The following is a 144,179-nucleotide window of genomic DNA, read 5'->3' as shown; positions in this document are numbered from 1 at the left end:
ACTAGGACATCTGTACCTCATAATTTAGCACTGTATGCAGAACCAATAACTTTCTAGTCAGTTCAATGGTATGTGTACATAAATGTGTGTACAATTTTCAAAGCCCTGAATTTATTTATTTTAATTACCATATTTTTCGCTCCATAAGACGCACTTTTTTCCTCCTCAAAAGTGAGGGGAAATGTCTGTGCGTCTTATGGAGCGAATGTGCGCACAGAGCTGGCTGGGCGCGCTGGAATGATGCGAGCCGGCTCTGTGCGCCCCATTCCAGCGTGCCCAGCCGGCTCTGTACCCCGCTCGCCTCCCAGCTGGCCATCGGGGTGGGGAAAGCCGGCTCACGTCATTCCAGCGCGCCCAGTCGGCTCTGTGCGCCCCGCTCACCTCCCAGCTGGGAAGCGGGCGGGGCAGGAAAAGCCAGCTCGCCTCGTTCCAGCGCGAGCCGGCTTTCCCTGCCCCGACAGCCAGCTGGCAGGCAAGTGGGGTGCACAGAGCCGGCTGGGTGCGCTGGAACGACGCAAGCTGGCTCTGTGCGCCCCGCCGGGGTGCACAGAGCCGGCTCGCGTTGTTCCAGCACGACACGCACGCCCCCAGCCAGCTCTGTGCGGCCCCGCCCGCCTCCCAGCTGGCCGTCGGGGCGGGGAACGCCGGCTCGCGCCGTCCCGACGCGCACGCGCCCAGCCGGCATTCGCTCCATAAGACAAGTTTTTAGAGGAGGAAAACAAGATTTTTTCTTGTTTTCCTCCTCTAAAAACTAGGTGCGTCTTATGGAGCGATGTGTCCTATGGAGCGAAAAATACGGTATTTTTTCTTGTTCACACAACCAAAAGGTTAAATACTGGAGCAAGCAAAAAGTGAAATAAAAATCTAAGATAACAATAACCTGGCAGGCTGCTCCCCTTTAAAATAACATAGGCTGGTCCCACCTGGCCCTGCCTTGAATTCCATCCCTACAGAGAGCCTTTCCTTCAACCTTTTAGCTATGATTAATTTTTTAAGAGACGTGCTAGCTGTCATATCCCCAAATTCCAAAATTGTAAGGATGAGCTCTTAGTTAGGGTTGGAGCCAACCAACACTTTGGGTTTGATCCAACCAACTTTTCTGCAGGTAGGAAAGGAAGGAGGCATCCTGTTTAACCACCCAGGAAGGCTATGCTGAAAATCATGGGATCTGCCTCCACAAAAGCCATGTTGGATGAAGGCTGTAGTATGGATAGGAATTGGGTGCAAATGAAGAAAAACATTGGCTAGATCCAACCATTTTCACCTCACACATTCCAGGATCACACCCTGGCTTTCATTAAATTGTTTCTCCTCAATTTGCACATATTGGGAGACTATTCCAAATCATTCTCCTGAATATTGCAAAAAAATAATTTTTATTTGTCTTTCAGAACAATCTTGTATGACAGTAGCTGAATCTTTTTTGGCAACTTTTCCTCTCTCCTTATGTAAATGTGGCCTTTTAAAACAGGAAGGAAGACAATATGTGGAGCTGAGCCACTTATGAAAGTATCAAAATTCCACAATGCAAATGTAAAAATATTTGCTTGTTCAAATAAAAATGTATTTTCTACATTGTCAAGTGCAGCATAAATTTGAATAAGCAAATTTTTGTATGATTGGTTATAGTGTGAGGAGAGAATGTACTCTGATTCAAAACGAGAAATTATTTCAATAGCTGTTATGCAGCCATTATTGATGTGGGAATGAGGAATTAGAGTTTATTACAAGCAGCGCTAGGATTGCATTTGCAGTTTTACATAGTCAACTTGAATTCCTCCTTAATAATGGCAAAATTAATCCCTGATGCATTTTCAGGAGCTGATATAAACCAGGGTTTGATCATATCCTCTATGAGCAATTTAATCTCATGGGATATGCAGAGATAAGCTTTCTAGGCTATTGCTTAAATCAGCTCAAGTTAGTCAGTATCCTCTGTTTACTCAGAAGTAGTAAGGTACATTGTGTGCCAAAAGGAGATTAAACAAAACACAACTTGTTGCAGCAGTACTGGGGCTTTTGTAACATGTGACCCTCCCATGCTGAGCCAGGAACACTGGAAGACCCCACAACATAGCTTCTCTTCATGTGTGTTGCCACTGCTTGGAACTGTGTCAACAATGGTGTAAGAAGAAGGACCAGCGAGCATTTTTTTAAATGGGCTAGATGTTCTAACCTTATTGGGGTGGCAGTGGTAGGGGCCATAGCTCAAAACCAGAGCATCTTATTTGCCTTTCCAACAGGATTTTTTGTCCAGCTCACCTAGTCATGGACCAGCAGCTTCCTAAACCCTATCTAGGGGTGCACAGCCCCCAAGCCCCATTACACTGATATCATCAGAACACCTTTCCCTGTTTGGCTACAAGGAGTGTGCCTGCCTGTGAAACTGGACTAGCTGTTGCCCAGTCCTTGGGAAATGAAAAATAAACTCGGGTATAAAACGCCAGTGGGGTTTCCAACCTCCAGGTGGGACCTGGAGTTCCCCTGGAATGACATGTAATCTTGAGACTACAGATATCAGTTCTCTTGGAAGAAATTCCAGCTTCAGAAGGTGGACTCTGTGATGTATTATTGTATACATTGCAATAAAAAAGTCTGTTTCCCCCCCTCTCATATGTGTGTGTTTTGGTTTATTCTCATGGCGTATAATCCCTTCTGGTTAGTTCTGTCAGTAGCCCATTAGTTAAAATTGTAGACTGCATGACCTCTCTTGTCCTGTAACCAGTTTCTCCCACCCTTATACAAATAAAAGGAAGTTGTTTTGAGCACACTGTCTCTGCTGTGTAAACCTAACAGCAGGAACCTGAGTGAGTACCCTACTGCTGATTTGCAAGCAAAAGGGAACGTCACAGACTCTATGGAATTATGTTCCTGCTGAGCCCCTTTCCCAAATTCTGCCCTCCTCAGGTATCACCCCCAAATCTCCAGATATTTCCTAAGTCAGAGTTGGCCTTAAACCCAGGATCCTGTTTGAACTCTTGAGCAGATTAAAAATAAAAAAGTCTGAAATGAAACTCACTAGAGGCTCTGGGATTGCACATCTTGTCTTGCAAAATAGAGGAATTCTCAAAATGTGATTTCTTGTAATGATATTCTTATCCTGCAATATGATATATTTTCTCCATATCTGAAAAGAAGGCAAAATGGACAGTGGAGGTAAACACACACATGCACAGTGGAACAACTAAGAAGGTTGTCATAGATAGGAGAAATGTCATTTATTTTTGTGATAGCTTTCCTATATTTACTTATTTCAAAACATTACTTGCAGGCAGTGGTGGACCTACATTTTTGGGACCCTGAAGCTTGAACTGTTATGGGGAGCCCTTCGCAACCAGCAACAATAGGGCAACATCCAACAAGGTCCAAAGGGCCTTACTGCCCTTGGAAGGACCTTGAGGCACAAACAGCAGAGAACAGGGTGCTGGGGTAGAGTCTTTGAAAATGGGCAATACAGTGAGACCCTTCCCACCAGCAACGAGAACTGGGTAACCACTGGTATCCTCTCCAGTGGGGTTGTGCTATGGCAGATGTATTGGTTCATTCTCTACTAGAGAGGTAGAAGGGGGCTCGTTAGGATAAAGAGGTGAACATCTGATTTTTTGTGTTAAAATGCACAAGCGAGATGAGTGCAGCCTGAACTGAGAATTCAGATGTCTTTTTATGGTTCTGATTGGCTCTAGCCTAAGGGCTGAGCTATATAACTATTAAGCTATGCACCAACAAAGGTTTTGAGGATCCAGCTGCCAAAATGTAGGCTATGAATAGATTTTGGTGAGCTCAGCAAGCCCATACAGCTGAGGGTTCAGGTGCTGCAAGCCCCTGAGAAAATTCTGAAATTTGACCAATCACAGGGACATCTGAAATAGGTATTAGAACATATTCTAAGGTCAATATTAAGTACTTCAACCCATTGGCTTATGATTCTTTCACTAAAATAGCCTTATTTTAATAACAAACACTTTTAAAAACTCCATCGATTGTGTTGAAAAATACACTCATTAAAAAAAAGTTCCTTCAGGGCCCCTACAGGATTAAGGGCCCTGAAGCTTAAGCTTCATTGGTTTCATAGTAGATCCACCACTGCTTGCAGGCAGCCAAGAGAAACCATCCCCAAAATCCTAAAATAACAGCAGATACTGCCTCCAAAAAAACTGAGTCTGCCTTTCACATAGTTTCAGAATTTCAGTCTCATTTAAATATCTTGATGCAAAATACTACCTGAGGATACTCATTATCACAAGAGCTTTTAAAGGGCTAATTTCCTACTACATAAAGTCATTAGCACTCACTCTAAAACATAAGGCCTGTTTAACACAGGGCTTTGGGAGATGATTGCGGTCCCTGGGGGATGCCAAAACCCTATCATTTGTGCCCCTTTCCCAACTCTTTGGAGAAACTGAGAGATCCCTGGTGCTGGAAAACAGAAGAAGAAAGTCATAACAATGATAGGGTGCTGAGGGATCTGTTGGGGTACACAGTGAGCATAGGATGAGCACTGTGGGACATGGAGAGAAATGAAGGAGGTGCCACTTATTCATAAACTGTCTGTAGTCTTTCCCAGATAACAAGCTGAATTAGGTCAAAATTTTGAGCAAAAGATCAACAAAGAATCAATATAAGAAAGCCACTGCATACACAGTTTAACATGACTGAAAATTGATGTGGTAATTTATAATCCATAATGTTTCTGCAGCCCATATTCTGTTTTTCGGGAACCCTATAGGAAGCTCCACACAAGCGATCTCCCATTAATTTATAAATATGCACAGGAGCACCCTGCATGGTTGTTTTAGTGCACTGGCACAAATCCATGCATGGCTCTCCCTTGGATCACTGGCAACTGTCCACCTCTGTCATTTCCTTTTCTGTAATTCAACTTTAAGAACTTCCTTTAGTTCCATAAAAATCTTTGCCGACCATTCCCTTCACATACTGGTTATTTTAGCATCCCACTTACCCCTCCAATATACCTTAAATTTAAAGATTTGGGTGTTTTTTTTTAAGAGACATGTTTGGTTCTGTACTGAGCCCCATTAGCTCTAGAGCCATTGGCTGCAGACCCTTGTCAGGAGTGAGCAACGAGGATGACAATTTGTAGAAGGCTCCTAAAAAAGGACATTTTTATCCTCCCTCCAAGGAGTTCATGGTAGTGTTCACAGTTCTCCCTTCCCCACCATATCCTCACTACAGCCCTATGGGGTAGATTAGGACAAGAGTGTGACTGGGCCAAGGTAATCCAGCAAGCTTTATGTCAAAGTAGGAAGTCAGAGGAAGCTGGGCAGAAGCCAAGTTGTTCGGAAACCAAGAGGTAAATAAAAGGGAAGAGAAAGGGTGGAGACAGGAAACCAGATGTAAATAAGGTTGCCAACCTCCAGGTGGTGGCTGGAGATCTCCCTCTTACAACTGATCTCAAGGCGACAGAGATCAGTTTCCCTGGAGAAAATGGCTGCTTGGGCAATTAGAGTCTATGGCATTGAAGTCCCTCCCCTCTCCAAACCCCGCCCTCCTCAGGATCCACCCCCAAAATTTCCCGGCATTTCCCAACCCGGAGCTGGCAGCCCTAGATGTAAACCAGGGAAGGTGTCGGCAGGTACCGGGCAACCACAGACACCACTAGGGTTGCCAGCTCCAGGTTGGGAAATATCTGAAGATTTTGGGGGTGGAGAGTGGGGTTTGGGGAAGGGAGAGACTTCAGCGGGGTATAATGCCATAGTCTACCCTCCAAAGCGGCCATTTTCTCTAGGGGAACTGATCTGTGTTGCCTGCAGATCAGATGTAATAGAGGGGGAACTCTAGCCACAACCTGGAGGTTAGCAGCCCTAGGCACCACATTGGGGACCCCCTGTTCTAGAAATACAGACACTTGAGATACCTACTGGCAGACCCAGACAAAGTTTTCTATCAGTGGAACAGAAATTTCCTGCCTCCCACCTAGGGTTGCCAACCTCCAGGTAGTAGCAGGCGGTCTCCTGCTATGACAACTGATCTCCAGCTGATAGAGATCAGTTCACCTGGAGAAAATGGCCGCTTTGGCTATTGGACTCTATAGCATTGAGATCCCTCCCAAATCCCACTCTCCTCAGGCCCCGCCCCCAAACTTCCCGCCGATGGTGAAGAGGGACCTGGAAACCCTACTCCCACCCTCACACTGCAGCTCGCTGATCTTCACAAAATGCTGCTCTTGAGGGACAGGATGTGCCCAGCTGGTTTCAGGTGTAGGAGTGGGGAAACCAATCCGGTTCACCAGATTAGCCTCCTGCCACTCATGTGGAGGAGTAGGGAATCAAACCTCGTTCTCCAGATTACAGTCCACTGCTCCAAACCACCGATCTTAACTACTGCACCATGTTTCAATCAGAGATTTTAAAATGTAGGGGAATGGGGAATGGACAGAGGAATTTCCAACTGTGAACCCCAGAAACTCAGCAGTCTGTGGGGGTGGGAAGATGCTTTTGAATTTAAATTCCCAAAGTAACTCTGCTCTTGAACAGCTGCAATTTTTAATGCTAATGCTGTGTCTGTTGAGGCTGCCTGGTGAAGCAAGGCCGATATATATGTATTGGAGAGTAGACTTATGATGTGCTAGGGACTTATGATGTGCTAGGATAATATACAAAAGTCTGTCTTTTAAAAAAATAAATTCTAAGAAAATTGGATTCTATGAGAGGCAAGGGAATTCAATCCTATTTTCTGAATGACAGCAAGACTCCACTACAATCAAGTTGCTTAATGCAGAAGAACTTCACTATAAAAATTTGTGATTGTGTCCAAAAGGGGTGTAAGTGTGGATCCACCAAAATAAACCAGAAGTCCAGTGGCACCTTAAAGACTAACAATATTTATTTCAACATGAGCTTTAGTGAGTCAAAGTTCACTTCCTCAGATATGTGGAGGGAAATCTAACTGTGAATTTTAGTTAAAGGGCAGATTACAAGATTACAGTTATAAACAGATAAACAATGTTGCCAGCTCCAGGTCGGGAAATACCTGGAGAAGTGGTCTGAAGCAATTACAGATAGTGGTGTGGATCTACCAACTAGGCCTAATTCAAGGTATTTTGTTTCCCCATGCAAGATAACACCATTAATTTCCTTCCATGCTGCCCCAGCCATGTCAGAGCTGGAGTCCCAGGAGACCTCCAACCACTGCCTGGAAGTTGGCAATGCCAATCAGCAGGCTGCAGAACCAGCCCTGGGCTTGTTATATTTCTAGAAGCAGCCTCATACAAGCTGGGCAAGATCTGTGGACTGTGCAATAAATCATTGTAAAACTGGGCAGGGAAAGATCAGAGTGGTGGGCTTTTCAGGATACTAACTCTACATTAGCTGTCCACATTGAGGGGGACTCCTGTCAAGCTTCCAAGATTTGCTGGAACAGAGGTCTGGAAATCTCAGATTTACAGAAATGGTTTTCATGTTTTCATGAAATTCTTTTCCCTGAGGCTCCCTACACGTTTATTTTATTTATTTATTTAAAACATTTATTAGCTGCCTTTCTTCCCTGCAACACTAAATGCAATATAAACAAAACATATATACACAATAAAAGCACTATTATAAAACCCATAAAAGTTACAATTTAGAAACTCCAGTGATGACTGCCAATAATAAAAGCTAAATCAACTAACATGCAGTCCTAAATAATCTTCAGTCCTAATGTCAACTAACATGCAGTCCTAATGTCTTCAGCAGCCTCCTGAAGATCAGCAGTGAGGGGACCTCCCTGAGGAGGTTGTTCCATAATTGTGGGGCTATCCTGGAAAAGGCCCTCTCATAAGAACATAAGAAAAGCCCTGCTGGATCAGACCAAGGCCCATCAAGTCCAGCAGTCTGTTCACACAGTGGTCAACCAGGTGCCTCTAGGAAGTCTACAAACAAGACGACTATAGTAATGTATTTATGTACCATTTTATTGGTTTTGGTTATATCAGTATTTTGTACAAGCATGTTTATAGATTAATACAGTGATTATTATCATGAGAAATAGATTTTGTAGAGTCATTGAACTTGTATTTACGTGGAGCTGTGTGCTGATCATTTCCCCTAACTTACCCTCCAGCTTCAGCAGATGACCCCACGTTCTAGTATCATGAGAGAGAGAGAAAAGCATCTCCTTGTCCACTCTCTCCATACCATGCATAATTTCATAGACCTCTATCATGTCTCCCCTTAACCCCCTTCTTTCCAAGCTAAACAGCCCTAAGCTTTTTAACCGCTCCTCATAGGGCAGTTGCTCTAGTCCCCCTTGTCCACTCTCTCCATACCATGCATAATTTCATAGACCTCTATCATGTCTCCCCTTAACCACCTTCTTTCCAAGCTAAACAGCCCTAAGCTTTTTAACCGCTCCTCATAGGGCAGTTGCTCTAGTCCCCCTTGTCCACTCTCTCCATACCTTGCATAATTTCATAGACCTCTATCATGTCTCCCCTTAACCACCTTCTTTCCAAGCTAAACAGCCCTAAGCTTTTTAACCGCTCCTCATAGGGCAGTTGCTCTAGTCCCCCTTGTCCACTCTCTCCATACAATGCATAATTTCATAGACCTCTATCATGTCTCCCCTTAACCACCTTCTTTCCAAGCTAAACAACCCTAAGCTTTTTAACCGCTCCTCATAGGGCAGTTGCTCTAGTCCCCTGATCATTTTGGTTGCTCTTTTCTGCACCTTCTCAAGCTCTGCGATATTCTTTTTTAGGTGTGGTGACCAGAACTGTACACAGTATTCCAAGTATGGTCTCTCCATAGATTTATACAAGGGCAATATGATAGCAGCAGTTTTATTCTCTCTAGTATACTCATCAAACAAACATCTTTAATTGGTGGGACAGTCAGGAGGGCAATCTTAATTCTTGGGCAGGAACATATGGGAGAAGATGGTCCTTCAGACAGCCCAGTCCCAAGCCATTTAGGGCTTTAAAGGAAAAACCATCACCTTGAATTGGGCTCAGAAGCAGATTGGTAGCCAGTGAAATTGCTGTAATATTGGGCAAATATGCTCCCAATAGCTGGTCCTGACCAGCAGTCTAGCTGCAACATTCTGCACTAGCTTCAGCTTCTGAACACTCTTCAAGGGTAGCCCCAAGTAGAGTGCATTGCAGTAGTCCAGTCTAGATGCAACAAAGGCATGGATCACTGTGGCTAGATCTGACTGACACAGGAACAGATGCAATTGGCGTAACAGCTGGAACTGGGCAAACACACTCCAAACCACAGCAGCCACCTGGTTTTCTTAGGTGACCACTATGTCAAGCAGCACTCCCAACCTGTGAACCTGGCTTTTCAAGGGTAGTATAACCCCATCCAAGACAGGGGAGGTCTGCCTTTCTCTAACCAGAGAACCTCTGTTGTGTCAGGATTAAGTTTCAGCTTGTTCACCCTCATCTAGCCCATTACTGACTCAAAGTACTGGTTCAGAACATTAACAGGGTCCTTGGAATTAGGTAGAAAGGCAGAGCTGGATATGATCCGCGTATTAGTGACATGTAATGTCACGGAGGACTATGAATGAACCTTGGAGCGACTTAAGATGGCCCTAGAGCTGTGAGGAAGTTTGGTAGCAGTGGGCAAACTCTCTTTGTGGAAGCTCGACCAGCATTATTGATGGGGCTCATTGAAGAAGCTCTAATAAGCTTCCAAGGTGCACCAGAACAGTCTGAAAACCACTGTTTTACATCAAGTAGAAAACTACCCCAGTCAGCATTGTTGGGACACCAGGGCAAAAAGCGTAATAAAGAAAGGTCTTGTTCTGATAGTCTCTATGAATCAGAGATTGCCTCTTCCATTCTAGTAGAACGAGCTGCTGAGGAAGACACTTTTAGTTATTTATAATTGTTGGTTTTACTTCAGCCCAGTCACCCTCTCCAGTAAAAGGGCTATACCAGTTGTGTGGCACAGAAAGATGCCATGCTTCATTTACTAATGCCTGTGTAATGTTTAAACATTCATGCTCTCCTCCTAGTGGAACAAACCCTCATCAATATATGATGTGCTTGCTCTTTCTCTCCCCGCCCCTTTTCTTGGCGAAATCCTTTAAAGGTGACCTGAAGAAAGAAGGCAATAGACCAGCAACTAGCAGATTTATACTAATGTAATGAATTTATTTCATATCCAAGAAAAGTCAGACTTGGAGCCAGAAAATATTTGCTGCAATCTTCATCAGACATTGGACTGAAAGCCCAGAGAAGACATCATAGAAAGGGGAAAGGGAGCAAGGAGTTGAAAGGAAGCAAGATCATATTAGTTTTCAAGCTCCTTCCTTTGTCCTTGGTGATTTAAGGCCAACTCCCTGACCTAGATGGCCCTGGCTAGCCTGATCTCATCAGATCTCAGAAGCTAAGCAGGGTCAGCCCTGGTTAGTATTTGGAGGGAGACCACCAAGGAATACCAGGGTTGCTGTGCAGAGGAAGGCACTGGCAAACCACCTCTGTTAGTTTCTTGCCATGAAAACCCCAAAAGGGGTCGCCATAAGTCGGCTGCGACCTGAAGGCACTTTACACACACACACGCACACCCCTATAAGTGACCCACAGTTAGGGTTGCCAGCTCCAGGTTGTGAAATACCTGGAGATTTTGGGGGTGGAGCCTGGGGAGGGTGGGATTTGGGAAGGGGAGGGACCTCAGCAGGGTATAATGCCATAGAGTCCACCCTCCAAAGCAGCCATTTTATCCAGGGGAACTGGTCTTGATTGCCTGGAGATTAGTTGAAACAATGGGAGATCTCCAGGTGCCACCTGAAAGTTGGCAACCCTACCCACAATGCCATGAATCAAGATGGCACTCAGAGCAATAGCATAACACACAGTGTTGTTTGGACACTGAAAATACACATGTAAAATCAGGAGTCCACACCTGCAGGTCAAGGGTATAAATCTGCTTTATTTGAGCTGCAGCAAACAAAGCCTCTGCCTGGCATTCATCTTGGAGTCAGGCCCACCTAGGGTTGCCAGGTCCCAGTTTGCCACTGGCGGGAGGTTTTTGGGGTGGAGCCTGAGGAGGGCAGGGTTTGGGGAAGGGAGGGACTTCTTAGTTTATTGTTGTTACGGTCGTAGACCAGAAAAAAGGGGAGGGACTTCAATGCCATAGAGTCCAATTGCCAAAGCGGCCATTTTCTCCAGGTAAACTGATCTCTATCAGCTGGAGATCAGTTGAAATAGCAGGAGATCTCCAGCCACCACCTGGAGGATGGCAACCCTAGGCCCACCCCACCTTTGCAGGAGCTAATAGGAACATATATTACACTCCTCCTCTTTAGTTTGCAATTTATAATATGTACTGTAATACAAAAATGAAAAAGAAAGAGAAGAAACGGGAGATCAGAAAGAACATTAAAACTCCCCTCAGTGTATAACATACAATGCAGTACTATGCAGAGTTACCTATCTTAGACTGTTAGTGCATCAGGGATATAGTTTTGTGCTGGGCTGTTGCCACAATTAGTTTTGTGTGTGAAACAAATGCGAGTTTGTTCTTATTCATTACATCAAGTCTACATTCTATTTCTCCAAAGCAATGCTTTAATTCCAGGCATATCACATTTCCCAAGTACTCAAGCACAATGGTTATCCTTGGCAAATGCAATATATGCCCCCAGATGCGTATTCATTCCTGTTGTGATGGCTATTTGGAATGGAGCTGAACAAGTGATTTGGCCACCATGTAGATATTGCCTGTGACATAATTAGTTAAAGCAATTTAACTCCCACTCCATTCCTGTGACTTTTTGGTAATAATTTTTATTACTCTCATTAAAATCTTGCGCAAATTATAATCTGCTACGGTACATTTTTGCCTTTGTGAGCGCTAATTTCATTTACAAACTCATCCAAGCACCCTCATTATGTGCACAAACCGTTGAACTAGCCTTTGCACCGTCTCTACTTTATTTTCTGGGGTCTGTTTTCCAATGGTATTGGGAAAGAGAGATACTAGCTATGTTGGAATGCAAGTGGGAAAATAGAGGAGAAGGTTCTGGGCTGAGGGAGGATCTACAAAAGAGCAATGGGGCCCATAACTGGATCCCAGCCAGCTAAGTCAACCCAAACTCAGCAAATTCACACAGGTTCACTCAGGAAATTACTGACTGTATTAACTCACCTAAGTCCTGGGAGCCACAACTCGAGGGTACTACTAGGCTGCAGAGACGTTATGGAGATAAGCTATGAATTAAACCACTGTCACTGTAAAAAAAATAATTCCTCATGTCCAGCCGGTACCTTCCCGCCCATACTTTTTACCCATTATTAATGAATTAAACCAGGACCCAGCATGTTCAGCCACCAAACCTGTTCTGAATGTTGAATTTCTTACTTCCAACAGTCAATACCAAAGAGAACACCGGCAACATACAGGTTACATTTGTCTCTTCACTTAATATTAGGAATAGGTGGATCCCCATATTCTCATTCAGAACGAATCCACGAAAACCAGATGAAATACAGTTTGGGCTCCTGGTTTGGAGGCTGTAATATTCAGAAATCTACTCTGTATTTTATGATAGTTCCAGAGTAGTAGAATCTGTAGCAGTTCCAAGTCAGCTTTACTTATGGTCCTGGTAGGATCGCCAAATCCAGGTTGCAAAATTCCTGGAAATTTGGGAGTGGAGCCTGGTGAGAGCAGAGTTTGGGTAGGAGAGGAAGCTCAGCATGGATGTAATTCCATAGAGTCTACTCTCTGAAGCTGTCATTTCCTACAGGGAAATTGATCTCTTTAGTCTGGAGATCAGTTGTAATTCTGAGAGATCTCTAGGCCTCACCTGGAGGTTGGCAACCCTACTTAGTGTACAGGGCTCTGGAGAAGGAGACAGTTAAAGAAGCAGAAGAATGGTGGAGGAAAAGGAAATCAGAGAAGAACAGGAGGAAAAATAACATTTAATCAGCCATGTGTGGTTATACTGGATAGATTTCATAAACTAGATAAATTTCATATGTGCAGTTCCTTTTTAAAAAGAAGATGAATATGCTGGGCTTATAAGTGTGAGCTCAGTGACATTTTGTTTTTATAACATAGCACTCTTCAGGGACTTAGTGCATAGGATGTTTCACAGTTTATGTAATTCTCGCCATTGGGAGGATAGCTTTATTATACGTTCTTCTCAGTAGGATAGCTTAATAAATCGGGCTCTTGGGAGGCAGTCAATCATTGTCAGATAATGAGCATGAGTAGCAATAATTTAGGACCCAAATTAATCGCACTGTAAATGTTAATGCTAAAAGAAGGTAGAGTAATGAATTCACACTGTGCCTTATCAAGCGGCTTTTCCGGCTGACATTACTGTGAGCAAATGATTTCCGAAAATCTCCAGAGATTGATCTAGAACAGCTTCCTGCCAAAGCTCCAGCATCTTCAAAATTGGTCATATAGACAAGTTGATCTAAGATGAGGGAGGGAGAGGGGGATAATCTTTCTAGAAAGAGAGTTGGATGGCACAAAAAGTTATTAGGAAATTCTGTCTCCCAGATCCCAGGTCCAAGCAGTGGGGAAAAAAACTTTAAAAGCCCATTGTTGTCCTCTGTGCTGCTCCATTACTTTGGGGGGAAACCCCAAAAGTGACATAGGGTAGCTCTAGGAATTGCCAGAAACTTCATAGTGAAACCATAGAGTTTCCTGTGATTCCTAGAGCTACCCCACATCACTTTGGGGTTTTCCCCAGAAGTGACATAGCACTGCAGAGGACATCACCCCCTGCCCATTTCCTCACCCACAACCCTTCTGCATGTTATGCCTAGTCTAAGATTGTCCAGTGAGCCAATCAAAGTCCAGCAGTCTAGCCTTCTCACCAGCTCTTGAATATGCCTCTTCCTCTTCAAGGAAATTACTTGGTAAAGCAGTAGAGGAAAACAGCTCTTACAGAGGAATATCCTTTTAGACCCCTCCAAGAAACAGGGACCAGTTTCACACCTGTTCAGGCACCCACATGCAGCTGCTCTTACCAGTTCAGGCATAGCCCAACATGCAGAGAGCCGAGGGTTGCATATGTCTAGATTTTAAATCACTACACAGCCAGACTCCCATGACTCCATAGACTATTTTACATTTAACCCATGTATCAGGAGAATAGTATTTTTAGTGCTTCATTTTCAGGCATTCTCTTCATTCATCCACCCAAATTAGGGACGATGACTTGCAATTATGCCGCAGCCTCTGTCGAAGAAATCTCCATGTGTTTGACAGAACCGAGGGGGTCTATTTACAGCCTCTCTGTTAGGGCTGTCAATTCGGTTCGGCCCGAACTGAAAATCAGCCGAATTTCCCTTGATTCGCCGGTTTTTAGTTCGGGAGGAACCGAACTCAAACCTTGCGGGCAACCGGGGGGGGGCCCGAATTCAGCGAGTTCGGGAGTTCGCGAATAAATTCGGCCAATTCGGGGCCGTCAGTAAGCAGCATAACCTTCAGTAAGCAGCATTCTCCTCCCCCGGTCAATCGGTGGCCAAGCTGGGTCTTCTTCTGGCCAATCAGTCAGGATTGAGTACTGGAGGAATCAGCTGATGTGCGGCCGCCCGGGGAAAGAGATAGAGAGAGGGAAATCCTCATGTGTGTGTGAGGGGGTGCTTGTGCACATTCGCTCCTTTCCATGGCTGCAGGGGGCACATTTTTTGGGGTACAGACCCCAAACTTTCAGGGGATATTCAGACAAGTTTTCTTAAGAGACCACCCAAGTTTTGTAAACATTGGGTCAGGGGGTCCCGAGATATGGGCTCCCCCCTTTTTCTTTCCATGGCTGCAGAGGGCGCATTTTTGGGTGTGCCAACCCCAAACTTTCAGAGGAGCATCAGACAATGCTTCTTAAGAGACCCCCCAAGCTTTGTAAACATTGGGTCAGGGGGTTACGAGATATGGGCTCCACCCCTTTTTCCTCTCCCCCCTTTTCCATTTTGTGGCTGCAGGGGGCGCTTTTTTGGGGGTGCAGCCCCCAAACTTTTATCATAGCTTCAGACAATCCCTCTTAAGAGACCACCCAAGTTTTGTAAAGATGGGTTCAGTGGGGACTGAAATATCGGCTCCCCCCCTTTTCTCTTTCCGTGGCTGCAGGGGGCGCATTTTTGGGTGTGCCGACCCCAAACTTTCAGCGGAGCTTCAGACAAGGCTTTTTAAGAGACCACCCAAGTTTTGTAAACATTGGGTCAGGGCCCCCCGAGATATGGGCTTTCCCCTTTTCCCTATTGGGATGAATGGATCACCCTCGAGAGATGCATACATATGGATCTCATATTGGATACAAATGGAATCATATTGGATTACCCAGCCTCCCAGCCCCTCCTGCTGGAACAGAAGACACCCACAGTAAGACCCCTTTGGGGGCTTTAATCTATAATTTTTCTTTTCTGTGTGTGTGTGGGGGGGAAAGCAGAGTCTGTGTGTGTATGTGGGGAGGGAGCAGTTTCTGTGGGTGGGTGGGGAAGCCAAAGGGGGCTTTTGCCGGGTCTGCCTGGGGTGTGTGTTCCCCCTCCAGTCTCTCTCTCCCTGGTTTGAGGGGGGGCTTCATTTTTATTCTTCAGGTTTTTCCTCATTCATAAGATCAGTTAGGTTATTTTGATGCTTGCTCAAAACTGGTTTTCAAATGGTGACTTAAAGAATGCATCTGCCTGGTCCCAAGTCCAATGCAAAAGGAGAAATTCCACCCCCTCCTGCTCATTATGCATAGCTAGCTGCCTCTGTCCCTTTCCATGGTATACAAACTCCCAGGTGTCAGGTGTTGCTTTGCACTGTTGCAAAGGTGTTGCATTGCGTGCTTGTGTTGCTTTGCAGTTGTATTGTTTTGCAAAATTCTTCACACCTGCCCCGCCCTTTGCATGTTTGCAAAGGTGTTGCTTTTCAATTGTGTTGCTTTGCAAAGTTCTTAGCACCTGCCCCGCTCTTGCTCTCATCAGCTGTTTGTCGGGGCTGGGAGCTTTGTGCGTCCTTGGCAAGCTCTGCTGAGAGATGCACATTAAGGGTGGGGGGGACCCCTTTCAGGGCCCATATCTCAGCCCCTCCTGACCCAATCTTTACAAAACTTGGGGAGTCTTTCAATATACGTCCTTTGAAGCTCTGCTGAAAGTTTGGGACCTCTAAGCCCAAAAATGCCCCCCCCCAGAGCCACGGAAAGGCACGATTGTGTTTTTAATGGCTTTATTCGGCCGAGTTTTTTTTCCGAACTTTGAATTCCCGCCGAATTGAACGGATCCGAAGTGGGGGAGTTCGGACTTCGGCACGTACCGAACCCACAAGGGCCAAATTTGGCCAAATCCGAACTGTACCGAATTTTTTTTTGACAGCCCTACTCTCTGTGTTATTTAATCTTCCTCCACCACAGCAACAGAGAAACCTCTATCTCTTTTCCTCTCCTACTCACAAAGTCTGCTGCTCTGCGACCAACAACTTCTTTACTTCTTCATTTAAAGAGTAAATATTAAGCAAGGTCTTCTGCAGCATGTAAATAGATATAAAGAACTATAATTAAAATTATACACCCCACAAAAGACTTTTGACTACAACTGAGAGGACCAGTTTTATGTACAGTTTTATATACCAACATAAAAGTGATCTCCTGTGGCAAAATGGTTTCCGGGGCATATTTTTACATTTATTAGATTGATTTCTTGAATTTGTCAGCACCTGGGTGGGAACACTATATTATGCTGCCTTGAACTCCTAGGTGGGATATTATTAAAACAATAAATAAAATAATAACAAAATGGTTGGTTATCTTTGTTGCTGCTGAATTTACTACAGCTGAAATTTTCTCACCTATCAGACTGCGTTCATATGGAGGAAGTTCTGGAGCTGGAAGGGGCCTTTTATGCCATCCAGTCCAACCCCTTGCTTTAATGCAGGTAATCCAAAGCTAGTGCATCCCCTATCAATGATTCTCCAGCTTCTGCCTGAAGACCTCCAGTGAGGGACAACTGCTCTCCAAGGGAAGTGGTTCCATTGTTGTAATGCTCTTACCCTAATCAACTCTGCTGTAACTTTAGCCCATTAATTAGGGTTGCCAACCTCCAGGTACTAGCTGGAGATCTCCTGCTATTACAACTCATCTCAGCCGAAAGAGATCAGTTCACCTGGAGAAAATGGCCGCTTTGGCAATTGGACTCTATGGCATTGAAGTCCCTCCCCAAACCCTGCCCTCCTCAGGCTCCACCCCAAAAACCTCCCGCTGATGGCAAAGAGGGACCTGGCAACTCTACCATTAATGCAGCCTTGACCTCTGGAGTAGGAGAGAACAAGGCCTTGCTCTCTTTGATGTGACTGGTTCTTGTAGCACTGGGCATTTGAAGAGGAAAATTCTGACTCCTCCTGGTCTTTTCTTCTCCAGGCTAAACATGCCCAGGTCCATGAACTTTTCCTCACAGGATTTCCAGACTCTCACTATCTTCATAGCCCTAGCACATGAACTGAAAACACACAGGTATGCAAGGACACTTGTTGATAAGATTCCTGTGATCACCACAGCTCTTTTCGGGTTTTGTTTCGGAGATGCTGCAATTGCAAGAATCACAGTAGTAAGTAAAGTGCGCCATCAGGTCACAACTAACTAATGGCGACCCCACAAAGGTCCACCTCATGGGGTTTACAAGGCAAGAGGTGAGCAGAGCCGATTTACTATTGCCTTCCTCAGCATAGCAGCCCCTGTCTTCCTTAGAGGTCTCCCACCCAAGTACTGACTCTATAGCTTCTGAGCTGTGACAAGATCAGGCTAGTCTGGGATATTGTGCATGTGTAAAGTGCCATCAAGTCATAGCCGACTTATGGCAACCAGTGGTGGACCTACATTTTGGGGGCCCTGCAGCTTGGGGGCTCCTTCACAACCAGCAACAATACAGCAACATCCAACAAGGTCCAAAGGGCCTTGCTGCCCTTGCAAGGACCTTGAGGCCGAAATGGTGGAGAACGGGGTGGTGGGGTGGAGTGCTTGAAAATGGGCCATACAGTGATGAAATAAAAAGACAGAACTATTAAGCCGTGCACCAACAAAGGATTTGATGACCCTGCTGCCAAAATGTAGGCTATGAATAGATTCTGGCGAGCTCAGTGAGCCCTTACAACTGGGGGTTCAAGCGCTGCAAACCCCAGAGAAAATTTTGAAATTTGACCAATTACAGGGACATTTTCAGGCCATATGAAATGGGTATTAGAGCTTATTGTAAAGTCAATATTAAGTACTTCCACCCATTGGGTTATGATTCTATCACTAAAAAACTCCATCGATTTTGTTGAGAAATTAACTCATTAAAAAAAGTTGCTTCAGGGGGCCCCTCCAGGATTAGGGGCCCTGAAGCTCAAGCTTCATTATTTTCACAGTAGATCTACCTCTGATGGCAACCCAGTAGGGTTCACAAGGCAACAGACTAACAGAGGTGGTTTGCCATTGCCTTCCTTTGCATAGCGACCCTGGTATTCCTTGGTGGTCTCCCATCCAAGTACTAACTAGGGCTGATCCTGCTTAGCTTCTGAGATCTGACGACACCAGGCTAGCCTGGGCCATCCAGGTCAGAGCAATCTGGGATATTAGGGTTGCTAAAAGAATCACAGTATTCAGATGATTACTCATCTAAGTACAGCTCCTCTTCTACTTCTCCAACCCAAATGAGGACAAAATTCAAATCTTCTGAAAATGGATTGATGTCACTGCAGGTATTGAACAGCCCTTAACTTTGCTTGCATTTGAATGTGTATATCAACCTTTCCAGCTGCTAGGGGAAATCACAAGCAACATGTGATTGAAAACAATTGTTTTAAAAAACTCAGTTCCCCCAAACGACCACCAAATAACTTTTTTTAAAGATACCAATTTTTTAAAGATACCATGGTAAAATGGCTAAATTGAGGCTATCATACTTTGGTCACAATATGAGAAGACAAGATTCACTAGAAAAGTTGAAAGCAGCAGGAAAAGGGGAAGACCAAACATGAGATGGATTGACTCTATAAAGGAAGCCACAGCCTTCAGTTTGCAAGACCTGAGCAAGGCTGTAAAGATAGGATATTTTGGAGGACATCGATTCATAGTGTCACCACGAGTCGGAAGCAACTTGACGGCACTGAACACACACACACACACACACACACACACAATTCTTATTAAACCTCAGAAAGCCAATCTATTAAATGGCACTGTTGATGGCAGAAATAAGAAACAGTGAACCAAAAGACAAAACATAAAGCTTGTTAGCTCAAAAATAACAAGATATAGATATACTGCTTGTTTCCTGTTTTTACAAAGGCAAGCTACTCAACTACCTGGTTTTAGATCCAGCCAACTAAAAAAACACAACAGAAAATATGGAAAGGCCCATGCAGACTATGGATTCTCAGGGTCCAGAGTTTCACATAAGTACATCCTGGTACAATCTTTTACTTCAGTCTATTAAACATCATCTAAAATGTTATATTCCCCCTCTCCTCTAACTGTAACGTGATCTCTGAAGGTAAAAAAAATACATGAAGAGCAATTAGTTCTATAATTACCCCCATAACTCTTGTTAACTTATGTTCCGGCACTGAGAATTAGAAAAAGCTTCCCAAGATGACTTATCTGCGTAAATAGGGTAAAAAAAGATCAGATTTCAAATGTGCAGATTATGCATGCTCACACCCACACCAAGCAGGCTTCCAGATGTCAGCAATTTTGCTGATGATGCCATACAAAGGCAAGACTGCTGATTGGGCAATATGGATCTTTACTCTAAGGGAGCAGTACTGTCTCTGAACACATGCAGAATTAATTCTCCTCAACACAGTCAGTCACTAAATCTCCCACTGTAGCTTTCCTAAGGCAGATTTAAGATCTTGAATCTCTTCTTCTGTGCCCCAACCCAATGAGAGCCTTCCATGCTTGCTTGAATCACAAACAAAATCACTTGCCCGCATACATGCATACACACACCAGCAGACATTTTCAGTGAATAATCCCAATTTTTAATAATTGTTTGCAGGCTTTGTTGTTTGGCAGGAGTGTGGTGTCAACAGAAGCACCCATGGAGGTCAAAGATTTCCTGCTCATGGCTGTCTACCTCAGAAATACAGTGTGTTCACAAGTGGCAATTAAAAACCCATGCTGATATCTCAGCAGGGCAAGATGTTCATCTGAAATAGATGGGGCCAGAGTAAACATCAAAGCAGTGTCGGAGATCAAAGGGGCAGCCAAGCTAAGTCTGTAGCTTGCACAAAAAAAGGGGATTCGCTTGAAAAGTAATGAGGAACATTATCTGAGAAGATAATGAAAATCTGATAAATAATGAGAAAAATTATTCATCAAAATCTGAACCAAGATCTCCACAGTCATATCCTGGTACTAGTTTTTCAACAAACCATCCCCCACCCAGAAATAACAGCAAAGAGATTATTTGTAAGATAAGCAGTATAGCGATTAGTGTGTCCTATAAAGGTTCGAATCCCCACTCAGCCATGGAAGCTCATTTGGTGATCCTGAGCCAGTTAATTGCTCAATCTTCTCTGGATGCAGCAGAAATCCTTAGCTCTGCATTATTTATAAGAGCAAATTAATGTGTGGGAGTGGATGGAATTCACCTCCCTGATTACATTAGTATTTGGCACCTGGTCACCTTAAATGCTGGTGGATTGATTGCCTCAATTAATTGGAAGGAAATAGAAGAGACAGCCAATAAAATGCTTACTTGTAAAAAGTGTAAGGTTCCTTGACAGGATTATGTTAAGAAAAAAATATGGCACTTGGTAAACATGCAAATAGAGATGAGTTAAGAATCAGATATAGATTCAAACATTAATGCCTGCAATAATTGAATCCCTGCTGTTGTGATTATTTCTATACACCAGATTTCTTCCCAGGGTGTATTTAACCCTACTTGACATATGTGGGGGGGAGCAGAAAGACCCTTTCTAGCATTCAAGCTACCACTTCCAGTCGCCCAACTTAGGGTTGCCCAGTTTCCCCAGGCAACCAACAGGGGGGTGGGGGAGTTATCAAGAGCAAAGATGCCTAGGTTGGTGATGCCGGTGATGCAATGACATCATTTCAGGCACACACACTCCGCCCCAAAAACCTCCCACTGGTGGCGAAGAGGGACCTGGCAACCCTACTTTTACTGCAGGTAAGTCCCCCACTGACCAGCTGACTGGTACTGGGGGAGGGGTCCCAGAGTGGGGGATCCCCCAGTTGGGCCCTGGCAAGCCTGTTCCAACGTGAGACACAGCACCAGATGAGTGTATGTGTTTGTGGGCAAAAGGAGGTGATCTTCTGCCATGCAGCAAACTCATTCTAGACATTGGTTCTTGTAGGTTATCCGGGCTGTGTAACCGTGGTCTTGGAATTTTCTTTCCTGACGTTTCGCCAGCAACTGTGGCAGGCATCTTCAGAGTAGTAACACTGAAGGACAGTGTCTCTCAGTGTCAAGGGTGTAGGAAGAGTAATATATAGTCAGAAAGGGGTTGGGTTTGAGCTGAGTATTGTCCTGCAAAAGTAATGTGCTAATCATTGTCCTGTAAGTATCAAGATAATGTGCTAATGAGGGTATGGTATGTTAATATGGAACCATTGTATCCGAAGTGATCTGTTAATGTGTGAAAACCAAAGCTAATCTGCATGGCTATTGTTGACTGTAGTCTTTGTTAGTCTGGAGGTTTTCAGGACAGGAAGCCAAGCCTTATTCATTCTTAAACTCTCTTCTTTTCTGTTAAAGTTGTGCTGATGTTTATGAATTTCAATGGCTTCTCTGTGCAATCTGACAAAATAGTTGGTAGAATTGTCCAGTCTTTCAGTGTCTTGGAATAAGACCCTGTGTCCTGTTTGTGTCAGTCCATGTTCAGCCACTGCTGATTTCTCAGGTTGGCCAAGTCTGCAGTATCTTTCATGTTCTTTTATCCTTGTTTGTATGCTGCGTTTTGTGGTCCCGATGTAAACTTCTCCACAGCTGCAAGGTATACGATATACTCCTGCAGAGGTGAGGGGGTCTCTTTTGTCTTTTGCTGATCGTAGCATTTGTTGTATTTTCTTGGTGGGTTTAAACACTGTTTGTAGGTTATGTTTTTTCAAAAGTTTCTCCATCCTATCAGTGACTCCTTTAATAAATGGCAAGAATCAGCACAACTTTAACAGAAAAGAGGAGAGTTTAAGAATGAATAAGGCTTGGCTTCCTGTTCTGAAAAACCTCCAGACTAACAAAGACAACATTCAACAATAGCCATGCAGATTAGCTTTGGATTACACACATTAACAGATCACTTCAGGATACAATGGTTCCATATTAACATACCATACCCTCATTAGCACATTATCTTGATACTTACAGGACAATGATTAGCACATTACTTTTGCAGGACAATACTCAGCTCAAACCCAACCCCTTTCTGACTATATATTACTCTTCCTACACCCTTGACACTGAGAGACAATGTCCTTCAGTGTTACTACTCTGAAGATGCCTGCCACAGTTGCTGGCGAAACGTCAGGAAAGAAAATTCCAAGACCACGGTTACACAGCCCGGATAACCTACAAGAACCAATGAACTCTGACCGTGAAAGCCTTCGACAATATTTCATTCTAGACAGTTTTTCTTCTTCCCTTCCTTGTACTGGACCTGGGGCACAGGAAGGAGAAGGGGGGTAACCACTAGAGATGGTCACCAGCCAAGTCATCCAAACAAATGCCTGAGGGGCAGCAGAATGAGGCTGTTGATTTACCACAAGTTTGGCTGGCTCCCAGACATTGGTATCATGGGAGATGACTAGCTAACCCTCTTAGGCCAGCACTGGCCAGGTCCAAGAGAAATCTTTACGGCCTCAATGCAGAAGCTTTTGTTGCATTTGGCTAGAGGTGACACAGGCTTCGGAGGTGATGGTTGGTCTTTGCTTGGAATAACAAAATATCCTGCACTGGCCCTGGTGAGCAGAGAAAGCAAGGAGAACTCAAAAGCAATTAGCTTATCCCTGCTATTCCTCGCTTGTTGGGCTTAAAAGGCTTTGAATCTCCCAGAAGCAGGTGAAGGAGAGCTGGGGACATCCCCTTTCCCACTTGTTTCACTTCCATCATATAACTCCTCAATCAGGACAGGTGATCCTTTTGTGTAGGATCTTTCTCACTAGGGCTGGGTCCAGATTTTGTGGAGCCCTTGGCTAAAATACTGGTGCTTTGCCCATAGTGCTGAGCTGTGCCCTTGTGCTACTACGTTTATGCTATGCATTACCATCACAGCTAACCCCACTCCACACACCATATTATGCCAACTTTTTTTGGGTTGCCATAAACTAAGGGGTGTATACCTTTATTTATTTATTATTTCTTTATCATAAGATTTCTTTATCATAGCCCTTATTAATTCAACCCACCAAACAAGTTCCCAAGATGATTTACAATATAAAATAAAATTGCAGACATTGTGGGATATACATTTTGCATGTAGAAGGTCCCTGGTACAGTCCCTGGCATTGCTAATTGAAATGGATCTTACCTGGTGGATACTAGGAAAGACCTTTCTCTGCCTGACCCTGGAAAACCAAAGAATAGAAAACTCTGCGAAAGATTAATCAATGGTCTGACCTGGTATAAGGCAGTTACATGTGTTCACATATATTAAGTCTTTGACACTTAGGAGTTAAAGCGTGGTCACTTTAACCTCCTTTATTCCCCGTTTCAGCCAGGATCAAATTTTTCAGTATGCACGATATCTCATTCCTTGGAAGCTCAACACTGTTTCTATGCAAAACGAACCCGGCTTTTCCCATTCCTCTTCTGGCCCAAATTAAACTGTTCATCCTGGCTCATTCCAGAGTCACAGAGCGTGCATACTCCATTCTCAGGTTGAGCTTCCCTGCACCATCACACCCCACCTTTTTCTAACCCCCTCCTCAAAGCAGCATGCAGATAGTTAAACAGGGGGAAACAGAAGATTGGCTTCTCTCACAACCAATCACAAAGCAGTGTGTAAAGAGGTGAGGATTCAAGTGCTTCCTGCTACCTCGGAGCTCTTTCTGAGCAAAAGAAAGGCTTTTTAAAAACGAGGCTTGGATTTCCCCCCCCCCCACTTCTTTCAGATTGTTCTGTTTTTTGTTTTTTTATTCTTAATATTTTTTTGGGGGGGAAGGAAATTTTCTCTCACGGGGAGCATTGCAAAGTAAGCCAATTACAGAGAAGCATTTAAAGGGGTGGGACTTGATTTGATCTTGGGAGACTGTTTTTCTGTATTCATGGTTCAATTAGCACACAGTTTCGTCCCTGATCATTCAAGCCAATGCAGACAGTTCTCCCCAACCCAGGTTACTTTAATGTGCAATGAACGCAGGTCCAAGCAGGGAGATCCAACCCATGCATAAAAGACCTTAATCAGTATTCTAGCACAGGCTGACACTAGTTGTCGTTCTTTTCAAGCATGGTTGTTGTAACTCTAAGAGCTAAACAAGATGAATATCCCCAAGTACTCCATGGGGACTCAGCACCATTTTGGAGCAGTGAGTTCCCACCAGGGAACTCCTTTTAACATCACTGCGGAGGCTTGATTATCATCAGGACATATGTGGCATGGGGGGACAGTCCCTCCATTTTCCTAATCTGAAATAGCACAGAGGACCATTATTTGTCCCACTTAATGGCTCTTGGGGTAACTAAACCCCCTGGAGCTTTTTTGGGTCAGGAAAATGGCACTGGGGGGAAGACAGGACATCCTCCTCCATGCCATAGTTGCCCCAACCCAATTCAATCTCCTACAACAGTTCCCTGGTGGGAACTCACAGCTTCAAAATGGCAGTGAATGCTCATGGTGGACTTGGGGATGCTGTCTCACATGAAGCTGCCTTCTACTGAACCAGACCCTTGGTCCATCAAAGTCAGTACTGTCTACTCAGACCAGCAGTGGCTCTCCAGGGTCTCAGGCAGAGGTCTTTCACATCACCTATTTGCCTATTCCCTTTGACTGGAGATGCCGGGGATTGAACCTGGGACCTTCTGCATGCTCTACCACTGAGCCTCATCTCATTTAGCCCTCAGCCAACAGCCTCTTGGCATCTTGAGGAATGTCAAGTAGGAATCCAGCCTGTGCTAAGTCTGTTAAATGAGGAACAGGCATGAAAGCTTCTTCAAAAATTATTGGTCAAAATAGGTAATGAAACAATTCTGACATCCCTGTTAAGGCTATCTGGTTGGGCCTGCTACTTTGAGACACAAAAGACTCAAGGTCATGGCTTCTGTCTGCCATGGCCTTTTTTGTTTGACCCTACATAGCCTTTGCTGGCACCTCACCCTATCCAATCCTTGCCTCGTTTCTCTTCAACCAACCTTCACAACTGACTAGGGTTGCCAGGTCTCCTTTGGCCACTGGTGGGGGATGGGGGGTAGGGTTGTCAGATCCAGGTTGGGAAGCCCCTCCCAACCCATTAGGCTATTTCTCCATGCAGGTCCTATCACCCTGAGAATGATCTTTCCAGTGATCATAAGGGGCTGCAGGAATGCAGAGGGATGAAGGAAAACTCCTCATCCCATGCACAGAGTGGTAGCATGCTGTCCATTAGTGTTAAGGTGGCCAAAGTGTTGCTTACAAACCTATTAGTTGTCCTGACAACCGGGGGCAAAAAGTGAAATAGGGACACCATTCAACAACCCAATTTCTCAGTGGGTCCTGCCAGAAGGACTTTTTAAATATCCCTGGTTAGGAATACCCATCTCTATCCAAAAAACCACAGAAGATAGAGATCCCAGGGGAACAAGGCTTATGCCAAGGAGATTTAGAAAATGAGAGTAGTATCCTAGCTAGAGGGTCAGACTAGGATCTGGGAGATGCAGGTTCAGATCCCCACTCTGCCATAGACGTTTGCTGGTTGACCTTGGGCCAGACACATGCTCTCAGCCTCACCTACTTTGTAGAGTTGTTGAGATAATAAAATGAATGTTGTATACCTCTTTGGGTCCCCATTTGGGAAGAAAGGCAAGGTAGAAATGAAGCAATAAAATAAAATATTAATGACTCTCTTCAGGTGCTGATTCTGCGTTTTTTGCAGTCTCTGCTAAGGATAAATTCAGGGCAAAAAAGAGCAATTATTTGTTAAGGCCAGCCTATTGGCTTGGAACCTCTGGAATTCCATTATGAGTAGCAGCAAGTGAAGAACACCCTATCCGCAGATATTGGAAGATGGCTCCTGAATCCTTTTATCGGTTCCAGTGGTTTGTTTCCTTCGCAAAGTACAACAGCAAACTCTATCAAACTCTGAGCCTCTAATCTCACTAATCCTCAAGGGAATTAGTGAAGTAGAAGTTAGTGGAATCCTTTGCTCTCATTTTAGCTGTTGGCACAAAACATATAGGATCAGTGAAATAATGTGGACCTCTGCATCCTGACTCCAGCTGGCCTTTCTTTGCAACACCCGTGGATCTTCATTCTCATTTGTATCTGAGAAAGTGAACTTTGGTTTATGAAAGTTTATACTCTGGAATATTTTGGTCTTTGCAGTGCTACTGGGCTCAGATTTGGTTCTGCCTGTTGGGCCCTTTCCCCAAAATTCAGGTAGTATGTTTGGCACACTGGCCATATCTCCAGCTAATTCCACCCCAGCACCCTAGCAATGTCTGTTCTCTGTGATTGGATTACAGGTAGACCCTCTCCCAAACTTTTGTGATGACCTCTTGGCTACTGTCTAGAATGCTGCAGGGGAGACATGGTTGGCTGTGAGGATGTGGGGCTTGTAGACTTCGTGACAGTCCCTCCCCACCCCTTAATTCTCTGTATGACCTCAGATAAACCAGTGTATCTCTGCCTTGCAGGGTGATAGATGACTATCCTTCCTTCCAGAGTAGGGTTGCCAGGTCCCTCTTCACCATCGGCGGGAGATTTTGGGGTGGAGCCTGAGGAGGGCAGGGTTTGGGGAAGGGCTTCAATGCCATAGAGTCCAATTGCCAAAGCAGCCATTTTCTACAGGTGAACTGATCTCTATCGGCTAGAAATCAGTTGTAATAGCAGGAGATCTTCTGCTATTACTTGGAAGTTGGCAACCCTATTCCAGAGCTTTCTATGTAAACACATGCTGTGATAGTATAAGGATAATTATCCAGAATAGTAAATCTATGGATTGGTTCATTAATCTGAAAGTTTGTGGTTTCTAAAAGTGTGAAATCTGAAATTAAAACTGAAGAAATGTAGTGAAGGTAAAAAGAGTCACAATGTGACCCTTATGTGAAACCAATTATAAACTCCCCAAATACCAAATGATAGAAGAAGATTTAATATATTTTTAGACAGTCAGCAAATACTGATAAAGCAGATCAGTCTATCCAGTGCTGCAAATATTCAGCCTTATGTGTTTGGTTGGCTCCCTCTCTCCCTATTTCGTATATTTTTTAAAATGCTTGCAGAAAAGTTGTTGACTTTGTTAAACCCAGACAAATCTATTTAGTTCATCTTCTTCAATAGCTTGCAAAGGAGGAAATAGTGTTTTTGTACCTTGCATGCTTTTTACCAGAGAAGAAAACTAATAAAACTTACCTTCACTATCCTTTTGTTTGTTTCCTTTATCTCGGTCTCACCAATTTTCAGTACATCTACGACATATTTGAATACACATGTCACAAACATAAATAGTTTGTGGTATCATTCCCCATTGCAGTTACTGTTTTGGTTGCTAAGTATTTTTTTAATTTTCTAATATCCTTTATTATTGTTTATCCTTTGGCACCTTACTGCAGTGACTCTACAAATATACATCCTGGTGTCCTCAGTAAGTGAGCCTTTCATGTGAACATTTTCAGGCCAAACCTTTCTACAGTCCTTGTCACTACGAGAGAGAGGAATTAGTGGGGGGGGGGGGCTGTATTGCTGGGTCAAGCCAGCAACAAAATACAGGGGGAACAGTAGGTGGGGAGAAACAGGATTCTGAGGTCTTATCCAGAACCAGGAGCTCATCTCTCCCAACTGAAGTCCCCTTATACCTGTCCCCCAACTGCTTCAGAGGTCACAGTCACCAAGACCCATGTTCCAGAAGACCCATAGGTAAACACAGGAATGTAAGACTTCAGATGCAAACCATGACAGAGGGAGGGAAGGAGCAGCTTGGTGTGAGCCACCCACTGGAGCTGCAGCCATTGCCCAGGGTTGCCATTTGCCATGGCGGACCCCAACGCTGCAGGTAGGCAGGGCAGCAACAGGGTTGGTTCGGGTGCCCGGCCACCACTAGTAACTGAATAGGTAACTGCATAGGTGCAACTAATGGATGTGCCAGCCCTGAGTTCTAGGCAAGCCTTTAGAGGGAGGGCATTCCACAGGTGAGGTGCCACTACAGAAAAAAGCTGTGTCTCTGGCTGCCACTTGTATCACCCCTGAAGGCAGGAAGAGGGAGAGCAGGGTTTGTGACAAAGATTTTAACTGGTGGGTTGGGCGGTATGGGAAATTTCAATAGTGACCACAGGCTCAACATGTATTTGACCATATACAGGATGCCAAGCCAAGAGTTGTATTCAGCTGTGTGGCAAACTCTCAACAAGGAGGGTACTGTTGTTGCTGCTCTTGTTAGCAATTGGATGCACCATTTTTTTTAATGTAGAAGATATAACCCTGGGCTTTTCTATGTTAGGTTTTGGCTCCAGCTTAGCTTCTTAACTGTATCAGTTATTTTCCTCCCTTACACACTGTATAATTTGCTAGTCATTACCTTCCCGTTTTTTCACTGAGTTTCTCCTCTTTTGTGGTGTTCTGAAAAAACCTGTACGAACTGAAACATACTATGGATTCTTCAGTTATTAAACACACAAACACACATCTTATGTAGAATATTGTTCTTGCATGTACAATCATATGTATGATGATATAATATTTTCTGTATGAGCCATATTTGAATTGCTCTGTAATTCTGCTGTCCCAGAATATTCACTGGCATCATTCTCAGAGGTAGCAAATAATACAAGTTGTTTGAGATATAAGCTAATAGTGACATCTGTTAGACATTTATTAAGCTTATCAACTCTTAACTTGCTGAGGCTAAAGTCTGATCAGTCCTTGTTCTCAAAGTCTCTATTAGCATTCTGATTTTATCTAATGCTTTCAAACCTCAGTGTCCACTTGGCACCTTTTTCAACCCTTATCTTCACCGATTATTTGTCTTTTTAGAAGCCTCTCTCGCCTTTCCATCCCCAAATCTTGCAAAGCCGATATGCACAGTGTCTTACTCCTGAAAGAGCCTTCCCTATCTCCAAATCCCTACCAATCATTATTTGGTGGAGTGGCAGGGCACAACAGTTACATGAATTTCTTGTTGCCAAATAATGGCTCCCTTTGATTCAACAAGGTCTTATATTTCAATACGGTTTTTAGATAGTTACACAGACAAGCAAACTATAGTGCTAACAGAAATTCATTAATCGCCTACCCTTTCCCCAGAAAGGTCAGTGTGTTATACATGGATAGTGTTATCCCACTGGTTTCTTTCACAGCAACCCTCTGAAATATATTAGGCCGAGCTTTGTGCCCAAGTGGAGATTTACTTTGTGAAATCTTAGGGCCAAACTATACAATGCAAGTTGATTTGCGATTATTTGAGCTGCTATGGGTACACACAGCTCCACAACAGAGCAAAAAATGGCATTCCAGCTTGAGGAAAACAGCATGGGGGAAGCAAAAGCCCTACTTTCCCCATCACCACAGCCCCAACCCACCAAATCAGGCCCTAAAGCCCGTGGGAGAGTTCCCTCCAGCTGCAGTGTGACTGTGGGGAAAGCGAGTCTGTTCTGAGGAACCCTGGCCAGATTTATTAAAACATGTATCGTTTAGTTTGGCCCTTAACTACTACTTCAGAGTGGAAATTGCATCGAACCATTCAACTGAGCTATGGGGACCCAATTTATAATAATAATTGTGTGCTGTCAAATTACAATGGACTCATGCTGACCCCATCCACAGGGTTTTCAAGGCAAGAGGTGAGCAGAGGTGGTTTGTCATTGCCATCCTCGGCATAGCAACTCCAGTCTTCCTTGGTGGTGTCCCATCCAAGGGTCAGAAACTCTCCCTGCATCTCTGCGTCATGTTTACCTGCATCCCCAAACCCCCTACTGCTCCTTTGCAGAGGAGTCTGGGTCCCCACATGTCACAGCATCTGGGCAATTTGGACCAAGAACAAAGGAAGATTCCACCTTTTAAACCTTCTGCCTGCTTTGGTGAAAACCTCCCCCTCCCAATCCAGTGTTAGGAATCCTGCCCCTCATGGGAGATATCCCAAGCTCTCCCAATCAGGTCATCTGTCATGCAGCCCTGGTCTTCCTACCCCTGATTAGGGTTTTATGAATGGCATTCATCTCCTCCATTTGGCATTTAATCTAAAAGAGCTATCTCCAGACTTTCCCTGGTGCATTTTTATTGCATTCTCTCATGTGAACATAAACAGTTGCCATGGTTTCAGGGTCCACAATCACAACACCAAGTACTAACCATGGCTGACCCTGACTTAACTTCCAAGCTCTGATAAGATCAGGCTAGTCAGAGCTATTCAGGGCTTAGCCAATTCATAACAACCTGAAAAATGTGAGATGGAAGGAACTGTGCAGCCTGATTTGGTGCACCACTTTTGCAGATTTCTCCAGCAAAGATGGACCTTTTATCAAGCTCTCTTTTCAGTAGCATAATTAATGTAATCATGTAATAAAAAGGCAGGACTTGATCAAGCACAAAATAGATCATTTGAAAGCTCATTCCCATCACTTTCCTTTCAAGGCTGACTCTGGGTATTTTCATTTATCGCATAGATCCTAAGCTTTCCCCCTTGCTTACTTAAATAAAATGACCTCAGATGGTCCTCAAAAACATTTTATCCACTGGAGCTATTTTAAAATAGCTGATTACAGTGGGGCAGTTCAACTCATGATGATTTGCAGCACAAAAGTCTTGGATTTTCAGTACCAATCTTCACATTCAGGAAAACACACACACACACACACACACACACACACACACACACAAATGCCTTCCTAAAACTGTACCATTTCAAAAGGGTGTGATACCAGAGCATATATACATAGAATCATAGAGTTGGAAGGGACCACCAGGGCCATCAAGTCCAACCCCCTGCACAATGCAGGAAATTCACAACTACCTCCCCCCTCAATACCCCTAGTGACCAGAAGATGGCCAAGATGCCCTCCCTCTCATCATCTGCCTAAGGTCACAGAATCAGCATTGCTGACAGATGGCCATCTAACATCTGTAAGAGAACCCCCATATTTCAGTAAAATTAATAGAGGGGATCCAGCAAAATTCTCAGCCTAAAGGCACTTCCTAGCATAATGAAAGGAAAACAGCCTGAATAGTGCTACATGGGAGGTAAGTGGATTAGTCCCACTCCAAAATGCAGGAAATATTTCAATGACACACCCTTAATGCATGGAAGGACTGAGTCAGCAGTCATCCCTATCTTAAGCCTATTGCCTCTCCAGGATATGATTATTCATTTACACCCGGTTCTTTTTTCACCCTCCAGTTTAATTCAAGTGAAGGGTGAACTTGTTACTCACCTCCTTTTGGTGTGTCATTTTTGCACCTATAATTTTCCTGCCTGTCTGTTAGAATCAAATAGTCCAGTAAGATTCCAACTTTTTGGTTCCAAACCAAAGTAGGATTTGGAGCCCACTTACTTCTCACCTTCCAATTTTTTTACAGTATAGATATAGCCCCCCAAAACCCAGAACTTTTTAGTAGCAGAATTATCCTATGACAGCTCAAAACTCTGACCTTTCCACCAATGGAGTACTAGATCCTAAAGTTCCACCAATCATAATACAACCCCAATTTCACCAATAAGCAGCTAGATCCTGAAATCTGGCCTAATGCCATTGAGGATTCTAACTCTGCACCAAGTTCAGTCTGCGGCTCTGTTCCAAGTCCAGGCAAATCCAGCCACATAAATTCTGCTTGTGGGCTTTTCCCTCGTCTTGACTGACAAAAATCACTGCCCCCAGACAGACAAGAGTATCAGATTGTAACTTCCAGTGGACTCCTCACCTTTTATGTCTCTTATATGTAATAAACACATTAGGCAAGCTACATATAATAAACAATGTGCAATAAACACATCAGGCAAGCTACATATAATTCAAACCTGTTGTGATGGGTACTGGTGAGGGATGCATCTATGTGAAGTATTGGGGAGGGGAAGTGGTTCCAGATGCAAATAACTGAGTTAACTGGTTGGCAGGTATGACTTGTATCTACAGACAATGGTCAGGATATATAAATCAATCAAGCACCCTCCTGATGGGGTAAATTATTGACCTGCAAGCTCAAGGCCAGGTTTGAGGATGTATTCTTGAAGGACCACACAAATGAGCCTTAATTACTACATCCCTGGAGTTGTTGTGGCAGCCACACTACTTCCTCTGGAAAGTCTGGGAAATTCACATGCATTCATTGAGAGTCTGACAATATCAGAAAGATGGATTTATGTAAGTTTCTGACTTCACTAGGCCAAGAGGTACAAAAACACATAGTTTTCAGTGGGGGCAACACTCACCAATTTTCTGTTTTGGGGTGTGACTCATATCTGCAAAAACAGCATAGCAATTGCTCAGTTTTGCATTTTATGGCTGTGCCAAGATACGTGACCTTCATCTTCTCTGTCTGAGTCCTAAGCGAAAATTTAAATTTAAGTCCCCACTCTACCACGCTAGCTTTCTTTTGTAAATTATCAGTCTACCTGTGATATGTAGAATAAAAAATAAAAAGGCATTTACTTCAATAACTACTCACAGCAGATGGAAGTATGTCCTTGTTGCGGCTAGAAGTTTGACCTGAAATGCTTGAAAGAGAACATAAAGGCAAAATACCAGAAAGTATCTTTTTAAATAAAAGGCCTTCCTTGAAGAGAATGGTGGGGAACATATACACAAGAGAGACTCTTTCAGCAATGCTGTTACTAAGAGCAATTCACACACACACATTTTTCTGGGCTGCTTCCCTTCCCCCCCTCCCACCAACTCCTCAAGTAGCTAATGATGTAGCCATTAGGGTCTCACACCAGTGGAATCACTCAATTGTATGCTGCTGTTCAGGATTTACATGAAAATGCCACCCATGGGCAAGGATACAGCTAAAAGTCATTTTGGTAGTTTGATTAAAAATAATCGTGGCAACTTTCAAAAAGCGTATGTCACCATCTTCTGGGGATTATAACTCTTCAGAATGCAATTTGGATGGATGGTAGGGGAAATCAAAAGATTAAATTCTTCCTCTTGCCAAAAATGTTTGGTTTCTTGCATGTGGAAAGCTACTATGTCAGAAAAGGGTGCCTAGCTTGGATGTTAATTTTTTACATGCAGAGAAATTTGATAATGCGTACGAAGTATTTAGCATATGATTTAATCCCCCTCACCTGTTACAAGATGGACAACAAGTGTATGACCCCCCCCCCCGGACATTTGGAGCGTGCCCCTTGCATGTTACGATCACACACACACATGTATCAGGGTAAAATTAAATGAAGGACTATTGCCTGTGTATACCAAGATCCAGCATTTGATAGCAGCTCCTCACTATGGGAATAGAGAGGTTCCAAGAAATAAAGTGGGCAGAAAATAGAATCAAAGTCAAAATCTTTATTTAAAAAAAAATAGATAAAGAAAAGCCAGAGGCACTCAGAGCTACAGGCTCTCCCTCCCCACCCCTCTCTCTCTCACACACACAGCAAACCTTAACCCTAATGTGTATAAAACAGACTCAAAAAATGCTCAAGTATCCATGTCTAGTTCTATAAATATACAGGAGTTTCACATGTGCTCACCCCGACATGGGTACCAATTTGGCTACCAGTAGAATACAAAGAAAAGGGCACTAAGGATTTAAAATATCAAGAATCCCACATCATAAAACGATAGAATACATAGTGACATCTGGTTTGGCTTCAAGAATTGTCAAGGCATTCCAAAGTACTATATTCAATCCTAATTTAATTGAAGCACATGTCAGCAGCTAGGCATGTCTTCACCACCACCCACTTTGGTCCTTCCATGATTCTTTCCAACATACACTTTAGTTCTGTCATGTCTTCTTGGCACTTTCACCCTACTAGCAACTCTTTCCTTCCCACTGACATCTCAGCACCACACTGTACTACCCCAATAGATCCTTTTCTCTTCTATACCTGTTCAGATTGATGTTGAGACCTGTACATGACATTGGCAGACAAGGAGAATTTACCTATGTGATGTTACATGTGCCCAGCACCTTGTTTAAATGGGGTTGCTACATGTGCAATGTTAGTGGATTAGATGTGTTGCTTGGGTGGGTAAATGTTGTACTGGTGCACAAATGTTATACAGGTAGCAGGATTGCATGCATAGCAGCCCAGTTTCAGCCAGGATTTGAGTGCATGCAACATCATACCAATAACTTCTTGCATCATGTGGAAATTGGGCCTAAGAGAGAACAGTGTCTCCATATTCCACTGCCATAAATGTCACTGCTAGTAGAGTGCTGCCTCGTTATGCTTCGAGGTAGTGCAATTTTTACACTTGGTATTATAAAAATACATAGAAGAGGGGTATAGAAGAAAGAGAAGAAGTTGTGGGTGACACATACAGCTGAAGGAGAACAAGAAGAGAAGACATTAAAATTTAGTAAGAGGGTGAAAAGCTGACACATTGCTTATGATATGGAATCAGTCTTCCATCAGTGATGTTCAAGGCATCTCATACCTCTTGAACTCTCCTTGTTCCTTGGTAAACAATGAAGTTGGGGGGGGGCTCTCCTAGAGTGAGAAGAAGACAGCAGAGAGTAATCCTGTCTATTAGTACTGATACCCCACCAGTCCAAGCCACCTCTAGGGCTTCAGCAGAGCCACTGTCAAGAGTGATATACAATGAGAGAAAAGTAAAACATGTGCTCCTATGTATGTCTAAGTCCTACTAAGTTCAGTGGGACTTTCACCCAAGTGAAAGATTGAAACGTAAGATTGAAACCAGGCAGATTCATTCAATGGTCCTGCTGTTCTGGAACTCTGCTAAAACTGGTGTAACATTTGAATAGGTTAGTTCAGTCGTTCCAGTTGTGGTACCCATGGGCAGCAATGTGCCACAGTTAGGGTTGCCAACTGCCAGGCAGTAGCAGGAGATTTCCTGCTAATTCAACTGATCTCCAGCCGGTAGAGATCAGTTCACCTGGAGAAAAATGGCCGCTTTGGCAATTGAACTCTATGGCACTGAAGTCCCTCCCCTCCCCAAACCCCGCTGTCTTCAGGCTCCGCCCCCAAAATCTCCCGCCGGTTGCGAGGAGGGACCTGGTAACCCTAGCCAGAGTGTTTCCTAGTGTCCGCTTCCTCCTTCTCCAAAACATCACTTCCCCAAAGCAAATAGCCAATCTGGCCTTTCCTCTACTTTATTTGAATAGGAGGTTCTTCAGAAGATCTCAAGCAGAATCACCTTTGTGTCTTTAAGGAGCTCCCTTCGGAAACAGTGTTTTGCATTCACAGGAATGCTTGGCTTGAAATTCCCCACATGGTGTGACTGGCCCCAGTTCCCACAGCAGCCATTTTGTGGTTGCATGCACTAACTGTTCTCAAAAGCCCATAGGCTCAACAAGGTTGGAGACCATTGGGTTCATTGGTATCCATTTTTTCCAGCTGGTGTTGACTATAAGATTGCACAGTGAGTTTAATAAAGACTGTTCAGTTCAATATTTTGTTTAGCTTGTATTCTTTTAGTATTACCCTTTTTTGAAATGGAAACCATGAATAGAGGGGAACGTGTTATGAATGCAGCGGGAAGCTGCAAGCGGGGCGAGCTTGCAGTTCTCCAGGCTCCTGCACCTGCACATTCTATTGGTTCATTTGTATTGCAGCCACCCAATCACGGACTGAGGGGGCGTGGCCCCGAGTGGCTGGGTTGGCATATAAACCGGGGTTGTGGGCACAGTTCTCCAGTTCTTGTTCCTGTTCACTAATAAAGCAGTTGCTGTTGGAACTCTGTCTCCGGTCTCATGTCTAGCCCACGCATACATAATAGAAAGTGTGGGCAAAATGGGACTATTCCCTTGATAGTTTGTTTTCCCGAAAAGTTGAAGGTAAACATGTCCTATCTTTATCAGCCTTGCTAGATGTTGCAGAGAAAGCCCAATGGCTACCTGTAAAATAAAAACAGTATTTCCCACCTTTGTTGCTGACTGAGGGAGAGAGGAACAAATCAGAGACAACCGAGGAATGTTGGAAGGACTGCAGCATATCAAATATCAAAGAGCCAGAACAGTTTAGTGGTTAAGATCGGTGGTTTAAAGTGGTGGACTCTGATCTGGAGAACCAAGTTTGATTTCCCACTCCTCCACATGAGTGGTGAAGGCTAATCTGGTGAACTGGATTTGTTTCCCCATTCCTACACATGAAGCCAGCTGGGTGACCTTAGGCTAGTCACACTCTCTCAGCCCCATCTACCTCACAGGTTGTCTGTTGTGGAGAGGGGAAGGGAAGGTGATTGTAAGCCAGTTTGATTCTTCCTTAAGTGGTAGAGAAAGTCGGCATATAAAAACCAACTCTTCTTCTTTGGAATTGAATGCTCTAAACCAATATTTCCCAACCTGTAGGTTGGAACCAAAAAGTGTGTCGCAAAGCCTCTGAAAGTGGGTCACAGACTTTGTGTGATGTTTGTTGGTTTCTCAGAAACATTTGTTGGGCACTATAGAAAATGGAACTCTCTGTAGGGTATATAGGGTATATAGGGTATAGGGTTTTGGCCTAACTGGTTGTTGGCACACCACCCATCAGTGACGTTGGCAAACCAACGTCACCAGGCCTTGGGGGAGGGCAGGCTAGCAGATCACGCCATCTAACAAGCTGCCTTTGTTCTTAGGTTAGCAACTGCTCCTTGCAGAAACCTATATTGCAACAATATACCTTAGCAATGTACAAGCTGTTCTAGTCACTGAATCTAGCTGCTTTCTGCCTTGCTCAGCTTGGCTGCTGATTACAATTGCTATAAAATAAACTCAGCTCTCTGCAAGGGAGTTCTGTTGTACACTGACACTGAAGCCTCGCCTCAATCCTTCCCAATTCCCACATCTGGTGCCGCCGACGTGATTCGACGTGATCCACCGGACCCCACCCGCTTACCACGACTGGAAAAGGTTTATGTGCGCACTCGGCTCATCGGCCCCCTCGGCTTTTCAGCCCCCCTCAGCTCGGCTCTTCGGCCCCCTCAGCTACGGCTCCCTTTGGTAAGTATGGGTGAAACATTGTCTACAGAACAGGTAAAGCATGCTGAAGAACTTCATCAGTTGGTTAGGCAGTGTGGCAGAGATTCAGTGTCAATGGCAGATCTCAAGGATCTCCTACGGAAGATTGATTGTCAGTGTCCCTGGTATCCCCAGGAAGGCACTTTCTATCCAGGAGACTGGGAACGAATAGGAAGGGACTTGAAGGGTGAGCCTCGTGCACCAGTGCAAGTTATTCTTGCCTGGCAAAAGGTTGATAGAGCTGTCTGCGCTGGGACGCCAGTGGCCAACATGCTCTTGCAACCTGCTATGGAAGTGCTACCGCCCCCCTATCTGGTTCTCCTCCCTGCAGCCTCGTCTTTAACTCCCATACCTTCTTCACCCATCCCTCCTTCTCCTGCTTGTCCACCGCCTCGATCAAAAGTGGCGCTGGCAGTCCAGGCAGCCCGTTGCAATGGGGACCTGGATCTTTCCGAAGAGTGGGAGGGGGAACCGCCTGCATTTTTTCCATTGACGTGTGAGCAAGACGCTCAGGGGATTGTCACGCTGCAATGGGCTCCTTTGCCTTATTCACTTCTTCGGGAGTTGAATAAAGCAATAAAGGAGAACGGCCTTCAGTCAACCTACTTTCAAGGTATGATTGAGGGGCTTTGTACTGGTTATGGTATGTTGCCTAGAGGTTGGAAAGTTTTGATGCGACTGATTCTTAGTCAGAAGACTCAGTATGTGGTCTGGTATCGTGCTGCAGCCCAGCTCAGTGTCACTGCTGATATCACTGCTAATCAGGCTTATCGGTCAGAGCAGTGTTGTGGTCCAGGATAATTTACCTATTGTCTTGCAGTGTTTGAGCGCTCTTCCTTTAAAATTAAAGGAGGGTGCTTCCTGTGCGCACCTTGTCCCACTCCCGCACTGGGAGGGGGACAAGGGGAAGTTTGTCTTTTGATTCCTTACAGATTACCTTGGTCCTGAAAACATCTGACTTCAGAAACCAATTCGTGAGTATGAGGTTCAAGGTAAAAAGTTAAAAAATCTCCTTGATAACTAGTGCTGATGTTTCTGTAACCACCTTTCATGATTGGGACCCCTCCTGGCCTCTAGAACGTTCATCTGCTGTCTGGGTGGTGGGGGGTTCCACTGCATTAGATGGGGGTATGTAACTCCAATTGTCGTCCCACTTAAAGTCAACCTTTGGGGACGAGACCTTTTGTCTCAATTGGGGGCTACTTTAGTCACTAATGACTAAGCCTCGCGCCCTTGCTTTGTCATGGCATGCAAAGCAGTGAGCCACAGTCCTTCCCAAATCCCTGAATGTAAAAAATATTTTGAGAGCTACCTTCACGTGTGCAACCAGATCTAAAGGAGAAATCCAAAGGGTTTGAGGTTTCTCACTCATAAACCCTTTTAGACTCTGCATAGGGGTGTTCCATCATATCCTACACAAGGGACTCTTTCCTCTTACTAGGTCTAGAAGGTGTTGCTTCCTGTTAACTATAGTTCTCCTGGCATCTGTACAGCTCTTACTACCTCTGTGTCCCCAGTTCCTCTGGCTAGCAGGTTTGGCACTCCAGCTCCCCTCTATTTCCTTAGCATGGTAGTGAAGGACAAAGCTAAGGTTGCCAGCCTGGCTGCCATGAATTGCAGGAATTTTCTGGGGGGGGATCTCTGAAAAACACTGTCCCATGCATCACAAGATCACTTCCTGTGAAAACCTAGAAGTGACATCATAGCCACGATGTGACAGTCTATGAATTCCTTAAATCTTTATGGTAAAGACTGTAGAGATTTGCAACATTCCTAGAATGTCACAGTGTGGCTGTGACATCACTTCTGGGTTTGATTCCACAATGCAAGCAATGCTTCTCCCCTCCCCCATTTCCTTCCTCACATGTACACATGAAGCTGCCTTATACTGAATCAGACACTTGGTCCATCAAAGTCAGTCTTGTCTACTCAGACCAGCAGCGGCTCTCCAGGGTCTCAGGCAGAGGTCTTTCACATCACCTACTTGCCTAGTCCCTTTAATTAGAGATGCCAGGGATTGAACCTGGGACCTTCTGCATTCCAAGCAGATGCTCTACCACTGAGCCAGGGCCCCTCCTCTTCTTGGCAACCCTAGACAAAGCCTGTCATGGAGGCTGGTAATAGCCCTTGCCCTGCACATTCCCTCCACGTGCATTTCCAGCGCACGTGCCACAATGATAGAGTATAGGGTTTGGTTTTTTTTTAAGAACCACAGTTTATTTGGAAAAGAGTAACATGTGAGTTTTGAACTGCAGTTTGGTCCCAGCTGTGCAGGGGGTGGTTGGCATCTCTTAAAAGGCAAGTGTGCCAATCAAAAACATGTAGAAGTGGAGGTGCCATGGCCACTACTGTGGGTTGGGGGAACTGGAATGTTAATGTACTTCTCAAAGTTCCCCCTGCCTGCTGTTTTTGTTCACCCCATCTGAAATGATCACTCGTGTCTCTTTTCCATCTGCTGCAATTTCCTCGAACCATTTCACAGTTGGTACTTCTTTTATTTTTCTCATTTCCAAATGAGATGAAAGAACAGAAAGTGATGGTCCATGAAGACTGCAGACAGACAATGCACAGATGCTACAGCTACTTTGAAACTCCACAAAGGAATCCAGTGCAATTTCAGTTGCCTCTATTCCCGGGCGAAAAAATAAATGGGGCCAAAAGCTGCTACATTTCCATTCTAGGCAGCTGTGTAATGCATTAGTATGTCATCCATCCTGAATGTTCCTGGCTCATTTCTGGTTTTGTCCATTTTGAAGCAAGGGCCATTTCAGTATAGAAAAAATAAAGAAAAGAGAGGATTCAAAGTAAGAGGCCACTGGACCTGGAGGAATGAGATGTACATGCGGGAATGCACAGAAACAGTCTTGCAAACAGTGTGAGAATGTCAGGTTGATTCACACCTTACAGAGTACACTGGTTGGATCCAGAGCCCCCACCCTATGAGCCAACAGTCACACATGAGTTGCAGGTTCTCCTCAATTCTTGCATGTGCAATGCAGATTGCAACTGGGATCCATGACAGGAATGGGCTTCAGACTTTTTCCAAACACCACTTTCTTGAAACGGGGGGAAGCACTATTTGCCCTGTTGGGAAAACCAACAAATATACATGTGGGTTTCCTCAAGAGGCCAAATAACACACCCTGGGATATGGTTGCCAACCTCCAGGTGGGGCATGGAGATCTCCAAGAATTACAGCTGATCACCAAACTATAGGCATCAGTTCCCCTGGAGAAAATGGCCGATATGTAAGGTGGGCTCTGTAACATTATGCTGAGGTCCTACCTCTCCCCAGAACCCACTTTTCCTATTCTCCATCCCTAGATCTATAGGAATTTCCCAACCTGGAGTTGGCAACCCTACCTTGGGGTGACTGACATCAGGAGATCACACCCGGGGAGAGGCAAAAGCCCTGTCTCCACGCCTGCAGCCATAGTTGCAACCTGAATCAGGAACCAGGGGCCTAGGAACTGAAAGGCAGCTACTGTTATGATAGCCCTGACCTGGATGGCCCAGTGTCAGGCCTGTATCTCAGTTGCTTTCGTTTCCTGGTGTTTTCCCACTGAACAGACCCAAGAACCCAAGGACTGTTTATGCATACCTAACTGCCTTTGAAGCTGTGTGAACCACAGTGCTGTTTGTGTTCTGTAATCTCTTGCGTTTTTCCATGCTTTTATATTACCAAGTTCAAGCCAGCAAAAGCCATTGCTGTCACCTTTTCCTTATGCACTGTTAACCTATTTAGACCAAGTAAAAACCAGCTTCTTTGGACCTGACTGTCTCTGATGTGGTTTATGGTTCTACTAGGCCAAGAGCTCACACCCAGGCTAGCCTGATCTCGTCAGATCTCAGAAGCTAAGCAGGGTCAGCCCTGGTTAGTATTTGGATGGGAGACCACCAAGGAATACCAGGGTTGCTGTGGAGAGGAAGGCACTGGCAAACCACCTCTGTTAGTCTCTTGCCATGAAACCCCCAAAAAGGGGTCGCCATAAGTCGGCTGCGACTTGACGGCACTTTACACACACACACACACACACACACACACACACACACATACTGTTATGATGAAGGTCCTGCAAAGTTATAATGCCTTGGGTATTCAGGCAGGGGGGACATTGGTTTCCTGTTTATTGTAACAATCAGTCAGGTCAACAGTACTGTTTGCCCACCCACTTGACAGATCACTGTTCTGGATATCCTGAGTTAGGGCAATAAAAGTTTGGGGAAGTGCATCCTGGTATGATTGGAGAAAAATGCAGGGCAGCACATGGGAACGCAAACCCAATTTCAGGATAGGTCAGGGAAAAACCCTCATAGCTGTCAGGGGAAGAATCAAAAAGTGTAACATTCTCTGTGGAAACATGCAAGCAAAGGGCTGGGGAACAGGGCAGAAACAGAAGTCTTACTCTTCCCTGAAAATAAAGCTATCTTACCGTGAGTCAAGACCAAGTCAGTACTGGCTACTCTTATTGGCAGTGGCTATCCAGGATCTCAGGTAGAGGTCTTTCACATCACCTGCTAACAGAGCCTTTTCACTAACAGAGCAATGCCAGGTATTGAACCTGAGACATTTGGATTACAAAGCGGATGCTCTACCATGATCCCCCCCAGCCCCACCAATTGCACCTCTTAAAAGGCTGGGACAACCCAAGCACAGATCTTGCAGGGCCTGCTTTGGCCTCCAGTTACCCAGAAAGGAGGAGTAACTGTGTGGTCTAAACACTTGAGCATAGGAAATCTTCCCAAGACTTGGCTCCCCCGCCTCTCCACATTTTACTTTGTTCGATATTCGACATTTGCTTTCATTAAGTGTGATGGGCAGGAATCATTTTTGGCTCTCAGTCATGCCTGACTAAGAAAAATGAGCCAAAAGTCAGTGATAGGTTCCAATTTATACTTGAGTACATGCAAAGCATGATGTCATTTCCAACCCATAGCTGTACATCTTAGAGATTAAAAATAGAAAAGATGCAAAATTTCCTACATATACATTTATCAGGGGGAAGACAAACCCTGTGTTTGGATCAAATTGCTGTGTAAGCATCTGGGTGTGCCCAGTGGGATCAGCAGGACCCCTTTCCCCAATAGTCACATCACAATCTGTTTTCAATCCATTCTGTTTCATAAGCAGATATTTATGAGATATGTAGGAGGCTGAGGAAGGTTGCTGTTTAGAGTAGTGGTTCCCAACATTTTTGGTACGGCGATCCACAAGTCCAAATTTACTTTGTACAGTGACCCATCCAAGGCTGGCCCAAGGTTTTTTTTGGTGGCCTAAGCAAACTATGACCTTGGCACCCGTCTAGTTGAGAGTTTTCCATTTTCTATAGAGCCCAACAGATGTTTCTGAGAAACCAACAAACATCACACAAAGTCTGCGACCCACTTTCAGAGGCTTTGCGACACACTTTTTGGTTCCAGCCTACAGGTTGGGAAACATTGGTTTAGAGCATTCAATTCCAAAGAAGAATTGGTTTTTATATGCCGACTTTCTCTACCACTTAAGGAAGAATCAAACCGGCTTACAATCACCTTCCCTTCCCCTCCCCACAACAGGCACCCTATGAGGTAGGTGGGGCAGAGCAAGCTCTAAGAGCTGTGACTAGCCCAAGGCCACCCAGCTAGCTTTGTGTGTAGGAGTGGGGAAACAAATACAGTTCACCAGATTAGCCTCCGCTGCTCATGTGGAGAAGTGGGGAATCAAACCCGGTTCTCCAGATTAAACTCCACCACTCCAAATCACCATTCTTAATCATTACACCATGCTGGCAAAGCTGTTGGGAACCCCAACAACCACATGTTTTTTTGGATCCTTGTCTGTCACTTGTGATGCAGGGAGTTCCATAAATACTGCTGCCACCATTGTTTTCCTTGATCAGTCAGATGCATGGGGGGGGGGGGATCAATCTGATCAGGGCTATAGCATGAGTGGGGGGGCTTACCCTTTTTTCCTGCACCATTTACTTAACCTAAAGCAACCCTGGGGAGCCACTATTTGCCCAATCCAGGATAAATACGAATTCTTACAGATAATTGTACGTTTGCCCCAATGGCAACAAGAGGCTCCCCAGGGCTGTTTAAGGCTGGGAAGATGGTGTATGAAGTGGCTCAATTCTCCCCTCCTAGTGCAATGGTCTGAATTGGGCCCTCTGTGCATCTGATTTCTGAAGAAGAAGAAAATGCTGGGATCAGCATTGCCAGAACCCAGACATCATATGAATGTGAACAAGAAATAAGATACCAGAATAATAGTCCTTGAAAGGAGACCATAGTAGCTAATGTTTCAACAGAAATGTATTAGTGTAAATTTAGGGAGAGGGGAATCCATTGTTTTTTGGTAACTTCCTTTCTCATGAATTCTTCTTATCTCTTTAGTTTTCCTCATGAAAGGGAGGAATACAAATTGAATGCCAGCACCTTGGGATCTCTGCAACAATGGCACAGAGAAAAGGAAGGCACCTGTCTCCATTTGTCTGAACCTTCAAGACATGTATGTTACTGTTGTCTTTTCTGGGTGGCTCCCAAAGGAATGCAACACAGACTTCTCAACCTGCCAATTCTTCCCCAACACAAATTTAATTTTCAGTGCAGATACATCAGGCCCTAATATTTCTCAGCTAAGTCCTATTGACCCAATTCACCTGCTTAGTTATTGGGGAAAGTGAGACGACGGAGGAGAGACACAGTCTGTGGGATATGAGACAACACAATATTATTCATAGAACAAAATGTCAACAGTGCATCTTGCACGGAAGGGGAAATGAAAACAGCACAGGCTGCGGGTGGATTGCTACCGCTAGACAAAGAACTGTGATTCCCTCTGCAGGTGTTATAACAATCACAGTATTCATTCCAAAAGCATCCTCCGATTTCCCTGGAATAAATACTCAATGCACAACAATACATTTTCAAAGCATTGTAGACCATCTCAACCCATTCCTCTGCCCTGCAGTTGTTCTGCCCAACCCCACTGAGTAGTCACACTATGGTAGAGAGAATATTGAATTGGTATATATTGTAAACAGGTACATACTCAGAACATGTTTGACTGTGCTAGTTAAGCAAATTCTTGCAAGAGATTACAAAGAGGAAGGAGCAGTCTGAGGAGGAAGAGAGAACTAACCACTCCTCTTTCCATTCATGTTGGTCCCAAATAACCCCATGCAGACTAAGAGAAGATTTACACAGGACCACAATATGGAGGCAGTCTTTTTTTTCTTTTTTTGCAAAGAGTGTGTTGAAACGAGATAATCTAGAAACAATCAGGCACGTCCAAACTTCACTGCAATCAATGATATTGAGGCACACAAGTAGAATCTCAATACAATTCAGTCCAAGCCTTTGCATATATGAAAGCTTCAGGCACAAAGAGCTCCTCGGTATACCAAGTCTGTTACATTCACACACTTCTCCATTGCCTGTTCAAAGAAGACTCCCAAACTGGAGACAGTGAGGAAGTTTGTTGCTGCCCTTGATCGTTCACAATGACATCCTCAATGGGCTTAGAAGGGCGTAACTCTGCTTACGATGAGTGTGTGGATCAGAGCCCGTTCCCATACCTGTCCTGTTCTCAGCTGTTCCTCCCCTACTGTGGTGAGCAGGACTTTGGGTATGAGGGAAAGGCAGTCTTCAGAACCAGGACTGGAACAGATGAGAGGAGAGGAGCCACACCTGACTTGTGTCCTGCAGAACTGTGGGGTTTAAAAGTATGGCACTTTGGTCTGTGAGTTGTAATGTGGCTATCTCCAGTTATGAGAATGGGTAGAATAAATGGGTTACAATTTAAAGGGCACTACTTTAAACTGTTTACAGCAGAGCAGAAGGACTGGTTTCAGCAAATAGCCACACTGAGTGGCTGCACAGCCCCAAGACAAATTGCGGCTGCGCGTGCCTGAACTTCATTTTATGGATGAACAAAGATATGTGATCTTAGGTTTCTTTGAACCCTCAAGTAGCCTCATAAGCATGAGCTTATGGGCCACAAAGATCTCCTACCATCTACTTCATCCTACTTCTATAAAGCATGCTTTTATTATTTTCCTCCCTCAGTTCTATTTTTTTCTGTGAATCTGGCTTGCTGTCTGCACAAGGCCTTTAGAAAGATTAACATTTAATAACTGACTTTGTTTTATTTACAAAATTTGAAAATAAATTTTGCATGTTGTCCCTGCCTTTTGAAGCCCATGAGTGATAATGGCACCAAGGCATTTTTAAACTTTCTTAATATAAAGGCAATCAAGTGTGAAATATTAGTTGGTGGGGGGAGTGTTGTTCCAAATTAAAAGAGCTTCGTAAATGTCATTGCACATTACAGTGCTATTTTATTCAAACACAAACAAATGCCTTTGGGAGACCTGATTGAACGAAAACCCACTCAAATGTTCAAAGAAACAGGCAGAGAAATGCTGGTCTGGAGCTTGCTCAGCATCAGAACTGGCCAATTTGCATGGATCTGGGGTTGCCAGAGTGAAATGCATACACAGCAACACAAATACTGAATGCATAGCCCCCATTCTGCTCCTTTCACTCTTTCTGTTAGCAGGGACTGGATCAGTGTTATGTCGTTGCCCTCTCTCTGTCTTTGTGCAATTTTCAGTGGCAATGTTATTTCTCCAAGGAACTGTGGTTGTATTAGATTCCTTTCCCGGTCAGTTGGAAGCTATTGACCCTCTTGTATTGCCTCCACATTCACCTGCAAAGTGGCCTGACATTTGCTGTTTTATTCTCAGATATGAATGGCAGTCCTCTCGTTGAAACTCCCCTTTCAAACCAGACTTTTTGGAAGCAAAGTAGCACCACTTGAAAAACCCGTGTTACACCACTTGAAATGGAAATAAAACACTTGCATCTGCTTCTTTAGATGGGGTATGTGGACTAGTGCAGCACTTGAAGCCTCCATGGCCAAGGTAGGCTAGAAGAGAATGCATGTTGCCTCTTATCACACTGCTAGAAAATAGCAGAATACAGCCTCCAAGAGCGGAACAATACAACCTGGGTCATTCTTCCTAACAGTCCATAACTGGAAGATCTGGCCACAGGCGTAGATATCACCTTAATAGTACATGACCCCTGGACCACCAAGTTTACAGTCTGCATCACCAGTCATCACCCTACATATTTTGCAGGCAGAGATCAATGGATTTCCAAATCAAACAGGAAACCAAAGAACATAAGAACACAAGAGGTGCCCTGTTGGATCAGCCCAGTTGTCCAACCAGTCCAGTATCCTGTCTCATACAGTGTCCAACCAGTTACTATAGAGGGACAGCAACTCAGACTAGAAACCAAGGCTTTCTCCTGATGTTACCTCCTAGCATTGGTATTCATAAGTTTGCTGCCTCTGAATGTGGAGGTTCCCTTTAGTCACCATGTCTAGTAGCCATTGATGGGCATGTCCTCCAAGGGGCACATGTTACTGGGGTATTCTGTTTCAGTGCTTGTTTCCGATATTCTGCATCCAAACCCTATCCTGAACCTCAAAGAACTTTCTTACTGGTGATAGCCAAGTCAATAAACATGGACAGTGGCATCTCTTCCCAAGGAACTTCAAGCCCCAAGGAGTGTGTGTGTTGAGCTACAGGTTCCATTCATGTATTTCTAGATATTTGCACTATAGCGATCATTTGCACTATAGCGACAACTCTATTAGATAGTTCACATGGGAAAATCCATGTATAGCACAACTGAGCAGAGCTTTCCAGTGCACTACCAACTTAAGTAGCCATGGCGTGTAATTAGTTGTAAGCATTACCAGCATTACCAGCTTCCAGTGACAGTGGAATGGAGTGTAATCGGCTTGGCAGGCATTTTTAAAATGCTCCATTTTAGCAAGCTGAAGTTTGTCAAATATGGTGTGGTTTTAAAATATTGTCGAAGGCTTTCACAGTCAGAGTTCATTGGTTCTTGTAGGTTATCCGGGCTGTGTGGTTTGTTCTTAGCCTTAGAAAAGTTGTGCAGCAGAGTAAAATAGTGGTGGGGGGGGGACAGCTCTTCCACAGCCCAGTTTCACAGCTGGATACTTAGAGTTTTACGGCTGAGTACCACAGCATTCACACACACACACACACACACACACACACCCTTTCTGGAAAAGAAATGTCTTGCCATGCTGCTTCCTGCCTTCGTAGCCTCTGGGAATAAGGTACTTGCATAAAGTTATCCTCCCTAAAGATCTCTCAGAAGTCTCAGTGGGTGCAGAATGTCACTTTACCTGTTCGATATGGGGAAGTGGGTACACATTCATCCTGTTTGCAGAGCACTGAACTTTCCACCACATAGCTCTGGGCTGGTTCTGCTCTTCATAGACTGGAGCCCATGACTCTCAGAGACTGTTTCTCCTCATGAAAGCCCAGCTACTAATTTATGTTCAGCAAGGCTGAACCTACTCCATGAGTTTACACTATGTGAAGTAAGTACATCAGTGACAAGAAGCAGACCATTTAACATGATTGCTCCAGAGTTATTGCCAGTCTCTCCACTGTGGCTCTGAACTGTAGCATCCGTCTGTTTTTCAGAGTGGATGTACTTCTTCCATAAGGCCTACAGCTTTTGAATGGACATTTTGAGCCTATGTTCTATTCTGTATGTCTGAGGGTGTTGTCCTTCAGTTAAGGTTGTTTGGACATCTTCAGCTTCTGTAGTTGGGGAGTAGCTGAAAGGTGGGTTCAGTGTTGTGTTGGCTATGTTCTAAGGCAATGAACTTTGCTATGGATTAAGACCTGTAAAGCCGTCTTTTCTTAGTCCTGGCAGATCTAGCAGGTCATGTTTCTTTCACTTCCTACTACTTCAGCAGACAAGACCTATAACAGGCTTAAGCAGTGGTAGTTCACAGCTTGAGGAGAGCCACATTTGCAGTGACCATTGACAAAAACAGCCACATGACCCACCAAACACACCCATACAATAGTATAAGAAATAACTATTAATATTAAATATACACCTATAATTTTCTAAATTACCAAAGTCCCTCTAAGCATGTAGGGTTGCCTCTTCCCACCAGTGCTGAAACCTTAGCCAGCCCTCATGTATCTGGAGTGAGAAGAGATCTTGCTCTCTTCTCAGCATGAGGCATGGCAAGTTGGATGAGAGGGTGAAATTGACTGGGTGCCCAGAGGAGAGCAAGCTGGCTGTAGAGAAAGGGAAGTAAAACCACCCCACTGCAGCCAGCTTGCTCATTTTCCCAGGCAACTACCATGGTAGTAGTTTCACTCTCTCTTATCTGCAGCTTGCTCTCCTCCCGGGAGTGACCTGAGTGCTGGGATGAGAGTGCAAAGGCTGTGCGGGGGTAAGAGGGGAGTGTTGGATAGAATGGGCCTGTTTCTGGTATGAGGCTCACAGCTTAGAAATACTCCAGTCCCTCTGGCAGCAGCAGTTTCAAGGTGAACCACAAGCCATCAGGCCCTGCCCACTTTCCTGGAACATGGGGTGATAAATGATGCTCAGAAGAGCCCCCGGTGGCATGTCAAAGAGTCACATGCCACTGACTATTACTGGGTTCAAATTACAGGAGGAAAGATTTTGGCTGAACATCACGAGAAGCTTCCTAACAGTAGCAGCAGTTTGGCAGCGGAACCAATAACCAAGGGCTGTCTCACGCTGGAGGTCTTCAAGCAGAGGCTGGTTGGCCATCAACCAGGGACGCTCTTGCTTTGGAATTCCAGCATTGGGCAGGAGACTGTCCCAGGTGCTCTGTAAATGGAGGGCCCAGGAGGACCTCCTGGCCTGGGACGTCATTCTCCCCCCGACTTAACAAAGTGGGTGGGTAGGAAGTGCTGTCATTGCAGCTGACTTCTAGTGACCCCTTGGGGTTTTCAAGGCAAGAGATGTTCAGAGGTGGTTTGTCATTGCCTGCCTCTGCATAGCAACCCTGGATTTTCTTCGTAGTCTCCCATCCAAGTACTAACCAGGGCCAACCCTGCTTAGCTTCCTGATTTGACAAGATCAGGCTAGCCTGGGCCATCCAGGTCACTAGACAGAGAGGTGGTGGGAAAATAGGGAGCAATTCAGTGCCATTCCAATGCATGATGTCATTTCTGATGCAAAACCGGGAGTGACATCCTTGTGTCAGAGCAGCTCTCCAGGATTCACTCATAGAGTTTTGTGTAAATTCTGGAGCATCTCCCTGACACAATGACATCACTTCCAGTTTTGCATCAGAAGTGATGTCATGCATAGGTGCATTGCTAATAGCTTGTCCCTGCCCCCCAAATTCTCCCACCAGGGTGGCAGGTAGGGATGGCAACCCTACCTGTAAGGCCCCTTGGCAAATCAAGGGTGATGGTATAGAATGCCTGTTCTTTAACAATTACTATTCATGAGATTAATATTTTAATTGTGTTTTATTGTTTTACTTTTATTTTATTTTTTATAGAAGCTGCCTCACATCTTGAAGACCTGTGACATGGATGATTTTGGCAAATAAGAAATTAGACAGATGCATTTAGGAGCATCTGTAGGGTATGGGTGAAAGCCATTCTCTTCCCAGCATGGTGCAGTGGTTAGCATGTTGGAACAGGATCTGGGAGACCTGGGTTTTTTGAATCCCCACTCTGCCACTGTGTGACCTCAAGCTAGTCATACACTTTCAGCCTAACCTACTACAGGGTTGTTGTGAGAATAGAATGGAGGAGGGGAGAATGATGTCGTAAGCCACTTGGGGGGTCTCCATTGTGGAGGAAAGTGGGATATAAATATCTACAATAAATAAATACATAAATACTGGTGATCCCAAGCATTGGGGATCAAGCCTATGCATAGCTGCATTGAAGATTATGTTTCTTGATCACTTTGGGTGTGAGAAAATATTGAGGACAAGCAGCATAAGTTCTAGTTGCAAACATATATTTTTAAAAATATTGCTTGTTAATTTTTTTCTATATTATTATTATGTGCTAGCCATATTCTATTTCAAAACACTAGTTTATATATAATTCAATAATTGCAGTCCACTGCACCAAGCTATGTAATAATACAGTCCTGGCTTAAATTAAAATCTACGATGTAATAATGCTGCTGCCATTAACTTAAAACTGCTTTGAGAATGTCACAGTGAAGTAATGATAATAATTGCTGTGTCTTTCTGGTTGTCATAGCTGTCTAGACGTCATGGAAACCAACAAGCAAAGAAGCAAAAGGACTCACCTCTAGAGCTGATGTTGAGGTTGCTATTAAAGAAATACTCAACTGCTAGCATTTCACTGAGTTGGCAAACAGAGATACCATCTGCTGGGAGGATATTCCGCTATCTGCAGAAGGAAGTGAATTGGTGACTTTTCATGTTTGATGTGCTTCAGTGGCGATCTTGGCATCCTGTCAATCCAGACTATTACATATTGCAGGAAGAAAGAGCCCTTCTGCTGTTAAACCAACACTTCAAAGCCTATTTGTAAACGGAAAGGTCTGTTATCTAGGAGAAGGAACCAGAGTCTGGAGACAAGTTTTGAGTGGGGTGTGTGTTGTGTAGGAGTGCTCTGTCCTGCCACTTCCTAGCAGCGGCTGGCTGGCCTGGGACTTAGGGCTGCCAACTTCCGGGTACTCGCTGGAGATCTCCTGTTATTATAACTGATCTCCAGCTGACAGAGATCAGTTCACCTGGAGAAAATGGCTGCTTTGGCCATTGGACTCTATGGCATTGAAGCCCCTCCCCTCCTGAAACCCTGCCCTCCTCAGGCTCCGCCCCCAAAATCTACCGCTGGTGGTGAAGAGGGACCTGGCAACCCTACTGGGACTGATTCCTTGGCCCCCCTCAGCAGCATCACTATAGTGAATACTGATGTCCCTGCCACCCCAAAGGGGAGAGGAAGGAGCTCTCGTAAATACACAAGAATCCTCCTGTTATTGCAGATTATCCCTGCCCACTCTTTGCTTTCGACAAAGCGTGGGGAGTGCTGGCCCTCTTAGTGGGAAATACTCTAGTTGACCAGCTGGTGACAGTGTAGATACCCAGAGAGAAGCAACTAACCCTTCCAGGAGTCAGGTAGGCTTGGGAGAGAGGTGCCGCCAGAAGGAGACCTGGGACAACAGCTGAGTGTCCCAAACTCTCAGAGGTGTCAAAACAGAATGACACCCATGGGTCAGTGGGGCATTCTGTGACACTCCCCTATGTTTTAGGCCACATATGATTAACCCTAAACAGCTCATATTCCTACTTATTATGAATGATTAAAAGGTAAAGCACAGCAAATGCTCTCAAAAAGTATCATCTTTTATAATTTAATCTTGAATATATCTTTGAATATATTTGAACACTACCCTTGGCAAGATTTTTCTTATTTTTATTTATTTAGTATAGTATTTATCTCATGCTTCCTCCAAGGAGCTCAGGCAGCGTACATCACCTTTTCTCCTCTTCCATTTCGTCCTCACAACAACCCTGTGAAGTAGGGTAGATTGAGATGGAGTGACTGGCCCAAGTTCACCCAGCATGGTTCCATGGCAGACCTGGGATTTGAACCTGAATCTCGTAAGCCCTAATGAAACAGCTTAGCTACTACACACCACACTGGAGCTCTCTTGGCCACAGCAGCATTATATTCTTTGAAAACAGTAGCTGCTGGTGGCTTTTATCATCACTGGAGTCAAGTGTATGAGACCCTTCATAATGTGGTTGTCAACTGGCCGAGGCAGGAACATCCATTGGCCCTCCCTCCCTTTGGGACACATTGTTTCATTCATAACTGCATATGTGTTGTAACTACATACAGATGTGCCACCAAGTGGCTTTATGGCAACCACAGCAAGGAGTTTTTTTAAGGCAAGTGAGAACCAGTGGTAGTTTGCTGTTGCTTTGTTCTGCAGAGTCTTCCTTGGTGGTTTCCCTTCCAAGTACTGACCCGGCTTAGCTTCTGAGATTTGATGAGACTGGGCTATACCATGCTGCCTCCCCTCCCATGTGGTGTAAGAACTAGCCAAATATTGGGCTGTTTAGTCCAAATCACAGTCAGTTACAGATTGATCTTATTCTCACTCCCACCCCCAATCCACTACTGCCCTTGTCCTGGTCTGGTCTGAAGGTAGGTTATTTCCGTTAATCCTTTACAGTCCATTGTAGATCAATCTCCTTGTCTAGTTCAAATCAGCATATGATCAGGGATGCTGAGAATTTAGACACAAATGTGAGTGCTAGTCAGATTTGCCATGATTAAACTCATTGTTTCCACGATAATTCAACCCCTTTGTTGGATTGTCTCAATGTTATCGTTCAGAGTTCAGCTCAAACACCACCCTAAGCAAAGCTGGACCCGAAAAGATGGTAAACTAAATCTTCTTGATCACAAGAGAAGCAGGCGCTTCCTGATAATGCAGGGTGTTCCACACCTTCTAATCACAGCCCACCTTTCATATGGAGTCTCTTAATGGATCCAAGCCTTTGGCCCCAAAATGGAAGCCATAGATGCATCATTTTTTCATGTCCCATTTGGAACTCTCCATCTAGAGGCAAGTGTGAAACAGTTAGCAACTTTGATCTACTTTGCCACCATAAAATTTAGACTATTCTTAGTTTTGTCAAAATCTGTTTCTCTATTACCTCTATTATCAGGATTACTCTGCTCTGATTCTTTTGTTAGCTGGAGGGTTGGCTCAGAAATATCAGGTCTTCCTCAGAAAAATAAATGTATAAATGTATCAGGATCTGAACAGTTCTGCAGCCATTAACACTGTCAGAGGGGCACTGTCAGAAAGGACACATAGATGCTACTTAATTGATATGCAAGTTTCACTTCAAAATGTGACTGTTATGCTTTTAACAATGTGTCTTCTAACTGCTGGAGGCAATGGGAGATGCAGCGGCTGTGAAGGAAAGAGGAGACAGCTCTGGACAAAGCAGCATTTAGTCACACACTCACAATTGTCTTTTCCCCATAACTGAACACATCTAAGCTGTTTTAACACAGAGAAACAGTATGCCAGACAAGTAACTTGGGTGATAACAACTTGCAAGTAGGTCATGAGCAAAACTGGCAGATTGTGGAGAGATCCTACACAGATCTACTCAGAATCCTACTTATGGTTGTCAACCTCCAGGTGGTGGCTGGATATTTCCTGCTATTACAACTGATCTCCAGCTGATAGAGATCAGTTCACCTGGAGAATATGGCTGCTTTGGCAATTGGACTTTATGGCATTGAAGTCCCTCCCCTCCCCAAAACCCTGTCCTCCTCAGACTCCACCCCAAAAACCTCCCGCCGGTGGCAAAGAGGGACCTTGTCTACCCTAATCATACTCAAGTCTGTTCAGTGGGGTTTATTCCCAGGAAAATGTTCTTAGGATGGCACTGTTAGTTACTTCTCAAACACACACAATATTATGGGCTATCTCCCTGCTTGGCTTTGCAATTCAGAGCCCTTCAACTTCCTAACACTTCCCTTGTTGTTTATCTCCTTAGCTTCCTGAGTTAGAACAGGGCTGGAGGTGGGTCCTGGGGCAGAGCCTAGCGCAAAAGCTGATTGTTCACCTAAGATATACAGTTAACTTTAGGGATGGGGGAAACAGATTTCCTCTTTGCTTTTCTGGCAACTAGCCCAAAGCAGAAAACAACAACAACAACCCTCTGGTAAGCTGCTGGAAACCCTATCTTGTTTATCCGGCCTGACCACATGGAGAGCCAGTGTCCCCACTCCTCCACATGAGCAGTGGACACTAATCTAGTGAACTGAATTTGTTTCTCTCACTCCTACACATGAAGCCAGCTAGGTGATCTTGGGCTAGTCACAGCTCTCTCAGTCTCACCTACCTCACAGGGTGTCTGTTGTGGTGACGGGAGGGGAAGGGGATTATAAACCCGTTTGATTCTTCCTTAAGTGGGAGAGAAAGTCGGCATATAAAAACCAACTCCTCCTCCTCCTCCTCTTGCTCTTCTAAACCAGATTGACAAAATTACCATATCATGACTTTGTTGTGGAGAGCCCCCCCCTTCCCTCAAATTTTTATTTCTGTGTAAAGAAAATTCCGAATGAAACTTTGAGGTGGTGCAGTGAATGCAAAACAGTCCTGTCACGTCTCTATCTGAATGACTACCAGCTTTTCTCTTTTACTGCTGAGCAAACAAATGAATGGATTGCCTTCAAAGACTGCATCAAAAGCAGCCAATCTGCCACTGTCTACAGCAGGCACAACAGAGGCCTTCCGTCCCAGACGTGGACTTTGGTACCAACCCAGCTACTTAGGGACTGGTTTCCTCACACAATCTTCAAGGGAGGATCAGCACTGATGATGCCACCAGGTTCCCAAAACAGTCTTTGGAGCCAGAGGCAGCTAAAAGAGCATCCTTTTGCCAGCACTATTATGTACCAAAAGTTTTGAAAAATACCCCCCCCCCCCCGCCTGATGAAATCAGGTGGCCTTTCAGGCAGAATCTTCCTGCCTGCTTTCCCCCACCATTGTGCAGGACTGTGGCCTTCCTTTAGCACCCCACCTCCTTTGTTTGTTACCATTAACTATTGCTTGAACTTTTCAGCAAAGATAATTGGGGTCATTTTTTTCATATGTCTGAAACGACAGACTCACTCCCTCATCTCGCAAACCCTCTGTTGACAGAAAGCCTTCATTTGTGTCTGGTTGCTACTTGTTAGCTAGGTGGCTGTCTCAACAAAGAGTCTTCTGTAGAGACATGGGAAACCACATAAAAATAAATAAAGGGTGGGAACACTGAAATGATTTTGAGTTGCAGTTGTCTAGCAGGTGTGTCAGTTCTCATAAGCTTTTCCAGGCCCCTGTGGATTAATATTACAAACCAAGTCTCCTCGAAGACCAAAGCCATCTCTGTATTTTTCCTTGCTGAACAACATGTGGATAAGCTGGATTCAACAGCCCTTTCAGAGATAGTTATTGTTGCTAGGGAAAAAACATTTACCGCACATTCCTGAGCTGCGCCGGCGGCCAGCAGGATGAAAGTCCTCTGGAGGCCGGCGAAGGCTGGGCAAGGGCCGGCGGCAGCACTGGGGCAAGAGCCTTCTGCCGGCATCCGGACGCCGGCATCCGGAGCCTTCCGCCGGCATCTGGACGCCAGCAAAGGTCACAGCGGCATCCCGGGAGGCGTTCCTGGGGCGTCCTGGCGTCCTGGGAGGTGTTCCCGGGGCGTCACGGTGCTGGCCTGGGGGCGGGGCCACCATTAGGTGGCCTCCTAAGCCGTTACGGCTTGGGAAAGCCCCCCTTTTTTTGGGCCAAGATACGCCAGATTCGGCGGGGCCTCCTAAGCCAGGCTCAGGCATTCCCCTCAGGAATGTACGGTTAATTGCACATCATGACCTATGTAACTAGCTTATTTATTTTGCATCTGTAGCATGATTTATAGGGGGGGATGCGCTCAATCAGTTTCATGTCATGTCAAAACATGTCTCACTCAATTCCAGAATTTTCTGGAATTTGCTCATTGCTTTTTGACAAACCAGGGACCAGGTTAAAGGCTCAGAACCTGCTCTTTCACATTAAACCAACTTCAATTTGCATGTGTACTTCAGTTGGGAAATTTGTAGCACTAAAAAGTACAGGGTGAATGCTTTGGGGAATTGTTGTGTGTGACTGGAAGGGTATCTAGTCTGTGTACATAAACGTTTGGACGGGACCAGACATCGGGAAAGGTGAGGCAGTAGATTCTGCAGCATCACTAAAGGGCAGCAACTGGGCAATTATCTACTCTATTTGAAAAGTTTTGCTTCTATGGGGTTTTGATGAAGCCCCCTTCAACTTTTCTGCATTTTCTGAGGTAGAGAAGGAATTCTGAGGTATAGACAGTTTATGGGGCAATGCTATTACAAGGTATAATCAAGGAGAGCAACAAATTCTTTGACAGTCCTTAATCTATGTTGTATCTTCTGTCAAATATTTCCGGTAGAAGATCTGGAAAAGGCCTTTCCCCAAAGTTTCGGAGACCTGCTAATCATAACTATACTTTATTATTATTATTTAGAAAATTTATATTGTCACCTCTACAGAGACCTGCTCAAGGTGACTCACAAAAGCAATACAGGGCTTTTCCTTGGGTTGCCAGGTCCCTCTTCACCACTAGAGGGAGGTTTGGGGACAGGGTCTGAGGAGGGCGGGGTTTGGGGAGGGGAGGGACTTCAATGCCATAGAGTCCAATTGCCAAAGCAGCCATTTTCTCCAGGTGATCTGATCTCTATCAGCTGAAGATCAGTTGTAGTAGCAGGAGATCTCCAGCTAGTACCTGGAGGCTGTCAACCCTAGATAAAAGAGATGGGAAGTGACACAGGTGCTTACCAGTTTCAAGGCCAAAGAATCTGAGAGGGAGTTTGGCCTATGCATTTCATCTTTTTTGTGCAAGGACCCATGGGTGGGAGAAAGTGTTTGCTTGATTGGGCCCTATACAGAGCAGAGGATATGGTCTCATTAAGACCATACACACCTGATTGGTTGGATCACCTGAGTAGCAACATACCTGATTAGTGAAGTTACATCATTTGGCCAGACACTTGATTGGTCAACTAGAATTATGCCAATGCGGGTCATTCGGCATAAAGGAAAGATCTTTCATTCTAGTTTTGCCCTTTGTCTGGATTATATCACATTCGAGACACTTCTTAGTGGGCCATATTGGCCGGAGCATTCGTTTTGGATTTTGGGTTCTCACACAGTCCTTCTCTTCTACAGCACTGGGAAATAATGGCAGGGACACAAAATAGTGTTTTCTGCTGTGGGTCTCAACAGCAGCTTCATTATCCTGCTGAGGCTGAGTTTAAGTACTGTCGAGGTTTTTACTTTTCACCATTCTGCTTGGAACAGATCGTCCATAGGATGAATAGGCAGTTTACATAATGATTCAACCACTGTTGGGGTGGGGGTGGGGTTAGAAAAATTAAAATGTTAAGAAAGAAAGAAAAGAAAGAAATATACAGCCGCAAATAGGAACACCATTGTTTGGATTTTGCAGCCCACACATACCATCCAGGACATGCCGTACATGACTTTCTTTCAGAGGAATGACTAATGCTTCAGATGCTGACCCAGCCTCCCAAGCAGCAGGGGGTGCTCTGATCACAGTGGTGGACAAGGCAAGGGTGTCACTGTAATAAGAGTGCTGCATCCCATGAGTTCTGGAAATAAAGATATCTTTAGTTTCTCTGCCTCAGCTGTAGAAAAAAATATTCCATAGGTTGTGACTCACCCACTTGGTAAGTACTACTGTATTGTGTCTCCATGTTCCTGGTTTTTTTTATAAAGCAGTCTGTGGGAGCGGGAGAAATCAAGTATTTGAACAAAAACTGGCATACAAAAAAACATACCTATTTACAGAAGACATGTACAGATTGAAGATAAAGTATGAGTTACTGATAAACGGAGGGCCTGTCAAGAATAGTTCCCAGATTTCCATCGGAAGGTTATTCCCTTCCATTAAAAGGTTACTGAGACCTACATCCTATTGCAAGGACATGTAATTGTTGCTGTTCTTTTACTTGTCATATTTTACTGTGCCTGTGTGGTGTAGCAGCAAGACTGCTGGACTTAAAAATTGAGGAGCCCTCTCAAAACTGGAAGAAAACATATAATCCATGAAGGAGGAGTGGCTGGAGAAGCTGAGTAAACCAACCTGACTTTTACATGGCCAAAAGTCTGAAAAGTTTTTAAAATAGAATGTTGTTTTTGTCAAGAATGTTCAGTTAGTTTGTGCTATTCCATAGAAGGGGAAAAGGTGTAGTCTTCCTAGAAGAAGAAGAGTTGGTTTTTATATGCCGACTTTCTCTACCAATTAAGGGAGACTCAAACCAGCTTACAATCACCTTCCCTTCCCCTCCCCACGACAGGCACCCTGTGAGGTAGGTGGGGCTGAGAGAGCTCTTAATAGAGCTGTGACTAGCCCAAGGTCACCCAGCTGGTTTCGTGTGTAGGAGTGGGGAAACAAATCCAGTTCACCAGATTAGCCTCCGCCGCTCACGTGGAGGAGTGGGGAATCAAACCCGGTTCTCCTGATCAGACTCCACTGCTCCAAACTACTGCTCTTAACCACTACACCACACTGGCTCTAGAATGATTGGAAGGACTGAAGTTACAGTCAGGTTGCCTCAGGAGCAGTCCAGATTGTCTATAAAATTATACATTAATCTTTTAGGGACTACAAGAAAGTCTTGGAAAGAAAGAGGACAGACAGCACACCAAGGCAGAGCTGCAAGTCCATTCAACTCCAAAGGATTGGCTTGATTAAAGTCACAAGAGACTATGAGACCCTCTGCTTGGCACATCAGGCCCAAACTGTTTCATGTTAGTCATTGTTCTGTATACCTTAATGATTGTTCTATGTACCATGTCTAATGTATTACAAATGAAAGAAGAGATCTGAAGTACGCTTACTGTTATTTTCATTAATATACATATCACAAGATGGGATCACACAGTCAAAGATTTGAACTCCCTCAATTCTTTAATTGAAAAAAGGATTTCTTTTGAGACCCCTCTTTGAGTCTGAATTAAATAGAAGTTACACAAGGAACTTCATTCTGATCTAAGAAGCTCTTTTAGAGGAATAGCCTCAGGGGAAAACTGTTTGTGACAAGGAAAGGAAACGCCACCAAAGACCAGATCCATGAGGGTCAACTGTTTGTCTGGATCAGTGCAGCATCTTCTTAGCACAAGTGAATCCTAGGCTGGAAAGGCCCTTAAGGCCTTTCTTCTCCTGAGGTAACTTACTACCTCCTCTGAATCCCTTTTGCTTTGACTTTACGGTGATGTCCTTCCCTGCCTCCTTAGCACTGGAATATTTGACAGTTATTAATAAAACTGCTGCAGGAAGACAGCTGGATTACTAGTGGTAAACAAATGGATCCAGAACCTTTCTGCTAAGCATATATTTTATTTTCTTCAGCAACACGATCCTGTTTACTGTGAGGCTCACAGCACCTGTTGTTTGTATTTTAGGATGGTCACTCAAGAAAAGCTCTGTTAATGGGTTGACATCTGATCAATGAGACCAATCTGGGCTTGACTAGTAGTGACTAAGAATGCCATGTTTATTTCTCTGGAGGAAGGGCAGGGTAAAAATGGATATATCCATTTACCAACTGGTAATTTAGCAGACTGCAGGTAAGCCAGTGACCCATAGTATTCCACCAGATGGAGAGGAGAATTTACCACATATCTGCATATAATCACAGGAAAGAAGGGACCAGCAAAGTTCTCATCATCATGTACAAGAGTATTACAGGTGAATAATCTACTACATCTTTGCTGATTTCTTCCTGAAAACTTTCTTCCTGAAAACTTTCACTTTGCACATTCTACAGAATGATACTGGTGTATGAGCCTTCTTGATCTCTGGGTAGATTATTCCATCAGGTAGGGACCACCAGGGTCAGGTATAGGCAGCCACAGATCTTACCAGTTTGCAGGGTGAAACACTCCTAACACTTTTCTCAAATAAATAAAGCTGTCACAACAGAGCATATCGGGAGAGATGATCATGTGACCCCATTTTCTAGAAGCAGGCATTTGGCATTCTTCTTGCATTTCTCTTATATTCTAGGTAAAGGAAGGAAAGGGCTTTATTTAAGCAATTACATCAGGATTAACTGTCAGGGTAGCCTGACCCTAAATGTTAGCTTGATCTGCCATGGCATTAATAACTTTCTGTACCACTGCAACTAAAGCAATCTTTGGAAAGAAGAAAAAGAAGGTGGTTTTTATACCCTGCTTTTCTCTACCTTAAGGAGTCTCTAAGTGGTTTACAATCACCTTCCCTTCCTCTCCTCACAACAGACACCTTGTGAGGTAGGTAGAGTTCAGAGAGTTCTGAAAGAACTGTGACTAGCCCAAGGCCACCCAGCAGGCTTCATGTGGAGGATTGGGGAATCAAACCCAATTCTCCAGATTAGAGTCGGCCTCTCTTAACCACTACACCACGCTGGCTGTCAAGAGGTAGATACTATCAATTTGGTCTTTTTTGCCACAAAAATCTCATTAAAGAACAACATTTCTTTGGTTCTTGTAGGTTATCCGGGCTGTGTAACCGTGGTCTTGGAATTTTCTTTCCTGACGTTTCGCCAGCAGCTGTGGCAGGCATCTTCAGAGTAGTAACACTGAAGGACAGTGTCTCAGTGTTACTACTCTGAAGATGCCTGCCACAGCTGCTGGCGAAACGTCAGGAAAGAAAATTCCAAGACCACGGTTACACAGCCCGGATAACCTACAAGAACCAATGAACTCTGACCGTGAAAGCCTTCGACAACAACATTTCTGTTTCTTATTAACTATCTGATATGTTTGGGTGCCAAGGAAAAACACAAGATCAGCCCTTAAAAAGTCGTAAGCCTATCTGTAGGCAGCATATGTGCTGATGACTGGCAGTGCCATCCTAAGCCACATTACCCTCCCCCTTTTAAAGTCCACTGAAGTTCATGAGTTTAACAGGGGATAAGTCTGTTTAGGATTACACTTTGGCCTTCTTTCAGGGTTTATGCTTCCAAACTGAACCTCCTGGGCGTAACCTTTATGGAAACTGACAAGCAGAGATTCCAGGCAGCAGCATCTCTCATAAGAGCAGAGGGTTTACTGAGGAGAGCTGACTTTTCAGAAGGAGGAATACAAACGATTTTTTCAGAATGGTTCACAGCTATCCTCTGGCAGGGAGCTGTTGCTGAGCTGACATCACTCCATGAGTCTCAGCAGCCAGTTTCAAAGCTCAAATCAGCAAGAGATGTGACATGACAAGAGCATTTTCTGCTTAGACAGATATGTGAAACTCCTTCTAGAAAAAACAAGCAAACACTGTAACCCTTCCGTATCACACACAGTTGTATGTGCTCATAACTAGCTGAAGACCTTTCAATACTGGGATGATCATACCAGAGTCTCAGCAAACCTGGATCCAGCCTTCAGACTATGAACCTGATTAAGGGGATGTGCAACCCAATTCAGATCTGCATGACTGCCTCCCATAGAATCACCATCTTCTCTGGACTACACTTTCATAATATCAGCTTCCATTCAATCTGATTCTGATTCCAGGCACCTTCATCTGGATTAGATGAATAGAAGAAAAATGGTGGGATTATTACACTGATGACATCTCATTACAAATTTCTGGATGATCTCTCAACAGAGGTTTCATGCAGATGTTAAATAGCACGGGGAGTGATAAAAGAGAGCCCTATAGAACACTGTGGGCACTTTCACACATGCCAAATAATGCACTTTCAATCCACTTTCAGTATACTTTAACTATTGTTTGCAAGTGGATTTTGCCAGCTCACCCAGTAAAATCCAGCTTCAAAGTGCATTGAAAGTAGATTGGAAGTGCATTATTCAGCTTGTGCGAAAGTGCCCATAAATGCCAAGGAAAAGAACAATAGCCCCCCAGCACCACTTCCCAGTGCTCTCCAGCAAGATCAGATGGGGGACTATTGTAGCAAAGTTCCTCTCAACCCAGGAAAATCAATAGGGTCACACTTCTCCCGTTTTGTTCTCATAATAATTGTCATCCAGGGCTGGTGCTGGCCTAAGCACTTATGGCGTCCTAGGTATATTCACCTGCCCGTCCCCTTCCACTGAAGCACAGCAAGAAACTGCTGCCCCACCTACAACAGCAGGAAGCTTCTGCACCCTGTCTGCTCTATGGTGAGACACCACTGCGGGAAGGTGGCAAATGAAGACGACGTGGTAGTGCTGCCTTCCTTTCCTCCTCCAAGTTCCCAGAGGAATGGCACAGCAGCACTCAGCCTCTTGCCCCCTCTGCTTCCCGGAGGGATGATGCTACAGCTCCTACCTGTTTGCCTCCCCCACCAGGGCAGGAAGCTGTTGCACACCCTCTTCCTCTTCCATCACAGTAGCAAGGGAAAGAGAAAAAGGGCCAGACAGACCTGTGCCCCCTCCAACTGAGGGTGTTAGAGAGGAAAACAGAAGGCTCCCCCATAGCCACCCACTGGGGGGCAAGCCCCAGGCTGTGGCTTGCTACAGCAGACCCAGATGCTGGGGGGCAGGCACAGGGGCTGGTGGGGGCCCCCTCCATTATTCTGGCACCTTATGCAATTCCCTATGGCTGCCTAGTGGATGGGGCCACACCAGGGCAACCACAACTATTTCTGCCCCCAAACTGGCTGGAAGTTAGCTCCAGAAAATCAGTGTAATCCAGAAAGGTATGGATATGTTATTGAGCCAATGCCTCTTGCTCAGGCACTGACATAACCTTTCCCAAATGAGGAAATTTGCCACAGACCAATAGGGTCCAATGAGGTCATCTTTCTTGCCTTCTGTATCCTCTTGGTCACTCCTTCTTGGCTGGCTGACTTCTGACAGGATGGAAGAGGATCAAGCACCGTGTTTTTTTAAGCTTTTGGTCACACAGAAACTGAAAGCAGTTTCTAATGGGCCATTTTAAAAAAAAGCAATCTACCCACACATATTTGGTTGTGAGAAAACAGAAAGCTATTTTTATTGTTCTGCATGCAGTTACTGGAGTGATAACAACACTCTGAGCTTCTCAGGATTGTAAACAGAAGATTTCTGACATAACTGAAGCTGACAATGCTGTGATTAGGAGAAAATAATCAGCCAGGGTGCTTCAACCATGACTTTAAATACAGCACGCTGAGTACACTGGCAGAATACCAGCTTTGGTGAAACCCTGGGGTGGCCTTGGCTTGGCGGGCATACCACATTCTTTGTCCAAGTTCCAAATTCCTTTCCTCAAGCAAAGAGGGCAGTGCGTTTGCAAAGCTCAGTTACATTTCCTGCTCAAAGGGATGCTTCTTAAATCTCTCATGAATGGCACGCTGGAGACAAAGTTAAGCACTTTCAAGTCCCGTTGGTTTCAACAGGATAATTAAGCACATACATCAAATCATTGGGACGTGCAAAGGCTTAACTGGGGCTGGGGTTATGGCCTGAAGCTCTAGTTGGTCATACATGCCATTAATCAAGCCACACTCTCAGTCTGAATGTGAAGTAGGACTCCCTGTCTTTGGTGGGGCACTCCATTGCAACTGGTACATGGGAGAGAGATGCAATACAAACCAGGGACTCCCATCACTTTGCTTGGGCTCAAGGTGGTTGCCAAGGTGTGTATAGTGAGGGGCATGGATGGGCCATGCTGGTCCTGGGGAAAGGGTGGTTCTTCAGTCTCACTGGGGCCTTTAAGTGATCCACCTTCCCCCTCACAAGTGGCGAGAGCTTTCCCTACTTGCCTGGTTAAAACCTGTGCTATGAATCTCATATGATAACCAGTTTAAGAGAGCCAGGAAAGAATTTCACCCGACTGCAACCAGGATTCAGACTGGCTGGGTATTTTTCCCCTCACAGCAAATGTACCTATTACAGATAATAAAAAAAAGGGAGATACAATTTATCCTGTGTACTATACAATTTTCTCTGTTGTGGTTATGCTAGGTTTCATTGCAACTTGATTAGTGCCTACATTCAACCAGGGCGGGCAGGCGGAAGTGGGCTTCTCAACAGCTCCAGTAAATGGGGGTATCACGATCCATGCTTACCGAACAAGAGTCTGCTTTCCAAAATGTTTGACTGGAGTTTTAATTTTTCTCCTTAGCCCCTTTACTCGTTTTACCTCAGTAGAGGCTTTTTCAAGTTAACATCCAAGTAACAGAAATTAAACACTGTACAAGGAATGGACTTGGAGGGAAAACGGTAGGTAAGGAAGGCATAGCACTAGAGCTAGTTTATAAGTTTTACTACAAAGAAAGCTTAGATCTTAGATGGCTTAGTTAGAACAGAATTACAATTCTTAAATTAAGTTCCCAGATTCAGTTCACAGAACTTCCTATAGATGTTCCTATTCAGACTGCTGCCTAGCTAACAGGGAAGTATGTACATTATACAGTCTCTCTCCCCCAGAGAACAAAGAAGTATGGAGATTGTTCCTCAAATCTCTCTTCCAGTTCTCTCTATAGATCTTCCCCCACCCTTTTGTGGCAGTAATCCCTTAACAAAACCCTGTATCCGGAATATCTCCTTCCCAGAGCCTATTCCTTTTCAGTGACCTCAGAAAGGGTCTCTTTCCTCTCACTCTCTGCCTGTCACTCCACAGGAGTTGTTTCACAACCGCTTAGGCAAATCTGAACCCTCAGTTTCCCAAAGTCAAAAACAGCTACTGAACATACAGGTTACGAAAAACAGACTCCCTCCCTTTTTCGTGCTCCTTAGGTCCGCCTACTCCCTGCCAGGTTTTCCCCAGCTTCACTCAAAGATTAAGTCTTTGTTCATCACAGGGGGGCATTAAGAGGCCTAGAGGTGAGGGTTGGTGTTCCCACCCCCTCTGAATAGGATGCATTAGTTGCACCCTCATGCTGCTGGTGGTGGCAGGTAGAATGCTCACCTGCAGCATCCCATTATAGCCAGGTTTCCTTCCAGCAGATGGGCCAAGGACAGGGCTCATTTTGTATCATTTGCTGTCCCTGAACCTGTTGCTGCCCAAAATACTAATGGAAGCTTCTGATGAATAAGGTTGTGGCCTTCTTTCACTCGAGTGTGTTGCCTCGTCCTTGCCCCCCCCCCCATGCCTGGATCCCTGTTGCAGGTATAATTCTAATGCGTTTGCAACTCAATATGTGTATGTGTGAAAATTGCCATCAAGTTGCAGCTGACTTATAGCAACCCCACAGGGGTTTCAAGGCAAGAGACCTTCGGAGGTTGTTTGCCATTGCCTGCCTCCATGTGGGCTGAGAGAATTCTGAGAGAACTGTGACTGGCCCAAGATCACCCAGCAGGCTTCATGTGGAGGAGTGGGCAATTGAACCCACGTCTCCCGCTGCTCTTAACCACTACACCATGTGCTCTACACTGCTGCTCTTAACCACTACTCTTTATAGTCCAAAACACTATGGGAGATAACATAGCCTTTTGCTCCTTATTTGCTGTCCCCAGTTCCCCTGCTAGAATAAGCAAGCATGTGTGTGTGTGTGTGTGGGGGGGGGGTATTAGAAGTGACCATATGCAACATTCATGGTTTTGTTTGCAAAGAAATGTGATTGCAGTGGATGAAAATAATACTCATGTAATGTCTGGTTCTAAAAGATGACATGAGCAGGATCCTAGTGGGGCACGAGCACACCAGCAGGAGAAGGTTGTGGCTCAATGGAAGATAGCAAAGATAGACATCCAGGCCTTCTGCTATCAGATGTCACAGGTCTTCAAGGGAAGGCCCTTGGCAGGGGAGGATAGGAACCAGGATTTCATCAGTAAACACCAGGACTCCCAAAGAAACTGGACCTGTTATTAGAGTGGGATTGATAGGAACGAGGCTACTGCTGGTGTTTTCCTTCTCCTGCTGCTGTTTTATTCCTAACAGAAGCAGATAATGAGATGCCTGGTGCCTACAATCATTTGGCTTTCATGATAATCATCATTTAAGGACTCTGTAAAGTGCAATGGTGGAGAGTAGGGAATGGCAGCTGGGATAAGCTTGCAAACTCATCAGAGCTGAGAACAAGCTGTGTGGAGGTGCTCAGCCCTGCCAGGTCTTTTTGGCAAGCCTGAAATACAGAAATAGCCAAGCATGGCCTGCAGCAAACTCTACCCAGCCCTGTGTCTATACGTGAGGCTAAAAAGAGACTCTCTTGTGCTCTTTGTAGCATGTGTGAATACCATGAAAGAAGGACAGGACAGATTCTAGGAGATCCTCATTCAATTCTCCACTCTAACATAAAGCTTGCAGCATAAACCTTTGGCTAGTCACTCTACCTCACATGCCAAGCTTCTTAAAGGAAGGGTGGGATTGAAATGCACTAGATAAAGTGGAATAAGGGTGGGAACAGGAATTATTTTCAAAAAAAATGGATGATGCAAACCAGGAGCCAAATATGCACAAAAGTATTCTCTCATTCGTTCATCCCTATCTGGATGAGGAATTGGGCACACAAACAGGTCCTGTACTTGCAACCTCTCAACTCAATCCAGCACCCAGGACTGTGTGTACGTAGCCAGGAGAAAAAAGCTATAATTATGCTTAAGTATGGGTTGGGAGAGGGAAGAAAGGGTTGGCTTTAGGAAGGAGGCAGTGGCTATTTCACATGCTAAAAAATTCTGGATAACCAAAGAGAGAACCTCTTGTTGCCTGAAAATGTGGCTCATATTACAAGCTGTAGTCTTTCTCTCCAGTCCTTAGCATCCAGGATGCTGTTCAGGAGCAAGAAATTTCCTGTACCCAGCTGGTGGCTGCAGAGAGTGGGGATCGAAGTTGACATCCATAGGCAGCTGCTATGGGGAATGGGGCCTTTAAGGCACTGTTACCACAACTGCAGATTGGCAATGGTGTTCCTGCGCTGCTCAATGATGTACAGAGTCTGAATTATGCATCCAGCATAATTCTGAGTCTCTTGGAAGGGGGAAGTGGAATGTTGTGGGAGGGTGGGAGCCTCCAGGAGATATGAACAGCTTGTCATGCTCTCACAAAAGGGCCTGGGAAGTGGCCAAGGTGAATACTCGCATTTATCCACTTCAGGTGGAGAGCTGGCAGTGGGACGACAGTGAAGGTGCCCATACATTCCCTCCTTTCCTGATCAAAGACCATTGGGACTGGGACATAGCCAAAGGGTGTGGAGACAAGGTGAGTGGGTATGGCTTGGACACTCAGATACTGCAATGGATAGGTCAAAATTCTGCCTGTTTCCTGAAAGCTGCTGGTCTCCTCTAAATCTGGTTGGAATGATCACTGAGCCAGTAACAGCCAAGCAGGCCTTGACAGAGTTGATGGAAGGGGGAGTTGGAACCAAAAGCAGTCAAACACCCCTTTTTCTTCAGATGAGGTTTAGCTACCAGGAAGGTAGGTTAGTAGGGTTGCCAGGTCCCTTTTCACCACCGGCGGGAGGTTTTTGGGGCAGAGCCTGAGGATGGCAGGGCTTGGGGAGCGACTTCAATGCCATAGAGTCCAATTTACTTTACATTTATTGTTACGGCTATTGGCCAACATAATAGAGTCTAATTGCCAAAGCGGTCATTTTATCCAGGTGACCTGATCCCAATTCGCTGGAGATCAGTTGTAATAGCAGGAGATATCCAGCTAGTACCTGGAGATTGCAGGAGTCAATACAGGTTAGGGAATCCTTGGTTGCAGGAGTAACTGTTTGACTTTGAGGCTTTGAGGGAAGCAGGCTGGTAGAGCGTGGTATCCAGGACAGGTTTGCACTTAATGTCTAATTGACCTTCCTAAAGGAAGCTAAAGGGATTGCTTGTGGTTTCATTTAAACGTACTCTGGTAGTTCTAATCTGTGATTCCGTGGAACAGGGTCAAGTCATTCAGAACTTTTCTTTCACAACATAGATTGGCAGCTATTTGCTCACTATCCTCAGTACAGATTGTTTTATTGGCAACTGCTTATGTTTTGTGCCCAGCGAAAACTGAGAGCTACATTTGTAAATATTTTCAAGGATCGTTGTTCTTTCTAAGACTATAACCCTTTCCAGGGAAAGAAATAAAAGCTGTTTTATTTACTTCTCTCTTGTGTGGTTTTAGGGCAGACAAGGTATTTTCCTGAATAATATCCAAGACAGGAGAGGAGAACAAAAGATGTAGAACACCAGTACCCCAATATTCATATGACCACTTGGTTTGTTTTAAATTTAACAGCAAAGGTACTGGAGATGGTGACTGCCAACAAAATGCATAGCACGCTAGCCACAACAGTATACCCATATTACACCCACCCCCATCACAAATACATAGAAGTAAGTCCTGCTGAATTCAACTGAATATGTCTAAGTAAGTGACATTAAGATTGTAATATACTAACTGTTTTAGAACAAGGTGACAGAGTTATGGTCAGTAACCACTTTGAGCTTTTAGGAAAAGTGGTAGATAAAAACATATCAAATTCTTCCATTTCCAAACTTTACCATTCATGACTAATCATGACCAGTGTTCGTACAGTTATACAATTAAATCTACTGAAGCAGTTTGACGAGATTCTAGAAAGGACTTGTTTAACCTTGCCTGTCCATGCTGTCCAAAGAGTAGGGAAACAAAACAGAGATTTTTAAGGAGCAATGAAAAAATAAAACCACTTGGAAGGGGAAATAAAGAAAGATAGGAGACCCATGACTTGCCTTCAATGAGAAGCAGAGTCATTGCTGTCTTCACTTGGGCAGATTTCTGCTGTGAGGATGGAAGAAGAGGGTCTGATAGAGGGTTTGTGTGAGCAAAGGAAATCTGAAAGGGCAGCATCTGAGTGCTCTATGTTTTCATCCCAATGTGTTCTTGTTAGTTTCTATACAGAGAAGCATAACTGTTGTTTTCTTGTGTGAAAGAGAAAACTGTTCACTCAGAGAAGCAAAACTCCAGGCTGGCAGATTGGATGCCTTTGGTTTGGAGCAAATTGAAGAGTAAAGTAAGAGTTCTCTTCCAATAAATGATTAAAGCAGAGGCCACAGCTGAGAAAAATATTGCCTCAGGCCCATCATAAAGGCAGACGTTTGAGATGCTCAAGGGAGAGCAGATGCTTCTGCAGTTGCACTAGATTGCCAGTGTAAATTCCAGAATGTAAATTCCAGTTATAAGATACAGCAGTTTTAAGAATTCCCATAACATTCTTTGCCACTTACTTGCAGGCTACTTAGTCATGACCTAGCTTCTTTGAAGGCTCTTCTCTCCATCAGAAAGCAAACAGATCAGGAGATATAACTGTTACTAAGGAATATAGACAGGAACAATGAACAGCAGGATTTTTTAAAAATGCACATACAACATTGATTTGCCAATAGTTTCTGTGTTTGATGACCAATTTAACTGTTGAGTTTTGGCCTGACTGGGCCAGTAGTACGGCAAAGTCATTTTGTCCTGTAGGGGGCAGCCATTTTGCCAGTTGAAAAGGCATGCAGGAGGAATAAAAGTGTCTCATCCCTCCATGCTGCCCTTGCAGCATTTTTAAATAGGCTCCATTGATGGGCTCAATAAGCCCTCATCCACTCTTGGAATACCAGAAATTCTTACTGTCTGGTCTGTATTGCAGCTGCGTCACAGGTTATTGAATCATCTGTGCACCTCAACTCTTTTCTGGGCCAAAAGTGAGCTCCCACAGAAGTAGATGAAGTCTCAAATATTTATGTTCTACCACTGAGTCATATCAAGTTACTGTTTCAGGAGCACACATACTCATGCATTGACTGCCCATTCCTGAAACCTGCAGCGGCTAGGGACAGTGTGGCCGCAGCGCTGTCACCACACCTCCACAGCGGTTTTGCGGCCGCTGCAGGGGGGGAAAGGGCATTTCCCCCCAAAAAAATTTTTAAGAGGGGGAAAGCCCCATAGAGAACAGCAATGCTGCACCAACAAAAAGCTGGAGCAGCACCGCTGTTACAAAAGGGGGTATTCCCGGGCTGAAAGGGATTAGGAAAGTGCCTATTGGCAGCTCTGCCCCCCGAAACACCCCGGGAATGCCTCCCAGGACGCTGGTGGGAAGCCGAGCCGGTGTCCGAGAGCAATGCTGCCGCAGCCATCCAAAGGAGGCAGCGCAAGTGGCAACCAGTGTCCATGCCAGTTTGCATGGCACAAGTGGCACGGACACTGGCATTGGGATCACGTCGGCTCCTAAGGCGATTCAGCCCCCTACCTCAGGAATGCGCTCTTTCAATCCCACCCCTTTATGCAAGCTATCTTGGTTACCTCAAATTGGCTGTCTGAGAAAAGGAGTAAATCAGAAAGGCAAGTTGACAGAATCACATGAGCTATCCAAGGGATCTTCAGTGGTCATTACTCACCTCTTCTGCTCAGAATGCCATGTTCTCCTCTGCTCAGTACAACAGACAAATGAGAACACATCACTGCACTGTTATCCCACACTTTGCCAATTCCCTGCTTGGATTTCAGGCCAAATGTGTTGTTTAAAGGTCTTCCCTTCAGAAAACTATACAAGCCTAAACTTGAACAACCAAAGTACTGTTCCTGTTCGGAATGTTTATGGAGAAAAAACCCTGTAATTACAGAGCATCACAGACATACTCTATCTGAAACATATAAACTATAGAAAAATGTTCGATCCTTTATGTAACACTTGGATCCCACTTTGGCATGCAGAATGTCCCAGGTTCAGTCCCCGGCATCTCCAGTTCAAATGATCAGGTAAAATTATATGAAAGGTCACTTTCACCTTGGCCCCTTTTCTTTTAATATCTTTGCAATTAATAGAGTTATTCTAAAAAGCCATTGTAACCAGAGACATTTGAATAAATTGAACAATTTTTTATTTATTTGGATTTAGTTTTTTCAGTATGCATTGCTAACTTGAAGAGTAGTTAGCTGTTTTGAATAAAATGGATTTGCATTCACTCAAATGGTTATGATAATATTCAGTAAATCAGTTCTAGCCTGAGGTTATTTTAAGATCCTTTAATATATTTAAAAATGGAAGATTCTGTATTACATAGGTGTATATACCATTGATACGATTATCTATGCTTTACCATGGGAAAAATCCTTTCATGCTTAAAAAAATGCACCTTAGTTTAAATCTGTACAGTATAACATACATAGTAGTAAAGAAAGTAGTAAACAGGTTATGTGCCAAAGAAGAGAGCTACACATTACAAGGCAATTACAATTTTGACACAAAGTAAAACATGTCTTCCAGTATCTGAAGGCAATTCACAATCATTTTCCAAGATATTTGTGTGATTTAAGGCCATTTGTTCTAATTAAAAGTATTGACACAAATACTCACAAAACTGTGAATTTCTTGTAAAAACTGTACATGCAAAAACATTTGATAATTAGGATAAGAACAGGCATATCATAAAATACTTGAGTAGTTCCATACACAAAGTTGTGCACGAAGCAACATATCTGTGCAATTTTAATCCATAATATTAATAGAATATTTACCTGTGTGCCTTACATAACACTGTGGCAACAGCCAACTCAAAATGAGTCAGCATCCCTTTGAATGGACAATCTAGACAACCTCGTGGCAAGTGGCAATTTAAGATCTTTGTATCACTCATAATAAAATATTCATCTTCAGAAAGTAATAGAATGCCAAAGCCCAAATGTTGTTATGCAAGATACTCTATAGATATCATACACTAAGCGAACTGAAGTGTAAGACTCAAATGTTATTGAATGCAGCCATATCACATTATGTATGTAGTTCAAATTTATTATGCCAGCATAATCATTCTTAAAAAATGTAAACACAAGTTATTTCAGAAACTGGAATATCTTGCAAAAATACATATTCTTACAGTATTCATATCTTGGAAGCTTATTTTCAATTATGCCATTTTGAAAAGTGTATCAGATTTATTTATTACTGAGCACTTGAGTGAGGTGTTTCCATTATTGTAACCTATGTATGTCTTTGTCCCTCCAGCTTTCCTCTTAATCTTGCATTTATATTTGTCTGGACAATCATTCAAAGAGATATTGCTTCTCTTGTGGATTTAACTATTGCAAGCTAGAAGACAATTCAATATTCCAAATTCTTAAGATTAAGAATAATTATAAAAAAGTAGTTAATTTTAAAAAGTAGTAACATGTAAACATAGATACAGAGGAGTTGCATTCTTGCACATCTGTATGTACATATTAAGTAAGGAAGGACATTGACGTCTGAGTTGAACCTGTGAAGAAGAGAAGGGGCCTACTTTTCTTCTCATCTGAATACATATATTGTCAGCAATTTCTTCTTAATGTTTACCCGAAAACTCATCTGATTTAATTTCAACCCACTGCTTCTGCTCTGACCTTCAAGGGACAACAGAAAACAAACCTGCACCGTTTTCTATATGACATCCCTGCAAGTATTTGAAGAGGGTTATCACATCACCTTTCAGACATCTCTATGCTAAACATATTCAGTTTGGGACATCACAATTTAGAAAGGATGTATACAAGCTGGAACTTGTCCAAAGGAGGACAACATAAATGGTTGTGTGGGGAAAGGTTGAATGAGTGATGTATGTTTAGCATAGAGATGTCTGAAAGGTGACATGATAACCATCTTCAAGTACTTGAAGAGATATTCTGATGTTCTGATGGGTAAACTAGAGGACTGTGGACTGGATCCTAGGATAGTTAGGTAGATAGGAAACTGGTTGCCAAACCACACTCAAAGAGTAGTTGTCAATGTTGTCAATTTCATCTGAAAGAAGAGAGGTGTCCAGTGCGGGTGCCAGAGGGTTCAGTTCTGGGTCTGGTACTTTTCAATATTTTTATAAATGAACTGGATGAGAGTGTAGAGGGACTACTCATTAAATTTGCAGATGACACCAAATTGGGAGGAGCAGTGTACACACCAGAAGACAGAATAGAATTCAACAAGATCCGAACACACTGGAAAAGTGGGTGGATGTGAACAAGATGCAATTCAACAAGGATGAGGGACATGCATACTGGATGGGGAATACACTTCTGGGTAGCAGTGTATGTGAACAAGATCTTGGGGTACAGGTGAACTGTAAGTTAAATATTTAACTGTAAGTCATATTTAACTGTAAGTTAACTGTAAGTTAAATATGAGCAGCCAGTGTGATGCAGTGACAAAAAAAGCTAATGAGATCTTGGGGTGCATCAACAGAGGCGTAACAACCAAATTGCAAGATGTCATAGTTCCGCTGTACACTAAACTGGTCAGGCCGCACCTGGAGTATTGTGTGCAGTTCTGGAGGCCTCACTTCAAAAAGGATGTGGACAGAATTAAGTGGGTGTAGAGGAGAGCGACGAGGACATCAGGGGCCTGGAGACCAAGCCCTATGAGGAAAGGCTGAGGGAGTTGGGAATGTTCAGTCTGGAGAAGAAGAGATTGAGGGGGGACATGATTGCTCTCTTTAATTATTTGAAAGGCAGTCAGTTAGAGGAGGGCAAGGAGCTATTCCTGTGGGCAGCAGAGGATACAACTCGCAATAATGGGTTTAAATTGCGGACAGAAAGGTACCGGCTGGATATTAGGAAACTTTTTTTACAGTAAGAGTTGTTTGACAGTGGAATCAGCTACCTAGGGAGGTGGTAAGCTCTCCCTCACTGACAGTCTTTAAACAGAGGCTGGACAAACACTTGTTAGGGATACTCTAGGCTGATCCTGCATTGTGCAAGGGGTTGGATTAGATGGCCTGTATGTCCTCTTCCAACTCTATGATTTTATGTAATATAGAAGATGGTGGAGGTTTGTTTTCTGTTGCCCCTTGAAGGCTGAAGCGGAAGCAGTGGGCTGAAATTAAATCAGATGAGTTTTCAGCTAAACATTAAGAACTTGCTGACAAGTTACAGCTGTTCCTCTGTAGAACAGTCTTCCTCATGAGGTGGTGAACTCGCCTTCTTTAGAGGTTTTTAAGCAGATGGCCATCTGACAGCTATGCTAGTTCTATGAACTTAGACAAGTCATGAGCTGGAAAGCTAGAAGAGATAATCACTTCCAGATACCTAGATTCAAGAAGGTGTGCTATACGAAGTATCCCCTGCTACAAGTTATTTCAATCTTTATTTTGGAAGTTCATTTTAGATATAAAAAGTAAAAATTCTTATACCAGTCTTTAAAAGAAAGCCATGCACACAGTTCAAAATGTTTACAACTAAAATTGTAGTTTTCCTTCAAAAAATGTTACTTCTCAAAAACATGTTGAGCATTTATTTCCAACATATTGACAATAATCTGGTTAATTTTTAGTAACCCTTCAGGATGATAGTTTCACTTTTAATAAGCCTCTATAATTTACATAAATACTCTTGCAGTATTTTTAATGGCATGTTCACAATTTTAACTGTTCACAGAAACATGCTTCCACTACACCGAGTCAATACTTGCCTAGTAATGACCTGACAACCCAAAATTTATTAAGTCTAAAACATGGATTAGCATGTGGCATATGATCCAAATAATTTGTTTATCCCTATGCATGTGAAGCCAGGCACAGATCTGAAGGCCACTTAGAAGTCCATGTTCTTAGTGTGACAAAAAACCTAACAATATACTCTTGAATCCCTCCCCATCTTATTTGACAAATCTAATCCTCTTGTTGGAACTATACAATTATGGTTTGATTTTGGCAGAAAATGTCACAGCTGTCATCTTTGACAAGCATGTTGCATACTCTAATCTTCTAAATGATTGGATTTGGCAAGGTCTATTAACGAAGTGTAACCAAGATAGCTAAAAACCTTAGTGGATCTTTGTAATTCCAGTGTATCATGTTGCAAGACAAATTTTGCAAGTCAGTTTCAGTAAGGTCTTCATATAAAAATATTTGAAATAAACTTAATTTATCTTCACCCTAAGCTCAGAAATGCTCTTTAAATGCTCTTTAAAAATCTGCAGCTCTTTAGGATTTTTATTTTTGAATAGCAGCCTGGTACCACCTGAGCTAGGTGATTTTATGTGGCGGCTGAGTGAACACTTGCAAACTACTCAGACTAGCCTTTTCTCGTGGTATTTTGTACACTGTACAGAATACTCACATAGGCTCTGTTCTGATCTGTGTAACCCCTTCTGCAATTGTCTTGCCATTGCTTTCAAAAGACACCCTTTAACAACTCATGCACAGCCCCTGGATTTCTCCCATTTTAGCCAACCAGAAACCTATGATCTCCTTGCACACCTTGAGGTTCCCCTATCACCAGAAAAAACTCATATCTGTCTCCCTGTCTTTGATGGTAACTTATAAATTTGCGTGCATGACACCACATCTATGAATACGGGAAAATAATGGCAATGTGTTCAGAACTGTTTGTGGAAGTCTGAGAAGTATAATCAATGGCCAGTTTCATAAAACCACATCCTGTGGGAGAGGGGGTGGGAAAAACAGGTTTGCTGAGGGGGGAGGGGAAGCTGAGTGAGAGGGGAGGAAATGAAAAGGGGGCAGGGGCATGACCTGTCACTTTTTGATTTCAAGGTGATGAGAAGAAAGGTAGGCCCCTTCCCTTCTCTGTGACTTGTGCTGTTTCTGAAAACATGTGACACTAGTTTTTCTTTCCTGTCAGAAACAAAAAAGAACTCAGAAATAAACATCACCATTTTGCTCCCTGTACATAAAAGCATTTTCAGTTGCACATGCAACCAGTTTGGCATTTTGGTATTAAGAAGTTAACTTGTTTTGCTCAAAGGCCCACCAGAAACCTCTACTGCATACAAAGAGGGACACTTGGCCTCAGCTCATTGGCTCTTTAATGTGCACCATAGTACTGGACTGAGCACTTTTTTTTTTTAGCAGCACTCCATTGTCTGTGAAAAGCAGTAAGCATCTGGAGTACTCATATTTGAGTCTGCAATACATGAATAGGAGGTGTATACGGTGGAGGTGCAGGAGATGGCTTGAATCCTCGGACTCTCATGTAGGAGAGAAACTGGTCCGGTATCTCAGCTAAGACATCTTTAGCAAGTCTGGCCATACTTAATATGTGGTTTCCAGTTCTGTCAATGTAATCCCGAAATGGCACAAACTGAAACAAAATTAATATATAGATATATTTTTCTGTCATGGCTACCATTTAACATCCTTGAGAACAATATTATTGATTTGATATGGTGCCTTATCTTCTGTACCATACCAGCATAAAACACAATGTCCACTGTCACATATTAAGCCACTTACAAATTAAGCTCCATGCATTCACTCTGCCTTGGCCTTTCCTCTTGATATTGGGCTTGAGGGATGTGACTAGACAGAATTTCAACAGGTGCACCTTCCTCAAATATTTGATGCACCCATACAAGGCAAGTGGTCCTGCACCAATCCAACAACTCTAATGAATGCCTGGGCATAAATGTTACAGATGTATCTTCTATAGTAACTTGATACATATGCCCAAATGGAATGTGATTGCCTCTTTTCTGGCATGGAAATTAAAACATGACAACCTTTGACAAGATAAGAGTTAAAGCTCTTATAGGTTCACCTATGCTCTAAAAAGCACGGAAACTAGAATTATGTCCTTAGCAGGTTTACCCCATTCTTCCACCAAGGTTAAATTTGGCTTTTACTAAGATTTGCCCTGTTGCCTCTTTCTTCTTTGCTTACTGGTTAAGACTTTCCCTACTTCTTCAAAAATGAAACTGAAGATATCAGCTCTGATCTCTCTACCTTTCTTTCTCAACATACTGCTCACCTTCAACATACTGCAGGTGCATTACAGCAATAAAACAGCTCAAAAATACTTTAAAACATAACTGCAGTATACCAAAGAATAAAATCATAGAAATAGAGGAGCAGGGAGAACATTCAAATATCAACAAGAACTGAGAAGACTCTTAAGAATTTATAGTTTTTGAGGGAGGAATGAAATGAGATTTCCAAATGAACCCTGCAATGATTCCTTATGGGCTCAGCTTCTGCTTTACTATGGGCAAAAATGATAAACAGAGTTGCACCTACCTGTAATTGTTGGTCATTGAGTGGTCACCTATGCAGTCACACATGGGTACTGTGCACACACAGGCCTGCTGCAGAAAGGATGTTTTGAAGCCCAAAATGCCTAGAGGTGCTCTGTCCTCCTCTCCCACATTGTTTCCTGCCTTTTCCAGCGTGATATAGAGGGGGCATCACTGTGGGACTGGAATGACAGCCCCCAGAGTGCAATGACAGCCCCTGGGACTAGCAATAGTGTTCTGGGACTGGAATGACAAGGGCTGTCATTGCACTCTGGGGCTGTCATTCCAGTCCCAGAGTAATGTAGCTAGGCCCAGAGACCTCAATGGAATCTCCATGCCACATTTTCTTTGCAACTCTTTTTGTGCTGTAACCTATTTCAATGGAGCCCATGCAAGTGAATTGGCAATCCTGGCTCCCATTATCTTCAATGGGCTGCACAGTCTTTCCTATTATTTCTAATGGGCAATCCTCTCATTCGGTTTAGTACATCGCATTAAAAAACCCAGGGCTGCATTGATTTCTTGAAGATGCTTTTGGCCATGCACAGGGGGTGTATTGGGGTGAGGAGCCATGCCTGATGCTGCATACACACACACATACATACACACACACACACACACACAATTCAAAAAATCGTGCAGGAAGGAAGCGGCAATCCAAGCGCCGGTGCACCCATCATGAATGGGTAGACCTTGAGCAAGACGGCGGCATTGAAGAGTATTTAAATTCGCAAAATTAAAAAAAAAAAAGGAATAGCTGCAGTCAATGGTGGGCGCGGGACAGATCCATTCAGAAGGGCTCTCTAATTTAAAAAATAACTTTAAAAAAGGGCTGGGATGTCCTGTGTGCCAGTTTTTACTTGGCTGAGAGGCTAAATGCCGCCAATGAAAGCCTTCGGTTTTCCGTGAGGGAGGGATTCTGATCATTCGCATTTTGGCTGAGACTTCATGGCGGCAAACTACTCCGAAATACAACCAGCATAGGGATTAGAAACCTTGCATGAGAAAACTGTGCAGCAAGAGAGGAGGCAAACCAAGCGCTGTTGCTATTTTCTAATGTATCATGTAGTGTAAATAACTATATTTCCTCAAGTCATATAGAAATGAGGATGTAACCCAATTTACAACACTTGACAATTTCAACAAAATAACAGCCAAGTGTGCTTTTTCTTAATTTCAAATTAAAATCATGCCATTATGCATTATAGCAAAGGAGAGATATGAAATGGACATTATCTTTTGTAGAACTTCATGAAACTCTATCAGAAGTTCTACTGGACCATATGTATTTTGTCCTCTGTATAATATTCAGTTCCTTTTTGAAACTACGGAAAAGCTATATGCACTGGTAATGGCTACACCATTGAAACTGCTGGCCATTTTTATGAAAGCACTGCATTATGGAGTATGCCAGCACCATAAGATGACATGTTACATCAAAGTATAGAAAAACTTTACTCTAAGGCATTGCTGGTATCCTTCCTATCTAGATAAAAGATGGTTTTGAACAGTTGAATAGTTCTATAGTTTTGTCATCTGCTTTCATCAGGATCCCAGCATCCAAGTCTAATGCAGCCATTAAAGCTTCCTTCTCTCAGAATTGCCCGTAATTTGCAGCCTTTTCCCCACACTTCATGTGCCATTTAGAGAGGTGTGCTGGATTTCCTCATCCAAGCAGGTAGGAACCAATTGTGCCATCTCTTTGCACTGACAACACCTTTAAAGTCATAAACTCGTGCCAGCTTCTGAAACTCTCCAAGAAGAAGGGAGAACAGAAATCACTGAAATAACCCATGAAAAAAGAACTTCAATTAAACCCTTATGTAACAAAATTAACTACCACACAGCCTAAACGACAATTTCTCTGTAACTCTAAAAATGTAGACACAACTCTGAACAACATTAATGGCAGACTTGGTCTTGAGAAAGTGATCAAAACTCTCAGTTCCTCCATAGCTCTCCAGAATTTTCCAGTGTGCTTTCCTGCACACGTGCCTATCCAAATGTGTGACTGCATGAAAACTATAAAAGGAATAAACACACAGGCATTGAACGTTTAAAACATTTGCTGGCATAAGGGGCTTGTCATCTTACCTGTACGATATCTCGTTCTGCATATTTTCCTCTTGAGGAAAGTCTGACTACATCACCATCCAGTTCTTCCATAGCTTAAAAATGGGAAAAAGATTATTACACTCCATTTGAATTTCAGCTGCTCAGCAAACCTCATACAGAAAGCAATATTTTTGTTGTTATCTGTTTATACAGTAGTTTTAGCAACTGATCCTGGGATCAGCAAGCAATTACAACTGCTTGTTCTTGCAACATCAGACAATCCATTCTTTGTCACTCTTGCTAGAGTACAGCCAAATATGTGGTTTTTATTCCCATTTTACATGCTGGCTAGTGAAGCTTGCCCAGCCAAGGACGAGGCATTTGGCGGTCATCTTAGTCCATCACATTTCCATATGGTTATCATTTAAACATAACACCACTTTAACCATCAAAAAATGATCTTCAGCTTGAGCACTGGAACTGACAAGTACAGCAACTTGATTGGTCATAAACTTATCACCCCAGAGATCAAACATTCAGGTTTCTTTGTCAGAGGCCAATGAATAATTTTAGCAAATCATATCCTAGCATAAAGGTTATGCTGATGCATTTTAAACACATGCGAGCCCCAAGAACAGTCTTGCTTGAGGGGGCAGCAGTCTCTTTTCCTCTCTGGTACTGCCGTGAACATTGTCTTGAGCCTAGCATCGGTAAAGGCTGCTTTCAGCTCAGCAGATTGCAGCATTAATGTTATCTGCATTTTACTCAGACTTAGATGCAATACTTAGCTGAACAGTATAGCACTGTAGGAAACAGATCGCAAATTACTGGGGACACAGAAATGCATTTGTGAATAAGCCAGGCAAGTCATTATTTTAATTAAGCTATCAAACGTCTTTTCTTGGAAGCTTCTCTCAAAAGATTCCTGACAGCAAAAATTAGGAATTACTGCATTTGTTACAAAGCATTACTGCTTTCAACATTAAAATAATCCAACATTAAAATAATCCAAGTGATAACTCATTCTAAATGCTTAAAATAACTACTGTACAAAAAAACGGAAGTGGCAGAACAACTCTGAGGCTTTAAATACTCGAGTATGGCTACGTTTCTCAACATTTTACCACAGTTTCCATGTGCATGCTTTCCAATCATTTTTTGTAAAAAAAAACAAGGTGTGTCATTTGTGAAAGCCTGCTTGGTTTCTGAACAGATCTCAGCCTTCAGAGTACACTACAAACCTTGCATTGTGTTGCAATTTTAAATGTCACAAAGGCACCATGATGATTCTACTAAGATCACAGATTTGTCTTGTAAAAAAGTGAACACAGTACAATGTGCAAATCTGTGCTAGATCCCTAGTAAGTGGGATTTTCCCTACAAGCAAGAAAGGACCATACTGAAACTGGGAAGCTTACCATCAAATTCTGCTGGACCAACACCTACTATTATTATTGACATTGGAAGCCTTGCAGCCTTCAAAAGAGCAAGAAAAATACATATTATAATTCACAATTTGCAAATATTACATTAAAACATTTTTAAAGAACACTTTCATATGCTTGGAAAGGTGTACAGTACGTTATTGAAACAAGCTATTCATCCCTCATTAACATCTTCATAAATTGAATTAATTGGCAAAAACATGCAAATTATTACTTCAGGTATTCACAATTAAATGAAATATTAAGCATCCCATCTTTCAGTTGCCTCTGGGCCAAACTAGAAGATTGCTTTTTTTAAAGAGTTGGGTCTGAGTCCCCTGGACCCAACTCAGGCTCCCTGCAGCCACACTGAAGCTGTGGGGAATGTCTATTTTAAAATAAAGCTGAGCCTGTGTGGGCTCAGAACCCCACTATGGGGGGGAGAAAGGGCTCTTACCTCCCCCCAGCTGTTTTCTGCACCAAAACAACGCTGGGAGGGAAGTTGTTTCCGTTTTGGCTGTTTCATATGCACAGAGTACTCCATGTGGAGCAGCAAAAATGGGGAGATAATTCCCTCCCCCCCAGCACTTTTTCAGCACAGGAAAATGGCAGTGGTGGTGAGCTCTTCTTCCCCCATGGTGGTGTTACAAGCCCAAAAGGCTTTGCTTTATTTTTAAATAGCCATTCCCTATACCTCCTGTATGGCTGTGGGGCACCTAGACCCAACTCTTAACCCCTCCCCCCCCCCAATGTCTAGTTTGGCCCTTGGAGGAAGATGTAAAAGCTGTTTGGTGAGCACAACTGCTGTAGTAAAACAACACTTATGGCCCAGGATGTGGTCTCAGGGCCTATGGTGCAGCCACCTTGTGTTTGCAAGCATGCTTGTATCTGTTCAGTGCCTGCATGGGAAACCCTTCGTATATTGCATTAAATTCTATGGTAAAAGAAAGACAGAAAACTCAGCTGCACATTTGCTTTCTTGCACATTCTATCTTGTTTGAAGAAACATTCTGGAACTCTTATATTTGATGGAACTCTCATACAACCACCAGTCATAATCCAGCCACAGTTATTTTAGATCCCAGTGATTTCAGTGAAAGAGGCCTAAGTGTGTGCTTAGCTTTTAGTTTAACTGAGTTTGCAGGGATTAACAGACACTCTCCTTCTCACACTTATCTGGTAGCACTAGTAATAATAATAAATAAATTTTATTTTATTTGCGGCTAATATGCCAGATAAAACAGAAACTGACCATACAGAGTAGATGTGCTAGCACTAGTAATAAGCTGCACTGCTACAATCCAAGGACTGTAAAAGTGCATAAAAGGGTAAATTCTTCAAACATGTGGCTCCTTTCTGGCCTATTTGCTTTAAACCAGAGTTATTGGAGAAGTAGTGAATGTGAAGCTCCAATTAGTTTTCATATTTCTCATAAAGCTGTATGCGCTGCAGGCTAAGTCTGCTCTGGATGCCTTTACAGCAAAAAGAATAACATTTAGGAAGCAGCAGTGGCCTGAGGTCAGGGGTTTCCTGATTAGTTTCAAAGCTGTTCTTCTGCTTTGGCCTTTTGGAGGAAATGTACATCTATCTTGCTCAAAAAAGGCTTTTCTATCTGAATCCTGGTGAGGATTTTGTTGCTGCTATTCACTTTTGCTTTTTTGTGGTGGGTGGATGTGCATTTACAGCACACAGGTGCGCACGAGGGAGTTTACTGAATGATGGCTTTATTGTTTTTAATTTTTTGGTAAACTGCACAGAGGTTTGGCAAGGAGGCATGCAAATATTTCATTTGCAAAAATATAAATGTATCTTACCACCTACAGAATCCAGAATACAGGCAAAATTTGGGCCATGAAGGCAGTATGGGTTGAAGAGCAGAAATTGACAGCATATTCATATATGAAGTGTGGAAAAGGAAGACAGATAGATGGATGGATAGCTGAAAGTTACAGTTCATAATCTGCATGACCCAAACATTTAATCTCCAATGTTTTACAAAGCCAACCTATGGTACATTACTTAATTCTTTTTAAAAATACATTGTTTTCATGGAAGGCCAAGTTTAAATACCACTTACATTCACTATGGACTCCTTTGTTTGAGCCATATCAGAAATTACTCCATCTGTAATAATGAGAAGAACAAAATACTGGGAGCCATCTTTTACTGAGGCAGCATATCTAAAAAAACACATACAAACCACAGTTTTAATGTCAGTGAATAAAACATTAATAATGCCTTTAAATCTACATTTATGCACTCCTGAAATGAACTATTAAACCATGCACAACGTTTCAAAAAGTTAAGCATATAAAACACATCATGAACTGTAACATGTACATTGATTATGACATTGAACACCCTTATGGGTATACACTCATTTTCAGCTAGCGCCCAATATAAATAAATAATACAGCAATATGACATGACAGTTTACAACACTGCTTCAGAGATGTCTCTAAATAATCTATGAATCAAGCTTTTAAAGAAGTTGGCATGAAAAATGTTAAACACTACACTGTTATGTTGTACTATCAGCAGTTAAAATGATTTGGAAAGACTCTCCCATTCTTGTTAACCTAGCTGGCTTTGTCAGCCATGTAAACCTCTTTCCTGTGCGATGCATTTACCCATAACAGTAAAATCACCTGTCACCCAAGTGGTGACAGCTCCAAAGATAGAAAAACCTAGTAATAATAATGCAAACCAATCCATTTATAATTATGTTAGACATTAATTCCTTGCAAGTTTCTAGTATTCTCAGCAGAGACTGGTTCATGACAACATACAATTTCATTTGATGTTACAGTTCCTTCCATGTGGTGGAAAGTGTCCTCAAATCACAGATGACTATTATGACCCCATAGGGTTTTCAAAGCAAGAGGTGAATAGAGGTGGTTTGTCACTGCCTGCCTCTATGCAACAACCCTGAACTTCCTTGGTGGTCTCTCATCCAAGTACTAACCAGAGCCGACCCTGCTTAGCTGCTAGCCTGGGCATCCAGGTCAGGGTATTCCTATCAAAGGAATACCTTATGGCTGCACACCAGTGAGAAAAACTAGCTCTTAGACATCTTAACTTTAAGCTCTCCTAGAAAAGAATGACGGTGAACTTAGAAAGGTGTAACTCTGCTTAGGATTTCACTGTGAGTTACATTTCTGATGCTTTACTGTTGTAAAGTCCAATGTTAAAACTAGTCTGTGGAAAAATCAAATACAGCTTTAACTCCCAAACTGATAAACCCCTACCTCCTTTTTCAATATCTGCCGATCCCCACTGTACCCTTGTGGTCTGGAGAGAAAGCCAGCAAGAGCCAATCAGGGCCTTTGGAAACTTTGGAGGGAGAAGGAAGGGGAGTAACAAAGACAAAAAGAGTAGTTTAATGACTCTGGCTCAGAGAGGGTTCAGAGTAGGGCTACCAGGCTTCCAGTGAGGGCAGGGAATCCTTTGCCCCCAGCTTCTGTTGCCTGTCGCAGCTTGGACCAATTGAGGGAGATTTTTTTTTAAGGCAGCATTACATATGACTCTACATCACTTCCAGCAAAAAACCAGAAGTGACATAGGTTGTTTATGCATGGGAGTTTTACTTTCCTGTTGCGAATCTATGCACCAGCAGTCTCCAAGCTCTAATCAGGAAGCATTTGAGTCCCCGCCCATTGAAATGCTGCTTTGTAATTGGCTGTAGTGCTCATTGTGAGAGAAACATCCTCTCCACAGAAACCCAATTGCTGAGTTAAAAAGCAATAAAAAAAAGAAACATGGAACTCTCTAAAAGGAATGGGGGGGGGGGGAAACGGAAGCCTCGTTTTTAAAATCTTTTCTTCTGCTCAGAAAGAACTCAGAGGAAGCATTTGAATCCCCACCCCTTGACATGCAGGAAGTCCTGGGATTTGTGAGGGCTGGCCACAAAGTCATCTCTAATGGACAGAAAAACTCATGCGTAACTCCAAGGAACAACCAAGACAAACCGGAGGCAAAAGTGAGTGAAAGCACCTATTCATGAACAACCATAGAGTGGCTTAAGAAATCAGTGGAAATGCTTTGGTTTTACCACAGAGTTTCTGATGATTCCTAGAGATACTCTATGTCACTTACAGGTTTTTACCAAAAGTGATGTAGCATCACAGCCAGCATCGCGGCCCACCCATGTCCCTGCCCACACCCTTCCTGATGGTTGCCTGGCAACTCTCCTGAAGGCTCCTTAGGCAGATTAGGAATCTCTCTTGTCACTTCCGGTGCAAATGAGCTATTTAGTGTTGTGGCCTAGCATGTGGCACACATTGGTTAATGGTTTCTGGGTTACTAGGAAGTTACAAGGTAGATGGAGGCCTGTGTTTTAAAAAGGCTCCTATGTCATTTAAATGATTAGGAAACCTGTGGGAAAAGTCACAGCTTTTAAAGTCCTCAGCAGTATGGCAGTATCAGGTGTTCTCTCTACTTGACACACTATATATATTCTACTTTCATATCTCTCTGTCTCAATAAGTCATGCTTGTATAAAGTTGGTCCTGAACATCCAAAATTAATTTTCCCCTCACTGTAAAATAAACCTTTATCTTGTTGTGGACAGATACACTGACAACTGCCCTTATATACCATGACAAGAGCTTTGAAAGAATTGTCATTGCAATCACCAAAATGTTTCCTAAACATTTCCTAAACATCTAAAAATCAGGGCAGGGCATTCCTATCAGGAGAATACCTTATGGATGCATACCAGTGAAAAAAACAAGCTCAGTGTACAATTGAAATGATTTCTATTGCGAATTTCAAATAAATACTGACTAGAATGCTCATTAGTAGTACAAATGCTTTTCTTCTACTTTCTATCTTTCACTAACTGTCACACATCCACATGAACAGCCCAAGAGAGGCACTTACTCAAAGGCAATATATGCCTCGTGCCTGATAATGCCTAAGCTGGAACACAAACACTTGAGTGAGAGAATGATAAAGCTTTGCGTTCTTGATCACCATTGAATAATATTCATTTTTCAGACTTCAATATAATTACATGGGCAATGAAGGCTCAGTACCCTAAACTTTCTCTGAAGAGATGTCACAATAATTACCTTGCTACATGGTTAACAACAGGAGCAAAGTTTGTTGGTCCATAAAGCTGTACAGATTTTAGACTCCTGTAGTATGCCTCCATTACACCATCTATTCCATGGCAGTAAGGATTTTGAGGGTTTCCATTCTGTAAGTGGAAGAAGAGTGATTACTGCTTATAGAAATGGTGTGTATAACATTGACATGACAGTGCAAGACTGACATCAAGCTCTAAACACAGAATCTGGAATTCTCAATGGAGCAGATAACCCCATAGTACAGCACATTGTTTTTACCTGTTAGGACATAAGAAACATCCAGTCTGTCACTTTTTTTATTTTGTAAAAAATGTGTAATCAAAAACATGCTACAATGTACTGGTGATAAACCTTTGGCAAAATGAAATCTACTATTAGATTTGGACTTTAATTAATTTGGACTTTGCATGCTTCTACCACAGAAAGGCTGTGTGACTTCCTTTTCTCCAGTAACGTTTTCTCCCAAACAAAAAAATTGCAATGTTTATATAGTCTCCACTGATGGTGAGAGAGACAAATATTATGCTGTATCACAAATAACAGGAACTATGTGAAATAAGTCGGTGAGGATGGTGATCAGAAAAGGAGGAGATATCTAGGGGTGTGCAAAAAAAAATCCAGAAAAATCCAGATTTGGGTATGTTGGACCCGAAAATTTTCAGGATTCCTAAATATTCCTGAATCCCAATACCAGTATGTTTTTCCCCACAGGTTATTTGTGGGAATCTGAAAAAAAATATTGGTTCCATAATAGCCTATGGGGAATCTTTCTGGGGGCTCTGGGGGGCTGTTTTTTTAAGATAGATGAACCAAATTTTCAGCATAGCTGCTGGTGACTCTCCTTACAAGAACCCTCAAGTTAGGTAAAGTTTTGGTCAGGGGGCCCAATTTTATGGGGCCCCACTTTTCCTCCCCTTGGGCACCCATAACATTCTTCTATGCAGAAAATTTGGTGCCTCTACCTTAAAAAACAGTCCCCTGCCCAGAGCCCTGGAAATATTCCAATAGACTATAATGGAACAGAAGGGAGGGGGAGATTTAAACTTTAAAGAGCTGCAGAGTTCAGCACAAATGTGCCAAAGCAGTTTTTTGTCTTTTAAAAGGGGTTTTTTTCCCTTTCTATTGCTGTAGCCAGTGATTCCAAAATGATCCCAGGAAAAGGCTGAATTTTTTTTGGCTTTTCAGGATCGGGATTACCGGCTACAGTTTAACAAGCCATTTTTTTCCTGGTTTGGCTTTACCGAATACACATTCTTGGAAAGAGCCAATTCATACAACCGCTTTTGAAGCTTGTTTCCATCCTTGGTGATTGCAATCATACTCAAAATAAAAATTCAGCTCCCACCATAAGAACAAAAGAACTCCCCTGAGGGATCATACCAGGAATCATCAAGTTCGGCATCTTAAAGGCGGTAAGCCAGATTCCTCTGGGAAGTCTACTAGTAGGATATGGAACCTCTTTCCCATAGTTTGCTACCCAGCAGGTGAAGTAAAAAGGCAAAATACCTCTGAATCTGCAGGTTCTATTTAGCTAGTAGGTCCCAAGTCCTCATTTAGCATGCCTTTCCCAAACACAATGAGTAGAAGATGAGGTTTGAGGACAGAAGCAAAGGAGATTATAAATGATGCATAATATTCAGCCTCTTCTGCTATTGAACCTGCCAGTTCCCAGGCTTAGATGAGGCATCCTCGGAGGAAGAAGACACTCACTGAAGAACTTAGTACATACAGTGACCTGCATGATCCAACATTCCTCAGGGCAGCAGGTTTGAAGGACTCTCCATCCTGGGAACCTTTGGAATCCTCAAACTCATTGTCAGAGCTACACTGCCCGTTCAGGACCAATACTATCAGCCCTGAACTCCAGGAACAGTGGCAAGCTTTTGCTGAAGCCTTCATCAGAAGATAAAGCACTAATTTGGCAGCACGGCTGCTGCTTTTTACCCTGCTGGACTGCCTCAGTGTTAACACAACTACGTTTCATCTGGTGAGCAGACTGTGATCCATCTTTTCATACTGAAACCTTGTGACAATCATTTATTGTAACCCTGAAGCTAGATTGCTACACTTTGTGGCATGTCGGGCTCAATAACTGATTAAAAGCTTCATCTGGTGTATAATGTTAAATATTACAAAGGGATTAGTGCTTGGCAGAATATTACCATAGCGCTCTTGGGAGGGCATTGCTTTTCTATATTTTCATGGAACTATTAAAGACACTCCATAAAAGTGAGTGTGGTGTAGTAGACAAGGATCTGGGAGACCCAGGTTCAAATCCCTACTTTGCCAATGGGAGCTCACTGGGAAACCTTGGGCCTTCTACACATTCTTAGCCTAACCTACCTCATGGGTTATTGTATGGATAAAATTGAAGAGAGGAGAATGATAAAAGCTGCTTTGTGGGGAAAGGTGTAATATAAATGAAGTAAATAAATACTAAATATAGCTGAAGATGGGGGGCAGATAAAAGGTAGGTTGGTGGGTGGGTGGGAAGGAAGGAAGGAAGGAGAGAAGGAAGCAGGGGAAAGTGAGGATATGGGGGTTGCCAGGAGGAGAGAAAGAAGAAATATTGTATAGTGTGTGGAGGGAAATACAGGGGAAAGTGAGGTGCTGTTGCAAGCCCTTGCAGGTTCCCCACCATGCTACTGGGCCCTGCTCAGCAGCTGGCACAGCACAAACTAGGGCACAGTTTTCCCAAATAGAGACTGCCAGGAAGAGGGAAGAAGGGAAAGATGATGATAGAGGGGCAGAAAAAGGAAGGTTGGTTGTTGGGAGGAGAGAGGCTGAGGGGCTTCAGGAAACGGAAAAAGCAAACAGTGGAGGAGGAGAAAATGAAATGCCTCCCCACATCCAAGTGGTTCCCTCACATAATAAAAATAGTTGTCAGGTAGAAGCATAATTGTATAAACTAACCTTAAGCTCAGCACAATAATGGCATGGCAGGTTGAATTGCAGGTTCTTATCACAACACTAAATCTTCACTTTAGGCAAGCTGAAGAATCACTTGATGATGTTTATTTCACCTAACCCAGTGCTTCAAGGTCAACCTCACCCCATACAACTGCCATGACAAAATTCCTTTAAGGCTTCATTTATAGTGATCAGTTAAGACCCCTATGGATGAAACTGATCCTATGCAAGGTACAACTTTTTTAAAGCTGATACATATAGGAACATAATCAAAGAATCAAGTGACACAGTGGGTGAACACTTTGTTGTAGACCTGGTTAGAGGGTTAAACAGACCAACACTCAAACAACTGTCCTCTCTTATAGTGGCTGATATATACTATGAAAGTGTTAGGAGAGTTTCATTTCCTTGCTTGTCATGATTTAATAAGTAAACATTCCACAAGAAAGGGGCAGAATTTCATACAGTACTCAAAAAGCATTACTGTATCACTCAAATGAATTTGAGCACATGTGGATCCATGAATGCAAAAACCATGAAGTATAAAGATACGTATAAAAATAAAATGATATATCTAATTCTTACCAAAGCAAACTCATGAGATACTCTTCCATCTGGAGGCAGTTTTGCACCAAAACCTAGAGCTGGAAACATTTTGTCACTATCGTAGTCCTGAATAATTTCTCCTACTGCCCTTAAGGCCATTCCATATGCATTTAGCTGATATGGGTTCATATAGTGGAGGGAGGTTGGCTGAGCAGGATTGCCTATTGAAACAAAAAGGCATATTTGCAATGTCTTTATCTGGACCCAGGTTTTGCACACAAGTATAAAAGACCATTACACTGTTTTAATACTATTTGAACTGGTTGTTTGGGTATAAAATAGCAAGCTTAACAGATAAACTTGTATTTTTTAATCTAAATAATATTTCAAAACAGCTTGACAAATATCTGCCCGGATTTATTAAATATATCCATGAAATCCCTCACAGCAAAGTGTGGCATCTCATACGGATTCAGGCTTTGACATTAAGGTAACTTGTCTGGCCAAGCTGGAATTAATAGATAAAGACATTAATATAGTACAGACAATAAAATAAATGGAAATGTGTAGATTCTATCCTAAAATACTCACCATTTGAAGCTGTGAAATCAATAGCCACAGTGAAATTGATTTGAGTCCTATGAAACAAATAAATATGAACTACTTAAAAATTATTGTTTCTTAAGGAGGAAAGAAACAATGAAAACAATTAACATACCAGACAAATAAAATACTCAAGTTACAATGCACAGAATCCTGGTAAAAGTTCATCCACACCAAACTGAAACTATACTCATGCTGACATTACTTTGCCTCTTTAAAAGCAGAAGCATTTATGTATTCAATCTATTCCAGGGGACCCTCACCCCTAGGAGCAGCATTTTGGGCTGCTGTGACGGGAATGGCTAAAATAATTTATCCTCCTTGCTCCAGTGGAAATTCTAGGCAGGATCCAAGCCAATATGTTCAACTGCCTGAGAATCACACCAATTAGTGTAATCAACTTAAAGAAATACTCTCTAGATATTAACCAAAAGAAATATGACTTCAAATTTAATAAAAAGCTTTGTAAGTACTTATGAGTTTTTCAAGTAAACAGTTCTCACTAGGCTTTGAAATCTTAGCTATGATCCTGCTCTCCCATTCAGTAGTAAAGTAGGAAGCAAAGTCGACCTGTTGTGCCTAGATCACATGCCAGCTGCAGCCCATGTGTGCATGTACAGGCAAGCATAAGCAGGACCTCATTGCTGAGCAGCAACCAAAGGAAGGCATGTTCATAGGATCCAAACTATCCCTGACAACAGGTGCTCCCCAGTCTAACCACCCCTTTGAAATATAGATGAGTATTAGAGGCACATTCCAGTAAAAGCCATGTGGCATAGAGAAACATTTATTGAGTGCAGATGCAACCAATTAATACTGCTGTGATTTCAATTCAGTTGCACATGGGAACCCTTTGAGTCTTTGTGGGTATATTAACCAACCTATGCTAGTTGGTCACTCTAACATTACAGAACTCACTGCCACAAGATGTTTCTGTACCATCGCTTCCAGGAGCAGGTAAGGGCAGGTGCTCTAATATTTGATAACCAAGCATCTAATATCTAATAAGATCTAAAACATGTAATTACTGTTTATCTTTTAAGCTGCTTTTTCTTAATTTGATGATGATTCTATGATTGTTTCATTACATTTTATTAATAATAATCTAAATTGCTGTGAGTTGTCTATATAGGGGTGTACAGATTGTGCAATATAAACAAACAAGCAACTGGCATGCACATTTGACTGAAAGTAATTCATTAATATACAGAATCCAAACTTGGATGTGTACTGATTCAAACCAAGAAAACTTTCAACGGATCTGTAGTTCTTATAATATAGCTTGATTAATGCTCCCACAAGTATGTAACAGTACTTGCACGGCAGAGGAGTGTGTTTTGTCATTACATCAAAGGGGCTCTCATTCATCAAACATGTGGCAAAAAGACAAGATATGAGGTCTGATTTATAGCATCAAATTAACATGGTGGGAGCTAAAGCTAAAATCTAGTTAGTGGAGCTCAAATACAAATGAGAACACAGCTCCACTTAATGGAATACCATTTAACTTTTGGGTTGAGTGATTTATTCAAAGTCTGTATTTAAGCCCCCAAATGTACAGACTTCTTAATGAATTTTAATTGTGCCTAAGCTGTCCTTTGTAAGCATCACATATTAAGTACTGAAACTAAAAACAGAGTCAGAAGGGCAGGAAGGCAGGTGTGATGCTACCAGCTCCTAACTGTCATATACTTTCCTTTACCAACTATCAAATCTTTGTTGGATGAGGTAGCTTTACAGAGCTCAAAGACACCTCAATATCATGGAAGATTTCAAACTCAAAGTATGATTTTTATATCAAAATCACAAGCACAGCAAAAAACAAATGCCAATGCTGTCATTTTAATGAGATGGGTTTTTTTTGGGGGGGGGGAATGCATATTATTTCCAACCAACAACAGAATGCTATGATAAAAGTACAGCGAGAAGGAATAGAAAGAGGTCTATATTGTGATTCTACCACACTCTTGGTCCAATGGCAGCCTGTTTGAAGCACCACATATTAACGGTGTGTGTGGTGGACTGGCAGAGGGAGCAACACAAGGGTTACCATGGTGGTGGATTGGGTGTGGCCTGAAGGTCACAACATCAGGCACAACTGGGTGATGGGTGCAGCTGCAGCCCTGACTAGGGAAGGTGTACAGTTAGGTTGATAGGGTTGGCACTGGAGAAGGGCCACTTCCATGGTTTCCCAGATGATGGCAATTACTAGGGTGGGATTTAAAGGTGGTGTGCTGAGGAGCTGTGAGGTGGAGAAAAAGGTTGCCATGTGCCAATCAGTGAAGGGGGTGATGCGGTCAGAGCAGGGAGTGACATAGCTCCCCTGCGTTGGAGAAGACCACCTGAACTACTTCTGGCAATAAAGTAAGTGGAAAGTGTGTCTGGAGTCCTGTGCCTTGCTTGGGGGGCATTAAGACCCGACCTCTTCCCAGCCTTCTGTGCACACCCATGCTTCCCCCTCTCTGCTCTAGGCCGGAGGTGGACCCCAGACTTCAGGGTATCTAACACATATATACAGCTGTATAAAAATGCCCAATCTGATTGCAAGCCAATGCATGTTTTGACCCTACAGTTTTGACCTTACAGCTTACATTTTATCCCTCCAATGTGTCTTTGTACTTGAATGTTTATTTTTCAAGATACAACCAATTATTATTGGCTGTGCATATAATATCAACAATAATTTCTTTAGAAAGGTTTTTTTATGTCAGAATTATCACTTACCCGCCTTTAATATAGTCAAGGAATGAAACTTCTGTTTCCACTAGGAAGGAAAGTAATGTTACCTGAGAGCAAGTGACACAGAACATTTCATGAATGTTAACCTTTGAAATAGGCACAAATATAAAAATACAGTATTTTATCAATTCAGAGGCATTATTATTATTTTCCACTATGTTGGAAGATAAGCATTTCATCATTTGGAAATGACACATTTATATATTTTTTTAATTCATGCCCCCCTTTCATAAGATCTATCTGGCAAAAATTCTGTCCTCTAACGCACATTCCCTGCCATGTATGATGTTCTGCAAATGTGATTCCTTTTCTCCAGCCACATCCAGTACCAGCTCCCTTGTACATACAGAGCTATAACTATATGTTCAAAGCACTGCACAGACATTTTTGCATAAGTTAACAACAATGAAACAAGGCTGGCAAAATTTATATCCATTGGTAAATCAAACACACTTTAGCAGTAGCTTGATCTACAGTGCACCACGACACAATCAAATTCATTGTAAAGGGTGGAAAGTTATTATGGGTAGGCACAGAACAATTTTGATATAAAAGCTAACATTTCCTGATGTTACTGCATGACTCTGATGAGTGAACAAAACTACGAATGCTATGGAGCAGTCTGCTTTTGCCAGACTTCTGTTTCTGGTGTTAAAAACAGGAGCAGTAACAGTTATCAGAGGGCTTTTCAGTTATCCCCTTTTCTTCTTTCAGCAAAGAAAGTAAACCATCTCAAATTTAGCTTCTAAAGTGCTTTGCAAGACTTTGCAAGCATTCAACTGTGAACCAGACTACTGGCAATTTAATTCACAGGGAATCTGAAAGGCCATTTTGGACAGAAAATTAACCAGCCCAAGCCATCTGACCTCTGATGATCTGGGCCAGTGGGGGAAGATGCTGGAAACCTTCTACCCCCATTGCTCAACTGATCTGCATCTGTGCTGGAGCACAGATTCCAATCAAATGAACAAGGGGTGCTGGTAAGCTACAGGGGAGAGAGGAAGAGGATACAGAAGAGAGAGGAAGACACATACAGCAGCAGAATGATGCAGGGGGGGGGAAGGGAGGACCCTCTTCCCAGACTGGTGATGGCCTGGGAGACATGGACCCAGAAGCATGCAAGAGACACCCTAGTCACAGCCAGCCAGCTGATCAGGGATGTGGACTTGGAGAGGAGGAAAGCATGGACAAGGAAGTGTACAGGAACATTTTGTCATGAGCCCCCACTTTTTATGTCAGAATATCATACCCCAAGTTCTTTAGAGAAGCTTTAGCATAGACCATATGTCCCCCCCATTGTTTAGTTGATGGTTTGTGGACCGATTACAGCAGAGTGAGAGAACAAAGGGTTTTTAGTGCACCTTCTATTTGTTGACCGTTATTGACTGGTTTTAAATCATATACTGGGATGTTGTATGATATATTGTTTTTAACTGATTGTTGTTAGCTGCCCTGAGCCATGCTTGGGCAGGGGGGTTGGTGGGATATAAGTAAAAAATATAAATAAATAAATGCTAAATTAAAGACTAAATATATCTCACTCTAAGATGAATAAGAACAACATCCCCCTGCCTGCTTTTCCATTGAGCAGCAACTACAGGCTCATGGTGCGTTAAATAATAGTCAATTGGTGCTACAGTCCCACCAGATTTGTCTGAATTTTTTACTGGATGGTAGGACCCCCTCCTTGAACTCCAAATTTGGTATAGTACAGTTCTTAAAGGCCCATCTATTGTCCTGAGATCAGTTGGAACCTTAAACATCTCCTTAAACTGGGTAATTAGATTATTGTTATCATTTGATGGCCCAGCTATTCCAACTTTGATTATGCAACGGAAAAACGTTCTGATCTCAAGGTGTACTTTCCCTTCCCGGGTTTTTAACAACATTCTACACACCCCTCTCTTAAGATCAGAGCCTCTAGGGGTCAAAACAGGCCATGTTTAAGAGTGGGCCCAGTGGCACAGTCAACCCTTCAGAGTGTGATCTCATTCGTTGGGATGAACCTCCCATTCATTTGGAGTCTGGGGGGGGACTCTCCAACTACATATGCTATTGAGAGTTTGAGACAAATTTAATCAATTACTTTAAAGATCTCCCATCAGTGAATAAGAACAAATGGAAAATCGTGTACTTAACTGTTCCTGAATTAATGTATTTTTTCTTTTTTCCCCTTTTCTTTGGATTTATTACCTAGAAAAACAAATAGAAATATGTTAATTTGTATGCATGCAATGTTGTGAAATCCTTAGATATTTTGAAGTAATTGTTCTTCAAATTTTGAACCCAGCTTCCCCGTTATAAACTTGTTCCAGACTATGGGTTTATGAAGTCCAGAGTTCTACTTCCTAGATGCAGTTAGTCAGATGTTTCCAAAAAGCCCACAAGCAGGTTGTCTAAACTGATGACCACAAACAAAGAAATTTAAACTGTATTCTCAAGATAGTGATTCACACAAAAAGACCTATTTCAACAACAATTAATTTCATGGGTTCCCAAACAGACTATTATTTACATCTAAAAAATGAGACAACATTTTAAGACTATGTGCATAACTGATGAAGAATTTGGTTGAAGGAGCACAAAATAAAAAGGAAAAGCCCACAGTACATATTTCATTACTTTCATGAAATTTTATGGTTTACTAACTATTCAGCGGTACATAACAGCTGACTTGAAGCATGAGTTCATAGACAAGTTACCAATCAAATATGAAATTTATTGTGGGATGATTTTTTGTAGGCCTATTTGTATCTGATAGAATGTTAGAACTGTAGCAGACTCCCAAAGAATCACATAGCTCCAATTCCGCTACAGTCAAGATTAAGTTCCATAGAAACAATGGAATGAGTTAGTCAGGACTAAACTAAATACTGTTTCTTTCAGTGACACTCCCGTAGCCATTTAACTTTTGTGACTGCAGTCCACAGAAACAAGTTTAGAAATCTGGACATATTAGAATAGTCACAGAATCACAATGGTAGTGAGTGCAGGAAGAAGAAAACTATCAAGCTGATACATTTTAATGTATCTGAGGAACTCACTGGAGGAAGCTTTGTGGTTTTATCCAGAACATGTTTAAATGACACATACAGTATTCAGAGCCTTAATGCAAGAACTAATTGGCCCATCAATATATTTAATTCTGAACATATCCCCAGAATGCAGAGTTAAAAATCTAAATGTACAAAGGGACATGTTTTGAAAACGGAGATTTTTCGACAAACCTGGGGCAACACTCAGGTTTGCAGAAAAATGTGAAAAGAAAAAAAAGGTGAGGGGTGTTCAAATCCAAATGGAGAATATCAGATGAGATCTCATAAGACCTCATGAGATTATGGATAGCATTGAGGAGATGTCTACCAACCTCACCAGAACAGGAGGCTTTCAGTCTAGAAAGGCAATGAATAAAGTGACCAGATTGCACAGATTATAAAGGCTCATAGACAATGAACAGTGTCATTATTTGAATTCTAAAACACACAACATGAATCAATGCACTTGTTTACCTCATACACATTAAACTGTGACTGTCCTCTGGACAGCTCTCGATAGCTTGTTGTGAATTCGCCAATAAAATCATGACTACAAATGGGGGAAAAAGAGATTTAGATTAGTAGATGCACATTGTCTATAAATTAAAGGTGGAAACAGATTATCTAATAGTTGCCGATACAAAAAGTCCAAGAAGCCATGCAGAGATATTTACTTTATATGGAGTTGAAGGTTTTGCTATTTAACCATCATCCCCAACTATTGGTCTTGCAGACATCACTCAGACATTTAGGGGGTGACAAGCCCTGTACACCCCATCTACAGCCCCAAATCTATGTGATAATGTAGTTTATAAAACCTATGTGGCTGAAAAATGTACTTAATTCAAAACTGCCTGATTGACCATGTTTTTATCCTTCTTCCTGAACTATCTAAACAGGGATAACAGAAACTACCAACTATGACAAAAAGCCCACAGCTGAAACACATACCATCTTGAAGAGATCACTTTTCTGTACCATAAAATAATTAATATGACTACTTCTTATGGACTTAATACAAAATCATACTCTCTAAGACAGCTAGTGCCACAAAAACTTTCACGATACATGATTATGACATTAGTATAATTGCAACAGTAAGTTTTGATAGTTCTATTTTTGGGGTTTATTAAAAAGTTGTAAGGAACTAGTACACCTTGCTTCTGGAGTCTGTGGAAGTTTAGCTTGGGATAGTATAAGAGGTTAATATGGATCATTTGAGTGGAGCATGGAGATAGAAAGAATATAAAGATGTCAGAGGCTAAAATAAATATCCTTTGTAGCAGTCACTTTCATGGCTACAGGGAGAAAAAGTCATAGGAGAAAATCCCCAAGGGATTAAAAAAGAGAAGACATATGAATTCTCCGAAGACACTCTAAACTTATAAAGCTTTTGTTGCAAAGACAGCCAATGAAGTCAAAATATTTTGAATATTTAGGAGGCAAACACTTTGCTATAGACTCTTGGACTTTAAAGAATTTAATCATAAATTCCTTTAGAATATTAATAAATAGTGATGTACAATAAGATACTTACCTTCCATCTCTATCCCAGTCATACACCTCTACCTTAATTGTTCTGTAAAGAAAAAACCAGAAAAGCTAATCACAAATAAATAAGGAAAACCTTGACCACAGAAATAAGTCGTATTCAGATAGTCAAAATTAATGTATTTTATTAGGGATCTAGTGTGAAATGTACAATTCCATATCTAATGACTAAATAGGAAGCTAATAGCCATTTATCTCTTTGCTTAAAAACAAGCGATAAAGTTGATGGGTTGGATCCCATGAAAAATCTCTGCTGATGGAAGGGATCTTTGTCAGAACAGTGGGACTTCCCTGCCTCTGCCTACAGCATAAAATGCCCCCTGAAACAGACAGGGTCCCCAGGAACAGGATGAAGAGAAGGTGGTGGTCTGTGCTGGAGGGGGCAATCAGAGAAAAGCATCTCCCTCCCTTCACCAACAGAAATTTCAGCTGGATCTAACCCAATGAGAATGCATGGTTAAGGAAGAAGTATACTAGAAAACAGGACTGCACTTACCTGTAACTGTTGTTCATTGCATGGTCTTCTGTGCAGGCACATATTACGACTGCTTGTGTGCAGGCCAACCATGGAAAAGATTTCCAAAGCTGTCTAGTAGACTAGGAGCACCCCTCCTCCTTCTGGCGCTTTATCACCTAAACCATCACATGACCAAGAGGAAGGGTGCTACTCCCTCAGTTCTTTTTATGCAGCTGCCGAAGACTCCAAGAAACTAAGGTTCCAGAGAGCGCACAGCAAGACAGGAGGGAGGGATGTGTGCCTGCACAGAAGACCACTCAATGTACAACAGTTACAGGTAAGTGCCAGTGTTGTACTAGCTGCATTGTCTGTAGGTCAGATTCAAAGTGCTGGTGTTAACCTTCAAAGATCTTAACGGTCTGGGGCCTCCTCTGATATGCCCTTCCAAGATCTTTATGCTCCAGGACACAAAATCTCCTGGTGATCCCTGGTCTGAAGTCAGTCCAGCTATCCTCAACCAGGGCCAAAGCCTTTTTAGCCATGGCCCCTACTGGGTGGAATGCTCTGTCTGAAGAAACTAGAGCTCTGCGGGACCTTAGTCAGTTGCACAGAGCATGTAAGATGGAGCTGTTCCACCAGGCCTATGGCTGAGGACAGCACTATTTTTATCATCATTATGGACCAGCCTCCTATACGGCTTCCCATGCCACCGGCTTACTGGTTCCCATTTGGTGCCTTCCCCCAACCCAGTATTTCTAATGGAAGATTCCTACCACAAAACGCTCTCCTTTTTAACCATCCAACATTGGGAGAGCTGATTTTTAAATGATTGTTAAATGTTTTTTAATTGTGTTAATACCGACAACATTGGTAGATCTGAAAGGTTTTATTGGATTTTTAGATTTATATGATCTAAGGATGGAATGTTTCATATTGTTGTATTTTATATCCGTTGTTAGCAGCCCTAAGCCCCACTATGAAGGGGGAGGGGGATATAAATCAAAAGAACAAATAACTAAATAAATAAATAGTCTGAATCCAAGGCTCTGTCATGCAATACCTCCAGATTTCTGCCCTCAGAGGTGACACAGCCAAGGAATATGCCTTTATTCAGGCTGGAGTGCAGCCAAAGCCTTTGAAAAAGAGCCCTTTTGAATCCAGCTCTATCAAATCATGCCTTCAGGGTAATCTGGTGACAGAAAGAGCAGGCCCCTCTGTTGTGTGATCCCCCAGGCATATAAGACATAGAGGATGAGTGTTTATCAACACCATTTTAAAGCCACAGTTGCCACAATCCTGAAAAGGGGCCTTCCCTTTTGAGACATAATGACAAAGTGGAAACCTAGAAATTTTGAAGAAATTTTGATGAAACAAGAACACTGTTGAAAAAACATTTTTAATAGAAATAAGTCTTGTCAGCCTTAAGAATGAGGTGAGGGAACAAATGTAGAACAGCACTGGAAATCCCCTCTTCGCAGCAGAAAAAAGAGAACTGAAGGAGTAGCATCCCTCCTCCAGGTCTTGTGATGCTTTTGGCAGGAAAGCACCAGAGGGAGGAGGGGCACTCCCAGTCTATGGGAAAGCTTTGGAAATCTTTTCCATGACTCGCTGTGCACACACAGTCCCAGTGTGTGCCTACACAGAAGCCACAATGATAAACATAAAAGTACTGGGAGAAAACCCCATTAATCAAGTTGCCATCACTAGCAACTGCAACAGGTGCAGAATATTTCTTCCCCTACCTGTAAAATACATTTCTGTAGCTAGATCCATTTATCCAAATTAATTACTTCTCATGCCACAGACAATTGGCAGGCAGATGTAACAATAAGACAAAGAATACTGCTGCTAGCATACTCAACATCTACAAAAATGACTTCAGTAAAACGCTAAACAGAAGGATTTAAACAAAAACAAAATGTGGCTTGCAGCCCATTCCTGATCTTTCAGCAGCCAGGGATGGAGGAGGCACCTTCTAAGCCATTCCATGGCCGCTGAAAGCTCGAAAAAAGCCTTTTAAAGGCTTTTTCTTATAAAATGGGGCATTTCACCCCATTGAGAATAGCAAGGCTGCACCTGCTATAAAGCAGGCGCAGCCTTGCTCTTCTCCCCACCAGCGTACCTAGGGTGAAAGGGGACAGGAGGCTGCCTACAGGCAGCCTTGCCCCTGGAACGCCCCGGGAACACCCCCCAGGATGCCAGGACGCCCCCCCCCGGAATGCGGGCGCCGGCCTTTATGCCAGTGGGACACCAGCAGAAGGCACTGTTGGTGTCCCGGGGTGGCTCTGCCACAGCAGCACCAGGAGACCAACGTCCAGGCCTCCCCGCCAGTGTTGGGGCCACGTATGGCGGTGTAAGTAGCCCAGATGCCGGCATGGGGGCCCCCAATGCCAGCGCAGCCCCTTCCTAGCCTCCTGAGAACTTTTGTCCTCAGAAATCAGGAATGTGCTGTTGGAGTATCTACTCTCAGAAACTCTTTTTTTTCTCTTTTATACAGAAGTAAATTCTTTGACATTGGAAACTCTCCAGTCATTCCTCTGAGTAGACAGTAGCTAACATGGATGGAAAAAATGCCATTCACTGCTACACAAACCTTCTTGATTACAGGTGAAAATTAACAATTTAAAAAAATGCAAATAAAGTTCTATATTGTAGTGGCAGATTTGCAGATCTCTTCTGAAAAGGTTGCTGCCTGTTCTAGTTCTGAGTTGAATTCACTGTGATGTGATGAAAGGGAGCTTCCCTGAAGGAATGCTCCACTGAATTAGTCATCACCACTAGAAAAAATCAGTACTTTTGACACTGCTTCGATTCTCTGCCCAGCTCTAAATCAGTTGAGAGTATCAACTTGTCTGGCTAGATTTCATAATACATCATTTTGAATTGCATTCATTGGGCATAAGTTACTGAGTAATGAAGCTCAGGTATCTCAGGTATCTCAGGTACATTTTCTATAAAAGAAAAATACTGAAATCAGAACTATCATGTTTGTCTCTCAGAAGGCATGCTTTGGTCACAGGCTTAAAACTTCAGGATATTTATTAAGGTATTGTGACAAAGAGGTGTCTTTTGTAATATCTTTTGTAATATCTAAGAAGATAAATATAGTCACTTTTTAATTTTCCAAAGCAAATGTGAACTGATCATCTACTGAGGCCAAGTACTTATTTACATCCAGAAGTGTCCAGCAACACTACTTCAGTCATTGTCTGGATCATAATATTGCTCCACAAACCATAGAAGATATAAAGCCAGATTCCAGCAGCATACTTAAAATAATTTTCCTTTGAGAAGGTAGAGTTTGGGGATATTAATGAAAGGTGGAGCCAAATCATGCTAGCTTCAATGGGACATACACTTTAAATAGCTCTTCAGAGTTTATTAGAATTTAAGCAGCCCAACGTCTTATTTGCAAGACCAAATAATGAAAACTTGCAATTATCTTGACAATTCTGTAATAACTGGATTTTTAAAATTTATTTAGTGTATTTATAAACATCTTGACATATAAAAGTGTGTCATAATTAAACTCTTACTCTATTTTGCACACAAAAATCCACTCACAATGAAGAAAAAGAGGAGAGAGCAGCCATTAGACTAGCTAGAACACAATAATTCAACTTATTGTGCCAATTATTCTGTTTAGTTCTGCTTTGGTTTGGTTGGGTAAGATGCAGCCTGGTCAACATGTTCTGAATGTTTTGTCTTCCATTAACTGGCTTATGATGTGGCCTGAAGCTTCCCATCCAAGCTGGAAACAAGGGAAGAGGGAGAAGATCAGCTGAAGAACAGATGGTGGTAGTAGTAATGTCAGTAAGCACCCTGGTATGTGTAATTATATGTAGGAAAGCCAAACTGAAAGTGAAGTAGACAAGACATGGAATACTGTTTCACTAGATGTTTTATGCCAATAAAGGTTTTGATATTGATATTGATACTGTTTCACTAGATGTCCGTCCAATGAATTGTTCCTTATGGGGAGAGGAGAAGCACCAATATATGCTGCTAGATCCCTTTTAGGCTAATATTACCCCATGAATTCTATAATATGTTAAAGAATACAGAAAGTGCTTTCTTGATGAAACAATGTTTGCTTTTCAGTGACATTGAGCAGTATCTACTTTCTTCGTACACTAGGAGCAGTGATTCCCTGGGTCCAGAAACTCTGCTTTTTATCTGCTTGTCAGTCACCTACAGAAAGGGTAGGACCTCTTAGTATATTGAAAATACTTCTGTACTATAATTTGTATGCCTCCTAATATAAACATTCAATGAAATGAATTATAAAGATGTTAACATTTACTTTAAATTTTGAACTAAGCCTGCCAAAATGATATCACTAAATCAAAGGATCTCAAATCTTACAAAACATTCACTTACATACTTTCAGGTAAAAGAATCATACTTACAAAAAGTTTGGCCTTTACCTTACCTGTCATAATCTCCATTGCAAAGTGCTCTGACAGATATTTTGAAAGCCTGCCAAACTGGATTCAATGTATTCTTTACAACTTCTGTCTTGTGGCAGATTGTAAAGCTAAAACAAAAACAAGAAAGTATCAACAACTTTTGTAAAGCTAAAACAAAAACAAGAAAGTATCAACAACCTTTGTAAAGTTAAAACAAATACAAGAAAGTATCAACAACCTTTGTAAAAATTATTTAAGTGGAGAAAATGGGATAGGGTTCACCTTAGACACAACAACATTTTTGAGGCTGATCTGCACACATAGTTTATTTATTTAAAATATTTAACCCCACTCTCCACATAAATACTTGAAAGACTGATTACTACAATAATTATAAACAACAATAGAATAGCAATAACAAAATAAGATCATCAGCAAAATCAAAATGGCTCTTACAGGGACCGGACTCACAGCAAGGAGTTAACTCTTTCCCTCCATGCCAGTGACTGGACATCAGCCACACACACTCCTAGCTGCTATTTGCCCCACTGGAGAAACCACACAGGAAATACATAGGCACATTGTATGTTTTCTCCAGCAGGGGCCCTAGAGGTATAGAGTTAAAACCCCTTACCATACATATCATCACCCTGGTCCAAAGTGGGGGCCCATATGATTTTTATTAACAAAGCAAAAAACCCACTACGCTGGAGATCCATTCATGGATTTTCTAGCATCGCATCTAGGTTAAACTCTATAAACACAGATTTTTTAAAAGGGAGGCATAGATAGCCAGAAAGTTGCAGACCCATTCACCTAATTTCTGTCGTGCATAAACTGGTGAAAATCATTATTGAAGCTGAGGAAAAAATAGAACCGGGGATGACTTCTTGCCTTAGGAATTTTATACAGTTTTTTGAGATCATCAGCAAACATGAAGATAGCAAATATTTTCCTTAGAAGTTAAGTCCAGCGTAAACCTAGCAGTCCTGAGATAAGTAAATGGCCCTCTTATGGATCAGTAATTGGTTACAGAAAACAGGTACAAAATAGTTTTCATAACAGAGGAAAACAATTAGGGAGGTCAATGCCACAAGGTCTGCATTCAGACTGGCAGTATTCCACATATTTGTATAGGATTTGAAGTCATCCATGAGCAGAATTATATAAAAGCTTTCAGATGACACAAAATTATTCACAATGAACATCCATACACAGTGAACAGCTACAAAGAAGGCCTAAGACTCAATGACTGGACAACAAACTTGCAAAAGAGGTTCAGTATAAGTAAAAATAATGTTCCATACATTAGGGGGAAAATACAAGACCTCTATTAACTGATAAGATCTGAATTAGCTTTAGCTCTGCAGGAAATAAAACTTAGAAGTCACAGTGGATAGACAGCTTAATTAAAAAAAATTAACTCAGTAGGAGGCAGCAGCTGAAAAGATAACATTTATGTTAGGAATTGGAAATAAAATGGCCAAAATTGTAATGTTCTTATATAAATATACAGTGCAGTTGCATTGGGAGTCCTAAAAATATTCTGGCTTCTCTGTCTCTAAAGTGATGTCATGGAACTTGTGGATTATGAAGGGTTTATTGAAGTCCAGGGCCTGTGATAGGGCTGATTGGACATCAACTTATCACCAAAAACTGACATATCTAAAATAAAGATGAACCTACCTGCCATCTTCATTGCTGCGAAAAAATACGAGGAAGGGATCTGATTTTCCAAAGAAGTCTTTCTTGTCTAATTTATTTGCACAAAATTGCATCAGTACAGCATCCTAATAACAGAAGCATGCAGTGCACAGATTACTATACATAATACAAAGAGCATGTCATAGATATGATACCAAATTCACAAGTTTAAGTTTGTTTTATTTTAGTAACTTCAAAAGAAAAAGATACTACTAACAATTTCTTCTGTCTAGCTAGTGAGGGCAATATTATCACAACTAGAGTAATCTGTCATTTTTACTCTTAATATCAATATTTTAATGTATTAATAATTGTAGACTTCTCAACCCATATAATAAATACAATTTGAAATACAGATTAAGACAAAGATTTCTTCTTCAGCTACAATTACAGTGACTTCACATTAGAATTCATATTCATATCAAAAAACTAAATATTACATTAAATTTGAGTATTAAAATTGTGATACATAAGAAGTAGGACATAACATCAAGAAAACAAAAAATACAGTTTGAGCTCTCTGCGTTTAAAACCAATATTCCCTCTAACAATGGCTAGTCTCACCATCAGTCAGTAAACTAGCAAAACACAGCCACCCAGAGAGAAAAGGGGCAAAAATGCATGGTCGCTTTATCCTCCTTTAATCCCTGTTTCAGCCAGGATTCAGCCAGGATCGAACGCATGCGTTTCACCTTATGTGTGTTTGATCCGGGCTAAAACAGGGATTAGAGGAGGATAAAGCAACCATGCGTTTTCGCCCAGGGTATCCTTTTCTGTATACCTGGAGGATTCTCTCCTCATATCTTTCTTTCATAAATAGGAACCCCTTCTGCAAATGGGGACTGAGCATGCCCCACAATGGGACAAAAAGCACACCGGGACCCTTTCAACACAGAAAAACAATGGTGAAGGGGGTGGAGGCCATCCTCCCATGGCAACACAGTCCTGTAGCACTTGGGTAAGTAAGTTCTTTGCAGTTGCCATGGCATTGTGGCCAAGCATATCATGTAGTTTGGCCCCAGTGTGGGAGAATGACAGCAGACATCCCCCAACCCTACTCTTTTAAATTTAAAGAACTGTGGGCAGTATGGGTGAGTTAACTGGAAACTGAAGGGAAAACACTTCCAATAACCAAACTAATCCCTCCCCAAAGGCAGCAGACCCAGACAGTTTAAATGGTCATGGAAGAATAGGTTTGGAGACTGCAGACCCCCCCCCCCCGCCCCAATATTCCCTTCAACGCTCCTCCCATACAGCACAGGAAGGTAGTTAGTTCTCCCTCCCCATGCTGTATTGAATGGCACAAGGCCTGCTGCCCCAGCTGCAAAATTGTGCACCATAATTTTAGAGAATGAGGTGTGATTTCCCCATTTTTTTCCCAAGTGGGCCCCAAATTGTATTCCTCACCTTTTTACTCAGACTGCCATTATGAAAGTTATTGCTTATGCTACCCACCATGTCTACTGAACAATATAAGCATGATCCATTTGAACAAAATAGAGGGGAAATTGCCCAACCCAAAAACAAAGTTGGGTACCCAAAAGGTTGGGTGAAATAAAATACAATTAAACAAAGAAATATATTTATTAAAGAGCACTCATGCCTATATTAAAAATATATGCATGGTTGCCAGATGATCCATTTGCTCTACAGATGCATCTCTCGCGATGGTGGTTTTTCATAGGCTCATGGAGCTTTCACCTTCTGGCTGCAAGTTGACTATATCACATATAATGAGCTTGTAGCACTGTATCTAGTGGAACAGATTCAGCTTTTGACTAAACTGATCAGACACTGTTCAGAGTACATACTGTGGAGCCAGTTACACTGGCCTAAAGCTTATATATATATATATATATAATTCTAGTGGAGGCAAATGGTCGTTATTCCAATTTTATGGACGGGAAGCAGAGGATGTGTGTGCCAGATGGCTGTGACTATCTAGCAAGTTCAAAAATGAACAAAAATTTCAGTCAGGCCCTAAACCCACTTCACAAAAAATCATTGCCATTTAATGACCCAATTTCCTCCATTACTATCTAAAACTATGGTGAAAAACTATGACTTAGTATTGCCTTTATATAGTTGCAATTCTTTAAAAAGAAAACACAGAACAGTTCCTTTCACCACAAATGCCCTGCCATCAGCTTTTCAAATAGTGTTATTAAGCATGCTCTTGCAACTCTTAAGTTCTTTTGCTGTGCAAATGATCTTATGGAGATTCCAACACATCCCCCCAGACCAGGGGTCTGCAAACTGCGGCTCCCGAGCCGCATGCGGCTCTTTGGCCCGTTGAGTGTGGCTCTCCAAACTTGGTTCGGAGCCCCTGCTCTCGTGCCTGCTCGCGCCGGCAGCCGGGCTGCGGAGCCAGCGCGCCTGAGAGCGCGATAGAGCAGGCGAGCGGGCGCGCTGTCTCTCCCCCACCCCCTGTTGTGGAGAATGGCCAGATCCCCCTTTCCCTTGCCCTCAATGGTTGGGAGGCTAAAGCCTCCCCTCCCCTCTAGCCGCGCATTGCTGGGCGGGCTGCTCGGCGGTTCCTGCACCCCCGCCTATCAGCTGTTGGGTGGGGCAGGCTTCCTTTGGTAGACGTGGCCTCCGTCTGAGTCCCACTGGGAGGCCATGTCTACCCACTGGCTTTCTTGGCGGTAGACCTGGACTCCGAGGAGGGGAAAAAGTCCCCCTTCAGAGGCTAGGTCTACCAATTGGCTTCTATGGGCCTCCGGAGGCCAGGTCTACTGCCAAGAAAGCCAATGGGTAGACCTGGCCTCCCAATGGGACTCAGCCAGAGGCCAGGTCTACCAATAGGCTTTTATGGCGGTAGACCAGGCCTCCAGACGAGGACTCCAGACCGGAAGGGGGAAATGGCAGGGACTTACAATTTAATTTTTATCAGTAAATAAGATCACTATTAAGTATGATATCAAGTTTTATTCAGTGTACCTATAGTTTAATTAAGACTTAAAACTTTAATTAAAGTTTATTAAGTTAATAAACAGTGTACCTACCTATATAGTTTAAGTTTAAGAAATTTGGCTCTCAAAAGAAATCTCAATCGTTGTACTGTTGATATTTGGCTCTTTTGACTAATGAGTTTGCCGACCCCTGCCCCAGACAAAGGAAATAAAATCTCATTATATTCTGTCCCAAACTCAGGAAGATGAGGAAACAGATAAACCCTTTATTAGTATAGTCTGAACATGGCACATGAGAGATGGATAAGAATTCTTAACACAAAATAGTTTTATTTTTGTCTTTTGGGAAAATGGTCAAGGCAGGTTGTCAGGAAGGTTTCAGGTTTAAGCTTGGAATGAAAAGGCAACAGGAATGAGGGAAGCTTCTTATAACTATATACAATTGATAGTTTGTTGTAAGAATGTAGCTGATGGGTTTTACTGACAGGCGATTGTAACTGTTGAGAGAGATATCACTTGGCAGTCACTACTTAGATCCGTGTTGGCGAACCTATGGCACGCGTGCTGGACTTGGCACGCCGAGCCCTCTCTGTGGGCACCGTCGCGTCTGCCTTCCCTGGACTCCCCGCCGCCCAGCTTGGGGCTTTGAACAAACATTCAAAAGCTTGCCAAATGCAAACTTTTACCTTTCAATAAAAAGTTTTTGTATCATTGAAAGCTCTGTTATTGTGTTTTTCTTTTAAGGCAAAAGATGTTAATAATGTATGTGTTGTTTTTTCTAAACTAAAACCTCAGTGTTCAGGTTAAATTGCCATGTTGGCACTTTGCGATAAATAAGTGGGTTTTGGGTTGCAGTTTGGGCACTTGGTCTCTAAAAGGTTCGCCATCAAGTCATAAACTGATTTGAAACAAAATTTCTAAAATTTGTGAAGGCAGGAACAATACACACAGGATCCAATTTTCCTCTTTTAAAACTTGATGTGTATCACCCTTTTCCTTGGAACTATTTCCCTCGGGAAGGACTACTGGTTTCACTTCCCTCACTCGGGATCCTCCTTGATCCTATACAACACTTATCATTCCACTCTAGCTGCCAGCCTCTAACTGCCACTCTCAACTGCCAACAGTACACTTCTTTTTTAACCTGCTCTCAATCAAGGTTCCCAAACTGGGACAACACATCAGCAATTAGCTGTCTGTCACAGATCTCTATATTAACTACGAACCAAAAAGTATACTTTCAACAAAATGAACCAGAAGTGTTTACCCTGCAACAGTTCAGTTCCTCTGCTGTCAATATTATGGTGCCACATTTCCTCCCAGGAATTCCTCTGGAACAAAACAGTATTAAGATGGGATTATACTACTGAGTGAAATACAAATAAAGCTTTTAAAAAATAACACATTAATCTATCAACACAAGTCAAACATCCCAATAGGTCAATAATTGCCATTTTGGAACTTGGATGATTAAGAAACAACATTATTTTTCTTGGGCTGTATTTGTAGATTTTACCATGTACTTCATGGCATGTGTATATGATATAAATAATTACACATCTTATACAAATCTATCACAACTAAATTCAGAATAGATATCAATGGATAAAAATATTGTCATCCAGTGGGTGTCAAGTATTCTCATTTGTCAAGCACCAAAGCATGCAAGGAGCTGAGAATCTCAAAGGAAAGGCTGGCAGCCATTTTTTAAGGTTAAAAAACCCAAGTTCAGCATTAACTTGCTTTAAAATATATACTTACACAATTGGTTTTTCTAATCTGCTTCCCTGTGATCCAACAATCTCTCCAAGGGTACAGAACACTTGTCCTAAGAAATCCTGAAAGCCAGTAACATGTAAAATCATAAAGCTTCAATAAGTTTTCCCTGGACATAAGATTTCTCCAATGTACTCTTTCTATTAGTGATTTATGGCTATGGCAATTGGACAAGAGGATTTGGGAAGAAAAATATAATTTGTTCAATAAAGCCCAGTGCAGCCATAAAGTTGCACATCTCATAACAATGGGATCCCTTCTTGTCTCTTTCTGCTCTGGCATGTTTGTCCTCCTTACAATTCTGTTTGATGCTAACCATAGTTTGCAAACCTACTGCAACCTGCAGTTCCAAAATCTAATTACAGTATAACTCTTGTTAGCATTAACCATGATTAACAATGCTAAACTGCAGTTACAACAGACAAAAGAAGGGAAGACAGAATTCTTAGTGGAGAATAGAGACAGAAGAAAATGTATATGTGAGCAAGCATTTGATGAAACATTTTAACCAAACAAGACAGATATTCTATTGCATTCTGCCAATGTTTCAAGTAAACTACTACATTTTGTGATCTCCAGAAATTACACTTCCTTATAAAATAAAAACAGTTTTAAAAAGCTCTCAAAATGCCCACAGAAATGTTATGGTCTTCCTTAGTGGGTTGTGAAAACCGCTATTCTGAATAATGCTTTTTTATAGGGTAGGATAGGGGGCTCTGGGGATGAGTTATAGAACCAAGGGGGTGGGGCATAAAAAAAGTTTGGGAACTCCTGGTTTAATGGAAGCATTTGGTCCAAGCACAGTAGGTTTTCTTGCTCAACCAAACCAGAAATAACCTGTACGAAATGAAACTAAGTCCAAAGGAATGAATTCACTATGAGAGGTGTCAGAAATGACCAGTCCTTTCCTGTGGTGCTGCAAAGAGTTGCTGCTACTGCACATTATGTGAAGTGTGCAATAGCAAGTTTGTCGCCTAGTTTTAACATCGGCAGCGAAGGCCATCATCATGCCCTCTAATATTTTTTTTCTTCTGTTCCCTTTGCAGTTCATGAGCTTGCCAATATCAGTGGAATGAGTTTATTGCAATGCTTGATCCCATCACTGTGTTACATTGGTTGGGGTGTGTCACAACGTTATCACTTGTTTGTCCTCTATGAGGGTGATTTGAGCTATGGGATTTGACATTTGGTAGTTATGTAGCACCATCTGAATTGATTTAATGTCCTGGGTACATTGCAGCCACAGCTCGCAAGAGATGCATGACACAGCAGCCCTTGGTACTGAATCTCTTGAAAGGATAACAATATGATCAGGTTATACAAATCTGCTTGACGCTAAAATCAACTAGCAATAACATGCGCCCATGTACTACCAAGGACCTTACCAACATATACTACACATATTTTAAAATTTCATACATTTTTAAAGTTTCACACATTTTCAAGGTAATAAATTGGTACTTACATGCTTTGACAGGTTGGGACTCTTTGAATCAACATCATACCTATAATGAAAAGGAACACACATTTGCATGTACAAAATAAACATCTGCATGAACAAAATAAGTGTGCAAAAGCCCAAGGGTGTCTGTCTGTCTGTCTCTCTCAGCTATCTCTCCCTCCCCCCCGCCCATACTCTGCATAAAAAAAGAACACCTTGGCAGAGAGGACAACAACTAATAAAGATAACTGGCCACCCCAAACGTGAGGCAGATATTACGGGCTAGAGAATTTCCTGAAGCTGGAGTTAACCTATGATCCTTATCAGGCTGAACAGCACATGTGAATTCTTACAATTAAATTGTTAAATCTGTTGGGGTTTTTTGCTTAATGTTTTTAACATTCTGAAGACAATACAGTTAAGTCTATGTATGTGTATATATATACATTTACAACAAAAATGCATTCACAGTATCAAAAGGTTTCTCAAGTTTTCCAGATTATCTATATACATATATTTAGACATAGCATAAGAGGGAATACTCCAAGAATCTAAAGCTTTGCTTTAAGATGCTGTGTTAAAACATGGCAATATGACACATACATAACTAAAGACCAGAGTGAAAGAACAGGAAAACACTGAATAGAATACAGAAACTTCTAACCAAAATAGTTCAATACACAGAGGTTGTTTGAATTACTATCTAAAAAGTGAGGATGAAGTGCCCATCAGTATGACAACTTGTTTAATTCTACAACATTAAACAGCTCCCATTAATATTTACAGAAGAAAATTAACAGGGCTCCAGCAGGCAAAACCATTAACGATGAAATGGAAAATCCTGTCTTCATTCCTGACAACACTAGCTCTTGGGTGAGGGGGCAGGTCCCTCCACATACAAAAAAAACCCCCTAACTCTGCATTTCTCTTACCAATTTCTGTGAAGTCAGGGAACACAGAAGAGATTGGGTTCAGCTCCTGACAACGGCAACTGGGGAAAAGGGGAGGAAAGCTTGTCCCACTTAAAAGCTTTCCTATTAAATTTCTCCATTATAATCAGTGGGTTATACTTTGTTCAATGCAAGAGGAAAGAATGGTCAGGAGCTGTGACAAGAACCTGAAAAGTGGAAAGGATAGCTCTGTTTCCCACTGCCTATTGTCCTCCTGCCTACCTAATCATCATCAGTGGATTTCTGGGGAGTACTTTCTCCCTACAAGAAAGAAGAGCAGACTGCACGAGAAACTACATCACAAAAAAATACAAAAAGAGACATTTATGAACATTGGTTGGGATTTCATTACCTTAACATTTCAATCACTACTGATCAGGTTGCTATCAAAGAAACTCATGCTTTTGTATATATTTGTCTGGTTCAATTGGGGTTCTGCCACATTCTCTCTTAGACTGTTCATTATATTTGAAAATCAAAAAATGGTTAACCTCAAGACTGGAAAAAAGTGTTCTACATGTACATTATGACAAAATGTGCTGTTTTTGCAAGGAGTCAAATATCTAGATATTGCCAGAAGTGGAGTACATTGTCTATGAGCTGTAACCAAAATTAGATTATAGGTGATGACAGAGTTATGCATATTTGTCTGTGTATAGTTTTACTCTGCAAGTAATATTATTTTTGCTATTTTGTAAATGATCTGATACATGGGATTTTACATTTGTTTAATATCATATTTTGATCACTGTATGAATATTGCCATGGTTTGTGGCTATGTATAATAAAATGTATCTCTACATACAGACTGTATTACCTGAGAACATGCAATGAATATAGATTGCCAGAATTTGAAGACAATTCTCATATGTTATCTCTCCTACAATACCAAATTTCTTTTTTTTAAAAGTAGCCAATTTCACTTAAAATTGTGAACACATTAGATATAACCTTACAATATGGCATCTTATCATGGTGATGAAAACCAAGGCCTCTTGAGCTGAATTTGTGATTGTAACATTCCATTATATTAATTGGCTGCAAGCACATTTTACTGCTACAGTATAATATAATATTTACAATGTTAATAAGAGGTCGGGTTGTCATTTGTTAACTAGTTAACTATGTTGCCATAATGCTGTTAATCAAAATAAAAATTAATGAATAAACTTACAAGTCAAATCTCAGGTTCTCTCTCTCTTCGAAAAAGTAATCCATTATAAATTTTCTTACAAAATCTGGGTTCAAAGTATTGTCAATTACTTCTGTTCTACCAAACTGAAAGAGAAATGTTTTTTTTATTATAAAAGGCATATCATTGCACATTTACTAATAGAAAGCAACGTATCAGGCACCTGCTTGCACTAACAGCAACTATGAATTACAGCATATAAACTTGCAGTTTTCAAGAAAAGAAAACCACAGTGACCAGCAGCTCTTGGTAGAAAAACAAGAGCCAGCAAAAGGGACAGTTACTGGAAATTATTCATATATCTGAAAACATGAGCCCCATTTTGGGAGGAGTGAAGGCAGGCCCAATGACCATGTATGATGATTCAGAAATAACTACAGAAATGTACGTTTTTATCAACATGTTGCTAAAATATATGGCCTTTTGTGGGTGTTTGCCCCTTACTGTAAATTTGGCCACACCCTGATAAATCTCTGAGAGATTATCTCTCAGTGCCCTTTCCAAAACCTGAAGTGATACCCTTGCCTAACAAGCAAACCACCCTGCTAAAAGCAATTCTACACCAGCCCAGGCTTCTTTGGCCAGCCAAGAGCCATGTTTTGCAGTGTCTCAGCCCATACACTGTCCCAATTCCACATTTGCCATTACGATGAGGAAAAAGGAGGCATGGGTACTTTTGAGGAGAAGTAGATGAAAAGTATCCCACATCAGCCAATTCTCCAATGCAAGTCACCCCTCTCCCAGATGCTTCTCCTCCAGTAGGGCTCACTTCCAGTTTCACAGGCAGGGGAGCAGAACAGACCAGGGGAGGGCAGGGAATAATCAGTGAGCAAGAGAAGGATTAAGCTTCCTCACAAGCCCAACACTTATCTTCTGTAAATCCCCCTCCTCAAGCCCTGAATCAACAATGAGATAAAATGAGATTGGTAATCTGGATTTCCTCCATAATGTCTAGTCTGATTTTAACCACTCAATTGTATTCAGAATTAGGCAAACTTTCTTGCAGTGAAGTCACATTAGGCATGTTTAATTCTCACAGGTCAAGCTGTTAGCCTGCACTCTAACTACTGCCATGTGCTTCCCATGTTAATCTTTACTCTGCCACTTACAGTTCTCCCCGTACTATAGTAAAGGCAAGGAATTTTTACTAATGTATTTATTACTTTTTATTAAAATGTTTATATCCCATCCTTCCTCACGGTTCAAAGTAGCTCATAATATTTTATTTCAGCTTGACTTTGACATATGCCACACTTCATTGTGTGGAAAAATCCAACAAGTTTAGTTCCCCACCCTCAGCAGATGAAGTGGGAAACAATCTTCTGTTGTCGAAGGCTTTCATGGTCAGAATTCATCGGTTCTTGTAGGTTATCCAGGCTGTGTGACCGTGGTCTTGGTATTTTCTTCCCTGACGTTTCGCCAGCAGCTGTGGCAGGATTCTTCAGAGGAGTAACACTGAAGGACAGTGTCTCTCAGTATTACTCCTCTGAAGATGCCTGCCACAGCTGCTGGCAAAACATCAGGAAAGAAAATACCAAGACCACGGTCACACAGCCCAGATAACCTACAAGAACCAATCTTCTGTTGTGCCTGGTGGAAGGGCTGATACCAGATTAATTGGGTGCCAGCAACATAGTCAATAATACACCTTGTTGACGGCAGTTTGTCAGCACTGCTGCTTGTGGGTCCCATCCCCTGGCAAGTCAGCTAAATGCTGGGTGTTCCAGGGGTGAGACCAACAAGAGTACACCAGAGTGCCATTTCCCCCTTTACCTCTTTTCAGTATGACAGTCAGTTTGAACAGTGTTACATTGGAAAGTCAAGCTAGCTACTGTATAAAGCTTTATTTTGGGGAAAATTAAGAAAGCCCACTATGCTCAAGTTAAGTCTTTGTGGACTTAACTTTAAAATACTTTGTGGACTCATCTTTAAAATACTGATCTGGACTCAAAGCCCACCACTTTCAATAGAATGAGATGATTCCCCTAGTTTCCAACTGAGACTCTTTTTTTCTGTTAGACATTTCTCTCCCACCACCATTTACACACCAGTAGAGTGAGGAGAGGGCCTTCCTATCTTCTCCCTTTGGAATACACATGTGGTACCGTGGTTCCTTCTACTCTTCCCTTTACTCTCACAATGAGAGCTGGACAGGCAATCCCAGGTAGGAATCACAGGCACTCCTGTCTCTCAGCCTTACCATGTTCCACCCAAAAATGATTATGTGGTGACAGCAACTACAACTAGATGCTGTGGCTTTCACTCCATCATTGGGCTTTCACTCCATCATTGAGCAGTTTTGGGTGAGCAACAGAGCAGGAATGGTAGCCAAGTGTAGTTGCACCGCTACTCACCCATGCTATTAGCCTAGTCATGGCATCCACCTGATGGCATCTCACCAAGGGTCCCTTAAAACACGGAACTGACCCTTCATTATTAGACACAAGCAACGTCTTATAATGGCAGTAGCGGTGCAGAACTAAATCAACAAGATTGGTAACAAGTACATATTTTCAAAAACATGATCCTGAGTCTTGTACAAAACCTATGGCTTTCATTTTTTAATTGGAACTAAGCCACATGTTTTAGCTTCTACTAATACAAACAAGCATTTGCTATACATATATATTAGTAACAACATATTTACCTCTCTCCATTCTTTATTTCCCATACTTTGGGTATACAAAACACAGACTGTGAAAAAGAGAAATATGAAGCCAATTTAAGTTTCTTCTACAAAGCTATTCTAAATATCCTAATAGTATAATTAAATTATTATTTGTATGCAAAGGGTTTTAGACAGAACATTCAAATATTATACAGAAAAGCAATCCAGCTTGTAATGTTTTTTGAGTAAAACTAAACAACAGGTCTTAAAACTCTAAGTGGGTATTAACAGATGAACTGATCATCACCATCAGGGGTCCCCTATGTGATGCCTGCCAACATCTTTTCTAGCACCCGCCAATGTTTTTAAGAGGTGGGTGGGGCCAGGTCAGGCTTTTGCCCAGCAAGGCTTCTGATTGATTACTGGAAATTTCATTGGCTGTGCAGATTTTTAAAAATGTTGCTTTGGTGGAAGCTGCTACCACAGCACAGGGATATACACTGTGTTACTGAAGTTAAAGCTGTGACAATCATTTTGTGACTGGCTCTGCCTCCTGCACAGCTATTTTGGGGCAGCCATTTTTTCACTGTGCCCACCATGCCTTCTCAGAATTCCAAATGTGCCCACAGGCTCAGAAAGGTTGGGGACCCCTGATCTGCATGACCATATGTATGAAGCCAAACAAAAGGTCCACAGGGCAATCTCAAAGACATTTTCCTGAGACTAACCCCAATGAGTAGGATAAAGCAGACCTGCTTAGGATGGCACTGCAAGTCTGATGAGATGTCTAACTTATTCTCAAGAACAATGCTGATATAAAGTAGTAGAACATACTATGCCTAGATACTAGTCATATATCAATGGGCAGAACAATCCAAGGGGGGGGTAGTTGCGGTGCAGGTTCATCAGGCTGAAGCCTAGGCTGCAATCCTGTGCACACTTACTTGGGAGTAAGCCCTGCCAAACTCAGTGCAGCTTACTTCTGAATAAACATATAGAGGATTGCACTGCAAATATTCTATACATTGCTTAGCAGATTAAAAACACTTATTAGCAATGTTGAGAACAAAACTATTTTATAAATATTCTATATAGAACTTCTCAAAACAAAATCAAGAATAGATGTTTTGCAGCAGTGGATAATCTTGGGGAAATGTCTTCTTTGTTCCCATTGGCATGTATAGTGGTATAGCCAGTAGGTGACCCTAACTAGGTCTAGACAGAACCCAACTGACCCGAACAGCCATACTGAGTTATTGTCCAATTAATTTCTTTCATTCCCAGACAGTTCACAATGATCATAGTGCTCCATATCCAGCACCACCATAAAAAGCACCAAATCAGAGGTGTTCTTATCAAATGAAAATTGTTATAAAAACTAGGGAGGGGGGCTAGAACCTTTCTTCATTCATATGCCATCTATGAGCACAATGTATGGGGGGGAGTATTCAAATAAGCAATGTCTCACTTGTTTGCTCAAGTGGCATAGTCCCATAAGGGGCTGTATCATGTGTGCCTCCAGAACAGCATTAGTGGGCCATGGTTTGTAACCCACAGTATATCTCCACTGATGTAAGAGACGGGATTTCTGTCAGTGGAGCAAGACTATCTTGCCTTTCCCTTCCCATGGCAGCCCAATATGCTTTCCAGAATGCTGCTCTTGGGGACAGGTGATCCCCAGAACAAGATAAAGGTGGAATCAGATATGTGGTGGGATGGAGGAACTGGAAAAAAGGAAGCTTTCAGCAGGATCCAACCCTATAATTAGAAGGTGAATTATTTCATCGTATAATAGTTCTGGGATTTTTAGCTCTATTAGATAGAGTACTAATCCTTTAATTTTTAGACTCTTCCTCCAACTGACTTCCTTTTTTTCAATGTGGAGCAGCTTTAAGGCTAATGAAATTTCAGAGGAAATAACTCATTGCCTTTCAACAATTTAATTCTATGGAATAAACATGTCACCTCTCCCAGTCTCCTCATCTTACCTAAGCAGGCTCAAAACAGTTTTTAGCAATAAGGAGAACTAAAAATATTGATATTTTTTCAGAGCTTTTTCAGTAAAATATTTAGAAAAGCTTATGAAATAAGTATTCAGAACTAATGTGCATATCACCATAACCTGTAACAATGTTGGCAGTATGGAAAATTACCACCAAGAAAACTAAGTTTCATTACAGCCATGGCTTTCAAGTACTAGAGTACAGGTTTATTTACACAAGTATTACATGCCATGATCACAATTATTATTGAATAATATAGTGTATACAAAAAGAGACCTTTCATCCAGTTCTTTGTAAAGTTTAGACAGAAATATGGGGAAAAAAACATTTAACTATAAGAAATAAATAGGAAAGCTGAGAGCTTTTTCCCATCATTACCAAATTCTAATAATCAAGGATGAAAAGGATACTTACTTGGATCAGATTTTGAAAACGTGTCTCTGTCCAAAAGGTTTCTGTGAATGAAAAAAAAAACCACTAAATTATCTTTCTGTTAAAGACCCCAAAAGGGGTCGCCTTAAGTCGGCTGCGACTTGACGGCACTACACACACACACAATAATAATTAACATGAAATCATTACATAATTAAAAGATTTAAATTGTAAGGTAATTTTAAGCAAATACATTCTCTTTCTCTCTTGAGACCATCAGTAGATTTGTATACTTCAACATTTAACAAGCAATATTTTTAGACGGTATCATGATACATCTTTCACATATCATAGACTATTTGAGTTTTCCAGCAAAAAAAGTCCATGAACTCAGCAGAATCAGTATCTGAGCAGAGTTGTAGAAAATGAGAACTGTGTTTGTAACATATTGCTCATTCTTTTATGTCATTGCATTAGTGTAAACAAAAAGTACAATCAACACAAAAATCAATAAAATCAGCAAAAGTTTTGCCAAATGCATCAGACCAAAACCTCATGTATCATGCATCACAATCAGCATAAAACAGCAATAATCATTAAAAGGAGAGGGGTTACAAATCAGAGTCAAAAACCACAGGAATCAAATTGGCAGGAGTTTTATGGAGGTGGGTTTGGGGGCGGCAATTTGCTCTCCCTACATGATGATGTCACTTCCAGGTTGATGTGGGAAAGCCGACATTGCGCAGGGGATGCTCTAGCACACTGGTTCCCAACCGGTGGTCCGCGAGAACTAAACCGGGGGTCCGCGAAACAAAGTTATAAACCCATAATAAATTAATATTTACGCAGGTGGCGTGGTGGCGGCTTGCAGGCGCAGCGGCGTGCGGTGGTGGCTCGCGGGAGCGGCGCGCGACGAGTAAGGAACATGCGGGGAGGCCGCGGGAGGGTGCAAGCGAGCCTCACACAACCACACACAATAGGAGAAACACTCGTCAAGCCTTGTTTGATGATAGCTGTCGAAGAAGTTTTAGGGATGGAAGCCAAAAAGAAAATACAAGAAATACCTCTATTGAACAACACGGGAAAAGCTCAAATTGAAATTATGTCAAATGACATCGAGGAGCAGCTTGTTTCGAAAATAAAAAATTCGCCATGTTTCGCTTTGCAGTGTGATGAATCGACAGACGTTTCTAATTGCAGTTACTTGCTCATATTTGTTCGCTTTTTAGACGACAACAACACTATTAAAGAGGAATTATTGATTTCGCAGAAACTGGAAACGACGTCATTAATATAATAGCAGAGTATTTTGAGAAACATAGCATTATGTGGGAAAAGCTCGCCGGCTTCTGTACAGATGGTGCTCCAGCCATGTTAGGATCACGCTCCGGTCTAGCAACATTAATAAAACAGAAGACTCCTTCCGCAATAACAACTCATTGCATATACATTGTCAGCCATTAGCTTCCAAGACTCTTCCTAAAAGCCTTGTTAATACCATGGAAATGGCCATAAAAGTGGTCAATGTTATTAAAAGCAGTGCCTTAAATACACGCCTTTTTAAAAAACTGTGCACTGAAATGGACTCCGATCAAGAGACTCTTCTTTTCCACACCGAAGTTCATTGGCTATCGAAAGGCAATATGCTGGGAAGGTTATTTGAACTAAGAAAAGAGGTTGAGCTGTTTCTAGCCGAGAAGAAAATTAAAGATTTACTAGAGCAGTTTTTTGATTTGAAAAGTCAGATGCATTTGGCTTATCTTGTGGATATTTTCTCACATTTGAATAAACTAAACTTACAGTTGCAAGGTTCTGGAAACATAAATTTAGCAGGTGTGGGAAGACAAACTGCGTGCCTTTATTTGCAAACTTCAATTGTGGGGAGGTAAAGTTGGCGAAAACAATTATTCTGCGTTTGTGACAATAAAAGCACTGGTCGATGATAGTAAAGATGACATGATCACCGCGAATATACAAGACAACATCAGAAGTCATCTGCAAATGCTGGTCAAGGAATTCCACCATTACTTCCCGGAATATAACCAGACCGAATCAAAAGATACCCAAAAGCTGATTTGCAATCCTTTTGGTATTGCTGTTGAAGAGGTTGCAGAAGAAATCCAGGAAGAGCTCACTGAATTCCAAAATGATAGGCACTGTAAGGATGCGTTTGAATCAGTTTCTCTTGAAGAGTTCTGGTGTAAAAAAGCAATTTCATATCCTACAGTTAGGGGATTCGCCTTGCGATATCTTATGCTCTTTTCCACAACTTATTTATGCGAACAAGGGTTTTCTGCTTTGCTTATAATTAAGAACAAGACCAGAAATCGATTGGAAGCAAGTGATGATATTCGTGTAGCTCTGAGCAACAGTATTAGCCCCAGAACTGCCCAGCTTGTAAAAAGGATGCAAGCTCAAAAATCACATTGATTTTCAATTAAAAGTTCTCTATTATAAAAAATATATTCAAATATTATTCTAAGTTTAATGTTTAACTAACAGTTATGATTAAAGTTTATTTTCAAATTCTCGGAATTTTTATTTTGAACCTTGGGGTCCCTGCACTGAATAAAAAAGTCCTAGTGGTCCCTGGTCAAAAAAAGGTTGGGAACCACTGCTCTAGCACTTGCAAAAAAACTATGGTTTTCATAGAGTTGGGGAGAGTGCTAGAGCATCACCCTGGAATGATGCCAGTGCTCCCGTGTAAACTTGAAAGTGACGTCATCACTCAGGGGACAGAGATCGCTCCCCCCATTCCACTGGCCTGCTTCAGCCCACTGACCAGCTGAGTTTCAGCGGGCAGCAGCATGAATTGGTGGGTGATTGCCCGCCATTACTGGGCAGCTGGGAGCCCTACTTAAAGCAGATGCCACAACAGAAGAGGCCCTAAACTTCATAACCACCAATCTCACATTCACAGACAGGGGGAACATGAAGCAGGGTCTATGATGAGAATTTTGGAATTCAAGCATGCTCATATATGAGAAAGTAAATCTTCTGGTATTCTAGTACCAGGCCATTTAAAGCTTCACTATAAGATCAGCCATTGATATTGAACCTGGAAATAACAGGCAGGTAGAGAAATTATTGAGTATCATTCAAAGATATGTTGCCAGTAGTCAGCACTTGACAGAACCCTAGCTTGCCACAAGGCAGCCCCATGTATAGTGTCTTACAGTAATATAACCTAGATGTAAGCAGATCATAGATCTCCATAGCAGATCTCACAAAACAAGGAAGGGCTACGGCTAGAGAACCAAAGTTGGCTAGAAGTACTCCTATATTTTAAACCTTTTTGTAAGGCTTTTTTAACTACATTCGTAACATATTGGAGGACTTGTCTGTGCATATCAATTTGATTCTTTTAAGACAGAATGATCTTGAGTAATGAATTACAAGTGAATAAAGACCATGCCATTTCATGCATTACTGGAGCTGTAAAATGGCACTATAATATTTCCTGTATGATCATGTCCTTCTATCAGTCTGATTTTTTTGGCCACTGCTACACAGTATGCATAGGTTTTCAATGAAGTTTCCATAATATAACTCTCTTTAATTGTTAGGCAAATTGCATGAGATCCAGAAATGTGCAAGTAGTGACTAAGATTAATTTCAAAACATTTAAAATTATTTTTTGACAAATTAGCCATTTTTCTAACACCACATGAGGTCCTTCTGACTTTATTCCTTCGTTTACATATCAAAGACTTAACATACAATAAATTTCCTAAACCAATACCTTTAATTTTTCTATACTTTGAGGGGGGAAAGAGATTCCTTCTTGAAACCATTTCCGGAGTGAAAGTGTTCAAGATTAAGTTCTAACTTATGTGATGCATTTATAGACACTGTGAATTCATTTGTAGAAATATACTTGTTTATGAAAAAGCACTACCTACAAATGTCACTAATTCTGCTCAGTTGGTAAAGGTATGCAACGTCACACAGAGCTCAATGTATTCACTCATGTTATAGAACACTTTTGTGAAGTTTCTATAAACTTTCATCTGGAACTTTGGAGTTGTGAGTCATCAATATACTGATGACACTAAATTCTATCATTCTTTAAACAAGCATCAAGAAGCTACTGTTTCTATGCTAAACCATTGCTTTCAGGATATGACTGAGCGGATTAGGTAGAACAGGTTCAAAGTGGATAAATGAAAAATGGAAGCTGGTATGGTGGTTATAGTTTCAGACTAGGATTTAGGAGACCAAGATTTGAATCCCCACTCTGTCATAGAGGCTTGGGCCAATCACACACACAGCCTAACTTACCTGACAGGGTTGTCTGATAAATTGAAGGAGAGTGTCTCCATTGGGATTAAAGGTGGGGTTTAAATGAAATAAATAAGGCATGTTGATTTGGAATCTGTGAGCCTTTGAGCAGTTTAGAATGCCTCCAAATGATGGGTTGTAGGCATTCCCATCTGAAAAGCTTCCAAGCCAAAGCATACTCATGTGGATTTGCTCTTGGATTACCTAGTGTCTTAGGTGCTCCAGTTCTACACAGAACCATGCTTTGTGACCTCCAGAAAGGATTACTAGCATGGTTTTTGTAAGGCTGCTTTTGAAGTTATTTCAACTGCTTCATCAAATGCAGTGTCTTGTTCTTGATTAATACTGTGGTGCATGAGCATATTCAAGCAGTGTAAGGTCAACCACAATGGTTCCTCATATATCCTAAACTCAATTAAGTCTCCAGCAATTACTGGAGCTGCCTCTCTATATAGAAGCTCCTGTGCTACTCTCTGTTTGGTAGACCAGGCCCCATTTTGCAGACTTCATGATTTCAACACTCTGACTGCAAAGAGAAGAACTTTTATTGTAGTTGCCCTGGGTCCATGGAATAATATATCTGATGAAGTCAGAGGATGTTATAAGACGTTTTTCTCATCAGTGTTTAATGAGACTAGATATTAGTTTGTTTTGGAATTTTTTTCTTTTTGGTTCATGTTTGCTGTTAGCAAAATTGTTGGAACTGCTTAGTGTCAATGTACCTGGCCAGTGTCCTGTGTGAGTATGCACTCTAGAACATACCCTGGAATCATGTACAAGTTGTATGACATTCATACAGGACTTCCATGACAAAGACGTTGATCTGAAAAGGGGTTCCTTAAGATTGAAAAACACTGATCTTAATATATTTTGTGTCATGAGCTTAGTAGTATGGTACATTGGATCAAAATACTGATCACAACAGATTTATGAAAATATATTTTGATATGCAACTGATCTTTATTCACAATGCAAGAAGGAATCGCCTAACAAGAGCTAGCCTGACTTAGGTCTTCCTTGTTAGCAAGAAAGCTCTGATGTTCACACCAACAAGAGTTTCTTCATAAATTTTTATAGAGTAGTTCTATACATGCATCCACATCAGGCATGCAGAGTAATCACCATACATGTCACAGAAGAAGCCTCCTCATACAGCAGCATCATATGTCCTCTGAAGTACTGAAACAAATCAACTAGAGCCAACCTTTTTTTTTTTTTACTTTTTCAAGCATTATTTTATTTTAACAAGTGCATGTGGGATGTGGGAATGCGTGGACAACAGAAGAAAAGCAGAGTCAGCAGCATCAGGGTAGTGGCATAGATAAAATACAAAGGGCTAATTCCAGGGATTTAATTTTTCAAACGTGTTATCTCCTCCCCTCAAAATAAAAATGTGTTCAAAGTCCAAGATGCCTTAGTTCAGTCTCACAAGTTGTATATAAAGCGTTCTTATATGAATAAATGGAAACATTTCTCAATTTGGGCCTTATCTAAACAGGTATCCCCCTTCACATGCCTCCTTATCTATTATTCTAGATCATTTGTTGACCTTGAATTCTGTTTATCACACTCATCTATCAAGGTGCACTTGGCTGCCATTTCAGCCTGTCATCTCCCCAAAGGTGGAGGTTCAGTGTTTTCTCACAGGTTGTCTAAATAATTCCCTAAAGGGTCTTTTCAATATGTATCCCCCTCAGCCCATTTTAGTCCCACAATGGTCGCTGTTGTTGGTACCGTCTCATCTGATGTTAAGGCCTTTTGAGCCCTGAGCCTCATATTCCTTAGCATTATTGTCTGTAAAGGTTTGTTTTTTTGGTAGCCATTGGAGGGTGAGTGAGTTAGCACCCTTGCACATTGACCCACCTTATGGCTCTCAATTCAAGAACATTAATATACAACTTCTTCTCCCCTTGTAACCAAATGCCATGCACAGTTAGGCCTTCACATTTCCTCCCCAATCCCATTAGAGAGGCTCAGTGGTAAGGATCACTTCATGTTATCTAAGTCAAAAAGAAGTGCCGGCCAAGACATTAACATCCTGGGACCAACACAAAAGGGATTTTATAACATTTCTAGATATAGAAAAATGGTGGGGAGAGGGAACACCAGATCTGAATTTTGACAAGGACCATAATTGGAAAGGCTGCACAAAGAGTTTAGCCATGAGCAAAACGGCTGTAGTGGACACCATGCCATTAAGCAATCTCTGAATACAGTGTGCTTTGTGGAAACAGTAATGAAAAAAAAAACAGAGAACTAAGGATTTCTGGGGAGAAAACCTCTTTTTTGGGGGGAGAAAACCTCTAACAGCTAAGGATTCTAGTGTCACCCCATGAATTGTATTGTCTGGGAAGGCAAAATCTTTCCTGAATTTCTGGCAAGGTTGCAAAACCCCCCAATTATTCCAGACAGATTTGGAGGCAGCCTGAGCCAAGGTAAAGGGGAAATAGCCTGCTAGGGGGACATAAGGTGTTTTTAGATTAATTTTTAAATGTAGTTTTTGTGTACTTTGTTTTAATGTTCATTATTTCATCTAATTTTCAATATTTTGTATTGTTGGTAGTGGTCTTTATATTGTTGGTAGTGTCCTGAGATGCAAACTGAAGCTCTGGCAGATAGGATACCTGGAGAAGATGAAATTCCCATAGACCTCTTCTTCTTTATTAATCAAATCTAGGCTGGTGTCATACCAAGATCCCAAGACAGAGGATATCATTGGGATTAGCTCACCTTGCCTGCCTGATGCAACCAGGTCCTGGTAATGCAAGCCAGGACAGCCTTCTCATCTAGGACTAGACTGTGTATAGCAGCTGGCTGTCCATGGGTGGACCTGCCATTTAGCATCAGCACCTCCAGATCTTAAGGCACACTAATAGGCAGGATGTCCTGGGGCAAGAGAAGGTACACAAACATCTAACTTCTTTCTCTCTGCAATCACCAGTGAAACTGGTGTGCCATTAAATATTACTGGTTTGAGAATAGTTTAACATTACATTTAAACCTCCATCACTTTAGTTGTAAACATCTGGCCCAATATTTTTAACTGCCTGGGGAACCATTTAAGGCCAAAAGGTATCATAGGGTTGCCAGGTCCCTCCTTGCAACCAGTGGGAGGTTTTGGGAGGCAGAGTTGGGGGTGGAGATCAGCATCATCTATGTGATGACGTACATCCAGTTTGTGTGGCAGCTCCAACTGGGGTGGTGGAGGAAAAAGCAGCCCCAGACGAACACCGCAAGGAGGGAAGAAACAAAAACAAAACAGGCTGCAAACTGCGCCCTGCCGCCTCTCGCGCAACAGTTGATTGGGAAAAACAGCTGATCATCGGAGAGGCTCTGGGAGGAGCGGGAAGGGTAGCTGGAGGGGAGGAAATAAGGCTAGTCGCCTTACTAAATTTATCTTGAATTTCATATTTTCTATAGTCCCTTTATAAATACTAAGGTTTCCTTATAAGTATAAAGACACTAAGCAATATTTTAAAATCCCAGCTGCTTGAAAATTAAGCATTTTTCTTGTCTCCTAGAAATGTCATGTTTTTCTAGATCTTCATATAGGTATGAAAACATATGCAGAAGGGCAAAAAGTTGTCACTCTTAGTACAGACCATTATGTCTTTTCTCTTCTTAATTTTAGGCTATACACCTGCTTTGTATAATAAAATATCTAACAATAGAACTGTGTCATTTGAAGCGGCACCTAAAAGATTCACAGTTTTGTATGTGGAATCTTATTTCAGAAAACTAGAGATTTGAACACAAACTCTGTTTGTGGAAGTACACAGGCTGTGATCTACAGATATGCATGCCTTCCCTTCATCAAAACGAGTCACAGTGAATGTCTAGGCAGCACTTTTAAAAAATACCAATGTGAAAAACAATTTGGTATAAGAAGCTAAAAGAGGGAACTCTCCAAAAACCCTGATGCATTTATGCTATTGCTTGCACGTACATTAATAACTTCCCTAAATTCAAGTTACCTTCCATTAAGGCAGATCAATTAAAGTAGTAACACCTTAATTCTTTTCTTGCTGCCACATAATATTTTGTAGCCCCACAGAGCATGAAATTAATAGGATGAAGCAAGCAGGAAAGCACATTTCCAGAGGGGGAAAGTCAAACTAGCATGACAAAAACCTTTATCATACCAAGTCAAGCAAGGGTAAGCATTACAGGGGAACATTAAAGAAGCATGACTGATTATGGCCAAAACACTAAATTAAGACACACTTTTAGAACTTCAAAAACAAACAAGCTTAGAGGCATTCAAGAATCTATCCAGAAAAGGGTCTTTAAAAGGTTCTATGTAATTATACATGCTTCTTTTGATAGCATACCTTTAAAATATGGACACAAGAACCTAGAATTTGCAATTTATGCTGCCTTTCACTTCCTTGGCTAGTGCAGGGCCACTTGTGTCTTCAATCTCACCTTCAGGATGATCATGGGGATGAGATGAACTAGTGGAAAATCATGTAGAAGCCCAGGAAGCCACAGGGTTACCATAGCATCAAGTTAACCTGCCTCAAAAGTGAGTAAAGAATCATCTTGTCAGTTCTGCAGGGAGGGATGTAAAAAGTCTATGGGGCCAGAGCAATATTATCTCCTGGAATACTGACAGCTTCACTGACCCATCTGCCAGGTCCAGATGTTGACAATTCAGCCAGTTGGGTTGATTTATTGTTGTTGATGTGTGCTGAACACACTTTGATAGGATTAAAAGATTTATCCCAAATAAATTTTAAGCAGTATTCATGAAGATCCTGTAATGTGACTGCAACATCCCAGTTGTCTTGGTCCTAGACAGAGCTCACAAGTGGCATCTATTCAAGTATTGGTTAATATTGATGCCTTACTTTTTAAGAGGCTATCACTGCACCCATGAACTAGGTACTGAGCCTTGAGGCAGAGGTAAGACTGAAAGACAGAAACTTGACTAGGAAGTGGGAGAAACTGAGGAATTTTCTATTAGATGGTACAATCAGAATGTGCAAGTTAAATTGTCAGGTACTCCCTAAACCATGAAATCCACTGGTTTAAAGGCTTCCACTTCAGTATCTCCATTCAAATTTTGTGATAACTGATATAAGATCCAATACTGCCTGCTACTCTCCATTCATTTTTGGGACTGAAAAATACTGAATACACTCCTGAGAATTTTGTTTGCAACAGAACATGCTTCTCAAGAGAAGGTGGTTGACAGCATCCAGTACCTGCTGGCTGAGATAATGTGGGAGAAGTCAGATACCAGGGCCAATGAAGAAACTCTATGAAGTAACCCATGAATATGCGGCATCAGTACCATGGATAAGTGTCTCTAAATTTCTGCAGGGCCTTCCAGAAAAGTAACTGGTGGGTTGAGACCACGTGACACTTAGTGATAGGCTTGGATTTTATCAGCAATCTTCTGAAATCATGCCCAAAGTTGAGGAGAGCTTTTTGTGAATAAACAGTGAAAATGAAAAGATGTTGTACATTGTTTTTCCCTACTAGAGGCAGCAGGCACGGCCAGAGAAAATTTTCCACCCCACATCTGGATAGGTAGTCTGTTTACCTATAGTTGTCAGGGCTGTTTTGCTACAAACCAGTCACAGTAGATGGGCTAATATAGGATATGAAGCATGAACAAACCCCAGGGCTTGTACATGGTCCAGGCTTTATGAGTATCTGCCTTCTTTTGTTGACATTATTTACATATTTAAATTTGAATCAGAATTTTTTTCCATTCAAATTCCCATCTATGGGCACAGCAACACTTTAATCTCTTTTCCAACATGGATATCATTTAGATTTAGCTCATTTACTTTGAAAGGGGATCTGGCAAGGAATCCACCACCCAGCTGTTTAGCCACAGATTTTGGTATACTATGACTATAGCAGCCAAGCTGTTCCCTCTATCCTATGAATGCATTTCCCTTGCTTTTTGATCATGGCTATCATACTCATCAGTACCTTACATGTACACATCATTCTGCTACAGTCTGATGTGGCTCCTAAAGACCCTTCTTCATCTTTCAGGATCTCTGCACTGGTAACTGATGTGGCCAGTGAGATATCCACCAACGGAACCAGAATAAAAAACACCCTGCTACAAAAAGAACATAACCTTTGAGCATTTCAGTGTTATAATTTGAGTGCACCAGGCAGGGAGCATAAAATAATCTGTGAAGGAAAATATTTAATCCAGTCCTTTACCACTAGGAAATACCTTTCCTGGCCCCGTTAAGAATATTCTGGGTCCCAGATTGAAGGTTCTCCTCTGAGGGGATCAAAGAGCTATAGCACTCTTATTACTTTGGTAATTTAAAAGGAAATATCCTTCTGAGGAAGCAGACACGTCCTGTGTTGACTACTCCCCCACAAGCAGTTTCCTCTCTTCCCAGTCTGAGAAAGAATGTGAATCATCAGATTCAAGCAGCATGCCACCTACATCTGATCCATATCCCAAGTATGACCTAGACAAGGTTCTCGATTGAGCAGCCTTTTGAGCTCCCTTGGCCAGCCAGGATGATATTTTTGTTCTTGCTGGCTGCGCAAGAATATTGAAGTCATTCCTGAGTTGCATGAGCTCCTTTAAAGAGATTCAGAAGGAAGGGGCTCTGTCTGAAGCATTTTTTCCCTCTGTAGCGTGAAGCCTGTTTGTCCATCTGACAGTCTAGAGGTCAATTCTTGGACAATGAAATGCTATAACCATTCTTTTACCTCTCAGTGAAGTAGAAAGTGACATTTCCCTATCCCACAGGGGGTTAGGTAAAAGGGGGTCACAGGTGAGGGGCAACTCAACCTACTGTTCTGCAGCAATGACAACTGCCCTGCACTAGATAGTGCTAATTGTCTCCTGGCACAAATATCGGCTACTGGTGCACCTTGCAAGACCTCCTCAGATTTAGTCTCAGCGATAAGTGCTGTGAGAGCTATGGTCTTACCCTAAGTCCCAACCACTTTCTGTCCTGGCAAAATTTCCCACTCCACTGAGGAATCACAGGCTTTTTCTTAGGCTTCTTCAGAGTATAGGCTCATGACCATCACCTGAAGTAAGGCACAATTGTTGCACCTTTAACAGTTCTTTTTTAACTCAGTGTGAGGAAATGAGGAGGAGAAGGAGGTCAGCAGAAAGCAGAAGTAAAAAGGTGGTCTGGGAGCATTGTGAAGCAGAAAGATGGTTTAAGAGCACTATGAAACAGAGCCTCCCCCTGGTGGTCAAAGGAAGCTGTGCTTTGTCCCTTCGATCCCAGTGGAAGGAACCACCCGTCAGTCAAGCACACCCTCCTACTCTGAGTAAGAATATATAAATATAAACTTTTATTTAAGGTTCAAGACAATATATAAGACAGGACAAATGCTCAAGACAAAAACATGTATGCATTTAAGCCTTAAACGAACTAAACACTTTATGGATTTTATACAGTAGGGCAATTCCTAGGAATCAAAGTCAAACTACATGTTGCATGCAATTGTGTGCAACTTTCCCTTGACTATTTTTGTCCTGTTTCACACACAATTGTGTGCAATATGGATTTGGCCCTGAGCCTGAGGCAATAAAGAGTGAGGAACAGCTTAACTGCAATTTATCAAAAAACCCACACAATACAGGCCATCTGAAGTCAATCTCAACTGAGGCAATAAAGATATACAGAGGGAGTATCTTGGCTGTTTGGCAGCCTTGGAAAGGCAGTTAATTACTGGTGATCAAGAGAAAGAGACTGCTACATGTTCCACTTGCAAAATACATTCCCTCACTGCATGAACAGCATTGGCACTTTAATTTCTAAAATATATAATAGTGAGCAGCAGAAATACAGCAAAAATGTATAGCAACAATACGGACAGGAAAAATACATTGTTACAGGACCAGCACACTTATTTGAATATAATTTTGGTTGCAAAGAGCTGATATATGCAGTTTCAGAGGAGGTTTTCAACAATTCTAATGTAATTTTCTCACGTTCTTTAGATCCAGTTTAAATGTGTAAAAAAACACCCGGAAATGACATGGCCCACTCCTTTTAAAACATGGTTGCACTTACCTGTAACTGTTGTTCATTAAGTCTTCTTCTGTGCTGGCACACATGGGACGGACCGCACATGCGTCCTGGAGTGCTCTCCCCAATGCCTGCTGGCGTTTCCCCACCCAAACTGGCACGTGGTGAAGGTAGGGAGAGCATTCCACCCTCAGTTCTCCCTTCACAGCCGTGGAGAAGGACCAACACAGTGGAGGATCCCACAGTGGGGAAGGGAGGAATGAGTGCCTGCCCAGGGGACCATCTGATGAACAAGTTACATGTAAGTACTTCTTCATGGCTTTTGTGCAGTTCCACATAAGAGAATAGCAATTACCACAGGAGGAGGGTGTAAGATCCTTAGTGAAACAAAGACTGCAACACTGCCTTCCCCACAGCCACATCACTCCTGGAATCAACACTGATGGCATAATGCTTCACAAATATCAAAGCCAAAGACCACGTAGCTGCTTTACAGATGTTCAGCACCAGGACTCTCCCTAAAAATACTGCTGAAGAAGCCTGAGCCCTGGCCAAGTGGTCCTTACTTGGAAGGGGACAGTCTATCTTGGGCAATGACTAAGTTAGTCTAATGGCTGAGACTACCCAGTCATGGTGGTACACCCATTCTATGGTTCAGTGAAGCAGACAGAAGATTATCTGATTTACAGAAGTCTTTGGTGTGGTTCAAATAAAATGACAAGGCCCTTCTTACATCCAATGTGTGCAGCTTATGTTCCTCTGGGCTCATAGGTGAGGGAAAAACACTGGAACAACAAAGTCATGGGACATATGAAAACTAGAGACAACTTTAGGGAGGAAACCCACTTTAATGTGCAATACTACTTTATCCCCATGAAACGTAGTAAAGGGGAGAGGTGAACAACTGAGGGCCCTCGATTCCCCAACACAGCGTGCAGAGGTGATGGCAAATAAAAATGCTGTCTTGTATGACAGCAAAGAAAGGTCACATGTTGCCATAGGTTCAAATGGACTGTGCATTAAAGTTGAAAGGACAGGGGAAAGACTCTAGAGGAATTAGGGGGCTATTTCTTTTGCTGCTCCTGATGCTTCTTAGACTGTTGTGCTGACCCATAATGAGGCCTAAATGGGGTCTCCTGTTGCTGCTGGGGCTGAAATCTGTAAGGCCTCTGAGGTTGAGGTTGTGAAATGTGCCTGGAGAAATACTTCTGTTTGAAGGCCCGGGTGGTTGAGCCAGTAATGCCCAGAGTCTTTGCAGTGAGCTTCTTTTTGCGAACTCTATCCAATACCTCATCCATTTGGGCACTGAACAGCTTTCTGCCATCAAAGAGTAAATCTTCAACCTCTATTCTGGTGTCCTTGAGCAGAGCAGTAGAGCATAACCAGCAGTGTCACCATGCTACAACAGCAGATGCCATAGCCCTACTCATGAAATCCGCCACATGCTGGCAGCATTTATCTGCTATTTTCCTAATTCAAAACCCTCTGCTTGTATTACTTTTGCCAAGGTTTTCTTATCGTCCACCAAGGTGTCAAGATATTAAGAAATGTGCTCCCAGAAAAACATGGGATACCTGCCCATTATGGTGTTAAAGTTGGCCATACAGAGTGTGAGGGCATCAAAAAATAAAACCCACCCCCAAGGTATCTAACTTCCTCCCTTCTTTATCTTAAAGAGGGCCATATTATCTGAACAAAAGCATCTCTCTTACCGACAAAAACCGAGGTAACTCTAAGAGCTACACTTAGGAAGGTCTTTTCTCCACAACGGTGAAGAGATGACTGAGGGAGGAGCACTCTCCCCACCTCTATCACGTGCTGATTTGGCTGAAAAAATGCCAGTGTGTGCCAGAGGGGAGGGGGAAGCACTACAGTGCCTATGGAAAGAGCTAGAAATCTTAAGAAAAATCCCCTCTGTGGCTGGCCTGCGCATGCACAGTCCCATGTGGGACTGCATGGAAGCCACAAAGATGAACCTGGCCTTCTATGTAATATACTAGCTTGTCTCATTCACTTTTCATAGCATGCCACATTCTAACATGTACCTACCATCTGAAAGAGTCTAAGAAGAATATTTGAATGAAGCCTTAGAAGTTCTGGTTCTGAGCTTTCAGTTTCATACTCTTTCAACCCTTTGTCAATGACTTTAATTTGGATGGAAAAAATACATCAACAAACATTATTAACACACATCTACAAGACACCTGTTATGTTGCCCAAACCAGTGGGTATATATTTAGAAGCAAATATGTTGGATGGAAAAAAATTCAATTTCAAAGCATTCATTTTTTCAAAAAACAATGAATGAATGCCATTGGCAATACAATACTAGGCAAACTTGGGAGTTTCATAGTTGTTGTAACTAAGTTTTTCAGATGATTATTCTTTGGAATTGAGAGAGAGTACATGTTTTATTGATTTGTAAGTCAGTAGGGGAGGGAAATAAAACCACAAATACATATAATAACCAAAATATAAAACCATGCTAGGAATGTGCCTAATTTGCTATGCAGGTCAAGACAAAACTAAAGCTATAATTCTTTTTATATGTCTCTCATATTGTAATCACCAAACAGATATGGAACTAACAAATAATGCAAGCAATGCTACAGAAACTGATAGTGAAACCGTGATGGCCAAAAGACCTTCGTGGAAGTGAGTTAAATTTTGTTGAGACAGATTAGAAAACCACCCAAGGCATATCATGCACAGTGCTTTTGATAGATAGGAAATCTATCTAGAGGCCCCTTTTTGTTTTATCAGGATTTAGATTAAAGACTTTTAACCTACTAAACACATATATTTTCTCTTTTGAAGCAAACTGCAAAACCATGCTATTCTTGCTCACTGCTGTTCTCACAGTCCAAACTGGAGGTGCCATCCGAGAAGCCTGTACAACAGGCGGGTCTGTTGAGGGAAGGGTACCCACAAGATCGGGGACTCAGGCCAAATTATGACTGCAAAAAATGTGTCATAGGAGATGGCAGCTGTTTTGGCAAAACTGTAACTGATAAATCACTCACCTTACCCAAGGGAAAGCCTGCTTGGGGAATGAACCTGCATTGGGGACATAAGGCCCAACAATGGGTGACTACCACCAAATCGGTGAGGATAAGAGAAACTGGCATCTACAAACAGGTTAAAAGGGCTCAGCCCAAGGATGGAAGCCCCCCTCCAAGAGCAGAAGAAGATGAAGAGAGAAAGAAACAGGGCTTAAGAGTCTGGGTATCAGCAATGTTTTCAAGAAGAAATTGTGCTGCATAAACTAAAGGATGGGAGATAAGATCATCCCATGAGGACATGTCACAAGACCCTCATGACTGCTCCATAGAGTGGTGAAATGCCTGCAAGACCCAGAAAGTAGGGGTATAAAGATCAGGGCTGTGAAATACAGGGCAAAAATCTCCTTTGCTACAGTTCTCCTGACCAGTCAATTTTATTCCCAAATTGGCTAGGCCCCAGGGAACATATTTCTTGGAGACTGATTCAAAACGCACTGTATTTTGCTTTCTTGAACACTGAGTCTCTGGCTTATTTCTCTCAGTGAACCTGAAGCTCGATAAAGACCCTGTAAAAATTGCTGAGGTTCAGAAGGAAAGCCTGATCAACTTCCCTTTTGATCCCCAGAATTTATTTATAACACTTTGAGTGTCCTAAAATTTGTGTGCCAGCAGTTTTCAGGGCCTTTGGTTCTCCCCCTTAAATTTAATAATGTCAAGGAAATATACACAATACTGTATTCACATTTTTAGAAGTATTATTCCATTAAAAATAATTTCCACACAATATCTGGATTTATTTGAACATTTAAACCATGCCTGGTTTATTATTTTTCCTAATCAAATATTTTGGTTCAACTATTTGTTGAGACATAAAATTAACATGAGATACATTCTAAAACTTTGTTTTCTGAAGTCAAAAAGGGCAAGAGTCCAATAGCACCTTAAAGACTAACAAAAATATTTTCTGGTAGGGTATGAGCTTTCGTGAGCCACAGCTCACTTCTTCAGATGAAGTGAGCTGTGGCTCACGAAAGCTCATACCCTACCAGAAAAATATTTTTGTTAGTCTTTAAGGTGCTACTGGACTCTTGCCCTTTTTGATTACTGCAAACAGACTAACATGGCTACCCACTGTGAATTTGTTTTCTGAGAATAAGATAAACTTATTTAGGTCAATGGAAGGTTTTGTAGAAACAAATATTATGTGTCCAGAAAACCTACATTACTGCTCAGAAATAAGCACTAGTAAATTAAATGAAACATATTCTTAAGAAACAGAATTCAGGCCACTGTCATTTGTGACCTAGAACAAAGGAAAACCTAGTTTAATGCCCTCCACTGTTTATTGATTCCCTGAAGAGCACTATTATTCACTACTGGTAACCAGACAAATGGCTATTTACACACCTGTACTTTTTATTATTAAAATTCTAAAATCATAATGTGCATCGTAAAAGCACACATGGACAGTTCCCAGAGCATTTAATACACACTCCAACTCCTAGGACTATTCTTGTTTTTGATTTTCTGACCTGTTAAATCACTGTGTCTATTTTGTCTTTGTGGAAATTTGGGAGTATTTTCTAAATTTTCATTACCTTACTGTCCACATCCAGCACAATCTAATAAGATTAAACACTGTTGCATTTGGGGGATTAAACATTCTTTCAATGAAACTGTATGATGAATTTACTAACACCCACAACCAGTGCAGGACAAGACATTGGTGAGTAAATTAATACAGTATACAACAGGTCAAATCAAATCAAATTTATTAATACACTCAGTCAGACCAGTAAAGTATACAACAGGTAGAGAAAACTGTTCAGCGATCTGCAACAGTGATGCAGGGAGTGAAGAGACTTTCAACTAAGGAAGCAAAGCTAATATAAAAAGCTTGCATTCTGCAATCATAAATATACTTTCCTGAGGTTATGAATGGTTCTTCTAACAAGAAGCCAAACTCAAATCAAGTATGTTAAAGAGTGCAGAAATTCCTCAAATATTCCACCACCCATCTTTGACCTGAGAAACTGTGCTAGTTTTGACCTATAATGTGAACTAAAATTTGTCAAGAATTTTTCCAAGCAAACACTCATTTTTCCTGCTTTTCCCCTAGTAATCAGCAGATGCCTAAGCACCATTCTACCTGCTATGGAAGTAAAATAAGCCGAATGGCCATATTTGCCAGTGTGGGTATTGAGCTTATTTCAGGTTTCCCGAAGAAAATTGGGCCCAAAATATTTTTTTGCACAACCATTAACTTGGATCATAGAAGAATTCATCAACTTAGATTAAAATTCCTTTTTCTCTCATAAACCTGAATTTTAATGTTGAAAACTACATTGTTTATGTTACCTTATTTGTGAGTACAGTTATTTATGCAGTATTAAGGGATGAATAATGGTAAGAATGTCAAAGATGTTGCTGTTTCATTAACCAACGCTTGGTTCCTCTTCTTCCTTTTTTTACTCAATCAAGAAGGTTACTCAAGTCATTAATTTGCTCTGCCCTGTTTCAGGAGTTATGTGCCTCACCCAGACTTTTGGGTCCATGCAGATCTAGCTCACTTCAACTTAATTAAATTATATTAATCATGTTACCTTACCCAGGCTCTTTGTGCCCATGGAGATTTGGCTCACAATAGCCTAATCAAGGTATTTGCCCCAATTTTTCCTGCTGATGTTTGACAGCAGTTAAGTTTAAACCAGTCCAGTGAGATTTAAACTTTTCATCTTGGCCCTATATAAAGCCAGAATGGACAAACCCTTACCTACCTGGGGTTCTTCTGTCCATAAAAGAAGGACCTCAAACCCAGCAAATTGTTCCTCGGATCTCCAGTCCAGATCTCTGCTGGTCAGAACTCTGGTTTCCTTCTGAGTAGGAACATGCAGCTCTCCCCCCCCACAAGTATTTTTTGGGTTTGGGTTCAATGAACCCAGAATTTTTTGAAAAATCTGAAAAGCTGAATTTCAAAAAGTTCAAATTTTTGAGGTTGATTAAAACTGAACCCCAAAAATATGTGGGCTCTAAGGAGCCCAGCATTCAGTTATGTGCCCCTTGGAAGTTCAGATCCCTGCTGCTTGCTGGCTCCCTCCTCCAGGAGGAGGCAGGAGCCAGCAGAGAGCGCGCATGTGATCCCACCGGGCTTCAGATCAGTGCTGCTTGCCAGTTCCCACCTCATTGAGGAGGATCTGATCCCCTCGGGGTTCAGAGTGGCACTGCTTGATGGCTTTTGCATCCAGCCGGCAGGCAGCACAGATCTGATCTCAGTCCGCAGGTAAGTAAGAGGCGAGTGAGGAGGGGAGGCGGGAAATGGCAGAGGGGCCAAAGCAGCCCCAAATAATGCCCCCAAAATTGGGAATTATACAGATCCTCTTTTTCTACTCCTTGTATTTCCACCAATATTTTTTTACCGATAACCCCCCCCCCTCCCAAATAAAGAAAAGATATTTTTCAGATTATTTTCTGGTTCGGGTTTACCAAATGCACACCTCTACTTCTGAGAACCCCTGCTGCACTCTGCAGGCGTTTCCGCCTTGCTTTGCCAGCTCCTCGCTCTGCTCCTTGGTTCTCGGCTGCATCTACACCCAGACCTCTGCAAGCCTCAAGCTCTGGATTTAAGGTTGTATTTCTCATCCCTAAAACCTCCCAATTTCCCTCTTTCTTTTATAAAATGCACCTTTTTGCTGGTGTGTGTGTGTAGGCATGTTTAATTGCTTAGGGAATCAGTTCTCAGGTGCTAACAGCCCATTCCTCTTTCTTCATAATTTTATGTTGGGATACCCCAATCGAGATCTACCCACGTACATAGAGACTACAATGTCTCGCATTATTCCTTTCCAGAACCCTTTTAAAGCTAATTTCACCTTCTCTGGGTACAGTTTGGGTAACATACACTTCCCCAACTTAACCAAACACACAGAGAGAGAAGTGCTAGCAGGTCATTTATTGTTGTTGTTTTTGCAGCAATCCCCACACACGTCAGCCAAGAAGCAAATATTTAAAACAATTTGTTTGAATTGAGACTTACTATTAATATGTCTGTATGCCTATAGTGTCTGCTCCTTATGTGTATTAATTTGCTTCCCAATCTGTTTGATTAAATAAAAAAATACTTTCATAATTTCTTTCCCAGTTTGAACAGATTTACACTATTAAACCAAAATACTAAGGATATTAATGGTAGAAATGGTATAATAGCAACAATTTCAAAAAAGAAGTTTTAAAATGGTCACCATGGCAAGCAGTTCAGAAGTTAATACTCGGAACTAGACATTAAGAAGTTAACACTCCGTCTAGACATTAGGAAGAATTTTCTAACAGTTAGCGTGATTCCTCAGTGGAACAGGCTTCCTCAGGAGGTGGTAAGCGCTCCTTCCCTGGAGGTTTTTAAGCAGAGGTTACCGTACATGGCCATCTGTCAGCAATGCTGATTCTATGACCTTAGACAAATCATGAGAGGGAGGGCATCTTGGCCACCTTCTGGGCATGGAGTAGGGGTCACTGGGGGTGTGGGGGGGAGGTAGCTGTGAATTTCCTGTGTTGTGCAGGGGGTTGGACTAGATGACCCTGGTGGTCCCTTCCAACTTTATGAGTCTATGATTCTAACTGCAAGGACCAAAGGTGAAACAATTTGTTCCTGTGGAATAGGTGCTTGCTGCTAAGGTTCAAAGTTGCTCAACATAAACTTTGACAAAGACCAACAAAAGCAATTCAACCAGAAATCATCATGTATCTGATTGCAGTAGTGGAGCAACGAACAAATAAATAAGGTAAGTTTTGCCAGGCAGTCATGTTTGTATTGAAGTTTACAGCATACCTAGGTGGTGCAAACAATGAGAGATGTAGATATGGTGACCGTAAAATAGATCAAGTATGCTCAACAGATCAAGCAACATGTGCTCTAAATGGGCTGCTAGCACTCACTAGCTCCAGCACCACTCCCGTCTTTTTGGAAAGGCAGATGCTGAGGATGGAAGGAACAAGCAGGGCTTTCCCCTTGCAAATACTCTCTCTGGTCATAGAGCATGGGCCAGGCAAAAGTGGCAAGTGTGGATGGGTATCAGTGATCCAAAGGAGAGGTCAATTCATGAGGCGCCCAAGAAAACTCTTCATTCCTCACACCCCACTGCAGTCAAGAGTGTATGGAAGATGTCCATACTGTTGAGCAAATAGGAATAGGGAATTTGTTGCCTGTGCAATCATGCATCATCAACCTCTGTGACCAGTCTCAGAGCTGCCTCAGGGGACAGGCTAAGAAGTACACACAGCAGAACAAGTTAGAAAAGTCCCTGCAAACAAATACACAAAAACCAGTTCTTTAAATAAATGGGAGGACAACAAGGAAATACTGGAATGCAACCATCTGACAATGACATCATATGTTTACTTCATTATTATCAAGAATCCAACATCAGCTGCAGGTAGACGAACTAGTAAGGAAGCAACTTAAGTTACATTTCGTATACGTCCATATTGTAACTCAATCAACTGACACAGGATCCATCATATTCAACACCTTTTATTCCATGCCCAACAAGCAGAAAACAGGAAGAATAATAAACCACAGAAGATAAGAAAGAAGGTAAGGAGAAGGGTGATAAATTCTATCTGGGCAGAAAATGCCTTCATGAACGCTAATTGAACTTCTGAACTGAAAGCAAGTTGCTTATATCCCTTGTATTTGTCACATTTAGAAACATTCCATGGCACCAGTGTTGAACCAATTTTCCCAATACTCTTTGCTAGTTCAGTAGGTAGTATGCTACATCCTAAACATTTAACAGCAAGAACAAATTAATTTACAATAGCCATCAGTACATTCCACAAGTCTAGACTAAGGGTGTACACCATTCCCGCCCCCCTCAGTTTTTTTTGTATTGGGTTTATTGACCCAAATAATTTTCAGAAAAGCCGGAAAAAGCTGAATATTGGTAAATGGGTATGGTTTGTTTTTGTTTTTTTGCTATCTGAAATTTTTCGGCTCCATTAAAGTCTGTGGGGAATTGTGGGGGACTGGGGGCTGTTTTTCAAGGTAGAGGTACCAAATTTGCATCATAGTTGCAGGTGACTCTCTTTAGAAGAACCCCCGAGTTTGGTGAAGTTTGGGTCATGGTGTCCTATTACATTGGAAACAATTGAAAACACCACTGGATAAATGGGGCACCCCCTTTGGGAGCCCACAAAATGTTCTGCCCTGACCCAAACTTGGGGGTTCTTTTAAGGAGAGTTCCCTGCAGCTATGCTGCAAATTTGGTGCCTCTACCTTGAAAAACAGCTCCTCCAGAACCCCGCAAAATTTCCCATAGACTTTAATGGGCCAATGTCACACCTGAGCATCCGTGGGGAAAAGTTCCCATCATTGACTTCAAGGTGGGGGCTGGGGGAATGGTTTGCTCCAATGGCTCTGGGTGGGCTATTTTCAAGGCAGAGGCACCAAACTTGGAGCACAGCTGCTGGTGACACTCCTCAGAAGAACCCCCAAGTTTGGTGAAGTTTGGGACAGGGGTCCCATCATACAGGCACCCAGTTTTCCTACATTTGGGTGCCCACAGAATTGGAACCCTGTCCCAAACTTCACCAAACATGGGGGTTCTTTTGAGGAGAGTCACCAGCAGCTGTGCTGCAAATATGGTGCCTCTACCTTGAAAACGGGGGGAGGGGGGGCAGAGCCCTGCAAAAATCTCCCATTAAATGAAATTGCAGCAAAACATTTTCCCAGGGTCCCATTGTTTCCAAGAGGAAAAATACAGCCTTTTTTTCCTCTAGGGGGAAAGAAAAGAGGCAAGCAATGAGCAAGCACCACAGGTCAATGCCCGTCACCCCAAGAATCAGCACAAGCCCAACAGAACCAAACCAGAAACCAATCCAGTAGAACCACAAACAAACGCATTGTGACGCCTAACAGAACCAATGTCAAAAAACTACAAACACGACACAGGAAAATCACTTTTGCCAGCCCATACAAAGCTGCAAGCCAAGCCAATGTGCAGGTGCCCAGCAATCTCAGGCACACTCTGGCAGTGCAAGCCTAACAGACAGATCCCATGTCCAACCACACAATGCCAGGTAGCTGAAGGTTTGGGGGCATTTTTGCCAGCCCAAAGCCGCAAGCCAATCCATTGTGCAGGTGCCTAGCAAAACCCAAGCACACTAGCAACAAAGGTACCTCAGAAAGTGAGAGGAAGACCTCAGAAAGTGAGAGGAAGGGGTTCTGTGTGCACCCTGATCCTCCTCTTTCTGCAGTCTTGCACACCATCACAGCCTCAGAGGTTGAACCTTTGGTGCTGTGGCTGTCTTCCATCACTGGCTCGCCTCTTCCCACTTCCCACCCCTGCAAAGAAGAATGTTAGGCAGAAACACATTCTGATTACCTCAATTTATCTGTGGCAGTCCTGTAGGTTCTGCTGATTTCTGTTTGACACACTGGTCCCTATCCTAATACGTCCCTTTCATCTCCAACAAGATGAAGAACAGTTCTGGTGCAGCTGCATTATTCTCAGCATGTAATTTCGGTTTGGGGTGGCTGGCCAAGGACTGTGTGAGCCAAGTATCACCTCCAACATCCCCCTGTGCCACACATCCACTAGGGTTTGGTGGAGGCAGGTGGATTCAGAATGGCATCAAGGATTGGGGAGTGGACCGCCAATCAAACTGGGAAACTCCCCTGCCCCTTCTTTCTTCTGACTTTATTTTGGGAAGAGTGTTTCACCCAGACAGACTCTGAGGGGATGCAGGCACAAGCATGTGCTCACTTCAGTTAACCCCAAAGTTCAGAACTTTGGATAGTTGAATACAGCCATGTTGATCTTGAGGAAGACCAACTGCTCAGCATTCCAGGGGAGCAAGCATGAGCAATGTGGGCTGACAATGTTGCTCAAATGTAAAAAACTGCTCTCACTATGCATGCTCATCAGAGGGCAAGAGAGGAGCCTCTGTGGGAGAGGTCTGGCCAGACTAACTCCTTCATGGCCCAGTACTTCAGCAGATTCATGGACTGCAACTCATAGGGCTCTGCAAGGTACACCTTCACAACTGCAGCCACTGTATTCTCTCTCATGTGCCTTGTCCTCCCAGAGAGGCCGAGTGCCTGCCCGATGAGCTCCATCTCCAAGGTCATCTCGGCGGTTGCTCGGGGGAGGGATGCTGCGTAGCAGGGGAAGTAAGCGACAAACAGCAGAGGAGCTGCTTTCGACTCCCACCTGCGCTTCTCCTGGCAACATGCCACTTTGGGCTTACATGCGCTTGGCACACTGGGAGAGCTTATCTCTCCAATGCACAAGCTCCCTGGCCCACTCGGCGATCCTGCCCTTGATTCACGGGTTACACATGATCGTCAACATGTAGACTTTCTGGGTGAGAGGCTCAAGGCAGGATGCCACACCATCTTGCAGCCTCCACACCAGCACGCACACTGCTGGAAGTAAGTCTTCACATCCTTCTGCTGGCTCCAGACACATGGCAAAGTTCTCACAAGCCATATGGGGATCATGGGGATGACCAGAGCTAACATTGCCATGTCAGACAAGAGCAGCTGCGTATAGTCCTTAAAGGGCTTAAGGACCTTTAACTACTCATCCGGGCTGAGCAGCCTCTCTTTCTGCACCACCTTGGTCTCATGAAACAAGGCATGGAGGGCTCCCTTCTGCTCCACCAAATGCTCAAGCATGGCAAAGATGGAGTTCCAGCGAATACTGACATCGCCAAACAGGTGGTGCTCTGACACGCCAGTCAGCGCCTGCTTCTCACACAGCAGATGGGTGTCCTTCACATTGCATGAGAAGTGACCTGTGAGATGCCAGCATTTCTGGAGGAGAAGCCAGAAGCCATGAGTTGCAGGGTTTAGCCTGGGATTCTTTGCAGACCCCAGACCCAAGGCATGCTTAACCATGAAGTGGAGAAGGTGGGCCACACAGTAAATCAGCTTCAGGCCTGATTTCGTGGCCACTGCCCTGATGTTTGAGATGCCATCAGTCACCATGAAGCCCATGTTGATGTCCCTGCCTACCCAGTCCGCTCTCTGTCGATGGAGGCAGAAATGTTGTCCGGAGTGTGCGCCTTGTCAAGAATCTCGGAATGGAGCAGAACCTTGCGATATCCAGCCCATCGGCCCTCACCCTGCCTAGCACTGGTCTTCCCACCCCCACCCAGAATGTCGTTGGGTTGCCACCAGTGCACCATCAGCGAGAGGTACGCATGATGCGCCTGCAGGCAGGTCTGCATTTTTTTTGCCTTTTTCTGGTTCAGCATATCTGAAAGCACACCCCTAGTCTGGACCATTAATTCAGATTCATAGACTTTCACAATATTTGAATCATCAGATGTGCAAGGAGCTGAATAAAAGTGATAATTCCTAGTCATTCATTTCAATAGCATAAGTTTCTTATCATGCGCTGCCTATTCTTCCAGCCCTACATTAGCATGTCTGAACTGCCTAATATTCCTTCTTCATATGTAGACATCTCTGAGAAAGGCACAAAATTCTCCACAGCATAATGTACTTCAGCACAGTAAACAACCAAGGGTACTATGTTGTACGCAAGACACACTGTTATCTTCCATCAGCAGAGAGACTTTACTTCCCTGACAAACCTGGCTCCAGACATCTAGCATAATCTGGATCATACTACGTTTTGTCAATAACAGGCACAGGTTCCTAAATTTGTATGACATTTATCCACTGATTATCGCAAACACCTACAATCTGCTGTTTCAGACAGATATTTTACAAACTAGTGTGACATTAAAAAATGTTATGAGATAGAAAGCATACTTTAGGAAAAGGAGCAGTATTGTTTCCATCTGATTTTCTTGGTAGCAAAAGCCTCTGAAAATTTACTAAAGATTTTAAAAAGAACTGTTCCCCAACCAATCATTCCAGAATCAAGGATCAAACCACTGAATCTAGAGGCAGTATGTCTAACAGGGAAGAGGGTTCCCATGTTCCTGAGCATAAAGAATATGAGTGTTCATAGAATTTCTTTTTTCTCCAAGCATGAGCTATACAACAAAGCTAAATTATTACAATCACCTGAGCTTCTATATAGCTTCCTATAAAATAAAGTTGGCAGCAGTAACCAGCAGATAATGCCGACTTCAGCTGCTAATATTCACTATACACTTTTTTTCTCCCCCCACCTTTCCCTTTATTTACATATTCCATTCCTTTAAACATCAACACCCACTCACAAAACAACCCTTTCAACTAGCAAAAATTTTGTGGTGCAGGAGAAAGGGTGGCAGTGGAAAGATACCAGACTGGTTAATTCGGCTAATTTCAAATCAAATTTTCAGGATAAAATGTGATTAAGAAATCTGATCGCTATCGTCTTTGTCTCCATAAGTAAACAACAGTAACACACACACGGCTCTTCCTGTGTTTGCACTGAGCGAATTAAGTCAACATTTCTCTACCATTTACTTCTGGTAACAGCGGGCTGACACTAAAGACGCTGAATATGAAGCTGTTTTGTACTCAGATTTACAGATTCTCAACTGACCTATTCCTAAAACAAAAGAAAATTTCTCATATTGGGCAAAGACACTAGGAATAAATCTCTACAGTACTGCTCCATACCCAGTGGGTGGGGAAACTCCTAAAATAAAAGACCCTAGGAAAAAAAAGGATTTTGACTACCCTTGAGCATTACACAACGGGGATACCAGAGTCAAAAAGGGCTACTTTAGACTTGGATCCCATTCCCTCACTCACAAAAGACAGGATTTCCCTTCCTAATCCACTACAGAAAGAAAGAGTCTGGTCCCATCTAACAACAGAAGTGACCACCAAAATAAATTCGGTTCTCTTCACTCGTGTAGAAATTGCCTTTATGGAGATGCACAGAGTGATTTCATATTCAAATCCTCACTCACATACAATAAGAACAAATGGGGCAGAAGAGAGCAAAGCAGTTTCTGCCTAGCATACATATAGAGAACAATTGTCAACAGAAGGAATGTCTGGTGCTCTCCTGCTGAGTAGAGTAAAAAGAAAAATTTCACATCCACAGATAAACCCAGGGAAGCATGAGAAGGTAAATTATATCACCAGAGGGACAACACAGGTGGAACAATTCCAGGGGGAACTCACATCTTACTACACCCAGTGAAAGCAAATGCCAAAAGGCAGGGAGGCGGTGTGGGTTTTCTGCACAGACGAAAGACATTTCATAACTTTTCAACATGGGGGCAAAAGGGAGATCCGACACTTTCAGGAGACCAGGGGAGGGGGGAGGGATAACACTCTAATTGCCAATATTTGTAAATTCCTGTTTTTCCCTCTCTCCCTCTCCTTCCAGCCATTCATCCGTCATATTAAATGATGTGTTTTTATTGTGGTTCATTTCAGAGAACCATACACACAATTCACGGTTGCATCCAGGAAAGAGATTTCATACACACACACACACCACACAACTTCCAACAGAAATAAGAGAGCAGTGTTGAAAATCGCACTAATTTCATATACCCTAAGCTTCTATACCCATGATTTTTCAGCCAAAAAAAAAAGGGGGGGAGTCTTTCCGCACCTTAAAAGAAGAGCAGTAATTGCATTCCAGAACAAGCTTTCCCAAGACTACTGTTTAATTTCTGCACTCTAGTGGGTGGTGATGATTTTCTACTCCTACCATGGGGGGGGGGGAGGAAGGAATTTCATGTGCCTGGACCCTACTGTATGGGGGGAGGGGGATAGCATAGGGGCATCACAGCTGGGAGGGATTTCATTACTCCACCACACTTGACCCGACCCCTAGACACACACCAGGAAATAAACAACACGGGTTTCGTCCACACCTATCTCCAACCCTAAAAGTGCCTCAAAAAGCACCACTCCGACCTGGCTGCCACTTCTTGCTCATCCCCCTAAAGGGACTTTTCAAGCAGGACAACTGTCAGGGGCGGGGAGAGAGAACCTGCCCCCTTCCCAGCAGAGCCCCCCACCGTCCATTTCTCACCTGCACGACACCGACACCTCCACCTTCGTCGCGGGGATGCTGGCGCTGAGCGGGTTAAAATCCCCCACGGTCGCCATATTCCCGTATCTGTCCAGCTTGGACAGCTGCCCCAACAGTTTGTCCGGACCGAACATGGGGGCAGAAAGGCGGGGGGGGGGGAGGAAGCGAAAAGAGGAAAGGGGAGGGAAGAGGTGGCGCTAAGGGAATTTCCCTGGGTCAAGCACCCGAGCGGAGGAGAGAGAGAGAGTGAAAGCAAAGCAAGCGGGTGGTCAGGCGAAGCAGGGAGGGAAGGTTTGGAGAAAGCGAGAAAACAACCAACAACTGACTGACTGACCGACCGGGGGGGGAGGAAGAGCGTGGCGGGGGGGGGGCGATGGAACAAGGCGAAGAAGCGAACTGTGTGTGTGTGTGTGTGTGTGTGTGTGTGTGTGTGTGTGTGGTGCTGTGACGTCACCGCCCAAGCAGAACTCGTGCGTGTGACCCTCTTCCTCCTCCCCCCCCTCCCCTTTAACGGACCACTCTGGGCGATCAGTCGAACGGGGCAAACGCTTCTAACGGTTCGGCCCCTAGCGGCGCGAGGCGGCTCCCCCCTCCCGGCCGCGTAGGAATAGGCGTGGCTTCCTCTCAAACTTCGTTGGAGCTTGGGAGCCGTTCAAAAGGAGAGGGCGGTTATTTTGGGGAGTACCCTCACACACACACACAGACACTTTTTCATGTCGGTTCAACGTCCTTTTTTACGGCTGGCGCCCGTGCCGGCCACAACGTCAAAGCTTCTCAGAGTTGCCTTCATTGCTTGGGCGGCGATTGG

At 42.5% G+C, this 144,179-nt stretch overlaps 1 protein-coding gene across 1 annotated transcript; it reads right to left on the bottom strand.

Annotated features, from left to right (window-relative positions):
* Positions 1-74,942: 74,942 nt before the first annotated feature.
* On the bottom strand, positions 74,943-143,577 carry CPNE8 (copine 8). The gene is made up of 20 exons (XM_056847228.1): positions 143,372-143,577; positions 116,198-116,238; positions 113,820-113,866; positions 111,155-111,258; positions 109,055-109,094; positions 107,575-107,651; positions 107,081-107,144; positions 102,884-102,987; positions 101,221-101,325; positions 96,318-96,359; positions 95,255-95,330; positions 93,885-93,938; positions 91,731-91,792; positions 88,995-89,041; positions 88,443-88,624; positions 84,930-85,057; positions 81,935-82,037; positions 79,852-79,909; positions 78,473-78,546; positions 74,943-75,450 (listed from the first exon to the last, which is right to left on the bottom strand). Exons 1-20 carry the CDS (start codon positions 143,503-143,505, stop codon positions 75,262-75,264), a joined length of 1,731 nt encoding a protein of 576 aa, XP_056703206.1. The 5' UTR covers positions 143,506-143,577; the 3' UTR covers positions 74,943-75,261.
* Between the last annotated feature and the right edge of the window lie 602 nt (positions 143,578-144,179).

This window comes from Euleptes europaea, chromosome 3 (genome assembly GCF_029931775.1).
Source record: "Euleptes europaea isolate rEulEur1 chromosome 3, rEulEur1.hap1, whole genome shotgun sequence".
Taxonomy (NCBI): Eukaryota; Metazoa; Chordata; class Lepidosauria; order Squamata; family Sphaerodactylidae; genus Euleptes; species Euleptes europaea.
This window is presented reverse-complemented; position numbering and strand designations above follow the sequence as displayed.

Bases quoted from the DNA above. Each gene is read 5' to 3' on its own strand.
- CPNE8 (XM_056847228.1), bottom strand. From the start codon at position 143,505: ATGTTCGGTCCGGACAAACTGTTGGGGCAGCTGTCCAAGCTGGACAGA. The intron at 89,042-91,730 runs GTAAGTGATAAT...TTTGTTTCATAG, and splicing joins CTTGACTATATTAAAGGCGG to GACTCAAATCAATTTCACTG. The intron at 78,547-79,851 runs GTAAGCTTCCCA...CCCATTTTTAAG, and splicing joins TGGTCCAGCAGAATTTGATG to CTATGGAAGAACTGGATGGT.